At 42.0% G+C, this 136,018-nt stretch overlaps 1 protein-coding gene and 1 long non-coding RNA gene across 13 annotated transcripts; both read right to left on the reverse strand.

Moving 5' to 3' along the window:
* Positions 1 to 407: 407 nt before the first annotated feature.
* MEF2A (myocyte enhancer factor 2A) lies at positions 408 to 88,948 on the reverse strand. Of its 12 annotated transcripts, XM_053364236.1 has the most exons (12): positions 88,458 to 88,948; positions 74,865 to 74,922; positions 62,469 to 62,668; positions 53,506 to 53,709; positions 32,801 to 32,938; positions 30,278 to 30,497; positions 30,110 to 30,169; positions 10,922 to 11,112; positions 9,754 to 9,798; positions 6,165 to 6,291; positions 2,677 to 2,803; positions 408 to 842 (listed from the first exon to the last, which is right to left on the reverse strand). In XM_053364236.1, exons 3-12 carry the CDS (start codon positions 62,520 to 62,522, stop codon positions 488 to 490), a joined length of 1,521 nt encoding a protein of 506 aa, XP_053220211.1. In that variant the 5' UTR covers positions 62,523 to 62,668; positions 74,865 to 74,922; positions 88,458 to 88,948; the 3' UTR covers positions 408 to 487. The 12 variants fall into 12 exon arrangements, with proteins under 12 accessions (XP_053220211.1, XP_053220209.1, XP_053220208.1 ...); XM_053364234.1 differs by lacking the exon at positions 74,865 to 74,922 and having other exon boundaries at positions 88,712 to 88,948; XM_053364233.1 differs by lacking the exon at positions 74,865 to 74,922.
* Positions 88,949 to 112,780: 23,832 nt separating this feature from the next.
* Positions 112,781 to 125,936, reverse strand: LOC128401813 (uncharacterized). Its single transcript, XR_008327536.1, has 3 exons — positions 124,579 to 125,936; positions 118,330 to 118,431; positions 112,781 to 113,669 (listed from the first exon to the last, which is right to left on the reverse strand). It is a non-coding gene; the product is annotated as an uncharacterized LOC128401813 (long non-coding RNA).
* Between the last annotated feature and the right edge of the window lie 10,082 nt (positions 125,937 to 136,018).

Genomic DNA, 136,018 nt, shown 5'->3' on the forward strand with positions numbered 1-136,018 from the left:
AGGGGACAGTACGGCTGTTGGAAAACACACACACACAGGAACACGACTACAGGCGAGCCCTCACGCCTCGGCCATCTAGTTTGGTAGATTACATACGGGTACAACATTTATTTTGCAAAACAGGTTACATTATTCAAGGAGCAAAGTCCAGGTTAAGTGCCAGACTAGACCAATACCTAGGAAGGGTTCTTTTCTGTTATACTGTGTTTTAAAAACCACGGGGCATCTGCAGCTATAGGAGGAGTTGGTATTTAAGTGCCTGCTGATTTTGTGTGTGAGGGAGAGAAAGAGAGAGTATGTGTGCCTTGCTTCACACACTCACACATGTATATGTATACAAAGATATATATATTTATATATATGCATGTATGTATATACATATAAATATTTATTTCATGTCCTTATTTATAAATTTAGATATGTCAGGACTGTTCATTGGGATAACTCAAAAGTAGAAACGGAAGGGAGAAAAGGGAGAATGGGAAGCTTATGTCACCCAAGTATCCATTCTCATCCGCTTTACGGTCGGGCTCTCTCTGTCTTCTGAATTGGGGGGCCTTCCCAGTCCAACCGACGAGTGGAAGTCACTCCTCGGGTCCTCCCGGTCGCTGCCATCGTACGAACTGCTGGAGCTACTGAGACTGTCGACGGGAGAGCGGCCCATGTCCTGACGTGATTGTTGCTGAGGTTGCTGCTGTTGCTGCTGCTGTTGCTGCTGCTGCTGGGGGAACGCGGATGGGGTCACTCGGTCTCGAGGAGGCGAAATTGGCTCGGACTTGATGTTAATGTTTTGGTTGGTGTTAATAGATAAGTTGGAACCCTGAGATAACTGGCTTCCAGTCCTAGTAAAAAATTCAAACCGGAGGTGGGGTGGGAGGAGAAAAGCAATGTTATTTAGAGGGCTTCACAGAGATGAGCTATAAGCAAGGCACCGCCCCGCCACCCAAACTTTCAGAAAGGCAAACACAAAAGGAAACGGCAGGGGGAAAGGAAAAGCCCCAACGCTGGACAAGACTGAGAACAAATCTGGCTGCATGTACGCAAGTTTTAACATACCCTTCTGTTCCAAAAGACAATGGGCCAGTTTGCAGGCAACGCTAAACCCTGGCTTGGCATTACATGCCTGAGCCTCTGAATGCCCCCACCCTCAAGGCTCCTTCCCCTTCCCTTTCCACTGTGTGACCAGAAAGACAAGCACATAGAGATTCCGTTCTGCTTTCCCCAATTTCTGGCTTGCTGGTATGTTTGAACAGGAAGTGTGGTTTAAAAAATAAACTCTAGTATGTTAAAACAAGTCAAGGTTTGAAGTCAGCTTATTTTGCAACTGACCAACTGCATTCCTCCTGGTAGTGCAGGAAGAGGGCTGTAGCTCAGTGGTAGAGCATCTGTTTTGCATGCAAAAGGTCCCAGGTTTAAACCCCAGCATCTACATGTTTCTTTAATTTCTTTTATTCAACAAAATTTATATACCCCTAGCATGTAAGGAAAACCTCTGAAGTAGAGTTGGGAATGTCCCTTGCTTGAAAGCCTGGAGAGCCACTGCCAGTTGGTGAAGACAATACTGACCTAGATGGACCAGTGGCCTGTCTCAGTATAAGGCAGCTTCCTATATTCCTATGAGGGGAGGTGGGAGTCTTTGAGTCCAAGGCTTTGATGAGACTCACAGAGGCTATTGCACTTAACCCTAAGTCATAATTTAGCATTGCGTGCAAACCAGGCCAATTGCTATGCACAACAGGTGTTCATGCACCACCCAGATTTATGATGCTGAGACAGTCCAGGACAGTGCATTATTATCCAACCAATGGAGCAAGATTTATATACCACTTAATTAAAAAAATTATTAAGCGGTTTACATAAAATACTCATTAAATAGATAAAAACAGACTTTAAAAACTGCACACTATAAAATTTATCAAAATATAGATTCAATCAACAGTTTCAAAAACAGGTGTATGTAATAAAATAAAGTTGCCCTTCGGTGTTTTAGCCACTACAGAACAAGCTACACTGCTGCAATCCAAAACAACCCGTCTAGTCAACTGGAGCAGCTCCCAAAAGAGAGGGTGCAGAGGGTGCCTGAGATCACTCATTCCCCAGTCTGCTTAATGAAACTGTCATGAAGGACAATTATAAAAAACCAAGTTTGTACATGACTAATAGAGCACTTTTAAGTGCTGCTGTTCCTTCAATTCAGTAATAGAGGCCTGAGTGCTCAGACTGGCAATCTATTTAGAGCCATATGCACAAGCTCTAAGTGTGCGGCCCAGTTCCTGGCAACCCCTCCGCTTAGTTTATTCACAGTCAACTCAGTTTCATTTGTATTGGAGTATTTATTCAAATGAAGTGAAGGTTAAAATATGACTATTTGCAGGGTGGGGGAGGTGTGCTGGACAATGAATGCACAAGCAGGAGCAGAAGGATTCCCCTACAAAATAACTTTCCAAGCCCACTGAGTTGCTAAACACCTACAAGTCACAAATAAGTATGTACACCGAGGCAGCTACCCATGTATACCCAACCCACTCAAAGTGAAGTGTTAAAGAGCATTGTGCCTAACCAAATAGGGCCAAGTCTGAGCTTGTGGGCTAAATGGAAGAGGTGCCTAGTTGGATGTAACTTAGCAAAGGCTGCCAATCCTCCAGGGAATGGGGGCAGGAGTGTGTTCCCACTTACACAAGGGAGCTGAGGGCTGCTTGTCCTAGATGATGCTGTTGCCAGGCAGATACTTGTCCTAATGACAGCATTCCTGGGGAGTTAAAACCCTGCAGGGCCGACAGGTCTGCACTAGTCAAGGAATAATCTGAAAGGAAGAAAGGAGCAAGAAAGGGGGGGAAATTATTTGTACCATGTATTCATCAGAAAGTGTAAGTTACAGATTCATGGGCTGACACCAGCCAGCACTGTGTTGAGGACAGGCATTTGAATCCATGACAACTCCCTCAGGCACACTATGGCAGAACGGCTTTGAGCCTGGTTTGGAAGACTGTGATCTTAAAACTGCTAACTTCACCTCAAGACCCAAAGGGCAAATTTTCTCTATACCATTATTAAAAAGTGTAATTCACACATGCCCTCCATTCAAGTGACTCTCAAGGCTAGGCCCAAAGAGAACTAACTTTTCTAAAGCTATATTTCCCCCCCTCTATGTTCCTGTATAATCCACTCAAAAGAAAATGGACAAATGTAGCTCTTTTCTTTCTTCTCTCTCTTGACCTTCACCTAGTCTCCTATGTAGTGCCAAATGGCTCAGGTCAGGTTGAGTCCCAAATCTGAGCTTTTTTTATTGCTATATTGCATGGGTGGGTAGGTCTGGTTCTGGAGAGGGAGAAAGGTGTGCTTTCAATTTTACTTCCTCCAGAAACATTCCTATATAGCATAGCAAGAGGGACTGCGCTCACAACATCCTCGTAAACTTAACCTGCCTTTCCAGGATTCTTACTATAAGTCTGAAACAGCCAACTTCCTCCTTCTTCCTCCCCGCAGCCCCCACCCCTGCAAAAACTGGAATGTCTGAACTGCTCTTAAACATACACTTAACTGATAAGACTCACACAGTCTGCTGATTTCTGGTACCTTTGGACAATCCCTGCCCCTTTCTACCCACATTCTCTAAGTCCTGGGACCTGACAGATGTTTTGAGGGCAGTTTGGAGATTTTAAATGTTCTTTTTCTTTTCTTTTAACATCCATTGGCTACTAAGCTCACCAAGTGAGACAAAAAAAGCATACACAAATAAATTAGGCTATTAAAATTTCAATAAAACCACAAACACATTGTAATACTAACACTTCTAATGTACAAACTTTCTGCATGCCAAAGTTACTCCCCAAGAATGCAGAGGCAGCTGCCTAGTTTTGGGGTGCCCCTGGTTTCACTTCCAAACTGATAAGCACTCAACCACCTGAATTCACTGTCAGATTCACTGTTAAAGTGCATGATGAAATCTACAGCTTTAAAACCAGCACTTTGCAACCCCTGCAAGTTCACGGCAAGCGAAACTAGTAAGGAATGTTATTCAGACAATGCAATTTGGTAAGGCAGAAATCCATTCTACACCAGCAAAAGTTGCAAATGCTGATATGAAAGGAGAAACATCAGTCTCCAAGTAGCATGGATTTTACATCAAATGCATTCCTTGGAAGCTATGAGATTGGTTCAAAGGGGACTCTCCCAAGTTACTCGTGGCTTTGTCTCATGTCCTTTTGGTTTCCAAGGCATAATTGCTACCATCTTTCCAGACTACAGTACCATCAAAACAAAAGGCAAAATAAACCCCCCACCATTAATTCTGCTGTTATTTTTGCTCTTGGGGGATGAATGTTGAAACACTGGCAGGAGCTGTGAGCCTGTACATGACAGTCTCTTATCTGCTTTCTGCTTGCAAGTCAAAGTACAAGAATCCTTGATAGAATTTATATACCAAAAATGAATTCTAGGTACACATTCATAAGGAAGGGAAGAATGCTGGAATTAACAGCAAGCTCCCATGGACAGCATAACAAAGACTGAAGAACTGTATGTTACCTGTCATTTTTTTAAGACCCATTTTTCATTTTATGTGCTGCAAAGTGGCTGACTCAAAACAGTTGAAGGCAACAACATCTCTCTCAAAAGTTGCATGAATGCAGCATGCAAAACTAAACCTCTATGTTCTTGACCAATTAGATATTTGAGTTTTAAATCTAGGATATATAGTACTTAGAGTGTTATCACTACTGATTCACACATAAGAAGTTATTTCAGTTCATAATTATCACTTGTTTTTCCTTTGAATTTGGAAAGAGAGCTGTAAAAGCTTTTCTACACTTAATCACGTTCTAATACAGCTTTATATATGCTCTACCGTCTTGGGGGGAAAGGAGATAAAAGTGTGTTCCCGTGAGACAGATACAATTTTCATCTCCGGGTGGTTTTTTTAATCCATAAATTATCGTCTAGGATATCAGAGACTGAAGTCAAGAGAACTTCTTGGACTTCAAAATCAAGAACACTTGAGTATGCGAAATCAATCCAAAAATCATAATGCATGTTGTTTTTGTCTATTATTATTATTATTATTATTATTATTATTATTATTATTATTATTTCATTTTGTGTTTTTATGTTGTGAAGTGCCCTGCGATCTTCAGATAAAAAACGTGGTATACAAATTTAATAAATAAAATAAATGTAAGCCAGAGACATCTTTTAAATTAGGTCTGAATGTTCATGAAAGAGGTGTGAGTATCTAATAGGGCCTACAGCACTATTAAGAGAGATCAAAGTCCTTCAATTATATTTTAACAGGAGCTTCTAGGGATTGAATCGTCTTTGAGATACAGCAGTTTAAACCTCAGGTGCTTGATTACGCATCTCTCCAGGAGCTCATCCCTGCAAATTTGCTGTGCCAGCAAGTAGGTGATTAGGATAAGACACACCAACTGCTGTGCCAGCACAATGTCAAAGGAGTCCAATATGACATTGCCATAGATGCTTGAGTTCCTATAGCAAAAACAGGGTAGATGGGACCTCTCAGTGACCACACCAAATGCTTAACAAGGTACTAGGTTAAATATTTGTAAAGACAGGCTTTGTTTTATTTTCTGGGGTCTCCTCACTGCTTGCTTTTTACTTATTTTAAGACTTATTTTGTTTTTAACTTCAAGCTTTCACGAAGCAGCTATGACAGCTGGCTACAGAAATGTCTGCACATTAGATATTGATAAGTTCAGGGACTAAGTCAAACTATCATGATTTAAATTAAAATAACTATCTAGCATACTTCAGAAAAATGTTTAAAAGGGGAAAAAAGAACACTGGCAAGATATAGCTGCCTCAGAGATTCGAACAGCTGAGCAACATATTACGCAGAATGAAGTGGCAGAATTCTGGTGTGTACCACTTTGGACTGCAAGTGAGGCAGGTCACATTCTCAACTATAGAACACCCCCCACAGGGAACCTTCCATGGTGCCTACTACTTTGCTATAATTTGGGTCCCAGGCAAATAACTTTTAATTTCACTGGCATTTAAACTCTTAGCTTTTCAAATTTAAGACATTTAAAAGACCATGAAGTTTTGATTTATTGGAGTTTTAAATCTTGTGTTATTCTCAGAGGCTTCTCCCCACCCAAAAAACAAAACCCAGGGGAGAAGGGAGAGCAAACAAGTGAATAGCTTACCAGTGTTGTAAGCTGTAGGCATTGCAGAGTACACCAATCCTTGTGGGGGCAAGCTTGGAGTTGTCACAGACACAACTGGTGTTGCAAGAGGTTGCGTAGACTGAGAGCTGCTTAACCGCTGTGTGTTCTGTAAAAAAAATTTTTTTAACAAAAACATAGAACCCAGTTAAGTCAAATACACAATGAAATTTAATCACAGGTTGAGGCAACATCTTCCTTTTGTGTAATATTTCTTGAAAGCCAAGACAAACATCAGAGAGAGGAAAATGTAAACCTATTTCTGAGCCACTGTCATTCAGAGGGGAGAGTGCTGGGATGCAACAACTGACTTAGGACCAGTCACACTCAACTCCATATGAGCATTCTGTAAAATGGAGCATAAGAGGTAAGGTCATAAGTAGTACTATATGAAGTAATAGACCATGCATTGTGTGCAGTATTATCAACCCAACTGCACCAAAAGGAGATTGTGCACACACCACAAAATAAATGCAACTCTCCAAAGTCACCCTCCACGCTAATAATATGCCTTGTCAAAGAAGAGTTTCTACAGATGATTCAAAACTAGTTCAGGTCCACATGTCAGAAGCTGAGAGGGTTTGAATTTGTTTGGTTTCTTCGGTCAAGATGCAATGGAGTGGGTTTTTTTTGGGGGGGGACGGGAATTGCTGAGAAAAATGGAACTGTCTAAGCAAGTGAATTTCAAGACTGAAAAATCTAGCTTTGTGACAAGCTAAACCCAATAAGCAGGTCAGGAAGCTGCCTGAGGTACTAGATTTCAAGAGAGGCCAGGCTACTCTGCAAAACCTACAGTGAGCTGGTGTGTGAGGTAAAGAGGAAGAGAGAAATATGTGGCAGCCTCTGCCATTACAATCTGGGACAGTACTGTATTATCTCCCCCTATTATCTCCCCAATTGCAGCCCTTTCCACCTGCTCTACTCATTTATGCAGCACAGGGAGGGTGGAGAGGTCCGGTCAGGAAAACCCTTGCGAAGACCTTACAATCCCTATTCCCTGTCTAGAAAAAGGCATGGTATGGAGAAAGCACACTGAAATATTTGCCTAGAGCAGCAATATAGCCTGAGCTACCTTCAACTTGTATGACAAACGTATGACCTAGTTGCTTGGAGGAGGTTTTTTCTCCAACTAGCTGCATACTTCCCTGCAGGAAGCAACTCGCGCCACCAGAGGGCAACCCTCTCCTATAGCTTGCATACTTGAAACCAGTCTTTGCCCTTGTCTATTGAAATTGAGAGCTACTTCAGCGTTGCACTTTTGACAGGTTGCAAGATTTAGCACAGTCACACACACACCCAACGCAAACAGTGCAATTCTGATGGAAGGAGAATGTATGGACGTAACAAATAAACACAGAGCATAATAAAGGCAACACTGGATGCTTAAACGGAATTAAAATAAGCATGCATCTCCTTTGAGTGGTTTGGGGGTGCAGTGCAGATACACACCAAGTCTCATGTGTATGCGCTCAAATGTTATAAAATGTAAAAGCAGCCTTCAGCTAGATGACCAGGACTGCAGGCTGAGTTTGAACCTTGTAAGCAAAGCAGTAGATGCCTTGCCTGCATTTTATGCATTCATTATTTGAAATGGGAGGCTTTAGCGTGAAGCTCATCATCATACTAGAAATGCTTCAAATTAATTCAAGGAACATCTTCCGTATTTATGTAATGCTTCATCACAACAGTTCAGGGGAAAGCATCTAAGCTGTGGATCTCATACTTGAGAGGCAGGAGAAACAAGCAGCCTGTTGAAGTGGACTCTAATTCTCAAAAGCTTATGCCATCATAAAATTGTTGTGCCTTTACAGTGCACACACAAGACTTGCTGCAACAGACTAACACAGCTACACCCTCCACAAGTTGTTCATAGGAACGACTGGGCCATGAGTGTGAATCACTGGCTAACCTTATGTTGACCAACTCTGCACATCTTGAGCTCCCAGTTTATAAAACCATCTACTTCACAGAATGTGAATATGGAAGGTGCCAAAATAGTTATTTGCCTTGTGCCTTATAGATAAATATCTGCAGCAGGACATTGACTAGATGGCCTTCCAGGTCCCTTCCAACTATTATTTTATGTGGATGGCATTTGCCAGTTGGGTGCTTGCAATGTGAAATGGTAACTTCATTCGCACAGATTCCATGGGTCTATTTCAATGAACAGACAAATCTGGGACTTAGACTCAACCCCTCTGTCACTGACAGCCATCCAGTTCCAAAGTAATGGTGAAGCTTGAACTAACCACAAGATAGGATATCAGACTATTGATATTGCATAAATACCACCCTGTGAAGAGCGTGGTCTGAAAAGCTACAATTTTGCTGTATTTTGGAGAATGAGTGAATTATGGAAAGCCCTTAACGTAACACGCTAAACCAAAAGGTTGGGTTTTTTTCTTTTTTGTAACTGAACAGTTATCTGCCCTGCTTCTTATGAAGAAGCAGAACTACACAACAGATTAGGCACTGAGGTCCTAAAGAACTTTGCTGTGAAACTAGCAGAACTTTGCTGCAAGACCCACAAGACATGACTTAAAATAGCACACGATAGTGACTTCGTTAGCAGAATTCTGCTGAGTGCCCCTTGTTACTTTAGCATTTTCCTAGGGAAAAGACGTTTTTCCCTCTGGAAGTTGAGCACAGGTGCAACAAATTACAGGGCTTTTGATAATCACTAGCACTTAGCATATGGATGCAGAGAAGCAAAAGGTTGTTTGTTGATAAGCTCCATTACACCTTGTACAGAACTTTATATTTTGGTTTGAAAACACACACGTAGTACCCAACACGATGCATTTGCCAAGATAAACACAGCAATCCCATGCTTTCATGCAACAAGAGCCCCATATCAGCAACATGTCTGGGGTTAAAATAATTGATAAAAAGCACTACAATAATTCCACACAGGTTTGTAATAAATCAGTTCTTTCCAAAATGATTGCACTAGAACAGCAAAGACAGCCAGGTTCCAGTCAACAAAGAAAGAGCTTTATATGTGCCAGAGACCAAATCATAAAAAAATACTTTGTGAAAAACCTTCTTAAAAGGCTAAAACATTTCCCCTCCCCACTAGATTGGAAAATAGCTTGCAATTGTATGTTTCTTTTGGTAAACAGGGAACCCCCTTGTGGTTTGCTTCTCTTGTAGAGCATGAAATTAACTTGATCTCTAAAATGGTGACCTCACCAGGAATGATGTAATCTCCAAGAAGCAAAGCAGCAGCAGCAACACAGGAACTGTATTACAATTTGCAGAACTTCATGAGTGAAGTAAATCACTGCAGAGTTTGACATGGAATATAAGGTGCCTTAGAAAATTTCAAGGCTCCTCAATGTGCACAGTGGACAGTTGCTGCTAGAGGCTCTGTTCCAACGTTCCCCTTTGCAACACCACTGGTAAAAATATTAACGTTTTTGGCAAATATTTATTAGTTTTCCATATTCTGTTGGTAAAAGTAGAAACTTAAACCAATCACAACCGGCTTCTCTCTGCAGCAAAGGGAATGTTGGTCTAAGCTACAACAGACAGTTAACATGAAAGCTCTCCGAATCTTGATGTCTCATACCAAATAGGAACCCAGACTCACCAACTCCAATTCATCCTCCTCCGACTGTACTCAGCAAATAAGAGGAATAATAAGGTTACTGAGAATAGGTCTAGATTAAAATGGGGAAATCGTGAAATGGAATTGGGGTCGACTTTAGAAAAAGGTATTAAGAATAAGATTTGATGTATCAAGATTGAGATTTATGTTAAAATTGGTTAAACAAAAAGGACTTAAATATAATAAGGTAAAATTTGGGGATAGGAACTTGTTGAATTAAAAATTGAATTGGAATACAAGAAGGGGAGATGTGGGGAAGTCAAGGAAAAATGTTATTGAAAGGTATATGTTTGTTTTTGGTTTTGTTTTTTTTTTGTGTGTGTGTTTTGTTTTTCTTTAAATTTTTTGAAAACTTCAATAAATATTTTATAAAAAAAAAAAAGAGAATAGGACAGTATTCAAGAATGAAAGAGTTATGTTGGTGCTTGATGAGCTAGCTATTTTTAGCCTCACTAATATTCCAAAGTTACGATGTGATTCAGTAGGCAAAGAAGCATTACATGATACTATGCCAGCTTCCCAGAAGCATCTAGTTGTGGGGGAACTGGGTGCTAGGCTAGAGAGAAAGCTCTAACCCAGTAGGACTCTTCTTCTTATTATTATAGTAAACTTACAGCCTGTCTACCGACTCCTATTGTCAACACACAGTTGATGGGAAAAGAACATTTAAAATGGTCAAAAGCAAAGTGTCCACACCCAAATTCGACCAATTCACAGTTACTTTAGAGAAGCCTCAATGTACTTTGCTTGGGCAAGCCCCTGTGCCCTTGGAAACTGCTTCCAAAAAAGCCCACTGTTTGCTAAGTTCACATGTACATGCCCTCCAGTGCAGGAATATGAATCATGTTTACAGTACCATCTGTTTGCCCTTATAGATGGGCATGCTCTGTTGACAGTGTCTGTGTTCGAATGCAACATTAAGCCATTCACTGTGACCATTTCGCTCCTCCCTTAGTTGAGCAGGAAAACAAACCATGGAGCGCCTGGCTTTGTGTAACATCTGAACCAGTGCTTGCAAGTTTGTTTCTCACCAAACCACATTCTCAAGCCAATGTTTATTCTTAGCTTCCTGATCAAGGTCTCTTTTGTCTTTCTCCAAGCTACGAATAAGTCAAAAAGCTAAACTTACCAATGGAGGCATCATGCCTTTGCTAGAGGGAGGGATGACAACCCGGAGGTCTGGCTTGCGACTGTTCATTCCAAGGTTGCCCCCGCCAGGGGGAGGGGGAGATTTCGTAGGCATCCCTTTGCTTAGGCCATTCCCACCCCCGGTGCTGCTAAGCAGGCCAGGTGAAGCTCGTGAATTCACAAAACCATTTCCTGCAGTAAGAGAAGAGGCAAAAGAAGTCCACCTTAAGACAAAGATAAATGATCATACATTATGTGAGTGAACATATGGGCATCAAGGTAAAGGTAAAGGTACCCCTGACCATTAGGTCCAGTCGCGGACAACTCTGGGGTTGCTTTTGCATGAGCTTGTGCAAGCGCAGTAGTGTTAGAGGGCAATCTGGAGATCCTTGGGAAATGGTTGGGAGCACCTCAATAAATGATCAAAACTGGTGGAGAAACACCCCCAAAATACAGCTTCCTGATTTGCCCTCTAAAGTGACAGCTTTGGGAGAATGTTGATACACTCTAAAGAAGGGGATCCCAAACTTTCTTCTTCACAGACAACTTGAAAATTGCTGAGGCTCTTGGCAGACCACTCAATAATTTTTTTATCGTTGTAGCAAATGTAACATGCTGTGCTAGATGCTGTAGGACTTTTTAATTTTATTCAATTGTAATGTTAAGAAATAAAAAGCAATAAAAATGAAATTTAAAATCTGTATGACTATTTGACACATCACAGCCCCATGAACGAAGTTTGCGGACCACAGTTTAGGAACCTGTGCTCTAGGGCAAAGAGTAGCCTTCTGGATTTTGTTTGACTCCAACTTCCATCCATCTGGAGGGGAGCACACTGGCTACCGCTATTCTGGGTTAAGCTTTCAGGTGCAACAGAGAGGCCTAGCAAGCCTGGCCATGCAGGATGCATGGACACATCCCAGAATCACACACAACGTGCAGGAGTTCTGCAACAAACAAGTCACTGAGAAAAGGATCCCCTGAAGCAAGAAAGTTTGATGAGCACTGATCTGCAGGAGAGTTGGGTGGCATGGGTTGAGAAATGCTGCATTCTACAGGCTAGAAAATCAGGTGGGGAATGTACACCTTTCCCTGAGGGAAATGAAAGTAAATGTGTGGAGATGACACCACTTTAAGGTATGATATAGCAGCTTGACTGATGAGAAGGTGCAAGAGATGTAGTCACAGAGATGTTCTAATGCCATCTGTTCTTGAACATAGCGTTTGCAGTAGCTTTGGCACTCTCGTCTGACACAGGGTTCTTCGCACTCTCATGCCACCAAAGGAGGCATTAGATCCTGCTGACAGTAGGAACACCAGGTCTTGGCTTACATGACATCTGATGAACTTCTTTGGGGATGGGGAAAGCAGTTAAAAGACCTGAGAAGTGGGTTGACAGATTTTTTAAAAAATTCTTTGTTTTTAAATTAAAAAAACTCACTGTGGATCCAATCCAATATACAGAAGGCCTTGTGGCACCTTATAAACAATACAGTCATGCCTCATGTTACGGACGCTTCAGGTTACGTGTTTTTGGGTTGTGGACTGCGGGAAACCCGGAAGTACTGGAACGGGTTACTTCCGGGTTTTGCCGTTCGCGCATGCGCATAAGTGCTAAATTGCGCCGGCGCAGATGCAGCGCTTCAGGATGCAAACGCTGCAGGTTGCAGACGTGCCTCCGTCACGGATTACATGCACAACCCAAGGTTCCACTGTAATACATTTATTTTGGCATAAGCTTATGCTGCAATACATTTGTCAGGCTTTAAGTTGCATCAAGACTCTTTGCTGCAACCGACTAACACAACTACCCCTCTAGAAAACCAGCACACAGTTAATCCCATTTATCTTAATGATAAGTAATTATTTCACATAACTGGGAGCAGGACCACAGCCAGCATGTTCACAGAAAACACTCATGTTTTGGCTAGTTCAACCTCATTTGCACATAGGACCACAAAATCCGGAAGCACTATTTTTTGCACTATGGCTGACATACTGAAAAGAAACATTCCACACTGCAACATTTTGTTGAGGTTACAGTTGTCCATCTCCCAATAGCAACCTGTCAAGTTGCAATGGGATACGATGTGGGTCTCACACACACACACAAAACACCCCCCAAAAGGCCTCTCATTTTGTTTAGAATGGAAAAGAATTCTGAAAAACTTACTGAAATAAATGGAAATTGCACAGGAGAGCCTGGAATATAGTAGTTGCTGCGAAGAATTCTTGGCACTTATAGAACAATAGACATTAAAAAACTTATTATATTCCAACAACTACATTTATCCTAAGGTGCTATTTCTCAACATTCTCTCAAAAATATCACACCAGCAGCATTTCTTACCCCAACCAGAACCATGTGTGGAATTTTTTGTTAATAGACTATGAAATGTTGCAAGCAAGTAGGTTATAGTATTAATTGGATCAGAGTATACCCCTGTGACCTATTTTATTACAGCAAGTAATAAATTTCATATTCAATTTAGAGGCATGCAAAAACCAACATACAATGGGCTCTTCACTCCATGTCCTTAAGCCTCCTGAGCAAATGAGCTAAGAATACGTTAAGGAAGTATGGTAGTAAGAAAACCACCATTCTAACTTCCTTTCAAATCAAATTCATCTGCCAAGGAACACCCAGAGTCCAAAGCACATTCTAAGGTTCATACCAACCAGTATTGCTGGTCCTCAGTGTCACCATGCATGATCCAAGAGGGGGCCCTAGAATAAACTCAGCAGTGGGGGCCAAGCTGTCTTTCCGGGCAGCTTATTTGTTATTAAGTGGTCTTATTAAGAAATCCCCGTAAGCATCTGAGGAATCCTGGGAAAGTGTTTGAAAACCATAGGACAGAATAATGTTTCACACTTCTGTGTGAATGTGCACCTATCTAAAACATCACCTGTGGTAAGAGGACAGAATGCCACCTAAATATGTAGATATGCCTGCGGTGCTTGAAGCTGAATGTTGTCAGGCCATTCCATCCTGGTTTGTCTGTCCTCCATCTCTTTTCTCCAAGTTTTCCTCCCATTATTTTTCTGTTAAATCTTAGCAAGCCTGTCCTTTTTAATCCCCTTTTAGCCTGGAACGAAGTGTCATAAAATCCTTCTAATAATCTGGCTCATTCTGGTTGTCAGGTATTTGTGGGGGGAAGAGTGAAAAGTAATTGCCCCCTCCCGCAGGAAGATACGTCAGGCCAACAACCTCAAATGTTAAAGTTATGAAGTAGCTGAGGGATAGGGGTGTATTTGTTCTTTAATAAATACTGTAGCCTCTTCGTGCTATTCTGAAGCACTCTACAGCTTCCCTGCCATTCCAGAAAGTGAGATAGACAATGCTCATGGGAGCCAGGCAATTCTTTAAAAAATAAACAAAGAAAGAATCAGGTCAAACCTGCATTGTGGCTAAACGCCATTGCAATCTATATCTATAGCTATACAGTGGTACCTCGGGTTAAGAACTTAATTCGTTCTGGAGGTCCTTTCTTAACCTGAAACTGTTCTTAACCTGAAGCACCACTTTAGCTAATGGGGCCTCCTGCTGCTGCCGCGCCGCCAGAGCACGATTTCTGTTCTCATCCTGAAGCAAAGTTCTTTTTTTTTTTTTTTTTAAATAATATTTATTAAGATTTTCAGAGATACAGAAAGAAAAAGAATAGAATACATTCAAAGCCTTCTTTTCAAACACCCTCTTTCCGGGACTCCCTCCTTCCCCCACCCCTACCATATTCCCCTATCATATTGTTGGCTCCACAAGTTCTCAGTTCTAATTAAAACTTAATTTGTTTAAACCATTATTCAAATTTAAATTTAAAATTATTCAGTCCTCACCAGTACCCTTAATAAAAGACAAGAGTTCTCTCCCCAGGGCCCACCCCCTTTCCATTCCACAATTTCCCCTTTTTTTTTAGTGATAAAGACACCTCACACAATAAAGAAATAAGAAACAAGAAATAAAAAGTATAGTAAATGAAAAAAAGCCAATTCAAAAAATAGTTGACAAGCCTTTGGATTCTAGTTCTCCCCCCCCCCGTCCCCGGTTTAATTTCCCCCTGACCACTAATCCATATTGTCTGCCTGGAATTCTTAAAGTCCATAAATCACATTTTCCCCCCGATTCCTTGCTGGCTTTTTTCTTTTTATAATTATTTTTAAAGTTATTTTTAAACCATTTAATTTCCAATCTTTAATAAAGCTCCCCCCATTGTTCTTTCCAAGTTGTAGTCCAGTTTCCTCTTGTTCCGCTGCCAAAACGTTCTAATTCAGAAGTTTAGTAGGTCTGCAGGGATTATTGTTATTCAGGAACAAAAACATACGTTCAGTCCCTTCCTTTCTTCAATAGAAAATTCTATTGTTTAGCTAAACACCCTGTAGACACAATATTGTTTCCGTTTCGCAGCTTTCCCAGAAGATAACCAGTCCTGTAGAATTCCAATGGTATTTTTCCACTTACGACCTTCTTTGTAATGTCCCGAAACTCCTCTAGGGGGATTGTTGTAACTTTGTTTTCTCTAGTCCAAAAGTCCGATTGTTATCCATGTTTTCGCCATTTTATATCCAAGTTTTGACAAATTGTAACAAATTGTAGCAAAATTAACCAGCAAAGTCCTCATAATCAAGTCCTCTTTAAATTTCGGACTTTGACAGCTACTTTGACAGCTGTCAAAATCTCCTTCGCTTTTCGCCAGGCTCTCTCCTCAATCACCCCGGTTCCCAGGGGGGGGGTTACGTTTTCCTTCTCCCTCAATTCTTCCTCCAGCACAGTTCTTGTAGTTTCCCATCGTGGAATTCTTAGTTCTTATCAGCAATTCAATTCTTTTTGGACCTTGGTTTCCCAGTCCTTGTTTTGGAAGGTTTACAGTAGGGAGGGGGACTGACTTCCTTTTTGGATCCCCCCCCCGCTCGTATCAAATCCGAAAAAAAAAATTCTTTTTTTCTCCTTTTAAACCCGGTTTCCAAATTACTCACGGGTTGTTGTTACAAATCCGAATTTTCAATGGAAGAAGTCAGCGCTCTCCGCCGGATGGCATGCGGCTTCGCTCGGCAGGGATAGCAGAGGACTCAAAGCACCACGCTTCTCCCCGGCACCCGATCCGTAGCCTTTAAAAAGGCTCCTTCACGAGTCGGGAGGGCGCTAGCAGTGCCAGCCGAGTCTCCATGTCCACGGCCTCCGTGGCCGTGGTTTTTAAGGGTCCCCGCGTCGCCGATGCGGTAGGACCCAGCCCCTGCCGAGCAGGCTCCCTCCGGAGCTCGGAGGGAGTCCGCCATTCGGCGATGGCGCCAACCCGGAAGTCTGAAGCAAAGTTCTTAACCCGAGGTACTATATTTGGGTTAGCGGAGTCTGTAACCTGAAGCGTCTGTAACCTGAGGTATCACTGTATAGCTATATATCTATATCTATATTGACAGGCTCAAAGGTATACAACAAATCACATTTGCAAATTCTGAGGTTACTATGCATATAAAACACAGCCAGGCTGTCAGACATGCTGCAGGCAGCCTCTTGGGCAGTCTCACTCTCTGGAACACCGGAGAAGCTATGGAGTGCACTTTAAGTCAACGTGAGAACATCTCTCACCCTTTGGCCACCTTGTAACTTAAGGGAAGCGGCAAAGCCGTGCTCTCCAGAACAATTTTGAAGTAATAATTCTTTCCTACGCCGTGAAAGGGACAGTAAATCAACTGCCTCCTTCTCTCTCTTTTTTGTGGGGGTGGAGAGGGAAGATTTCCCAGAATTGAAGAGAAGGCTTCAGCATGGCATTAGTCTTAGGTACTAAGTTGTTGTTTTGTTATAATTCCAGTTTCAAATTTTGCAACTGTGTGCATTTGAAAATTGAGGCTGTGAGGCTCCCATTGTATCTTTTCTGAATGCAATGTACAAGTGTCCTTCAGAAGCACACATTTTTAATGTCTGAACAATTGCACTATGGCTGTAGCTTAGCAACAGTTTTGCACAAACCGTAAATATTCTCGCATGTGGAAGAACATGCAGTAATTGTAACCAGGCTGAAAAAGATGGGAATCTGGTCAAGCATTTGTCTCTGGCCACATACATACACACAGGAATAGCTTGTGGGACCCAAGCCCAAAATGAAGAGCCAGAGAAGGCTGGTTGACACAAACAAGTCAACCGATAGGTGGTATTTACAGAACATGTCCAATTGATTTCTAAGAAGTTGACACTAAGCATCTAACCACCTCCATCTGCATCTTACTAGTCTAGAAAAAAAATAATTGCTGGAGGAAACCTGGAAAAGCAAAGGGGGAAAACTAAAAAGAGAAGCCAACCTGATGCCCTTAGAATGATGCTGGGCTCCAATTCTCATCAGCCCCCTATTAGCAGAGAGCTGAAGATCATCTGGTGGGCACATTGGGTACCCTGCCTTAAAGAGTGACCAACTGCAATTCACTCAGCAGGTTGCACCCATTCACCAGAACAGTATCAGCCAATGAAGTTGGCTTTAGGCAAAAACAGGATGGACCACTCGCCCAGTTATCCTATCACCACTTGCTCAGACTGTGGCCGGAACTCGGAACCTTCTGCATGCAGGACGTCTGCTACCACCAGCAATGACTCTTCCCCAAAAGGAATGTTTCAAGGTGTGGCATGCATAAGCTTACTCCTGCTGTTCACAGTCACCATGGTATCACAGGGAAGGATGCAGGACCAAAATTGTTTCTGCAGGCCTATGTGTACTATGATGCATAGGCGTAGCTGGGGGGGGGACTGCCCCTCTAAATGAAGTAAATCCATTAAAAAACTGAGGTTCTGCCCCCCCATGAAGCCCGCCCCCTAACATAAATCCTGGCTACACCCATGCAGAGTTATGCCTAGATTTATCAGCACACTGCCATGAAAAAGTAAAAAGAATAGTTGCACTATGGAACAAAATGGTAGCTAAAGAAAACAAACTTATTCATACAGTGCTACCTCGGGTTAAGAACTTAATTCATTCTGGAGGTCTGTTCTTAACCTGAGGTACCACTTTAGCTAATGGGGCCTCCTGCTGCCGCCGCGCCGCCGCGGGAGCATGATTTCTGTTCTCATCCTGAAGCAAAGTTCTTAATCCGAGGTACTATTTCTGGGTTAGCGGAGTCTGTAACCTGAAGCGTCTGTAACCCGAGGTACCACTGTACTTGAATGGTAGTATGAAGGAGGAATCAGGGCCACAAAGCCTCCCCTCAGGGGATCCAGAGAAAGGATATCAGCTAAACACAGGGCCCAAGCAAAATGGGCTGCCTACCATACCCTTTGGGGATCCAAGTGCACACGTGTGTTGGACTTGACCACTTCTCCCTTATTTGGAAAGCAACATACGGAAGAAGTCTCTAACATCTGCTTAAGAAAGCCTGCCTGGCACTTTAAGAAGCAGAACGCATCACATGTTTACTCTCATCAGTCAACTCCTTCAAGATAAAGGCTAATGTATCATAGCACTCAAGATCACTAATATTACAGCCCGCATTTACCCACTAAGCTACCGATAATGTTAATTGTGCTTGAGCATTTTCTTATAACACCACAGTCTACTTGCTCCGCTGAGGTCTATTAGAAACTGAATTCACAGCCATACAAGACAGCTGCTTGAAGCTTGTATATTATTCAAAAGTCTTTTAACACAAGTCTAAAAGTCCATGCACAAAGAATATTTACCTCAGGTAATCCCCCTTAATTGCAGTGGGGTTTCTTCAAAGCAAATAAACTCATGAATACTTCCTTGAAAATTCTGTTTATCTTAAATGGGAATTACATCAGTGTGGGGTACTTTTTTAAAAAAACCAACTATTCCTATTACTCTCTTCAAGCAAGCAGGCAGTTCTGCTTTTCCTTCCACACCCAATACAGTCATTTCCTGCAGCCCTTCTTACAAGGGACTGTCAGTCTTTCAGAGAACATTTCATATCCTTTAATGGCACTGTCAGACATAAGCCTCTCTCAACAGTGCGGAGCCTCACTCAGGCAGGCAGACTGATGTGAAGCACTCTGCCTGCCAGAAAACAGAGCCATTTTCTAGATAAGCCATCAAAATAGAAAGGAGAAGATTGTGTGCAAGAGATAAGCAATACTCTCAACCTAAGAAGCGTTTTCTTTCTCCCTCTCTCTCTCTCAGAGGGGAAGAGAGAGAGAGAGAGATTATTGTGCATGACACTGTCTATGCTTAAGTCAGGAAGATTACTTCTCCCACAACATCCGGAAATATATTTGTTCTTCAAAATCTTAGAAACTGCCTTACTCAATGCAAACCTTGGTAACCCAAGAATATCAAATTATAAACCCAAGTGAAAGGGCAGTTAAAAGCGCAGGATTTTTTAGCATAAGGTCAGGAGCCAGAGGCAGATAATGATTACAAGATGATGTAATAGTCAGGCAACTTTCCCAAATGTAGCCAGGGTAACCCTTTGTGTGCCAGCTTCCTCTTCTCAGCACAATGCATGTGTGTGCACACATTAGAGACAGTAATTTGCACCTTTTAAAAACATGTGAAAGAGAGAAAAAGAGACTGTACTGGTTACCCCTGGGAAAGCATTTGAGAAGAGGAACTGTTGTTTTGAATAAAAAAAAATTCATCCACTGCAAGACACATTTTTTAAGAAGCAATTTCTGCAAGTTATTAAAAGTACTTTCATAGATAGAGCAGATCTAATGGATTGTGTGGCATGAATGAAAGCCTTGATGACTTTCCCCCTTTTTCTTTCTTAAAGCAAATGTTAATCAGGTTAAACCAAAGAATAATAATTACTACCGATATGATTATCTGAGGGGAAAATGCTGTTTTGTGCGGTAATGTAAAACCAAAAACCAGTAAGAATGCCAACTATTCTATCACCTTCACATTTTTAATATGGTATTCCTAGCTGTATGCCCTCTAAGTCCAACATTCTTTAATTCTATCATTGTGCTCTATGTTCCACAATACAAACTGCACCACAATACAAATTACACAATAAAGACAGATGCCTGGAAAGTACTGCCTGCCTTCAGTGTTCATCTGAAAGTGATGTTAACATCCACAATTCATTTTTTTTTTTACATATGACAATAGAAAACCTGGAAGCATGTATGTGGTTTAGAAAATCAAAGCTTGGACACATTGTGAGAGTACAGAAAAGAAAGAGCGTTTAAATTTGTGATGTTCCCCGTACTTCAGGCTTTTTATTATTTATTATACAATGGTACCTTGGGTTACAAACAGTTCAGGTTACAGACTCCGCTAACCCAGAAGTAGTACCTCAGGTTAAGAACTTTACCTCAGGATGACAACAGAAATTGCGTGGTAGCAGGAGGCCCCATAAACTAAAATGGTACCTCAGGTTAAGAACAGACCTCCAGAACGAATTAAGTTCATAACCAGAGTACCACTGTACTCTGCCCCTGAGGTTGTTTATACTTAAGACAATACAATCCAGGTTCACACTTCACACTGAGTTATATTATCATTGCATAATGTTTGGGGCTGTTCCATGCTGAGATAAGCCATTTCTTGACTCGGTGAGTCATCTGAACCCAGCCTTGTGGCTTAGTTCTCTCAGAACAAGCCACAAACAGCAAACCAGGAACAACCCTTGGTTACAGACCATGGTCAGTTTGAAGAGAGCTAAATGGCAAGCCCAGGTTCAGAAAATATGCTAAGCCAAATAATGGCTTAGGTCAGTGCAGCGCAGCAGTGAGATGACTGGGGAGGAGCAAAGCAGACACAATCTTCGGAACAGCAGCAACAAAATGACCCCATCTCCACTCTAAATCACAATGCTGAAATTAAAAAATCCCAGAGAAGATATTTGTGTGCAGGGACTGTGCACTCAAAACAACTTCTTAGTCTCAGAATTCTTTAATGCTGGGTGTATGTCTTTTGTACCAAGCTCTGGTTGATGTTTCTCAGGAACCTAGTAAAAAAAACCCAAGTAAATCGTGTAAGATCAAAGTCTGTCAACTTTAGAAGACAGACACAAGCATAGCCTCACACTCTTGGGTTTTAGGGATTAGATATAGAACCTGGTAAAAAGACATCAGCTACAATTGTTTTGAGTCTTATGTTAAAATTTTGCTTACTGGGTTTTTTGTTTTTATTCTTAAGGCTAATATTTTGGTTATTTGCTTTTTATGTTTTGTAATGCCATCTTTGGTTCTATACTTTTCAAGAACCAATTTCTAAAGCTTAATGCATCCCTTCACAAACTCATTATCTGATTAAAAGAGGTGTCAAGCAGGGTTGCATATTGGTACCTTTCGTATTTATCATCAATCTCATCCCTGAGATGGCATCCCCTTCCTTCTTCTCTCCCTCTCTTGGAAATCGCAAAGTGTCCATTTTGCTTTACACTGATTACCTAATCCTGCTCTCTTTGAACAAAATTGGACTCAGATGGATGCTGGTCAAATTTGGCCAACTGTGCAAAAAAGAACACCTAAAAGTTAGTTATGCCAAAACTAAGGTTGCTGTATTTGGTAAGAGGGTTACCAAGCCTAAGTGGACATTAGATGGTCACACCCTCGAGCAAGCACATCGATTTAAATACCTAGGATTACTTATTGATGAAAAGCTTCCATGGAAACCCAATCTGGATGCAATCAAGCTAGTATCTGCCTGCTCTACTAGACAGCTATACAAGTTCTTCCATTCAAGGGGGGGGGCAGTTAATCAATCCAGCCATTAAGGTCTACGTGTCATTATCATATAGCTTTGATATTTAATAAAGATAGTGAGGCCCACTAGCCAGTGTTCCTCCAGGAAGGTATTCTCAGAGCATTTTAACAGCTTGATTCCTTTTCTAGTCTAACCTTCCTGTGTGTTAACTTTATTTTACTGCAACACCGATATTATTTACATACCAACCATGTGAAACGCTGAGCTACTTCTCTATCAAATTAGGACACATTTGCCTTTCAAATGTGGCAGCTGTCTATCTACCTCCCACCCCACCTCACCCTCTCAATAAATTATAATTTTTCTATAACATCTGGTGATACTAAGCAATCAACCATGGGAAAAGGCTTTCACTGGCTGCCAATTCATCGGAGGCCACTTCAAAGTGCTTTTAACGCAATACAACCTAGGTCCCGATTATCTCAGCAAATGCCTCCTTCTACATAAGCCTACTCTCTCAGCAACTGAGATCTGCAAGGCTTTAATTCAAATTACAACTCTTTTGGAGATTGCTTTGCTTCTTGAGGAGACTTTTGGTTGTGGCCCAGTGCTCTGGAATGCCCTCCCCCAAGAAGTTCAGATGGCCTTCTCCCTGATGCATTTTTGCATTCATTTTTATTAAAACAACACCTAAATCAACAAACCTTATATTCAAAGGAGTAATAGATACACAACTGAATATGCAATATCTACTCATTTAGAGTAGACAAATATTATGGCACAAGTTTTGGAGAACTATCATGCAATTCATCCGCTGCATGAAGTGTTACCCTCAGCAGGTGTGAATGCAGCAGGGGTGGGTACAATTTTGCTGGACTACTTTTTGCATTTCCTTGCCATTTAACTCCAAATGGAATTAAAAATGGAAGATTAGTTTGGACATTTGAGAAGAATTGGCTTGGTTTCCCCCCCAGTGTTTATAACTATGGCGGGTTTAAACTTAGGATGGCTAGCACATGGTCCTCTAGATGTTACTGAACCACAGCTCCTATCAGCCCCAAACAGCTTAACCAAGTATGATGAGTTTTGTAGTTCAGTAACATCTACAGCAGCGGTTCCCAATTAGGGGTCCAGGGACCCCTGGAGGTCCGCAGAACACATGAGAGGGCCCTTGCCTCCCCCTCGCAGCTAATCGTATTGCTGGCAATACGCAGCAATATATCACTCCTTGCATGAGGAAGAGCAGGGCAGCCGATTTCAAGGCACCACCAATATTGCACAATGATCTCAGCCGATATTGCTGCTTATTTGAGCTGCCCTCCTTCACGCTGAGGGAAAACAGGGCAGCCAATTGTGAGGAGCTACCTCCCTCTCACATTGATGGAAAACAGGGCAGCTGATTGCCCTTCAAGGCACCGTGGCACTACTTTCCTCTGACACTGAGGCAGAGCAGCTTTTCTCAGTCAACGGGAAAGCAACAGCAGCCACAGTGGACATGCATCTTTGCTGGCTGCCCCACTGATGGCGGCTTCATGCCCCCCCCATACCCATCTCCCCTCCCACTCAAAGCATGCAGTAGAGGTGACTCTGCTTCCTCTCCTCCCCCCCCATCTGATCTTCGTGGCTACTTCTTCCCCTCATCCTCACATCTGATCTGCATGCACCCCAGCCACCCGATCTCCAAATTTTAGACACTGTGATATGTCAGAATATCACAATGTTTAACTGCTGATATATCATGATGTTGAAAACCATATATTCCTCAACCCTAGTCTGTTTTTTAGTATACCTAAAACCCTCTGCTTACTAGAGGCTACACCACATTTTGTTCAAAAAATTGCCTTGCAGATGTAACTACAATAGATTTATCATTTTTTCCAAAAGCAGGGGATCCACGGCTTGGCTTTTGGAAAATAGGCCATCCTCAGTAATTAGCTAATTGGGAACCAAAGACCAAGGTTAGATCTAAACTGATGTTGCCCTGGGGCCAAGAGTGCCTGTGCTTGGCAATGTGCCAGTGCCTCTGCCCCTGCCCCCACCCAAATACCACCCAAACATGCAACATTTGAGTTTTGTAAAGCAAAACTGCATCAGGTGCCCTGTCTCATATTAGATTATTATCTGTCACACAGAGCAGGTGCCCCTTAACAGTCTCCCAGGCAGACTAAAACCCTGGTTCTGTCTCAGTGCCTCAGAGGGAGTTCATTATCACATTAATTTCTAGCATAAATTATAGAAAGCCAATTGTTAGAACACATTGCCTTCCGACAATTTAACTTTGGATATAAGCACCAAACATCTGATAAGGGATATGGCTCAGTGTAAAAACTCAAAGCTCCTTAATTGTTGGGACAATATGAATTCATAAATTAAAACAAGAGCTAAATGAACACTTCTTTGAAACATGAAGATTTTAACTTCTGGCTTCAATACTGTCTCTCTTCTTGCTTTAAGCGTCCACAAAACAGTACCCTCTGGGTGGAGGAGAAGAGAGATACAATTTGATGCATGACTGGTTTTTTTCAGCCTTAATTACAGATATTAGTATTTGTTCAGCCTTGAGTCAACCTAAGAATGACTGTTTTCCACAGGAGATTAACATTTCAATACCTCTAAGGGAGGTGCCCATCACACTCAGATCTTTAACTGACTATACTACAGTATTCTTTAGATGTTACAGGAGTGATGTTAAACCATTTTTCTGCTGTTTAATTCACACAGTAATGTTTAAGAGAGTTTAGGAGAAAAAGGCAAAGTTCAGTAATTAATAGAGCACCTCATTTGCACACAAAAGGTCCCAGGATTAATCCCCAGCACCTCCAGGTAGACTTGGAACAGAACCCTTTCTAAAATCCTGGATAGCTGCTGCCAGTCAGCTAGAGGGACCAATAGTCTGACTCAGTATAAGGCAGCTTCCTATGTTCCAATATTGTTCCTATGTAAGAAGACCCTGTGTAATGGACAACTGCACTCAACTTCGCCACTCAACTATCAACCCATGAATTCTGCTTTGATGACAAATGTGTGATAAGGACCTATGTGATTGGAATCATCATTGGTCAATGTGTTTTCAAATATTACAGCAGAGTAGCAGGATGAATCCTTGGAAAAGCAAGGACGTTGCCACTAAAACATCTAAAGAGCATCAAGGAGAAGAGAGGAAATAGGGAATTGCAAAAGAAGAATTAAAATCTAGTTTGAAATATTACCACTTGCTAAAAGAAGTTATCTGGAGATTTAGGGTGCAATTTTCATCAGTATGAATATAAAACACAGCTCTAGCTCTTGTTTTGACATACTCATCCCAGGGAGGCTGTGAAACCCTTGAACTGGTGTCTGGATTCAGTTTTGGGATGAATGAAACCATTCAAGCTAAAATTTAATCAAGACAACACAGAAAGACTGTGGAAACCAACCAAAGTGTACGGATGTTTGGAACCAGACTAGGGTGGGGTTACATCCCTCCCCTGATGTAACTTCCTCAGTTTGGGGGATCTCCTGCACTTTGTGTTGTCTGTGGAAATCCAGTATGTGTTCAGGATGATGTGGCATATGTGATTTTACCTAGATAGGGTTTACCTAAACTATGCTACACATGCACTAATGACATCCAGACTTGAATACGTGTCTGCCTTTGAAGACTATGTAGAATGTTCAACTGGTGTAAGCTACTTTCGTGATATTGGATTTTCAATCCCATGTTGTCATTTTATGCTGTGGAGTTGCCCAGAAGACTACTTATTAGCAACCTTATAAGATTATAGCACGTCAGTAAATAAACTAAACAAACACGTGCCCATCTATATATTGATGGGGGAGTTGGGCAACCCTTTGCACTGGTTGCCCATGGATTTCTAGGCCAATTTAGTAATGATCTTTAAAGCTGCCACTGATTTGGGGTCACATTACCTTAGAAGGACCTGCCTTCACTTGTATGAACTTGCCCATGCTCTAAAATCAGCTTCAGAGAGTCTATAATAGGTCTGCCATTTATATCAATTCAGTTAGTGTGCACAAAAGACAGGCGCTTCTCATGGTGGGCCCACATTTGTGGAATTCTATTCCGACAAATGAGCATATGGTACCATCAATACATGCTTTTAAAGACCCATTTACTCCCTGACAATGCTGGATGAAAAAATGAAACATTTCAGCTGTTTTAAATGGTTTAATGCTGACTGTTATTGTTGAAATGTTTGCTACATTTTTGATTATATACATACTTGTGGTTTTGGGTAAGTTGCCATGCGACAGCTTTGTCCTAAAAAGTGACCTAAACATATTTAGATAAATAAAGTAATGTAACAAATGCCTGTGGTTTGTTATTAATTCGTATTCCAGTTTAAGTGGGTCCTCTTTCAGAATGCATCAGCTAGACTTCAGTTTGTATTTTCAGGATGGTGGAGGTTAATTCCCACCTGCCACAGTGTGTCACTGGAGTAACTGACAAGTCACAGCATCCTGACAAAATACTGGATGCTGACCGTTCAGTAATACAGTGAAACTTGAATGCCCTAGCTAAAAGCTACAGTGACATATTTAAATTTATTACCAAGTTGGCGGGGGGGGGCAGATCCAGGAAGTGGCAGAGTTTCACTTCTGATGGGCTTAAAATGCTGCTAGATTTACTGCCCTAGTTTGGATGTAACACACTCAGCTTGCTAAGCAATAGTTTAGGAAGCTCTGTGGAAGCATCTGTCCTGCACACTCCCCAGTCCTCTTCTCTCTTCGTTGACATGCTGATCCTCTACATGCCAAACAGGGAAGTGTGGTTTAATGTCAGTTTACTAACCAGGATTTTAAACCATGGTTTGAATGGAAAAAGAAAGCATCACTTCAGCTAACCAGGATCAGCATGTGTCAAACGGAGGAAGGGGAGTGGAGAGTTAAGCATTCCTTGCTTACAAAATTGCATCTAAAAGGAGCCACTTTCATCTGCATTACAGAGTTGCTGTAATGGTAGCTACCGTATTTTTCGCTCGATAACATGCACCTGACCATAACACGCACATAGTTTTTAGAGGAGGAAAACAAGAAAAAAAAATCTGAATGAAACAGTGGATGTATCATTTTTGTGCTTCATGCTGTGGCCACAGACATGTGATTTGACGGTGAGTTTTGACCCAATGCAAAAATCCTGAGAATCCATGTCGATCTGTGCTTTGTAACCATGTTTTTGTACCATTGCAGCCCCAGGCAACAATGGGTGCGTGATTTTTTTTGGTGCAGGCTGTAGCCATGGACATGCTATGTGATCTGATGGTGAATCTGGGGTGACCCAATGCAAAGATCCTGAGGATCCATGTGGATCCGTGCTTTGTAACTACGTTTTAAGTGGGGAGGGAAGAAAAAGCATAGAAGGGACAAGGAGCATGAGACGGGTGTGCGGAGAAGCAGCTGGCTAAGAATGCAAGAGAGGGGTTTAAAGGGGGGGGAGGAAGGCAAAAGTCCCCCCCACCCAAGCCAGCCCCCCCCTCTCTCTCTCTCTCTCTCTCTCTCTCTCTCTCTCTCTCTCCTGCATGTTTTCCACTGCCTGCAAGTCCCTAGATGCAGCAGCAGCAGCACCGGAGCACGGAGAGGAATTAGAGGGAAGGACGCTCTGCTTTCCCCTCTGCTTGCCTGGAGGGGAGGGGATTTGCCTGCTCTTTGTTCCGTTTGAGCAAACACAGTAATGAAACAGAAGAGGGTGGGCAGTAAGACCCTGAGGCAGAATGCAGGAAAGCAGCAGCCTCCTCTCCTCCGTGACGGCGCGATATGATTTTTGCCTGATTTTTGCCCTGTACTTGGGACAGTCAGCTCCAGGGACCACACATTCGCTCAATAACACGGACAGACATTTCCCCTTACTTTTTAGCAGAAAAAATCTGCGTGTTATAGAGGGAAAAATACGGTAATAGTTCATGCTTAATATTTCATTTTTCAAGGCTACTATGGAAGTTTGGAAGTCTTGGAGTGATTGCTTGGCACCAGCATTCTCTCCCCTGACTCCCCCCACTGAATTTAGGCACAAATATAAATATACTCAATTTAAAGAATGGAAATCTAAGCATTTGTATAGAATTAGAGATGTTGTGGTGAAGGGCCACCTCATCAAAGAACATTTTGAGGGAGAAGTTGCAAGGTGTTAAAGTCTTGTGGCTCCAATTTAAGCAGGTGTGGTCCTTTGGGAAGGAGGGAACTTATGAGAAAGGGTGGCATGCTATGGTCCTGGACACTGTTTGAAGGTTTATGCATCAGGTTGAGCCAGCAACTGAGACCGTCTGCCTCAGTAATCTATATACTGCTTATTAAGTAATCAGTGGGTGACAAAACAGGTCTCCAGGGAAGGAGATATAGATGTGCACTGAAGATGTGGATTGGGAAAGGATATGCGAAGGATATGCCAGAATCCAAGATACATCCATAAAGGTACTTTACATTGAACATAAAAGTTCAATGGCACTGTACACCATCCAAGTTTTCTGTACACCAACCAAAGAACTGGTTGTGCATCTTTGGAGAGTGGATATAAAAAAAAGTTGCTGAGTGTTGGAAGTCAGTTAATGGGCCCTCTAGAGAGCAGTAGATGAGTGTTGTTTGGTCCATAAAGGTAAAGGTAAAGGTACCCCTGACCGTGAGGTCCAGTCATGACCGACTCTAGGGTTGCGCACTCATCTCGCTCTATAGGCCAGGAGCCGGCGCTTGTCCGCAGACAGCTTCCAGGTCACGTGGCCAGCATGACGAAGCCGCTTCTGGCGAGCCAGCACCAGCACAGCACACGGAAACGCTGTTTACCTTCCCGCCGGAGAGTGGTCCCTATTTATCTACTTGCACTTTTGAGGTGCTTTCGAACTGCTAGGTGGGCAGGAGCTGGGACCGAACAACGGGAGCTCACCCCGTCGCGGGGATTCGCCGTCCTAGGCTCTGTGGTTTAACCCACAGCGCCACCCGCGTCCCTTGTTTGGTCCATAGCCCTCTCAAAACATTTGAGAGTGGTACAAGGCATCATGAAACATGATTGGTTTGATGAAGTTTGGCCCCCTTTTTAAAGTTACATTAATTAACTATTAATCTTCACCGGTCTGCACCACACTGTATGACAACATGGAGAACCCTCCATACCTGGATGTGAATTTACCTGTGAATTGGGTTGCTTAATGATAATTGTATTGTAACAGGAAAATCTCTTTTGCAATTGTATATTACCTTTTAAATCACATTGCATTGATTTTTTTTTGTTTAAAAACCTTTAATAAATACATTTTCTAAAATTTTGTCATTCATAAATACTGCATTAAAAGTAATTGACCTGCAGCCTAATTTATATCCATTTTCATGCCTAAGCTTTTACTAGAATTAACAGTTCTGCAGAATGCCAGAGCAAAAGCAGGAAGGGCTAAGGTTCTCACAGCTAGCATGCCATCTGCAACCTTAAATTCACATACATATAGTCTTTGTTATCAAAGGACTTCCAGACATTTTTGTTTTAACTTATAACAGTGATACTGGAAAACTGGGCTCTAATAGGAAAATCAATTGATTTCACAGGAATGATTCTATGCTCTCTGACCTGAGCTAACTGATCCTTCACCATCAAATGATGTTGTGAGTGGGCACGTAATATTGACAGCAGGTGTTCATGGCACCTTCCGGTAATTTGAGAACTGGAACACAGATGCCTCTACACTGATTGAAGCAAGCAGCACCACTCTCCAGTTTGTCAACAAGTGCAAGGAAAATATCTGGAGCTCCCCTTCGAAAGTCAAGCTGACATGCAGGCCTACAGATTGATGCCATCCCCACCCCTTTGGAGACTGCTCTTTTTCAGTACGATTTACAGAAAGTTACACAAACTGCAGACTGGCAAAAGCAAAAAGCTCAGAGTTATTCGAGAAGCAGAGAGAGATAAAAACATGCCCATAGGCTCTATTATCCTTGCAGCTGATTCCCTTCAACAGTGCACTTAGTTCAAAATAGAAGAAACTACTAGGAAGATTCAAGTCTCATTACGACTTTGGATGCCAAAATTTAGGGTAACCACATTTTCTAAGCACTTACACCAAAAAGGACATATCCAAGAACATATTACATATAACAAGCAAAAGCAAATGCTGGACATAAAAAAGTACCGTATTTTTTGCACCATAACACTCACTTTTTTCCTCCTAGGAAGTAAGGGGAAATGTCTGTGCGTGTTATGGAGCGAATGCCTACGGGTGGCAGGGGAGATCTGCTGCAGTCGTGAGCAGAGGATCCATGGTTCCCCTTCCTTCCCTCCTCCGTTACAAAGCATGGATCCACATGGATCCTCAGGATTTTTGCATTGGGCTACTCCAAACTCACCGTCAGATCACATGTCTGTGGCCACAGCATGAACCACAAAAATCATATATCCACTATTTCGTTTAGAATAATTTTTTTCTTGTTTTCCTCCTCTAAAAACTACGTGCGTGTTATGGTCTGGTGCGTGTTATAGAGCGAAAAATACGGTAGCAGATATCCTTTCCCACAGCTCAGAAGAGTCAGTCCTGAAAGAAACAGTCTTTGCTTTGATTTCTTCATCTGTTCCTAAGCCAATTAAGCCTCTTGCAGTATTCAAAATGCAAAACTTTGAAACTTACCCACTGGGCTTGAACCAGCTCCATTTGGCACTGACAGATCTGTTGTGGACAGCATACCACCTAATTGGGGGATACAGAGGAAGAATATTTATTTCACTCAGATAATGCAATGTACAAAAGTAAAGAGTGACAGCTTGCTGAAACTTGGGGTGAGGGAGGAATGCTTACTTGCACTGCCTGTACTTGGTGGTCTCTGAGGACCTCCTGGTGACACATTTCGATGCAATGAGGCTTGAGGAGGGGTCAGCATGGTAGAGTCTGTCAAGGTAGAACTTGCTGCCAGTGCTGGGGATACAAGGGAACTCCCAGGATTACTGTAGGTTAAAGTATTGGGGCTGGACACAGGAACAGTGACCGACATTGAGAAGTTCTGCGGAGGTAACCCAGGCTGAAAAGAGTGGGGGGAAATCATGTGAGATTTAAAGAGCTACACTTTCCTCAAGTTTTAATCAAAATGTTAGAAAACAGCTTCTTGGTTTCTAAAAGGAGTTTTGAAACATACATATAGTACACACACATCTTAATTATGTAATGCAAACTATTCAAATTTGTTACATACAAACCACACTTAGCATTCTCAAAATTGGTTAGAGATACCGATAATTACCAAGAGCTACAGATAATCACTCAAAGTTGATCACATGGAGATATGTTTTACAAAATATCATATGTAGAAAATGAAAGATGTTCTGGGCATCTGCCCGTAACTTTCTAGCAAACTTTTAAGAAGCATTTTGATTATTGCAGAAAATGAAAATTATCCCTTTGCAATCAGAAACAGTATTTGAGAGCACTTAAGCATGCAATGAGAGAGGGAGGAAAGGATGTTACTGGAAAATACAGCATACTGTCCAAGGCAAACCTGATTCTTCACATTATGTATTACTATAGAACTATGCTGAAAGTTCTAAAAAAGCTAGAGAGTTGTGCTATTATATTTGTATTCATTTGTAAAACTATTTCAAGTAAAAAAAAATTAATGCATAATTCTTTGCAATTTAGCTTAAGATTGGATTTGAAGGAATGCAATTTATGTTTTTTTTTTAAAAAAGCACTTTGATGAAGTACATGTAAGCATTACATCTTATGTTAAATCCTGTTTCTTTGAAATCCTTCCTCAAAAACCCATCTGAGAATTGTTTGGTCTCTAGTCCCCAGAATCTATTTAACTATACCTAAAAACATGTAACAGAAATGACTGCATATTCTTCCACAATTCACTACCACCCCCACTACCTTTTGCTATGGCCCTTATATCAATTTCTAGATTGTAAGGCTGTCATGACAGAGACCTCTCCTTTTCAAATGCCATATACTTGGATGATGCTATATAAAATAAGAACCAACAAAAACAGCTTCCTTATAGTTTGACTGGTAAATAATTTACCATAATATGACTATGTTATATTCTATTGTTATATGAGCAACACATCATCACTACAAGGTAGAATTTTGCCTTAAATAGCACACTGAAAAATTCCTTTAGCAATTCATTTAAGAGAGTAATAAATCACAGGACTTTATTTTTAAAAACCTTCTTTTGGTGTGTACAGAATGCTAGTCTTGGAATGAACAAAACAAAAGAATATTAGGACATATTTAGCAATAGAAACTAACAAGGTTTTGAAAAAAAATGCCATAGCTTCTGCCAACAAAATTGGGAAATTATAGTTGTGCAATCATGTTTATTTTCATTTATGTAGAATGCTTATATCCTCCTTTATGGTCTTAAACACTCTCAAAGTGACTTACAAAGGTTTCTCAAAAGAAAATCACACTCAGATATGGCTTCCCTTATAGACTAAGGACAATAATTATCTGACCAATTACTCAATGGCATATGCTGATAATCCTCTCTCTCTCAATGATTTTCTTAGTGAGGGACAAAAACAACTGATCACAATATACAGACTACCTTAACTTCTTAAGAGTTACAGGTTTTACTTCAAAGGCATCTGAGTTCTATACCAAGGAATACCCAGTTCTGAAAATATTTTAATATAAAAATACTGCAGCATATTTTTCACAGATCTAGGATGATACATGGCAAAATAACAGAAAACAACTACTGTGGTACCTTGGTTGTCGAATTTAATCCATTCCGGGAGCCCATTGGACTCCCAGAACCGTTCGAAAACCAAGGCACAGGATCTGATTGGCTGCAGGAACTTCCTGCACTCAATCAGAAGCCGCGGAAGCTGCATCAGACATTCGGCTTCCGAAAAACATTCGCAAACTGGAACACTCACTTCCGGGTTTTTCAGGAGCCAAGCTGTTGGAGAGCCAAGGTCCCACTGTAGTTTATTGAGAAAAGACTGAAGAAAGACAGGAGCCTGTACAGGAGCCTGTACAGAATGGATTTCTCTAGGCCTGAAAGGTTTGTACTAGGCCTTGTTTGATTTCAGCTAACAAAGTAGACACTGTAAGCATTTTTGTTTCTCTGTGACCAGAAATTTAATGAAAACAGTGCTTCTTAGGAAGTGGAGTGTGTAAGAGGCTTTTCCTGCCTTTCTCAGAGTTCATATAAAAATCCCAAGATTTCTGTCTCAGATTCATGCATCTTGCATGAATATTTCTGCTTTATAAGCTTGTACAACAATGTCATCTTTAATGTAGCTTTCAAAGTTAAGGAGATGTTGCAAAATGTTCTCATGCATATAATAAAGTCACAAGCCATACCACAGTACTCACTGCGATTTTATGATTCCGCATCATATTATCAAACTCTTCATTAATTTTTTTATATTTTTCTTCTGTATGTGGCGTGAGCACATATGAAGTGTCAGGGTCCGGGCTGTCGCACCCTCTGTTTTCCTTCTTGTTCAGAGCCTAAATAATGAAGTTAATAAAAAGAATCAACAAATAAAAAGTAGGAGCTAAGAAAAGTACTTACAGGGCCTCGCTTGAAAATAAAATCACTATCTTCATTTAGTTTGCTGAATCTGTCCTCCGATAGTGGACTGTGCTCAAAGTAATCGTCAGCATCAGGGCTCTCACAACCATTAAGGCCTTTCTTTCTTAAAGTCTGAAATACAATTGGAAAATTCACACAGACAATACTAAACTTGCCATAATTTTTTAATCGCAAATTTGCATTAAGAAGGTACACACTGTTTTACAACCAGAGCCACTGAAATAAGTGTATCCATATACACTGATACTTTAGTATTGTTAAACACATGCAGTTCTATCCCAACGTCAATGGGCCTACTCTATATAGGACTAGCACTGGATACAATACCTACAATTCTCTCTTCCCCTGCCCTTTATAATTGCTACAGTGATTTTCAAACTTTTCTAAGAGATGGGGGTTTCTGTCAGAAACTGTAATAGCTCATTGACCACTATCTATTTTCTCTGGCAATTAAAAATAGCCACAAAAGAATTTGTGAGAACAGTTTGTAGGCACCAGCCCTGTGTGAACTGAGAGCATATCCTAGAACAAGGATGTACAGAAGATAGGGAATGATCTACCTTGCAAGGCAGTCTAATGATCATTTAACAAGTAAAGTCATAACTAATCCAGGTTAAGAGCTCCTGTGGCTCACACTGCACAGTAAACAAGGTTCTGCATTATTTTTTCTCTTGGCTTTTTAAAAGCAAAACTGCCCTGAGATCTGGAATGAAGGAAGCATAAGCAAGCAGAGGCAGCTTAATCCTTTCCCCCCTCTGGCACTGTTTGAGCTCAGAAATCACTCTCCACAAGCTGTTAAGAGTGTTCTCTTTGTGAATTTTTGAGCCGGCATAGAAAGGGTTGAGCAGCTTTTTTCTGTCTTCCATCTTCCACTCCAACATTCTATAATGTGCAACTTATTTTGTAAATTTAAGCATGTTTTGTAAACCAGAGATTCTAGTTGAAAATAAAAATTTCCTGCAAGATGAAGGCATTCCTTGGAAGACAAACCAACATATGTAAGGTTCCCTGGGCTTTGGAACTTTGAAAACTACTATTCTAAGCAGTGTTTAAAATCCAACTAACAGTAAAACTGTATGGGGACGCGGGTGGCGCTGTGGGTAAAACCTCAGTGCCTAGGACTTGCCAATCGCATGGTCAGTGGTTCGAATCCCCGCGGCGGGGTGAGCTCCCGTCTTTCGGTCCCAGCTCCTGCCCACCTAGCAGTTCGAAAGCACCCTTAAGTGCAAGTAGATAAATAGGTACCGCTTTCTAGCGGGAAGGTAAACGGTGTTTCCGTGTGCTGCTCTGGTGCCAGTTCGCCAGAGCAGCTTCGTCACGCTGGCCACGCGACACAGAAGTGTCTGCGGACAGCGCTGGCTCCCGGCCTCTAGAGTGAGATGAGCGCACAACCCTAGAGTCTGTCAAGACTGGCCCGTACGGGCAGGGGTACCTTTACCTTTAACAGTAAAACTGTAGGTGTTGGGTTTTTTAAAAAAAAAATCACTAATGAACCCAAGTCACTCTCTCATAATATTCTATGAGCATGTCATGCTTAGTTTACAAATTAGAAATCCAATCAGTTGATAAATAATAAGCACCCATGGTATCCAGAAAGGAGGAGAATATATCCCATTTTATTACTTACAAGATTTTGCTGTGAGAAATACTGGGAGAGAAGCTTTAGTCAAAACTATTTGAACTTCATAAACACCACTGGAGAAGTTGAATTCTAATGGTCTTCAAGCAAACCTACACAGATCTGAAGCCGTTATTATCTTGTAATTTCTTAGCAACCACTGCTAGTAACAGCTTGTCTTAATGTAAGACAATGATAAGACCAAAGAAGGCCTATCTAGTCCAGCATATTCTATTCACAGCGGCCAACCAGTTGTCAGACATAAGTCCAAAAGTACTCCTGACCACCTGAGATTCCAAGAAACTGTTATACAGAATCATACTGCCTTCAACAGTGGATGTAGAACATTGGCATCATGGCTAGTGGTCATTAATAGCCTTATCCTCCATGAATACAGTATGTCTAATCACATTTTAAAACCATCCAAGTTAATACCGTCACTGCATCCTGTAGAAGTAAATACCATAAACCAAGCATGTCCGAAGTCCGTTTTGGGAGCCTAATCCTGCCTGCTGGTCGGTTTAATCCAGCCCTTGTGGCAGTTTATTTCTTGGGGTAAAATCCTAAAAAAACACACTAAAGAACTAAAAAGCTCAACAACTTCAATCCTTAAAAAAGCTCAACAACTTTACAACTTTGGGGTAAAATCCTAAAAAAAGGTCAACAACATATCAATCCTAAAATCCATATGCTGTATGGTATGGCTTGGCTAGTAGCTAATGAGGCCTTTTGGCATTTAACCCTCACATTCCTCCTTTCTGCAAAGCCAGGGTGGGTTTTCCATCCTGCTTCTACAACCCTTTCTCATCCTTTCCCGACACCTCTTTTCTCCCTGTCCTCTCCTATTTCACCCCATCCTACCCCATTCCACCCTCTTGACTGATATCAGAAGAGAGGGAAAGGGAGGGGGAGGAAGGGACAGCTTTGCCTTTCCCTCTTTCCTCCCTCCAGCTACTTTAGCCCTGCTTGGGCGGGTACAGGTTGATTCGGTCAGGAACTTCCCTTCCCCAATTTTGGTAGATTGGTTTCCCCACATTACATCCCGATTCCAGCACTGGAATGAATTTTAGGGTTCTCTGTGTGTGGTTGCCTCTAAGGATGTGGGGGATGTCACTGCCCTCCTTTATGGATCTCTCCCAGGAGCCACCACCCAACATCTTGGTTAGAAGGTCTGCTGCAGGCAGACAGGCTCCTCTCAGGCTGCCCTGGCTCCTTCATTCCCCTCTCACTGACTTGTACACATGCTGTTTCCTCATGCAGTAAAAGAGGGGTAAGAGCTGGCTGCAAATGTGTACAAGAGTGTTGCTGTGACAAGGGCCTTAAGCAAATACAGATATAGGAAGTTTTGGCTAAATTTCTTTCCTAGCAGCTCCAAAGTTCACTTAGCATTTCACATAACACAATCAAATTGTGTAAAGCTCTCAAGCCATCAGTTAGATATCATTCCTTCTCAGGTTACTTGGCATGGTGTTGCAAGTCCCACAGACAGTGCCTGGAACTCCCACTAAATCAGCATTCTCAGGAAAACAGGTGTAGCTTTCGGCAACACCTGTCACAACACTTAGCAGCACAGTCTAACCAATCAGGTGGATATGTATGTGGACTTAACCATACATGGCCCTGCTGTCCAGCACTTTGAAAGCTGCTAACCCTCCCAAACCTTCAACAAGGCTAAGCCTGCCAGTCTTCTACACTGATATCAGCAGGGAAAATGCTAACACTACAGTCTGGGTTACAGTTAACCTTTACAAATTATTGAATACTATAAATAGATTTAGAAAGTTTGTGGCATTCATACCAGAATACACACATTTTGCCCAACATGTCTCAACACTTTATACTTGAATAGCCAGAAAAAAAGAAATGTAGATTAAAAAACACTATCTTAAGTTAGAAAAAAAAAGTACAAGCCAGAGGCTGCTGACCATTTCCAAGAAACACAGCAATCTTATTTTGTGTGTGATGTGTGTACTATATTTTAATCTAGAAGCATTGTGGAGTATTCAGTATGTGTATTAAAGGAAAAATCTAGAATCAATTCATCCCACACTCTGAAGCATATCCTTTTAAACTCAGAACAAAAGAACATATGCACTGTTCGTAATTGTTATTTTTATCGTGTTAAGAATGGAATTAACCCTACTTTAACTCAGGAGGAAGGAAAAGGTTTCACAATCTCCCACTTCAGATTCTGGAAACCCTCACTCTAAACCAAGTTCTTGTCACTCTTGGGCCACTTAAAGTTACAGTCTCCCATTTCTGAAGAAACAAGTCAAAGCCAAGGCATTTGGTCTCCTAATTGCAAACACAGAAACATCCCTTTGCGGGCCCAACTCTGATAAGAGTACCACTTACTTTATCATTATCAAGTACCATAAGAGTAAACTGTTACTCTTTGTGTCAAGGGAGGCACAAGTGGAATGCTCTAATCTAACTGGGCAGAATCAGTGGGCTGTTTTCTAACAGGCAACCATGTCACGGATAACCCACCAAGGCTTAAAAAGTGAGAAAGACCCAAATGTTGGGAATGCACCTATGTGCGGTGCAAAAGAAAAGATTCCAAAATCCCATCATAATTACACTTTGCATCATATCCTCTATTTGGTACTTCATATATTTTGAGTTTTGTACTGTTTAAAAAGGCTTTTCTAAACCAAATGCAAGGTCAGCTGCTGTGACAGAGAGTCTTCTTTGTGGAGACTCTCTTCTTTCTCCACAATGAGGGACCAACAGATTTTGTCAGCCAGTAACATCTGTGGTTTTCAAAACTCAGCCTCTCTCACAATTCAGGGGCAGGGAAAAGATCTCATGGCTGATACAACACTGTGGTTCAGAAGCACTTGGAAGCAGAAGCAAGATCCTGTAGGTGTCAAGGTGCTTCTGAAGCTCAGTGTGATATTGGCAAGAACTCATGCATTCACCTTCTGAAAGCAGTGAGAAATCTTGTTTCCAAGTGTCCCCCAAAGACCAGTTCAAGGTCAGGTATGCACCATTCTCTCAAAAACAACATTTACAGGGTGGTAGCAGGATGACACTGTCAAGAAGCAGGTTACTATTATGATATTCATAGAAGCACTAGATCGAAACAGTACATACACTGATTTGGGGGCTGATAGGAACTGGAATCCAGTAACATCTGTGAGGGCCACAAGGTTCCCCATCCCTGGTGTAAATCCTGTTTGTACAAAAAGCTGCACCTGAGCACAGTCAAGGGCTTACAGGTAAACATTAGCCTTCAAGTTGCTCTCACTGTGGCCATACTAGTGAGGTCTCAACCATGGCAGCCGAAACGCAGCAACCTCTGCAAACTTTCAGAGCACAGAGTGCTTGCTCCTTTCCTACACTGCGTCAAGTAAATAAATCAAGGAGCCTCACCTGCTTAGTTCTTTCAAAATGTATGTTCATGCTCTCTGTGAAAGCCTTTATAGTAGAGAAGGGAGGTGGATTCTTTGAATATTCATAACAAGGAATATTCACAACAACTAACAGCAACTCTTGCTGTCTCCTTTATTGCCTCTGTGCAATTCAACAAATGTCACTTTTCCAAATATTGATAAAGTGAAGAAACTCTGCTATACCACACTTTCCATTCCTGCTTCTTTCAATAGCCTGTTGCTACTTATAATTCCTCCCCCTCCCACCAACATGGCCACCTGCAGTTTTTGACCCCCCAATAGAAATGCAACCTTAAAGAAGAAAGACTGTCCAAAGAACATACATATAAGGGCACAAGAAGTTTTATTATAAGCTGTGAAGAAAGAGCAACAGGCTCCCTCAAGAGATGGCTCCACAACAGGAGAAACTTGTCAAGTAACCCTGTGAGAAACTGCTTCGCAAAAACATGGGAGAATGCCTATTAAAACATCCAGCAGAACATGATGTGCAGATATGGCCCTAAAGTAGGTTTAAAGAAGAGTTCACCACTGGCAATCAAAAATGAAATAATCAAAAATGAAATCTGCAGATTTTACTAAGGGACAATATCAACACTTACTGGAAGAATTTCTTCCAGTAAAGCAGTGCATCTCTTGGAGAATGTTATGGCATCCCCATCTGACATGCTTTCATAAATAAGTATGGGAGATACTGAAAAGGGGTTACTTTCAATTCTGTGAAAGGAAGACAGGAAATCATGGAATACTACCACTCACCCATGCAACACCGCCTTCAGTGGGGAGATATTGCCATGCTACATCAACAAGGATGGCCCTTAATCTGCCATGGCTCAATTTAAGGCCCTTGTAAACATCCCCAGGGGCAGAGAGACTGGCTCCTCCTTGATTCCAGAACCTGACACTTTCTTATTTTTTCAGATGGCAAAGAAATCTACATCCATTATGTCCCTAAAGGGACTCTGCAGGAACCACTCTACAGATGCATCAATTCAAACACGTATTTTTTCTTTCAAACAAAGTGGGTTATTACTGGACTAAAATTATGATCATAACCTCAAAACAGATTAGGACCTGAGATTAAAGGTTCCCTAGCATATCTTCTGTGAAGTTCCATCCCCACCTCACTTATCTATATATCAGCAGTAGCAACTGTGTGGACATGAATCATGAAGGCAAAGACTGAATGCTTACAGTCCTAGCCTCATGCTCTCCAATCCAAGAGAACTGTGTTTCTGAGCCCCTGATCGCTTCACTCACTAACCCCCACCAACCCACCCCCTTATCAACTCTCCCCTTAGACCTCACCAAACCCACCCTCCTTCCCTTAGACCTCCTCCTGCTCATATTGCCTGCCTCAGATCAACAACACTGTTTCCATCTCAGCAGTAGAGGGTGAGGAGGAGGAAGGCAGTAGGTGGTGGCAGAGCAGGATGGTTGTTGGGGAGTTTCCCTGTCCTGTACTGACTGCTCCTCTGCAGCTTGCGGGGACCAGCCAGCCAGCTGCCTCCAAGTTATCTGTGTGAGGCAGTCATCGGCAGAGCAGGATGGTTGCTGAGTAGCTGCCCCACCCTTTCTTGACAGTTTTTCCATGGCTCACCTAAGCACCCACCCACATCCATCTCCCTCTTCTGCTTCCCTTCTCCCTCACCCACCAATGCTGCTGTGATGGCCCAACAGCTCTCAGAAGGCTGTTGTCATGTTGTAGCTTGCAGCAGCATTTGTTGGCAACCAAGCAAACTGCAGCATGATGACAGCATTACCTTATTATTATATGTATGTAAGCAAACTGCAATTCCACAAAGACCAGCTGCCTTTGGCCACCTCATCATCACAATCAGTGCCCTATTTCCATAACGGTGAATCCATGCTCAGAGCTCAGAAGGATGCAGATAGTAAGTCACACTTCAATGAAGATTAACCTTGTCATGGTTGGAGGCGGGGGGTGGGAACAGAATGGAGTAATGATAAGGAGTTAGGACTGGTCAACCTTCGCTGTACTGACAAGATCCAGGGGTCCAGAACTGGAGTAAATGAAAGTAAAGGTATGCCAAATGGACAAAAAGTAGCAGGTGTCATGAAGTCCGGGAGATTCTGAATTATATGACCCTCTTGTATAGGACTCTGACAACAATCCATTGCCAGTGCCTTCAAATTACTGCCCCACTCCTACAGCATATAGGTCTTGGCATGCATACTATTCAGCTAATGATAAAATCTAATGCATAATATACTATATAACAATAAAGGTGTATAATAATTAGGTGACAGCATATGAAAAAGATGGTAGCCAGTTAGGAACATAATTATAGTAAAAATTACTGATTAACAGAGAAGGCAGCAAAAAAGACCCCTAACGTGTCAGTTCAGTGTTGAAATGTCTATTTAAATAAAAAAGGTTTTTGTCCTCCTGAAAAAAATAGGGTGTGATAAACCTTCCTCAGTAAGGAGCTCCAAAGCCTGGGAGTAGACACATACTCTTAAGAGACCTCTGGTGTCATGAATAGTCCAAACTGGAGGACTCTAAACTGAAAATGTCCAATTCCATATGTAAGTCTAAGAAAAGACCAGCGTTTTTGGTCTGATGGCCCTGCAAAAATATGAGTTCTAGATGTCCAGGACTGCAAACTGACCATCTTTACAAAACAAATGGACAATGGTCTCTACTGACAGCTCTGAGTTTGCTAAATGGGTCATCTACAATCAAAGTAACTAAAATAAAAACCTTGTAAGCATTACAATGCAAAACCCACTCTATGGCTCCATTTTCCAAACAGTTGATTCCTCATCCAGCAATAGGAGTGATGGAGCTACCCTGGAGTCTGAAGGCTCAAGTCAAATTACATACCTGAGATGAAATCCAACCCATGCAGTTGAAAGAACTGGGGCAATATCTAACCATTCATCCCTGAAAACTGCAAGTTGGTTGGCAAAATATACATGATGGCTGAAGTGGCTCTGGATGGAAGCAAAAAATGATGTATTGTAGAGTTCATCCTGTCATTATGGAATCCTGGGCAGTCTGATGGAATGGCATATGAAGTATTACTACAAATCATAAAAATGCCAGCACAGTAAGACTAAACTGGGACCTTTGCTGATAGACGGATTAAAAGAAAGAGATGATGCCCCAAGAAATGCATATTTGCGAATGTTCTACCTGAGAAATCAGAATCTCTTCTATGTGGATAAACTAAATGGATCTACTCAGAACAACTGTTACTTGCTTTCCCCCTCTAGTACATAATCTTTTCCCTATCAAATCCAGTGAATATTCAGAATTTGCTAAAAGTAATTCATTACTTTTGCTAGTGCCGTGTGTCCATCCAGAGTAAATATTGCTAGAACAGGGTCTGGTAGAGCCTTCATAGTCAATATCCTGTAGTTAGCTTTTTCAAATCTATGCTCTTCAGTTAAATGTCATGTACCTTCGCCATCTGAGAGACAATCTGTCTGCTTTGTGGACTTAAAGCCACTGCTACTCTCAGAGGCCAAGATACCCAGCACCAAAAAATTAGCTAGGTTGCTAGTCACTGGCCTGGGAGCTTCATCAGGCCCTCTAGGGAATTTTCCCACCCACCCAGACATTGCTATTTTGGTTGCAAAATGGGAATAAAAATTAAAGTAGACTCAGCACTGGGGAGGTAGATAAGTATAAACCTTTCCATCCAGCCCAGTCCTTTAATTGATACACAAATTGCCCCCTCTTCTGTTACCAGATTTATCATTTAAGTGGGGAGAGGGCAATTATCCCCCTCACCAGCTGACCTGCACAGGTCAGGGCAATGTGCCTTTGTCTGTGGTGTATTCATGGCCACAGCCACCGCTAGCATGTGACCACCAGAGGGTTGGTCAAGGTTAACCATGCTGAGTTTAGTGGGAAGGGTGACTCAGTAGCTGCCAGTTCAGAATCCAAGGGATAGGTTTAAGCCTGGTCTCTGTACTTGTTCTGGCCTGTCTAGTAAAATTTGGACAGATTGCTCATGGGGTTTGCCTGAGCAGTTTAGGGAGAGAAGATAGTCAGTAGGAGCTGGCAAATTTGCTGCTACACTCATCACACTTTACAAAGGAGGTGTTTCATAGACAATCTGAGGGCCCCTGCTACAGGACTGAATTTAAAAGATTTTTAAAACTCCACAAAATTTCTCCAGCTCAGAATTAAAAAGCTAGGAGTTCCTCACTCTATGGTAGCAATATAGGAAATGAATTGAAGTTTTTTATTGTTGTTTAGTCATTTAGTCATGTCCGATTCTTCGTGACCCCATGGACCAGAGCATGCCAGGCACTCCTGTCTTCCACTGCCTCCCACAGTTTGGTCAAACACATGTTAGGAGCTTCAATAACACTGTCCAACCATCTCATCCTCTGTCGTCCCCTTCTCCTTATGCCCTCAATCTTTCCCAACATCAGGGTCTTTTCCAGGGAGTCTTCTCTTCTCATGAGGTAGGCAAAGTATTGGAGCCTCAGCTTCAGGATCTGTCCTTCCAGTGAGCACTCAGGGCTGATTTCCTTAAGAATGGATAGATTTGATCTTCTTGCAGTCCATGGGACTCTCAAGAGTCTCCTCCAGCACCGTAATTCAAAAGCATCAATTCTTCGGCGATTTGCCTTCTTTATGGTCCAGCTCTCACTTCCATACATCACTACTGGGAAAACCATAGCTTTAACTATATGGACCTTTGTTGGCAAGGTGATGTCTCTGCTTTTTAAGATGCTGTGTCGGTTTGTCATTGCATTTCTCCCAAGAAGCAGGAGTCTTTTAATTTTGTCACTGCTGTCGCAGTCTGTAGTGATCACGGAGCCCAAGAAAGTAAAATCTCTCACTGCCTCCATTTCTTCCCCTTCTATTTGCCAGGAGGTGATGGGACCAGTGGCCATGATCTTCGTTTTTTTGATGTTGAGCTACTGTGCCTTAATGCTACAACGTAGTGGTCAAGAGAAAAAGGGCTTCCTCACTCTTCAAAAAGCTGTAGACATTTATGTACATGCAAATATCTGAGGACACGAAGGATAATTCCAAATATTATATAACTAGTATGGCACTATACACTGAATATGGACATCCAAGACATGGGACAAAATGCCTGTTCAGCCATGCAGCTCACCTGGTGACAAGCTGATTACACACCTTTACATCATAGGAGTACAAGAAAAAATACTTTTATCTGTGCTGTGACTTACACTTCAATCCTCATTCCACTCATATGTAAAAGCAAACACAAGTGATGATTCTATTTTATGCTTAAATATTTTGGCACTCTTCCAAAGGATTTCTACATCCTCCTAACACCTGCATAAAATTCACCATGATGCCTAATACAAATACAAGCATATTTTTAAATACAGAAATAATAAAAAACCACACACACAATACCCAGCCTGTTATATTATTCTGTAATCCCTAATGTCAAGCAACAATTTGGCTGGATTTACAAAAACAGCCTGGTACAATGCCAGCTGGAATCAGTTTCAGTTGAATCTAACCTTGATTGAACAGAATATTCAGTTTGACTTTGTAGGTACTCAAGATTTATGCGACTGGAGGATTAATTTTTAAATGCAGGTATTAATTTCCAGGTGCAATGAAACTCTACCTAAAGTTTAATCAAATTAAAGAACATGTAAAGGCTTGCTTTCACAATTCTATTTACAATTTGCAGAAAAGAGCCATCTTCTGTTATTACAGTATAGCATATTCAGTATGCTACACAATTCCAATTAAAATTAGCATTCATAAACACGCATAGGAAAATATAACACCCATATAGCATGAAATATTATTGACATCTAATGTTAATAAATTTCTAATATTTGCAAATAAACATGCTCTCAGGCCTTTTTTTATATACAGTCATACCTCTTGTTGTGTTTGCTTCACGTTGCGGCTTTTCAGGTTGCGAATGCAGCAAACCCGGAAGTGTATACTTCTGGGTTTTGCCACGCACGCATGCGCAGAAGCATTCTGCACAATTTGCACATGCACAGAAGCACTCTATTGCGCTCCACGCTTGCGCAGAAGTGCCGCTCTGGTTGCGGACTTTTCGGGGTGCGAACAGCACCCTGGAACGGATCGTGTCCGCAACTAGAGGTACCACTGTATATAACAATGCTGTTGCATACAAAATAAAATACTTCTAAGACAAATCCTAAATACACTTATTAAACCACTGCTGAAGAAAACAAGACTCACTGCAATCGATGTGGCTAGGAATAGGTTTATTGCGACACCAGGCAGGACAGAATAATCAATTAAATTTATATTAAATTACTAATATTAATTTGTATTTATATGGTTAAAATAATCATTATGAAAATGTTTTGTATTCAAAATTTCTCCTTCAAGGTTCACTTTGGATGATATGAGTGGGAAAGGGTTAATCTACAAATACTTCTGCTTTAATTGCACACATAAGCAATAAACAGTTGAGTCAACGGGTTGCTTTCCAGAGAAGCACAGGTCGCAGAAGTGGTCACAAATGTCTACCACTTGTATTTATTGTATTTTTAATATTCTGTTGGGGACCGCCCAGAGTGGCTGGGGAAACCCAGCCTGGTGGGCGGGGTATAAATAATAATAATAGGCTTAGGGTAGGCTTGTGAGTCGTGGGTGGGCAGTGGGCCAAATGTCACCCCCCTCAGCAAAGACACCAGGGGTGGACTGCCCCCACCGCACCCCCCTTCCTCCGCCACTGAGTACATCACAACAGCCCCATGCTCAGCTTGCCCTTGACAAATATTATTCAACATTTCTAGCAGATTCATACAAGTGGCCTTCTCCTTTTTCCATCACTGAACAGCTTGTGTGTTTTTTGGAATGAAGAAATCTAGGGGAGTTTCCAAAGCAATTTGCAGTTCTGCCTAGATGGCCACAGTTCATATCCACAAAGCCTCTGGGCACACATAAAGATAGACTTTAGAGGCAGGCCATAGAAAATTCAACAGTTTGTTACAATGTCAAAGTTAGAATGCTTCTGATTCTGCAGAACTAGTTTCTTTTTAGGTCAAGGGGAAAGGCCCATAAGTTTCATTTTTCTGGAGGCAGGTACACCAGAATGTGTCCCAATATGCAACTATAGAACAAAATTCTGGATATTCATCATCCTGAATTATTACTATTTTAGCAACAGGGTTTTTTTGACAATTAAGTAATTGGCCAATAAGTTTTTCTAGATTATCAACCTTTTCAAAAATCACCAAAGGAGCATGGCATTAAAATACCGTATTTTTCACTCTATAAGACGCACCAGACCACAAGACGCACCTAGTTTTTGGAGGAGGAAAATATTCTGAATCTCAGAAGCCAGAACAGCAAGAGGGATCGCTCCACAGTGAAAGCAGCAATCCCTCTTGCTGTTCTGGTTTCTGGAATAGCTGTGCAGCCTGCATTCGCTCCATAAGACGCATACACATTTCCCCTTATTTTAGGAGGGAAAAAGTGAGTCTTCTAGACTCTTCTAGAGCAAAAAATATGTTAATTCATTTTGCTACAGGGGGGAAGAAACATTTTGTAACTGTCAGCTGGATAATTCCCCCTTCCAAAAAAGAAAGTAAGTAAAAGGCATGTGTCAAAGACAAACCACACCAATTTTAATACATGACAAACTAAGAACTTATCAGATATTACACTTACACTGTACAGGCCAACTCACTAGATTCCCAAAGATCCATCAAATTTTCTTAGCTGATGGGGTCCAACAGAAGCAAATTTGCCTTTGGGCTTTGAATGAAACCTGTCACAAGCTACTATAGTTCTTTGAGGACCTATCTATATCAATCATCAATCTTGCTAAAATCAAGAAATTTTAAAAATGTAATTCTAAGTGAGGATAAGCCCCCTCCCAATTTTCATCAGGACCACAACACTATGATCCAATGGGAGCTTTTTTTTTCTATTGCTAATTGAAATACTGTGTGTTCTCTGGGGATGGGTGCTGCCAATGAGATTGTGGCTGTGGAAGGAAGGGTTAAACTACCCCTCCCTGTGTGCCATGGTCCTGAGGGAACTAGCCCTAAGCCTAGGATTAGTTTAAAATATTTTAACACAGGCACAACAAGCAAATTCATCCGTGTATCTTTTCACCTGAAAATAAGAGCGTTCTCCAAGGAAGGACAGAACAACGTAGCAAAAAATGGCGCACAAACATTGACATAAGTTCACTCATTTAATTTCACCCTTCTATCAGCATCATGAAGTAAATGTCTATCTGAAAATCCAGGTGTCTGCTTTGCTTTAAGATCGGTTATTATAGAAATAGATGCAGGTGTTTGGCTGCTCATCAACTATTTCTGGGCCTGGAACAGGCCAGAAGACCCTGTAAGGTTCTTATTTTATGCAGCCTTCAAAGCAAACATACTGAACTATCAATCTTTAAATGAAAACCTCTTCCTGTTCTAGAACTAAATCAGACTATGAATGTACTACACATTTTGTGTATGAAGACATATTTATTCAAGCTTGCATCTGGCAGAACTGTGCTGGTTGGTGTGTGTGCGTTTCACAATAATACTGATATATGTTTTTGAGTCTTTATTAGGACAATATCCTTCAGCATCTTCATAGAAAGGCAAAGATTATTAATAGACTGCATAATAGCTCTGCCTCTAAAACAAGAGTGGGAAATCCTTTTTAGCTCAAGGGCCACATTTCCTTCTGGGCAACTTTTTAGGGGTCACATGACAATGGTGGGTAGAGACAATGGGCAGAGCAACAAATGCAAATTTTAAAGTACATCCCCCTCTCTCTTCCACTCAGACAAGTAAGAGGCATTATCAGAGTTCAAGGACATGCTCCAGTCAGGCAAAGCAGGGCCAGTGAGGGGTGTTGGTTGGGGAGAAATCAAAGGTCCCAATAGAGGTGCCTGGAGGGCAGTATTGGGTCCGTGGCTCTGAGGTTCAATACTCCTGCTCTATAGTTCAGTTCTCCCTGTCTGGGGCATGGTGGGGGCTGACACTTCCCATGAGGGCAAGGCTACCTTTGAAAGCATAGCTCTGAGTACATCCATGTTTTCAAAAGCACTCTGCTGGCCTGGGACACCTTTTCCATGTTCTTTACAGCTTCTGCCTCTGGCTTGGGATTGAAAGGGCAGAGTTCTCAGAGGTGCTGTGGGCTGCATGAGGTACATGCACTGACCATCTGTGCTATCCGAAGTGCACAGTAATTCAAGACTGACCATATTTTAAAAACAGCTACTCAGCCCAACTCAGCACAGGCCAAGTATGCTGAAGGGATGCAGCCCCTTGCTTCCAAAGCAGAAAATTTAACTCTCTAGCAGTGGTCACCTTCAGCCAATTGGAAACTCCAATTGCCACATGTGGCAAGTGAGAGATTCCATTTACCAGAGTCAGTAAGAGCCACTGAGTGATCAGGGCCTAAATGCTAAGCTGCTCTTCAAAAAAGCAGCAACTTTAACCAAAACTGTGAACTGTTTCAGTAACTGTTTTCTGTTGCCACTACTGCACACCTCACAGAGCTGTTTCACCCTCGTGTATAGGAGAGCATGGAAATTACGTTCAAACCTTGAAAAATACAAAAATATATTGCTGAATGAGTCTCATTTCATTTGCACCTGTTCCCGTCCAGTGATAAAGCACAGTGGGTTAAGCAAGAATAGCACAGTAAAAAGCTAAGGCAGCATGTGAATCAACATCCATGTTGAAATTCTCTGGAAACCTAACTCATGGCCTCCCACCCCTGCATTAAAGCCATGCTTCTGCATGCGATTTCAACATTTTAAAACGGTACTTCAACTTAAGAGAGATATTAAAATGTTCTTCTTCCCGTATGTGTGACTAGCAGAAATGCTGTTTAGTGTCACACAGGACGAAAAAGAAGGTAGGTCACATTTTAGACAACTGCCTGAACTATGTCACTTTAAATTAATGAAGGGGCTGTACTGAATAAGTGCTCTCTTAATAGAAGAGGACAGAACTAGCAGACAATGACATGCAATTTCAGAGCTTCAAAGCTATATCGCTATCCTCGAAGAATAAAATTAAACTGTAAAAATAGTTTTGGTAGCTTGCTTTTTGTAATGCATCACACAATCAACCCAGATAGTTAACTTCCAAAGATCTTTAGATGCTCTAAAATGCACTGCAACTAAAAGTGGCACTTGAGTTTAGATACCATTAATGGATTCTACACTTGAAAAAGCAGACCTGGTCAAGATCATTCATAGAAGGTTCAACTAGTGTAACACTTCTCCCTAAGGTCACCTTTGAAAGTAGTCCAAAATTTCAAGCGGTCCAAAATGAGGCAGCAAGACTTACAAATTTTCTCAGCATATGTCAGATTTTTATGCCAGATCCACTAGCAAAGATTTGTTTCCAGGTGTAATTCAAGGTGCTCGTGTTAACCTTTAAAGCTCTAAACCAGGGGTGGGCAACCTGTGGCCCTCCAGATGTAGTAGGACTACAGTTCTCATCTTGTCCTAAGCAGTTTGGTGCAGGGATATTTGAAGAATTGCTTCAGGATACATCTACCTCTTCCTACATTTTCATCAACATCTGAGGATTGATGTGTCTTTTCTGGAAAATAATTAACTGAAAATTTTTCCCATGCATGTAAATCACATTAGAAAACATTCTGATGCTTAGAGAGTCATCTAATTTAACATGATTATTTTGCTTGTATTTAGCAAACAAAACTGAACATTTTGAAACCATCTTGCCTAATATTTGTCATTGGACTTCATTTGTGGTTACTAACCAACTTCTGGAATGGAAAATTTCCACAGGAGCAATCAAGCACTGGAATTTTTTCAGTTTTGGAAAATTCTACTTCCTGTCATTGCTTCTGAGGTCTTGCTCCATGTCCCTGCACTCAGAAATGAGTGGGGTGCGCACAAGGGACAGGGCATTTTCAATTGTGGTGCCATGACTGTACAACATCCTCCCAAGGAAGTATACTTGTATTTTAGTGAGTAGTAGGCGGCGGGGGGAATCTAGTCATCCAAGGAAGGTTTCTGAATGCTGATTAAGTATGTGTGCCACTGAATATTTTTATTTCTGTTTGTGATGCTGCACTTGTGCTTTTCATGCGTTTTCAGTGTTATACTGCTTGTTTCATTTTTGGTGTTTTATTACATTTTTGTAAGCTTTGTTGGAGGTCTCCCAAGGTGAAAAATGAAGCATACCAAGGACGTAGTGGGATAAATAAAATTCTAGCAGTGCTAAACTTTAAAGTTACAGGACTTTATTACAAACTTCTGAAAGTTTGTATTTATTTTTATTTGGATATTTATACTAGCTATTGCTTAATACATCTCAAATACTGCAAGCAGCAGTGTAGTTCACACCCTTCTCTTACAATCTGATTTAAGTTAAGTCACAAAACAGTACTTGCTCTCTTGGTTGCTGAAGAACCACTGTGAGCCTGGTAAGCAAAGCAGAGCCATCCAGCTCTACCTGCATTCAGAGAAACCCCCTTACCTAGCACTTTATCCTATGATGCCATTTTCTTGCTCTCTTGAATCTTCAGACCTATAGGATGGAAAGTAGCAGGACTACCCAGAAACTGACTTCTTTGTTGCCTCATCCAGTGTTGCCACTGCTGCAAAAACCCTTGCATTACACATGTCACTGCATGAATTGCACCATGCCACAAGCGCTGAAGGCTATCCCAGTGCCAGACCCAAGTTAGCTCCTGATGCTGGCACAATGCCATGAACTGTGAAATATAACTATACAATTACATAAAATAAGGTCTGCTGAAGGTCAATGAAGTGTTGCAATTTAGTTCCATTTTCATCCACTCACTATAATTTGCTGGAACAGCCACACAAGGCATGCTGCAAGCATAAAGAGGTTCCATGCCCAAGCAAAGGGGGGGGGGAATCCATCAGCTGGCCTCATTTCCCCCCGCCCTTTTCCACTTCAATGCTACCATTGCACTAGGAAAGTAACCTTGATTTTTACAAAGAATCAACACAAAGGATAAACATATTTACTCACAGTAAATGCATTTACTCCAACCCTAAACCTTCTAGTCTAGATTTTACTGAGAAAAGAGGGGAAGGATAGTCAGACACACAGGGTACAAAAGGGAATATATCCAGAAGTCAAAGAAGCTACTGTGATACTTATAAATATAAGTTCATTGGGTAATATTCTAGATATTTCATATGGGAGGAGAGATTCTCACTGGACAGATTAATCCCCATCATCATTATTTAGATTTCTTAGCATTAGGTTGCAGGGCAGGTTACAACAATTTACAAATTTTAAAAACAGTTAAAACAGATTGCCGTCTGTAATCACCCATGTGTTACCTGAATGTAACAGCTAAATTTTCTGGCTGACACATAGGCAAGATACTTCCATGTACAGAAGGCTCTAGTGCACAGCAAGAACTGTTGTCCATCTCTGCATATCCACAAGTATCTATACAGTATTTACCAACTCAATTAAGGAAGAATACCTACAAATGAGCAATTCAGAATGTTGACTAAGATTATGCGTCCCACCCATCTTCACCTCAGAAACCATTTGCTACTTGCCTAAGAAGAGACACCACCCAGCTTTATACAATAATTTTCATGGTCTGGACAGTCAAGTAGATTCCTGTTGCACAAGTAGTACACTGAACTTGAGAACAAAGATTTATTTGTAAACGTGATTAGTAATTATGAAAGGTAACCAATTTTAGAGTCAACAAAAGAACTGGATTTACTTACTAAAGCATGGGTGGAGAATCTGTTGCCCTTCAGATGTTATTGGACTTCAACCCCCATAAGCCCAAGCCAGCATGACCAATGGTCCAGGATGATAGGAATTGTAGTCGAACACCACCTGGAGGGCTAGAGGTTTCCCATCCCAGTGTTATGGCATATAATTTAGTTTGCCCCATGATGACAACTTATCTGTGCGGATACTAAAAGCAGGAAACTAAAAAGTCTCTGGCTCTTAGAATTGCGACTGGGATTTTTTTAAACAACATTCAGGGTTGGACAATCTAACACACAACCCACACCACAGCAAGGGGAGAACGAGGCTCTGTCAACTGAGATGAGCCCAAAGCTTCAAAATTTATGTGAGGAGCAATTAACGCTTGTTGGCTTTCAAGAAGCTCTGTGAAAATGATTGGTAGAAATGTTGCTTAAAAGATATGATAAGATTAAGATTGTTAAAGTGCAATATAAATTTAAGAAATGTGAGTAATTGTGATAATATGGAAAATTGCCAGATAGGCTGAGGGAAGTCTAAAAGATGTGTATGTTAGAAATGGATGTTAAATATGGATGGAATGTATATTGGAAATTGAATAAAAATTAATTATATAAAAAAAGAGATGAGCCCAAAGCTTCATCCAAACCCTGGAACATCAGACAAAGAATGATTCATGCCCCCTCCCTAGCTCCGAAGTTCAACTGAAGTTTGGGGTTATTTTTTTGGCTCTGTGTTTGCCAGGTACAAGTGCAGAACAATAACAAGTCCCCATCCTTTATCTCTAGCTCAGAGCTGCTAATGGGAGACAGAATCTGCCAAACAGGGCACTCTGAGCACCAATCAGGTAAAGAATCAAAAGCAGGTCAACACACCTATCTCCAGCTTCAAGCTAGGAACAGAATTCCTCTCCTCAGCTCCAAGCTTAGAGCTGGGGGGAAAAGAGCAGAGATGCATTTCAGAGAGATGTAGCACAAGATTGGGCACAAGAACCTGCCCCTTGGGGGTGGGAGCTAACATAAGCAAGTTTCCAGTTGTCTGACAACACTCAACATAATCAACTGGACCTTAATATAAAGTCAGCCCAAAACAATGCTCTAAGTCAGGTCATGCGTGATCAGAGAACTATGAAAATCCCAAACTACTACATGCTTCCTTCAGTAAAAATGCACATACTAGTCAGAACAAAACACAAACTTCAAAAAATAAAAGTGTACAACTATGGGAGTAAACCTGGAATGAAATGTAGTTCAGCAGAAATGAGAGTATGGTTCCTCCACAAAAGACAACTAGTGGAATTGCCTGGTTGCAAGAGAGTCATATTAAAGGCTGCCCTTAGATTTGATTGGGTAAAGAAGAGTGGATGGAAAAACCATACTGTAAAAACCGATTTTAAAAAATCTAATTTAAACATATATATATATTATTCTGCAATGCAGACACTAAATTAGTCTAACATAGCTATTGCTAATCTCATATCATATTTGTACAAAGACCATACTCAAGATTTTGCAGAGTTCCTGTTTTCTGAAAGGAAGAATCAGATTCATTCTCTAGAGGTACACACTTAATATAAACTACTTTGTTTTCTTCATTATCTTTATCATTAAATATATAATAAAGAGTGCTAACACAACCTGCAAAAAACAGTAAAGAGCCCCAGATATTCAGCTTTAAAGTGGAAAGAATGCGGATACATTGACAAACAAAAAGGGGAAGTACCGTATATACTCGAGTATAAGCCGACCCAAATATAAGCTGAGGCACCTAATTTTAGCACAAAAAACTGGGAAAACTTATTGACTCGGTTCACCACACCACAAACCTGGTGTTGGCGGCAGCAGCGGAGGAAGAACAAGCAGCCCAAAAGGGATGCTTTCGGGCTGCTTGTTCCTCCTCTGCCGCCGCCTACAGCAGCAAAGGCGGAGAAGAAAGGAGCAGCCTGAAAGGGCTCCTTTTGGGCCACCAGTCCCTCCGCCACTGCATAGGAGCTGCGGTTGGGAGAGGCGCATCCCAGCACAGCTGCTTGTTCCTCCTCTGCCACCTGCGAGAGGCAGGCAGCGGAGGGACCAACAGCGAGAAAGGGCTCCTTTTGGGCTGCTTGTCCCTCTGCCACTCGCAAGAGCCGGCATAGGAGCCTCGGTTGGGAGAGGCACAGCGCAGCGCAGCACCCCTCTCAACCGAGGCTCCTGTGCCTGCCCTTGCGACAGGCGGGCGGTGGGACCAGTGGCAAGAAAGGGCTCCTTTCGGACCACTTGTCCCTCCGCCACCACCGCCTGCCTCACTGAAGTATAAGCCATGGGGGGCTTTTTCAGCATAAAAAATGTGCTGAACAAGTCGGCTTATACTCAAATATATCCGGTATATCTCAAAGATGCCAAGAAGATAGAATATGTTATTGTTCAATATGCTGAGTGTATTTCAGCAAGAATGCTTTTATCAAGGGCTTGCTTTCTTATTCCTTAGTGAACTCGTGCCATACAAGCTCTTCTGTAACAGAAGGGTTTGTGATCATTTGGCATCTTTGCAATATATTTCTCCTTTCTGTTTGTCATCCTTGGATGCTTCCTGGTTTTGTTGTGTTTCAATTAAATCCATGCAATGCCTTATGAGACAGATTCCTTCAGGAGCAGCCTCCAGTGATTTATTCATGTTTGTTACCCATCTTGGAGAGCTTTGGATAAAGTAATGTATCATTTAAAATACTGTTGATTGAAATTAATTACTTTAGTTACTGTCCAGAAGGGTATGGTTGGCTTTACTAAAACTAAATGAGGTATGAGGATATTCATGGTTACAGTTTTGTTACCTCGACAATATCAGAGTTGGTTCTGCTCTCATGGGGTTCGTTGTATTCTGTATACTTGAGTAGAACTTTGTCCATATCCGTGCTGGCATATTGAAAGAGTTTGTTAGAACTGTTAAAAATGATGAGTGCTATTTCACAGTCACAAAGCACACTCAGTTCATAGGCTTTCTTCATTAATCCAAACTTCCGTTTTGTGAAGGTCACCTAGACAGAAGAAGTGAGAAAGGAATTTGAGAAAACCCACTGGCAAGCAATGTGAGTATGCACTCATTACAAATGGACCATCAAATTGCCACATTTAAACATATGAGCAAAATAGGTTTGAATTCATCATCATATTTTATTTGTATGCCGCCTTTCCATAGTTAAAACAATGCAGCTTACAATATGTAAAGATTTACATAATTACAAACATAACAAAGTAGTCATTAAAAATAAATGAAACACATCAAAAGCTGTATAACCAAACTGAACATAAAAATAAAGGTACAAAAAAACAATATAAAAACAGCAGCAAAACTCCAGGTTTCCAAGCTGATTTGGGAAACCAGGACATAAAATTCAAGCAACAGCTAAATACAGGGTAATATACCGTACTTGTTACATGAAGGTTACATCTAGGTTTTATGCCAGCTAAGCCATGTAACCACCTGGTTGTGAATGATTACACAAGGGGATCCAATAATTTGTTGGCACTATTCAATACCCACTACATCAGAGGGAACTTATGTTGCCCTATGGGCTTACAGACAACATGCCCTGATGTAAATTGATTAGAGGTTTTCTTACAATAACATGGTATATAAATGTTGTTTAATAAAATAAGCAAGTGTACTCTCAAGACAGCTCAACTGGCCCCCTCCAACTGAACTTTGTCACTCTGCATCCCATGTTTATGCCTTCAGCCACAATTTGATGCTATAGGAAGGTCAGGCAGAGAGTTCCTGAGCTCCCAAGTCATTTAGCTCACTATGGATATCCTGGCCAAGCAAAACAGGCATAAATAACCAGACTGTCACTTCCTGAGCTGGACGTGCAACAAGGTCAGTGTGACTTGGGAGGGGGGAAGTATCTGCAACAGAGAACAAACCAATAAACCTGGTTAGAAAGCAGAGGCCCAGTAGATTTTCAACTAATCTAATTCATTGTGCAAATGTCTGGAGACTAAAACAAAACAGAATGTTTGAGGGGCAACACACACAACTTTCACGCACATTTCATGAACATTTTGGTTCTTCAAGCATGGGAGTAACGTAGCTTCAACGGTGCTCTTAATCAAAGCAGATATATTACTTGTCTGAAGTACAGGGGTTGGGAACATGCGACCCTTCAAGTAGTTCTACTCAAAACTCCTATCAGCCTCAGCCAGTTGATGGTCAGAGATAATGGGAGTTCTAGTCCAACAACATCTGGAGGGCCACAGATTCCCATCAGTGATCTAAGGAATGTAGAGAATCTAGGATAGTCTTCCTTATTGTTTTACTAAAAGCTATTCCATTATAGAAGCTAGTGTGTGAAACTGCTCCAAGACTCAGGCTTTTCCCACAGAAACACAACCAAGTTGGTCCCACAGGAACACAGAATTTCTACTGCAGAAGAATAAACCAAAGCATTATAAAGTTGTTCTTTATCTGAATCCGTCCATGTGCTCATTTCTGCTTCTTTCTGGGACATTGGCCAAACATGTGTAAGAAGTGGGACCAAGAGTCAAATAAAGTACATAGATATACAGAAATCTGGCACACATCCAGAAAGGAAGTTCACATAGCCCTGTTAGGAATGCATTCCTAGATGAAATTATTTCATGGCAAACTTCACGGGGTGGGGAGTTTGTCTACCAGATACTGTAACTAGAAAAAGAATATCCAGAGCTGCCAAAGACAGAGCTTAAGCATGTCTAATCTACAAAGTTCTATTCAGGAATTCATCTGCATAATTTAAGAAACCCACAGAAATGACTGAGGTGAATGTGATATGTGGTTAGCAGCTCTAAAAACAGAACAGACTCTGTCTACCTGCCTCTAGCAGCAGAACCAATTCTTCCTACATATTGTAAGCCAAATCTTTGCAGCATAGAAGCACATCTGGAAATCTAGTAAACTGTTGGAGGTACTGTGAAATACTCATTTCTTAGAAGAAAACTGGTGATGCTCAGATTCCCTTCTTCAAAATAGGAAAATACCTCCTGGGCAAAAACAAATAAACCCCTCTCAAAAAGCAGGCAACAACCCTCACCCCACAAAAAGGAGCAGGCAGTCCGCCCACCTAAACATCAGCAACAACAGAAAGCTTTAAAATCTCAGTTTTAAAAATGGGGGGGGTAGGGCACCCTCAGCAGATACAGGGGGGCATTTTGAGTGTGCCATGTTGTCCATGGTCACCACACAGGGGTGTTTGTTCTAAACCAATTACAATATTCTGCCAGTGGACAGAACATCTATTAATGCCTTACCCAAGATTTTCTTGGAAGTATTCGTTTTATTCTTATGAGTTTTAGAGAAACAGTGAGGTGTAGTGCTCAGAGAGCTGGACTAGGATCTGGGAGAGCAGTGTTCAAATCCCACTTGGCCAATGAATGACTTTGGGCTAATCACTGCCTCTTGACCTAACCTACCTCACAGGGTTGTTGTGGGGATTAAATGAGTAGAAGGGTGATATAAATTCAATAAATAATAATAACAGTCACAAATGCACTTAAGAAATAACTGGAAAAGTTTTACGTTTCGGCTCACAGCAGCAACCTTTAAAAAGTGATAACATATAACCCGTGACTAAAAGATTCTCAAAGTTAAATAAGCATCGATCAGAAGAGTTATGATTTAGTTATTGTTCTCAGCTCAATAATTTTATCTGACTCAGATAATGAGCTTTACAATTAGGTCAATGCACCAGCAGCACTGCTCTAAGTACAGATGGAATTGGGTTTTCCATTAGGCTGCCTGCATTACCTCCATAAGCTGAAATGATTTCTTCAAGTAAAAACTGTTGTCATACAATTGCTAACCATTTTCAAGAATAAGTTGCTAGAGTAGTTTATGTGCTTGTGCTGATAAAAAAATGTTTTTGGGGTACAAAATTCCTAAAGCTATACTATTGTGGACATAGGTAACTGTTCAAGAAGCTACAGAGCTTAAGTCATAAGCCCTTTGGAAAATAAAAACAGGCAGATTTGTAAACAGTAAATTTACAAGTGGTTTTAGATTTTGTGAAACCCAATGGCAATGGCAAAGGCAAAGGCTCTGGGTAGGTGAGGAGTAAAATATGGACCAGAAGTAGTAAGAACTCTCTTGCCTAACTTCAGACTACTTTGAAGCAGGTCACAGGACATGCTTACAAACCTTTGGTGATATAAAATGATTGGGGGGGGGGAAAGGAGATTCCTGCCCATGCAGTATCCTTCCCACAGTTTCAAAAGGACGGGGCTGGGGGAGTAGTGCACATGCAGGTCTTGTCTGTATACATTCAGAGCAACAAAACACTGTAATTTAAGAACAGAGATTGAATAGAAGCATGTAAATTCCAAAGGTCAGGTTCAGGATATCTGCTCATCCAGCAGAAAGAGAGAGCCGCTCTTGGTAGGTAATTCCAATGTTTGGAGGGATCAATTGTGCTTGTGATAGATGAGGTGGTAATCACTGCATCTGAACATGTTTGACACTTGGTGGTGCTCTTTTTTGTTCCTGAACAAGCATAGACAGTGACCAGGAGTGGCTTTTGTCCGCTCCAGCCCCTTTTGACAACACAGGATTGTGCTACTCTTGTACATAAAGTGGACACTTGGGTTGTGAACGTGATCTGTGCGGGAGGCACATTTGCAACCCGCAGCGCCGCGTCTGCACACGTGCAGGTCGCGATTTGGCACTTCCACGCATGCACAAAGCACGATTTAGTGCTTCTGTGCATGCGCCGAAACCCAGAAGTAACCCATTCTGGTACTTCCAGGTTCGGCGCAGTGCGCAACCTGAAAACACACAACCTGAAGCGTCTGTAACCCGAGGTATGACTGTACTTCTGTAACTTCTAGAAGGGACTGCAATAGACCTGCATCTTATGCACATTACACATGACTGTATGTGCTTGGCTTTCTCTCTCTCTGCTTGTCTCCTTCCTCCTCTCTTCTATTGCTCCACAATCCTGAACCTGCCTGGGCAAGTACCACTCTGTACACCCTGGAAACAGGGTTCTTTGGGCTGGCAGAATGGGGACTCTGTGAGTGGTGGGGATGCTCTCACAAGAACTCACAGAACAATTTGAGTTCCCATAAGAGCATCCTCACCACTCCCAGAACCACTGAACCACTAGCTAAACACAGGGTGTGCCAAGTAGGACTTGCCTGGAAGGCCACGAACTTACAAAGCTCTCTTTGCACTGGGTCTGCTTGGGTCTTCCAGTTTCCTCCCACCTCTGATCCTGCCCCTTACAGGCAGTCTTATAGAAGGTGGGCTGCCTAGCTGCAGGGCAGCTATTTCTTCCTCCCATAGAGGGGGACTAAGCACATGCCCCACCTATAATGTGAGCAGTGGCGTAGCGTTGGGGGGTGCAGGGGGGCCGGCCGCACCGGGCGCAACATCTGGGGGGGGCGCTCGCACTCGCAGCTCTCTGCCCCTACCTGGCTCACTCACTCTCTCTCACTGCAGTGCTGGCTGTGCGAATCCGATCCGAGCCGCCGGGTCGCCGCCCACTGTGGAGGGGGTGGGTGCCAGGCGTGCGGTGCGGAGAGAGAGCGAGGGACTATCTGGGGGAGGGACAGTGCAGCGCTGAGCGCGGGAGAGAACCACACCAGACCAGACCAGGCAGCAGCAAGAAGAAGCTGGCAGCGGCGGCAGGTTAGGGGTTAGGGGGTGCAAATTACTTGCCTTGCCCCGGGTTAGGGGGCGCAAATTACTTGCCTTGCCCTGGGTTAGGGGGCGCAAATTACTTGCCTTGCCCCGGGTGCTGACAACCCACGCTATGCCGCTGAATGTGAGTAATAATGGCTTTGCAAGCAATTTTACCTACCGTATATGCAATTTTTGCTTTATATGCATAACCCTTGGAACTGAATCCGCATGTACGATGGGAGTTGCCTTTATTGTAATGCATTTTATAGGGATTGTCAATGGAAACTATTCCGAAGCTCATGCAGGTGAAGAATGCTGTAGCTCACCACCTAATGAACACTTGGGAAGCAAAAATAAATTGAACTGTACTGTACTGTACTAGTTATCTGGTGTTTCTGGGCCCAAGTGCAAGCTGCTGGTTCTTATTTTGAACTCCTTCAATCATGGAGAATAACCTGGAAGATCATTTCTCCCTTGAGCTGCCTGGACAGTTTGTCAGTTTTGAAGTAAAGACATCTGCTATAAGGTCAAATACACCTCTTTGCTTAGGACCTTTTGCAGAGATTACAAGACTTATTTCAGAAGGCTTCTGGAGGCAATTAATAGGCAGTTCCAAGTTCATTTGATGTTTACAAAGTTTCACAAGCTTTTTGATTTTGGCATCTTATGTTTAATTGCCGTATTTAAATGTTCTGTGATATTTGTATGTAAAACTGCTTGCAGCATAGAAAAGGTATATAGATGTAAATAAGAAGTTTATTAACACAGACTATGCTTATGTAAAAGGTCAGCTCAAGGAGAGTTGAAATTAGACCATTTCAAACGCTGAAACAAAATGAAATGCAACAAATTTACTTTTGCTGTTACTTAGGGTAGGTATTACGCAATGAAATGGACAACTACTACTATACTTAAGGGTCAGACTGTAAAGATACAGAGGAGACATGTGGAAAGTATTCCCCCTGCAATCACACTAACCCAGTTAACTGGCACTCACAATAATTGCAACAAACTTCTTCCAAACCCCAGTTTCTCTTTTGCTTCACATAGCAGACAAGGAAATTTACCAAAATGTATTATCTAGTTCTATATCCATATAATGCTCAGTGCCAAAAAGACATTACATTTTTAATCCATCGAAGAGCACATGGCTCTCCTCCCACCTTCTCACTTTACCCTTACAGGATGCCAGTTGCTTCAAATTGCCTTTAGAAAACTGCATAGTTTGGGCAGCAACTGTGAGCCAATCACCCAACTTATGTCTCACAGGGAAAAACACACTCCATTGTGGCAAAATAACAACATAATCACATAGTGACAAGTTCTTCAGACACACCCCTGCTCTGTGACTATTTTCAATAAATTGAGGCTTATCCCGTGACTTCTAACTACAAGGTAACAAGCTATACACAACTTGGTTTCTGTGTGTTATAAAGTTACCATTTGAACAACATGATAATCCATGCATATCTCTTAATAAAAGTTCATAAATGGTTTGCAACAGTAAGAATGCCAACAACATTCAATAAAATCACCTAAAAAATTAAATAAAAACAAGAAAATAGACAATTGTGTATCACAAATAAACCTGAGCAGTATACTAAATAAAAATTTTAAATGTAAGCATCAAGAGTCCAGAGAAGTTTGCGTAAAGTTAAATTTTCAAAAGGCTTTTAAAAATCATTCCTGTTACCACTTGACAAATTACCTGAGAGAGACCATGGGGGGTGCTGTCACTGATAAAGTCATTTTCAAGTGACAATCCACTAGTCATCAAACAGCTAGCAGGATCCCCTCTTAAGATCTTAAAGATTAATTTAATATGATCCAGGGAGGCACTCATCAAAGTATCCTGGTCTCACGTTGTTTAGGGCTTTAAACATCAACAGCAAAACCATCAACTTGGCTCAAAGTATAAGGCAGGCAGTACCTGAATATAAGGCTCCCCCCCCCCCCAAATTCTGACCGTGAAAAGTTAAAGTGTGGCTTAAATTCACAACCTTACAAAAACTGGCTTTTACAATATCACTGCTGAAACAAACATACGGTAAAACAGAACGGGTGTGAGTGTCAGCTGAATTTTAAGGGAGCTGCTTATATTTGGGTAGTCTTTTTTTCTTTTCCCCCCTTGAATTTTAAAGGTGCGGCTTATATTCAGGTGAGGCTTATATATAAACCTGGGTGTCTCATTAAACACCCTAACAAATGCTCCAGTGGTGGGGTTAGATTAGTAGGGGAGATGATAAGCAACTGGTAGGGTGGAGAGAAGGAACAGTCTAGATAAGTAAAGCAGTGGATGTCACCCACCCACTGAGTAACTTCTAAGGGTGGCCTCAAGTGCAGCTTTCTTCTTCAGGACAAGCAGTTACTTCTTCAGGACAAGTAGTTAATCTCAGCCCACCCACATGTATTGCATACCCAACCATTTCACTGACACTGTATGGAGATTTGCCCGCACTAAAGCAATCCATCTTAGACTGAATCGTAAGTGGAACCGCTATACCCAAGCTTCAAGTGAACAGCCAATTTTTCCTCTTTTGCAATAAAAACATCTAAAACCAGAATAATGCATATGAGAAAGCATAAAATGATTTCAACTTTGCACAACAGTGAAGGGCAAGCCTTCTCAGTGTTTTATTAAGTCCATCAGGGGCTTTAATATGTTTACAGAATCTAATGTTCTGCCTTTGCAAAAACATAACAAAAAATTCTTATAAGGTCACAGGCCTGATAAGCATTTGCAAAATGCTTTTATACACTTAATTCATGGGGAAAAGTTCTCTTATGGGGAAAAGTTCTCTCTTAATTGTTAACAAAGAAGACTATTTGATGATGCTGACACTGAGTCCCTTTGATGGCCCAGTTACAACCATTTATTCCATCTAGCTCAATTATATAAATGGCCTACAGCTCATTCAGGCAGATAAGAGTTTGTAATTACCACTACAATGACAGTCTCATGTTAATTATAATCCCCCAGAGTATTAGTTACTTTGTATACAGGATAGAGCTGAGGTATAATCCTATCTGAAGAGGAATGTTTTAAGACTTCCCTCACTATGTACTTAGTAATAATAGTTTAAGACAGATAGCACTGCTACTATCTTGTGTCTGTAAAGGAACACACATAATAAAAGTACAGCTAAATAATAGCAATAGTATATTTCTAAACAAGAACTGGCTGAAAACATGAAAAGTTTCCTTACTACTGTATTCATCTTACTGAACAAATACAGTTAAAATGCTGATTTAATGTCAGATGCTGGGGGTTTTCCCCCATAAAAGATACAAGTTTGTGTATGATTTTGCCAATAGGTTAAACTGATATCTTCCACCACCACCTCCTTAAGTCAGTAAGTGTCGATAGTTTCAACAGGAAGCTGGCATAAACCTCTTTTTGGTAGTAAACTTTGAGAGAAAAGAGTACTAGGGCCCGCTTTGGAGCCTATCTTATAGATTGGTGTATCCGTGTCAATGGAAATTTGTATCCGTGTCAATGGAATTTTGCCAGATTAATATGTTGGGGTTGGGGAGCAGACAACAAAAGTGGCCAACCAATTAAAAAACAATATTAGGCAGATGCAATTTACGAAGCTGGTAGAAAATATCTAAATCAGTGATGGCCAAACTTGGCCCTCCAGCGGTTTTGGGACTACAACTCCCATCATCCCTAGCTAACAGGACCAGTGGTCAGGGATGATTGGGATTGTAGTCCCAAAACAACTGGAGGACCAAGTTTGGCCATAAATGTTGTCATGGCTTAGAACTGCTAGGATTGTCTGATCTTAGTTATTATGCTGTATTTTATACTTTTTCTTATTGGTCGTTTGGTCACATGACACACACATGACTCAAACAGTATCTGCTCTGTCAACAAAGTGTGTGGAGCCAGATGCCGTTAAATCAAGTTATTGGCAAATTAATGACACAATTACTTACTTAAAGCATTTTATCCCCATTCGTCAGCCAAAAAAACCTTCCATAGCACCTTATACTGCATAAGATCAATAAAAGTAAGACAAATCACCAAACAGGCTTACCATCTAATAGCCATGGCACAAGAGGAAAAGGAGATGAGGAGGACTCTGCTATTGGGGAAGCCATATGAAATGACCACCTTTGCTTAACATTATTATTTCTCACCTGTCTGTTCCGTTCGTCCATTATTCTTGTGATCTGTATTTTCTTCCTCCCCATTTTCACTTTCCTTCTTTATAATCCAGAAGCACACAAGTAAAAGTATCCACAAACTTTGTATCCTAGCACATGATAGATAGTTGTCTTCCAGGACTAAAGCCTAAATTCTTTTCCACGACCATGCACTGTGCAGTTGTAACGAAAGCCTAGAATGGAAAAACATTAAAATTGGTTTCTGATGTCAAAAGTACATATTTCACATCACAAATGTTTACATATTAAAAGTCAAATGCAAGACAACCCAGCCTCTTCTCTGATCGGAACAAAATACAGTGAATTATATCATATGATGTGTTCAACTGTACTCTGATCAAGACATAGACTTCAGTCACAGAACCCAATTCAAAAGTTCGCATTTGTTAGTTACTCAATGGTTTAGAGGTACAAAAGTCAGGAACTCTTTTTAAAAAATAAATCCTGAGCCAGTCCTTCGGCTGCAACTATTTTATTCTATCAATGCAATTTTAAAAGTATCACAATTATTTAATACCTTATTCTGGACAGAAATGTACCAATAACACATGCTGCATTGGCGCAATTTATTTCTGTTTTATATATTACATTATAGAAGTCAAAGTATTTAGCAGTTGTGTTTTAGTACGGACATGCAGAAAACTAGCAGAAAAGCAAGAGTCTTTCCAACATTTTGCAATATGAAGTTGAACTAAATTGAAGCCCAAACTGCCTGGGTTTTGCTCCACCAGTTACTCTCCTGGTTCCTCTTTCTGGAGAATAGTGCATGCTCAAATAGAAGATGCTATTCAAGAACAAGACATCTTTTGAATGCCATTTAAAAATAAATCCATTCTGAGACTTCTCCATGTAGCACTCCATTTTCCCAAAAGACTATTTCACAGGAACATACAGGCTGACAAATAGCTGAGAAATCCAAGGTTATATTCATTACTGTAAAACTTGCAAGTTTTCACACATCACTAACAAGCCAATTACCAATCCAACACTTCTTTGCTGCTTGCAAACTTTTCCAATAAGCCTGTGTCACCATCCACATAAATGAAAAGGCTTGCAAGCTGAAACGTGTGCATATGTACTGGGGCTCACAAGTTACATTTTCCTTAAAAATGTAGAAACTTCCTCAGAAATGAGTAGATTATATATATCAGAGACTGCAGATACTAAGCAGATACTACAAATCTGCTTGTGGGGAGTAAAGGGAACACAAAGTATAAGTCTGTGAGTGCTCTCAAAGCAACAGGTTTCTAAACTGACCGCATGACAACACAGGTACAGGAAAAGGCAGGAGTTGGTTAAGTCAACATAAAGGCAAGTGAATGCATTAAGCTACTATACTTGCAAGCAACAATATATAGACACACAAGGCATTTTGAGCAAATGAACCTTCCTGTCTTTATTATAAGGAAATCAGCCCTGAGTGCTCACTGAAAGGACAGATCCTGTAGCTGAGGCTCCAATACTGTGGCCACCTCATGAGAAGAGAAGACTCCCTGGAAAAGACCCTGATGTCGGGAAAGATGGAGGGCACAAGGAGAAGGGGACAACAGAGGACGAGATGGCTAGGTAGTGTTCTCGAAGCTACCAGCATGAGTTTGACCAAACTGCAGGAGGCAGTGGAAGACAGAAGTGCCTGGCGTGCTCTGGTCCATGGGGTCACGAAGAGTCGGACACGACTAAACGACTAAACAACAACAATTCTCCATGGGAAAGGTGTGTGTGTGTGCACACATATTCAACGTTCAAAGGGAAAAAAATCCCCACTTGGTATCCTCAAGCCTTGGGGCCTATGGCCCTATGTAAAGATGCTCATCTTGAACACAGATCTGCAAATACACTTCATCACTGGCAAATGAACCTTTTGTTTAGCTAGTGCACAGAATCAAGCAGTTCCCAACCCTTTCCCTGAGCCTATAGAAGCGTCATGTCTTCACTTTATACTCCAGAGATACTAAATAAACAGCAGGACTGCTTGTTGCCAGTGTGAAATCAGGAACGTCCCCACATGTGTTCAGGCACCTAAAGAATTGGGTGCTGAATCTTGGAAACAACACTGCAAGACTTCTTGCTGCTTTTTAGACATCTGACACTGGATTGAAGAAGTGGGAAGAATGGGAAAGAACTACCATGGACTGGCTATCAAGACCAGCCATGGTCTACAGACCGTTGGCCCCAATCCCAGTCTGCCAAAGTAATTAAAAAAAATAGGATTGATTACAGAGTTTGCAGTCTTCTAAATCTTTCCCATAAAGGGGGAAATGGCTTCCTGAAATCAACACAAATTGTCTGAGTCACCTGTTAGCCATGTATAAGAAAATGGGCAAATGCACTAAACACAATTCTCAGAGTTAACAAGTAGTGGCAGCACAAGGAGATTAGTCAGATAGCATTTCACATTCACCCTCAACTGAGGATATAGCCATGATATTCTGATGCAGCATTAAAAATGGATAAGAGGAATATAATTTGAGAAAATCCATTTGAATATTCCTCTGACATCTAAGTCTTGTTTTAGAGCTTAGAATATCATTAAAATGTCCAGGAGACAAAGTTAGAAGAAACTGAAAATGGACACATGTGTTACCATTGGCTCAGTGTGTAAAATACAGCTTTGTGTAGACAAAGAGTGCCAATGTGTCCTTGATATAAATACTACCTTTTTACATCATGGAGCAGGCTACATTTAGGAAGGTAGCACTACTGAATACAGATGCCACCTGCACATGGCATCCTTAATTGAAATAAGATCCTTAGCAAGGGAAGAAGGTAACAAAAGGATGAAAGCACAGGAAATACCTCTGCCCAATACTCTGAAGAGCCACTACCAGTCACGCAGCTGGGCTAGACGGACAAGCAGTTTGACTTGTTATAAGATAGCTTCCTGCCTCTGTTGAGGAATACAGTGGTACCTCGGGTTAAGTACTTAATTCGTTCCGGAGGTCTGTTCTTAACCTGAAACTATTCTTAACCTGAAGCACCACTTTAGCTAATGGGGCCTCCCGCTGCCGACGCGCTGCCAGAGCACGATTTTTGTTCTCATCCTGAAGCGAAGTTCTTAACCCGAGGTACTATTTCTGGGTTAGCAGAGTCTGTAATCTGAAGCGTATGTAACCTGAAGCGTATGTAACCTGAGGTACCACTGTAACTACTAGACCAGGGGTCAGCAACCTTTTTCAGCAGTGGGCCGTTCCGCCGTCCCTCAGACCATGTGGTGGGCTGGACTATATTTGGGGGGGGGATGAACGAATTCCTATGCCCCACAAATAACCCAGAGATGCATTTTAAATAAAAGCACACATTCTGCTCATGTAAAAACATGCTGATTCCTAGAATGTCCACGGGCCGGATTGAGAAGGCGATTGGGCCGCATCCAGGCCCTCAGGCCTTAGGTTGCCTACCCCTGTACTAGACCAACATATTTGCTGACTGAACAGAGAAGACTGCTTCTGTCCTGATGACATTATGTATCTTAAAGGGCAATATAGAAAGGACAAAGGTAACAAAGATACAGGACTGAACAAGGCACCAGCCACTCAGTTTTAAACTTCACAAAATATCCTTTTAGGACACAAGCTGTGTCTTACATTTTATTTATTAAATTTGTCTGAGGATCTCAGGGTGGTTCACAGCATAAAAATACAAAATAAAAACACATAATACGTAATAAAAACAAACAAAAACAGAACAAACCAGTAACCCCTCCCCCCAAACAGACATGGGGGTTACAGGGACAGCTTTATATCAGAAGTCTCCGTCTGACCCTTGACACAGAAACAAGAGTCCTGACACCCGAGTGCTGCAGTTTTTCAGCTAAAGACGTTTTTTATTTAGATAGACTTTGATCACCTTCCTCCTGGTATATTCTCTTTTCTCCTTTGTCATTTTACCCCTCTGTAAAATGAGGAACGCCAAGACAGTTACAGTTCACTTCAAAATAAAACTTTTCAAAAATGAGGTGATTGGTAAAAAGGAAGCTGAAAGGGAAAGGGAAAAGGATTCAATATCAGGGTATTCAAAACCACAAGCTCAGCTAGAATTTACAGCACAGATCAAGAAATTACCATCAAGCTGGTTTTTAACCAGAATGGTTAAAAAGCATCGTCAAGGAAACTAACTGATCGCTTTTTCCATAAAATGGAAGCCTGGCCCAAATGGAGAACAGAAAGGAAGGGAAATAATTTTGAAAAAGGAATGCAGTTGGACATTAAGAGATGCAAAGGGGGGGGGGGAGTAGTGGAGTATATTGATTAAAGCACTGACACCAATTTAAAAAATATATTTAAATAAATCAGAAGCAGGGGGCTTTTGACAAAGTCCCTCACCAAATGCTCCTGGGTATACTTAACCTGTCATGGAACAGGAGAATACATTTGTAATTTTGTCATGACACACACTGAACTCCAAAGTAGAACCCTTGTGCAACAGTGCTTAAGGCATACATTTTTATATGTTCAAAGTTATGAAATAACTTCTTATTTATTGTTGATATATAGTTTTGTTTAAGGCAAGTACTAACCAGTTTTTCTTGGAAGAACTCCCCACACCACCTGCTTTTACAAAGGAAAAAAATCTGATTTTGTGAATGGGATAGTGGTGACATTTAATTATACACACTGCACACTTAAAAAAAAAAGATGGAGTACTGATCCATATGCAACGTCTTCTACCACCTAGTTTTAAACTTGCTAACTTTTAAGTCCAACTAACTTCAGTGAAATGTACTCCCATGTGCGTCTGCCTCAGCATCTTGATACAGTTCGTAAAAGTCTCTCTGGCTGAGCAGCATAGATCAGGAAGTTAGATGCAATGTTTCTTCCCTAAGCAGAAGCAGGTCAAAAACTTGAAATGCTGACACTGATCTGTTTTTTTCTAGCTGCATGAATTAAGTTATAAAACAGTCAATCCAGAAAAGCACATAATAAGCAGGTGGGAGAGCAAGGAAGAATGATGTGAGGAAGATGCGCTACGTGGCATCTTGAAACAATAGGAAAGTGTTCGAAACACCCATTGTTCTAGGAGCATTTTGCGACCAGAAACTTCATTAGTGAGAGTAGTTTCTGAGCTCTGGGTGCAGTACTGAGCCTAAGATTTTGGATTAAAACTGCAGAGTGGAAAGAAAGGAGGAACTTTTTCTGCCTCCCCACTACCAGCTACTTTCTGAAGACTGGAGAAGAGACCCTCTTAGGAATATTAGGTGGGCGGGGAGGGGAAGGACTAGACCATGTGGAAAACAAACATAATATTTTAGCTGCAGTTCATTCATTTTCAGCTTTGTATTCTTGTGATTTAAAAAGTGTGGCTAGACATTCCATTGTTGTGCTCATAACCTAGGTTTAAGGTGCCATTCATCTCCTAGTTTTCATATGTCAGTTTCTAACACTGGAAAGAATGCAGTTCCATCTATTCCAGGTGAAGAGAATGGCGCAGTGGGGAACAGCTGTTCAAAGGGGGTTGTTGCCTGAAGGTCATGAAAAGGATTGGTCTTATCTACTCCTACTACATTCTCAAAACAGCCCACCAGGACTAGCTATGTATAGCTCTCATGAAAACAGCATTCAGGTTTACATTTTTTAAAGGATGAATCATGTGCTTATATTTCCTATAAGATGAACTCAGTTCATTTTGCTTCCCCTTTAAAGGTTGCCCCTTGGAATCATAGCTGTACCGGAGAGCTCCATTTATAATAGACTTTAAGATGATTTAGGCTTCAATTTTATAAGCATCTACCTTTAACCCGACTGAACATCTATTTTTTTCTGAGTAAGCATGCACAAGATTAGGCTACCTAAATGGTTTTAAGCAGTAAAATTACTCAAATCTGAAGACTTGCGACTGAAGGTTTTTATTGAGTTAAGAGTCTCAAAATGTCATTTGCTGCCTAAATGTGCAAAATACTTTATAAATCACCACAAACAGGGCTTTAACCTTTCATAAGGCAAGCAGAGACAATAATCTCAGGTGGTGGGTGTGGAGGAACAGTGAAGTGGCACGCATACATACACTGGGACCCACTGCTCATTTGTCTCATTGTCTGCTCAACAATGCCTGCCAGCCAGCCAAATTCTTTGCTGCACCCTCCCCATCTTCCCAAAGCATGCATTGCAAGCTGTTGTAACAATCAGTTTGATTTCTATATTAGAATATGCAGCACAGATTATCCATTCACTAACACGATTATCACACATTTGAGCTTTAAAAATACTGTCAAAGTGGATTCATTTAATCTATTGACACTTAATCAACTAGCACAGTTTTTACACTGCAGTGGCTGACTTACAGTCCAATCCTATACACATCTATAAAGTAGCCCCACTAAGTTCAATGTAGCTTATACCTTGGGCAAAGGGTACAGACCAGGGACATCCAACTCCCAAGAGACTGTGATCTACTCACAGAATAAAAAACTGGAAGTGATGTACAAATTGTGGGGGGCAGGTCAAAATTGTCAAAGTTGATGGTCTGCTTTTAGGGAGGCAAGTCTAAATTATTGATCTTTTTTAGGGGTGCAGGTCAGATCGCCAGAGGAAACTCCGTCTTCCGTTCTTGAAATTGTGCGCGGATAAAGGAAAAAGGGAGCAGGCAGGGCCAAATGCTCCTCAACACACACACACCCGGACAAAAACAAGCCCGCAATCGTCCACAATTGACTTTTAACAATTGGGGGTTGACCTGTCAATCGCGGTCAACCTGTTGGACATTCCTGGTACAGACCATTTACTATAGTTTCCTTCGTCCAACTTATACACTCACCTCAGTCTCATCTCAGAATAGGCTGAAAACTAATCAAGATCAGGAATCATATCCACATGGTTTTAAAGTAACATGGGTGTCTGCTACACACACTCATGAAGAATCCTAACAGGGCACTCCTTCCCCCCACTCCATCTCCCAGTCTATGCCAAGAAACAATGGGATCTTAGGGGATAGAAGGTCTGTTCAAACCTTCCAGATCCCCACTCTGCACAACACAAAAATACTTTTACACCTTTCATAAGAAGCACTAATTAGGTGCTTAAAATGAAGTTTTATAATGGATGTTCCCAGAAATTGAGTTTTATAGTTTCACATTTACATGCCATTATTGGTACCATACAGCTTAACACACATGAATTAAACTGTAAAAGGTGATAATGCATGCATTTTCCAACATCATGATTTATGAGTAAACTCTACAAACAGATCATAGCAGAGATATACTATAGGCCAGAGGTCTCTGCGAATCTGACTCAGAAATCACTGCCAAGGGATCCAAGGCTGGCAGTACATCCCCTACTCTTTCGCTATCTGCTTGCTTGAAGAGCTATAGCAGCTGAAGCAATGACCATTAATGATTGGCTGGGAACAGCTGATATTACAGTCACAGCAGTCTACTATTTCAACTTGCATCAGCAATAAACAGGGGTTAGGGGACAGCGTTATTCACTGTTTTTAAAAATGATTTTCTGTCTAACTCTGTGCATTCGTGGAAATTGCATTGCTGTAAGTCATCTACTTTGAAATAGTTGTCAGTTAAATTGTTGTTGTGCTTTTTGCTAAATAGAGGTGGCTAAATTTTTTTATTATTATTATTATTATTATTATTATTATTATTATTATTATTATTAACTTTTATTTGTATCCCACCCTCCCCGGCCAAGATTTTAGCAAATCTTTCCTGTCTATCAGTTAATTACTTATGTAGTTCTGCAGCTCTGAATTTTTCCGTTTCTAAAAAGGCACTATTTCACAAAAGTACTAATCAAATGAATGAATACAGCACCAATAAGTGACTTTTTCTGATGTGCTTAGCCTTCTTCTCACATTTTATATTCAATCAAGTACCAAAAGAGCAGGATCATGGCTAGTGACCAAACACAAACAAAAAAGGAGCCCCTTAGGTGGCTTAGCCTTCCGAGGCCCAGAGCAAGTGTACCTGGCTGCCCCTGACCCTGCCTGGTTTTGAGAATGGTTTCAACTGTGGAAAGACTGCATATGTAAGTTTTTTCCCCTTAAAATGTAAACTATGTTAACAGAAACATGTGCTGTTGAATTGTCATGTCTTAAAATACTGTATTTACAAGTGTTCTAATAAAAATAATTTCTAAATAAAGTTCAAATAAGTCAGGAACATGCATGCACACATATTATTATGTTTATTATTTATTAAATTTGTATACTGCCTGAGTCCTGTAGATCTCAGCGCAGTTCACAATATATAATCAAAATATAAAAAACACAAAATACATAATCAAAACAGGAACAAAGACAACCAAATAATCTCCACTTCCACAATGTACTTTAAAAGGGCATCAGATGTCAATTAGCCAAAGGCCTGGTTAAAGAGGAATCTTTTTGCCTGGTGCCTAAAGACGTATAAAAGTGGCCAGCCAAACCTCCCCGGGGAGAGCATTCCACAAATAGGGAGCCTCTGCAGAAAAGGCCCTTTCTCATGTTGCCATAAACAGTGCACATTAGATTATCATGGCCTTCCCAGAGGGCCCAGGTACTACCAAGTCAAAGCAATAGGATCCAGGAGCTATTGCCCTGTATATCACTACAGTTGCCCTTGAAGCTCAAACACATGATTATGTTCTCCTGCTTTAAGTTCTCCCAATTAACACTGTTCAATTTAATGAATATTTATTGTTCCACCAACTAAATATCAGGGATATTTACTTTCTCCCTCACTGAAACAGTAATTTTCTCAGTAGCTGCCAGCCCTTGCTTGTAGCATATTTTGGATCAGTCTTCAAGCAAGTGGTCTTGCTTAGTAGCCTGGTCCAGAGAACCAAAACAGAGATGCCTCTCTTGTCTAAGCAAACGTAAATATGCTATGCTTATTAACTAAATGGATCACATGGTTTGGGATTACACTTCTAGTTTGCGTAAAGCCTCCATTCAGTTACAACCGTTATGTTCTCATTGTAATAGCAACCAGTAATGTTTGCTCCAGTAATCTAAGCTTCAAAATAGAAATCCAATTTAAAACAAGTCCATTTTCTGGATAATGATTTAACTCAAGGCAATTTAAATATCACATTTCAAATACAGCCAATTGTGACATGATGCAATGCATTCTTTTTCCTATGTTGCTTCTGGGATTCCTTGTTCATCATAAGAACTATTACCACAATTCCTCTTCCCCAAAGCAGAAGAAAATTAAGGTTAGCTGTTAGGCATGTTTCCATCAGAAAAGAATGTCCTGGAGTCTTATAAATGTTGTTGATTCTTTAAAAAAAGAGAGAGAGAGAGAGAGAGAGAGATTGCACTTTCTCCAGCACCCTGGTTAAAGAAAGAGTTTTGATTAAAGCAACATCAGCCCTATCTCCCAAACACCCCCAATTCTACAATACTGTTCTTTTGACTCCTTTGTCACCATACTGGACAAAGCTATATTTTTTTATTTTAGATTTTAGATTTTAGATTTTAGATTTTAGATTTTAGATTTTAGATTTTAGATTTTAGATTTTAGATTTTAGATTTTAGATTTTAGATTTTAGATTTTATTTTAGGAGCTACAGCCTTCTCAACCTGCAAATTCCAAGGTAAAAAGAGGCTGAATCGCTCCCTAGAGTCCACTGTGCTTCAGCAATTACCAGGTCATACCTAAAAGGAAGCTTTGCTTGACAATAAAGCATGGCTCATGACATCACCTTACTGCTGTTGCATAGCCCAAAATTTAGAAAACGTATCTCATTCCTCTTGGCTATTAAGAAAATGTTACAAAGAGTGGCGGAGTTTAGAGCCATCAAGGTACAGTATCAACAGGAGTCTTGCTCTGACAACCACAGTTAATTTTCCCTAGAAAATGATAGTGCCGTCCTTTAGAGTACAGTGGTGCCTCGCAAGATGAAATTAATTCGTTCCGCGAGTCTTTTCGTCTTGCGATGTTTTTCGTCTTGCGAAGCACGGTCCGTTGCAACTGCGCCTCTTCAAGCGGCTTTAAGAAAAAAGCGAACAAACTCGCAAGACGTTTTCGTCTTGTGAAGCAAGCCCATAGGGAAAATCGTCTAGCGAAGCAACGCAAAAACCGAAAAACCCTTTCGTCTTGCGCGTTTTTCGTTTTGCGAGGCATTCGTGTTGCGGGGCACCACTGTACTCCTTGCTGTATCATAGTTCCCAGAAGTCTCTACGGGGGGGGGGGGCAGGAAGCAGAGAGCTAGCTGTGTTAAGAAAGATACAAATTAGAACTGTTACAGAAAGAAAGACAGTAACAGTTCACTGCCGAAATTAGACAAAACTTAAACATGCAACAAAGAATTTCCAAAATTATTACACGCCCACAAAAGATGGATTACGGAAGAAGCAAAGCAAAACAAAGCAGTGTATTTTTTTTTATACCGCACAAATTATGAAGTTAGATTTTTGTACTTAATGCCTTTTTAAGATTAAGAACTGCTATTAAAATTATTATTTATTTACTAAAAAAAGTTGTAAGTAATTACTAGTAAACTAAGTCCTTTTGAAGTACATGTTTAGAAAGCCTGCAGGGTCAATTTCATGTCAACTTTCACTGGAATACCTCAATAAATTCATCTATTCTCCTGAAAGAGCAAAAAATTCAAACAGGAATTGACAGCTTGAAGCCAGCTGACAAAATGTGGCAAGTAATACTCTAAGATGCAGGTGCAGTTCCAATTGCAAGTGTTTATAAAGCTCTAAGCAAAAACAGAACACATCAGCTCCCTCTCACAAATACTGGGTAGTACAGCAGTTAGCGTCAATGTGCCTTATTTAAAAGTTACTCAAGTATCCTATTAAGCACATTCTATAATTCACATATTCAGAACTGATATGGACAATATTGCTATGTTCAATTCTGGCAGCATAACATGCTATCAAGTCAAGGACCAGTATTAAGGATCTGCTGTGCTAGGTTGACCCCTAGGTCAGTCTGACATAACAGGCAGTGTGTTAGCAGTGCAGGCATGCAAGACAAAATAAATGTTAAGAACAATATTTTGGGCAGTCACAAGTCAAATTTATTAACTCTTAAGTTATTCATTCCAGACTTGTAACCATAACCAACTTGAAAGGCTCTTAACAATTTTGAATCTTTGCCTGAAACCAAGAGCTCTGATAACCTTGGAAAACACACTTTGGTCTACTGTAGGGCTGGGCCATCGATTGACTAACTAAGGCCCAGGGGCCCAATGTGTGGACGGTCCGGGAATCGGCGTGTTTTTACATGAGTAGAATGTGTGCTTTTATTTAAAATGCATCTCTGGGTTTTTGTGGAACATAGGAATTCGTTATTTCTTTCTTTCTTTTTCAAAATATAGTCCGGCCCCCCACAAGGTCTGAGGGACAGTGGACCCGCCCCCTTCTGAAAAAGTTTGCTGATTCCTGGGCTGGGCGATATATCAATATATTATACAAAACTGGTTTGCAGTCCATATTGTGGTAACAGTTTGATAATATTTGACATGGTGATCTATCGTGAATCACAGTGTGTGCATGTACTATGTAACAAACAGTGATGTGGGGAAAGCTGGCCATCGCTTCGCTCATTATTCCTGCCACCCCTATTGCTTTGTACTATAAAATAGCAGTTGTAAAAGGGTAAAGGTATGTATCAGTTTTAGAACCCTAAGTAGTAGCATTTGCCAGGACATTACCTCGTTTCCCTTTACATAGTTCTATCCTTACATCAGACATTGTGATATATTGGTATATCATTAGTCTACTGTTCAACGGATTAATCTTGTGAGAGCCCTCTCATGATATCTATTGATTTTATTTTTGGGATTGGTCCATGTTATTCCCATTGCATCTTGTGCCCTGTCTCAACTAGGAAAGATGGAAATGTGTGAATATCATCCCATGTGCACCTTAAACATTCAAGAGGCTGCCTCTCAGCTTCCTTTTCCTGTCCCACGTTCCTTTATTTTCCCACAGTTCAGGTGTCTGATAGTAGTACTGAACCCATTACAACTTAGTGTCAGGTGCATTTTTGCAAATTCATTGTGAAAAATTTAAGATTATGTATGTTTCAGTTATCATATATGCTTCAGCAATCATCTGTTTTAAAGATATGGTAAGAAACATTTTTTTGTTTTCACTATAGCTACAAAATAGATCCATTCTGAAAACCTTAACACACTATTATAAAAACGGCAGTGCATTGAACTGAACATTGAAGCTGAAGTTCCAAATGCAACATTAATACACACCCTTCACAACCAGTTGCCAAGAAAAAATACAATGGGAATCTAAAGCTTTGAAAAGATGTGAAGCATTCTATCCTTAATACAAATTTGAAAAAAAGCCACATCTTCCAAGACAGAACTTTTAATCCATGCAGCCATGAAAGTGGGCCAGAAGTACTTAATCCCATTTAATCTTAGAAACACCCTCACACATGGCTAGAAATATTACTTTAATACATACATATTCACATTCTGAAAAGCTGCTGCTTCCTCCCATTTTCATTTTCTGCCTCCTGTACCTATAAGAGCAATTTTTATTTTTATTTTTCATGCAGCTATCTTTGTGCAAGAGCACTTCTACACAAAAGAGCTGTGTAAAAAATAATACCACCATAAATATGCCTTAAGCAACAGCAGGTGAAAAAGGGCGGGCTGCATCCTTCCTTTGGACTGATAGAAACAACATGGGAGTCGGGGTGAGGTAATAGATCGCATCCAGCAAAACGTCACCACCCTTCTAAAGCCTACCCACAGAATGTGCTTCAGTGCACTCAGTCATGTAATGTGTGATTTTATATTGGATTTTCTTCCCCTATTGGATTATTCAGAGACTGGGAATATCCAGATTGGGGGGGGGGGGGGTTACGGACTGCTACTTGGATGAAGAGGACATCATGTGGATTCTACACACACACACACACACACACACACACACACACACACACACACACAGTTGAAATCCACATTATCTCCAGCATGGATGAGTCCTAAGTAAAGTAAACAGAGAACTGTTACCCCTTCAACTCTACAGTAGAACAATGCCATATGAACTTTGACATGCACAGTTGACCTGTGAAGATCTCTGCCACTAAGAGTAGCACTGATTGTACAATTTGGGATTTTTTTAAGTGAGACCAACAGATGGACAGTTCTCAAAAATGCAGACAACTCAGTTTATCTACTTTAATGCTTTGGATTATCACCAATATTTTAGTACAGGTGTAAATGGCAGAGAGAAGCGCAATACAGTACTAAACTAGTGGGATTTCTTCATAGAATTTATACCTTCTTTTCACTATATGTCTCAAAGTGGCTTACAGAAAATAACAAAACATACAAAAAAATTTAAAAACATAGACAGAAACATTAGAGCAACTCCAAGTTAATTGTGTATAGCACAGTAGCCTAAAGTCACAATCCTGTGCATGCTTACCTGATAATGAAATTCACTGAACTCAGTGGGTGTTGCTACCAAGAAGACATGTACATAATTGAGCTAAAGGGGCAAGGTCCCAGTGATCAACAGTTTTGGCTTGGGTGCCAAGAGCACCCAAAATATCAAGATCTCTGATATGCTCTATTGGTGTGCAAAATCCATGTCATGTTAGGATCAGGCCAACAGCAAACTGAGTATCTAACCTCACAAATAATTCCATTTGGACTGAGAACAGGGCCACAGACCAGTTTATATGTTACAACTGCCAGATCTGCACCAGCAACTGATGCCCTTGCAAATGTCAGCTTTTCCTAGATGCTGTACAAAAACCTATACATCCACTTTGCAAATATACCCTATGAGAGCTGCTAACAATGTTGTACTACGATACGACTGCACATACCTGTAAGGCACATCAGTGGCCGAAAAAAAGGATGGAGTGGGAACTATCACTCTCTTCAAAACAAAGACTTCCTAACCTGACCGGAGAGGCAATTCTTACCCCTCATAAGCAACCGCTACATTAACAAGGACCTAAGCCTACATTTTAGTCCTGTTATAGCAATTCTCATCATTTTATAGTATGAAAAATAATTATTAAGAAGTGTGACCACTATGAGCTAGTGTCAGTCAGTCACCAGTACTCCATATATTGATAATTACAGCTGTTTTAACCTCTAAAGAAGAGGTTCCTAAACTGTGGTCCATGAGTATCTGTGAAGAACGGTGGGAGCAGCAGCTGCTCCATCATTCTAGGAAACTGGTGGTCCATTTGGAAGGTTAGTGGGACACACTAGACATGATGGAGCAGGAGAAACTTGAACAGAGTGGAAAGGATTGGAAATCAGAAAGACAGAGCATGAGGCAAATCCATATCAATGTTTTTCTGTGTATTTATTGATTTAACCACCATTGTATTTTTATGCTCTCATTATAATTGCTAACAATTCGATTGCTAGAATAAACAAAGGCAATAACAGGAAACTGTCTAGAACCTGGCAGAATAATCCCATTAGGACATACTTTTGCTTCTGGATTTCATTAAGTAGTTTATACCCATGTACAAAATGAGACTACAAAGTTGAAATATTTTAGTATTTCAGATAAAAAGGGTCACTCAATATGGTCATTGGCCTTTTCTGCGTATTGGAACAGCATCACCATTTCCTCTTCCTTACTGCATGCAAAATCTAAAAAAAATATATTATTTCTCATTTTCCTCTTCCAAATGAAGCATACTTGATTGCTGTTTCTGTATATGTATTTGTGTATAATACCATTTGCTATTCTTGATAATGTATCAGTAAAAATCTTATACTAGAGGTTTAAGTGATAAATTGGCATGAGGTAACTAATAAGTATTTTCCCTCATTAGGAATTGTCACAATAGTAGTATCCAGTCATGTTTCAGGTATAATGTACTGTTCCTCAATAGTTCACTAACTGATTTCAGTGGCTGGTTTGACTAATATAGAGGAAAAGATTTTGTAATAACTTGCTGTGAAGCCATCTGGATCAAGCATTTGATTTCTTTTGGCATTAAGCAGGGCGTGTGCATGTATGTGTGCAAATCTGTTCATGGAAAAACTTCAAACAGCTTATTAGCAAACAACTTATTTGGTGGTAATACATTGATGGCATCTTTATGGTTTAGACCAATGGTAAAAAGGGTCTTAGGACAATTTTTTTAAAACTACATCAATTCTATACACCTAAATATCAACTTAACCTTCAGTAGCAACACTGAAAATCCACACATCCCTTCCCTTGGATGTCCTTCTCACCATTAAGAACAACAAAATAGTCACTAAACTCTGAAACAAACCCAGTAATGTCAAAAAATACCTATACCAGGAACAATGCTAAGCAAAGCATTTTTTTTTAATTGTCTACAGCTTGACTCTCAGAATCAAGCACACTTGCAACAACAAACAACAATATCTAAGAAGGATCAGAGAACACCTTCTGCCTAGAGGATATTCTCTTCTTGTAATTGATTTCTTTCTTGTAATTGTACTTGCAGCATCCACTAGGCCTCCATCCTGTCTAGAAAAAACCTCCTCCATCAAAGTAGGTGTCAATAAACAATGAACAACATGTCCTATTTGTGGTAGCTGGGAGACACTAGATGGAAATCTATCACCTGGCAATCAGAGAACGCTACCCATTGTTGGCAAACTCTGAATGTCTTGCTGAAGATGTCAACAAGCCTCCTATTAAAGCAATTCACCAGCCTCCAAGTCTTCACAAACTCTACTTCTGCCACCTATCAGTAATTCTAAATTTTGTCCTTGTAATTCCAATTCCTGTAAAACCTGTGGAGCTGGACAAGATAACACAGAAGGGAATTTTACATACTCCTCCTTAAACGGTGGGAGTGAGATAGGTTATTTATTATGTAATCACAAATGTGCCCCTTAACTAAGAATTTTGCAGTGGGAGACCAACTGGAGAGTGATCATCAGTCTTTGTGACAGGTTTTTAGGATATGATGAGAGGCAGCTAAGGAAGTACAGTCTGAAGTGGGATCTCAACATCCAGTTAAAAGTAGAGGAAGCTCTACTCAGTGAACAGATTATTAGAAATAGACTACTGTAGGGGTTGGCAACCTAAGGCCCATGGGCCACAAGCGGCCCATGGGGGTCATTTAACTGGCCCACGAGCCACCCCGAAACAAGCTGCCCGCTTGGCAAGTCCCCATGCGCTGCGCTAAACTGGCACAGCACAGTGACTCACTTCCACGTCACCGCAAATCGCGTCTGCACATGCGCATATGCCGGAAATCGTGTCTGCGCAGATGCAGACGCCGGAAATCGTGGGCGTGGGCGCAATCCGGCCCACAGAGGGATCTCTGCTGGAGTGAACCAGCCCAGGTGAGGTAAACCTTGCCGACCCCTGGACTACTGGGAACAGAGAACTATGATCCACAGCCCATCTATTTTAATATTGTGCAATATGCAGGTATTATTTATTCTAACAACTTGCCTTACAAGCCAAGCCATCATCCTATTGTGATGGTTTGATGCAAACTGTACGCAGGCAAGACGTGATCTTTGCATACTAAGCAGGCAAGTTTGCTAAACCAGAGCTACTCCTTGGTTTCTGCTGCTAAGGTTACTCTTCAGTTGACATATGGGGTGGAAATCTGGGGCATTTTGGGACCCATTCATTTCTATGGTAATACCCAATAGATTTATTTGTACATAACTGGTCTCCTACCAGGAACGCCCACAGATCCCCTGCGGGAAGAAGTTGGAGTAATGCCAATTTTATATTTCATTTTCAGGGCAATTTTCTCTTATTTTTTAAAAATGAGATAAACAATAAATGAACTGCTTAAAACTGTGTATAATAGAGCAGTCTCAGTCATCCTCCACAAGCACCTGAACAACTAACAGTAAAAGAATGAGGACACATGGCCCAGCGCCTTTTTTGCGGCTGAAATCCAACTTAGCCATTACAATATTAAAGTGTGGCTCCAATACCTGTTTACAGAACAGAACATGAATGCCATTACTTTATCCAGATTTTCTGATACTTTCCCCACCTAAAACTCACGCCGCGGAGAAGAGAAATACTTGCCTGAAGTAAATCCACATTTTCTCTGCAAAGTACTTTCAGGCCCACATTTTCAGACTATGAAGCCAATTGCCTGGAAGGGAGATTTAAGAAAATCCCCAGAGATCAGTGTTTTTGCATATGCAGTAGCCCCTGGATAGAGGATGCCACACACTATATGTATACTGTAAGCTGTATAAAATAACTAAGCAAAGATAGAGAAAACTTTAGTGGTGGCTGATGTCCTCAGTGGTATGGATAAGATTTAATATGGGTTTTCCAGTACAGATAGGTCTGTAATGTTTAATACAGCTAAATTCACAGTGAAGGCTACCCAACTTAGACAAGGTCATGTGGCCTCTCTTGGGAACAAATATTTTTCTTTTTAAGTATGTCTTATTTATTGTATAGGTCAAGATTTTACTGTTATACATAATTATTATGAATATTTTATGCTCATGTTTCTTTTTGGGTAACATCTGTATTTGGTTGCCTCTTCAATCAATTTGGTTCTGCATCACCTGTGTGTATTTCATGGAGGCAGTTACCTTCAATAGCACCAGGACAGGTAGGACACAGTACATCACCTGCCAGCCCTGCAATCTATATTAAGGGACCCCTGACCATTAGGTCCAGTCGTGACCGACTCTGGGGTTGCGGTGCTCATCTCACTTTATTGGCCAAGGGAGTCAGCGTATAGCTTCCGGGTCATGTGGCCAGCATGACTAAGCCGCTTCTGGCAAACCAGAGCAGCGCATGGAAACACCGTTTACCTTCCCGCCGGAGCAGTACCTATTTATCTACTTGCACTTTGACATGCTTTCGAACTGCTAGGTTGGCAGGAGCTGGGACCGAGCAACAGGAGCTCACCCCATCGTGGGGATTCGAACTGCCGACCTTCTGATCGGCAAGTCCTAGGCTCTGTGGTTTAACCCACAGCGCCACCCGCGTTACCAAGTACAAAAACCAGGATGTCATATTCAGTATGTAGGTATAACTACAACTTACCTTTGCAAACACTTTACAAACCATAAATATGCAATTTTATTCAATTAAGTGGAACAACCAACTGATAAAACATTTTAGTTCTGAGAACCATATTCTGTCTGAAATATCAATAACTACAACAGAGTTATCAACTGAACGTACAATGTTAGCAAAGAAGAAAAACTTCTGGTTGTGCACAATGGGCACAGTATTACCCCACTGTTTCAACCTGGATGATAGTACCAACATCACTTAGCTTCAGCAAATGAAGTCCCTCTGAACATTCCATCTTCAAAGCTCTGTCATTGCCACCTTGGCAACAGTACCCTCCCATTTTTATCAGAGCAGTTGACAAAGGTTGAAGCTGAAATGTTTTGCCACATCAATGAAATCTATCTAGTTATTCATAAATATATATGCCTTCTAACATTTCTTTTTCTGAAAGTATTTCATGCCAACCTTGAATTGTTGAATTGTGCTGTCTTAATTATTTTTAATAATTGTGGCTTCTTAGTTTATTTTTAATAATTAGACTACTTTCTCTTTGTTTTGTTTAACACAATGCTCCAACACCTTGCTATCCTAATTCCTCTAATGCTTCTCCCAATGATTTTCTGTGCTGTGATACCATACAACAAAGAACAAGCAATCACATGCTAATAATCACTGCCCTGCTATCCCAGCAGGGTGACAAAAGGGTAGAAAGATTCATGGAATTGGAGCACCAATATTGGAGGAGCCATTCACGGACACTTGCGAGCAGTACAAGAATCACAGCATAGGGAAGCAGCTTCCAACTCCCATGGGTACATGTGAATGAGGTCAAGGTCACCTTTGCTACTTGTTTCAAAGGTTACAATAAAGACAACAGCTCTGGCAGCTTAGAGGAACAGAACACTCATAAATCTGAATCTATTTCATCCAAATGCATGAAGTAAACTGGAAAGGGGGTGGGCGTACAAATGAAGATTGGGGGGGGGCTGAGGGGGGATTGACTATCGAATATCCTTTTATTTTCAGTCAAAACTTCAGTTTTTGCACAAGTTTAGACTTCAACAGTGATGGTGCGACCACAGTTCAACCTACATCAGAAAATCAGAAGAATTCTAAGAGAAATTCCCTCATCTGTATCCTAAGAAGCCCCAGTGCTCTGAACATTTGTGACATGCCTTCCATTAATCTTCAAGCAATGTAACATGACCAAAAATGAAACAAATGAAAGCAGGAGAACTAGGCTTTCAGCTGTCACATTCACCAGAATTGACAGCCACTATAGGCTGAACGTGACAAGTCATTGCCGGTTCAATTGCTGATATGCAACCAAGAAAATCCATACTTTCAATGTATCCTGTAAATATCCCTTGTGGCATCTATACCCACAAATATTTATTCAGAACATTCCTGTATAAAAATGTTCTTTATAAGTATCCAACAAAAATCATTACAAGGCTTTTGAACTCCAAATACAAATAGACAAAATCTAAGTGGCGGATTTACTGATCTTTAAGTGTAGCATGTTAAAAAAAGGAGCATTCGGTTTTTTAAAAAAACACAGAAGCGAGGGAAACAAAGCACATACTAACTTATTCAAGAATACTGTGGAAGAACTAATAATAATTTCAGTTCACTACATAGTGGGCGTAGGAATAAGACTTCCTTGGTGAGGCATTTGTTTTCAACTGTTGCTATATTTTACTCATTCATTGGATAGTATGCCAGATACAGTTCTAAATTAGACAGTCATCCACATGCAGTACATTTCAGGAAGGCTTATTTAAGGAAAACTCAGGAAGCTGTAATATCTTGTAACAAGCCGGTTACAGTATGAGAACTGAAGATGAGATGAGAAAGAAAAAGTGGGTCAAGAATAGAGTTGCTATGGCCAAGTTTTCAGATAAATCACAAGTGAATTATGGCACAGCCTACAGATATGAGACAATATACTATTAACCAAACAACTGTTTGTTAGGCTTCAATTCAAGCTGTTTTTTCCTGCAATGTACTAGTAAACCTATTTAAATAGTTATATTGTTTGATGCATTTCTCCTGAGCTAGTAGTTTGATGCACTTTCCCTGAACCAATAAGGTGTAATTTTAATGTACAGTACTTACTTTACATCACACAGTTCACTTCAAGAGCACAATAAGCACATGTGCACACCTTTTTTTTTTAAAGAAGGTTGAGCACACGAATGCAGTGATGTACATGACTAATTAGCTCCAGGCAATTTGCTCTTCAGCACGAGGTTGATCCCCAGAGCACAGAGTTCTACCTCCTCTTTGATCCCACTAATCCCTGTACACTGGAAACTCCCACACTCATTTTCAAAGCCAAAAGGTCAGGCAGCAACACATATGATGTCACAGCACTTTGACAGTTGCAGAGGAACAAACTTCTTCCACATAGCAATGAATTCCAACAATTTGTTCAAGAGCACATTGTATCCATATGAACATTCATAAGTGACAACTGCTGCGGGGCTGGATCGAGCTGTTCTTTACCAGTATTTCCAGCAGATAAGGTCAGCAGATAAGTAAGCATAGGACTCGTTTGCACTTAACGCTAAACCACGGAACATGCTGAAAGAAGCCCGAGCACTCCCCTCTTTTTTCCTCCATGATAAGGAGAACACCTACTACTGTAGTATTTCATTTCAGTTTCCAGAAATACTAGCCTGCTGTGTTCAAACCAGAAAATGGGTTAAAATTGGGGTAGGCAACATGGTGCCCTCCAGGTGTTGCTGGACTTTAATTCTGCCATTGGCCCATGCTGGCTGGGGCTGTTGGCAGTTGTAGCCTAATTGTATCTGGAGTTCACCAACCACACTGACTACCCTTGGTTTAAAACAAACACTAATCGATTTCTAAACAAGTCAAGTTCAAAGCATGACAGTTGCAAACCAACTAGTTTGGCTTTGATTCATACATTATGAAACCTGAGGATCTGCAGAAAGTGAGACTATAGAATTCCTCCCACTGTAACCTTGGGCTCATTCCAGCTTGTGCACATAACACTGAAGTTTAGCACTATAGGCACGAGCTGGAACAAACCCAAGCATTAAGTGCAAACCAACTCATTCAACATGCATTAGTATTAAATCATATTCTGCTTAATAAATTTACATTCAAACATACAGAAAGTTTAGCGTATCAGCATCTAGTCCCCTCATACATGCATTGTATAACATGTACACATACTAGCCACCAAGTTATGATCTAGTGAATCAAAAGTGCATGTTCCAGAAACAATATATATTTTTTTTTAAAGAAAACCTTTTGGCAAAGTAAATTCAAGACATTTGAATTGTTGGTATCAGTCAGCACATGAAAACATTTTTATTAATTATTATTATTATTATTTGTTGTTGAATTAGATGTGATTAACATATTGCTCCTAACGATTTGTTGAACAAAACAGAATCTCTTAAATGGAACAAGATTATTGCAGTGGCTTTTTTTAAAGTATGTGAGCTGCAAATATTGAAGGATTGTGCAAGAAAAATTAATTTGAGCTTTTAAATCTCTAAGTTTAAATCCATGTTATGGCAAGTATCACAACTTTGGGCCACTTTGCTCCAGATGTGAGGCACACTACCTTTTAAATGGTTATCTGCACAATCATATGTGATCAATAAAGCTAGGTAATCACAACATGCAGGGACTGGGTGAAAACTAAGATTGAAGATAAGCATCTGATCAAAGTCTAAAGAAATCTTCCCATGTATTTTCTGTCTGAACTCCCATATCTTCAAGACTTAAAGAAAGTCTCTGAAGAATAATTTAATCCTTCACAATGTGGAGGTTTTCAGTCTTATTCTGTAAATGCCCATACAGTACTAACAGAAATGAAAAGTATTCATTTCTGGGTATTTTACAGGGCCCTTCATATTTGAGATGCACAGATAGAATATCCAAAATTACGGTATCATAAAACTATTTCTGAAATTAAAAGATAGAGCCTGGAAATTTCATTCTTTACAGGTAAATAAGGGAAGTGTAGATTAAAACTTGGTCATTTTCTTGAAACACTTAATTGGGCTTAAGATTTACAAGTGCTAATAACCACTTTGGGGGCCCTTTTGAGGTCCAGGAGGCAGAATATATTTGTATTGGTTGGCATTTCTTGACAACCTCAATATTTAGCAAGTTTCAAATACCCTTGGATTTGTATCACGCTTTCCTTCTACACTGATAGCATTGCATACCTCACTAAAATAAAATAAAAAAGTTGAAAATACATGTTTGGTAACAAATTAATTGTAGTCTATCAATGCGTAGCTTAGCATCTACCACAACAAGAAGAAAATATAAGCAATTGTTATGTACTACTAAATATGCATGCCCTTCAGCTCAAGATGGCATTCTCTTGTTTCCTCAACTGCTGAGTAAGATGACAGTCTAACCAGACTGTGTATAATTTTGGCCAAGTAGGATACGGAAATGTGAATCAAATATGTTCAAATAATATGCACACTAGCCCTCAAACACAGAAATCTGGTGATGAACAGTACACATTCTACTACCAATTCATTCACAGATTCAAATGAAGGTGGCAATGTGGCAATCATTTAATAAGACACATTGTTTCCTTTTGCAGTAAAGCATCAGTCTCTTTTCTCACAGCATTATTCTATACAGTCATACCTCATGTTACAGATGCTTCAGGTTACGTGTTTTCGGGTTGAGGATCGTAGGAAACCCGGAAGTACCGGGATGGGTTATTTCCAGGTATTGCCGCTCACGGTCACACATGCGCAAAAGCGCTTAATCGTGCCAGCGCCTGTGCATAGGTGGCACTTCAGGATCCGAACGCTGTGGGTTGCGGATGTGTCTCCGTCTCGGATTATGTCCGCAACCCGAGGTTCCACTGTATTTTGAAAGCTTACATAGGAGCAACAACCAATGTGACTCCTGAACAAACCCCATTCACTGAAAGATCTTAAGCTAAACTTTCATATTAAGTCTCTTACAGGTTATTTAACAACAAATATGGCTGCTTCGAAAGAATGGTTCTATTGAAAGCAGTGTTAAATTTCATACCAGAATCTCATAGAATCATAGAATGGTAGAGTTGGAAGGGCCCCAAGGACCATCCAACCCCCTGAAAAGCAGGAAATTTTACAAAATGATATAAGCCATCTAAATTTGCTAAGACCTTATATACATACACCCCATAACATCTCACTACCTTGCATTTCCAGATGCTACTTCTCCCTTCTCTCCCCAAATAACTTCACTCAACACAGGAGATTCATTACGCCAGCAGTGATTAGGTACTTGTGCATTGCTAACCCTTTCAGTGATTCCAGTGGACAATAACCCAAACTTTAGAGAAATGGTAAACTTTGCAAAATTGTTTGCAAAAATTGTTTCCTCCACTTCAACTGACATTACATTCAAGACACTTTATAATATTATGATTGATTGCATAATAATCCTATAGATTGTCATACCCTACAATCTATTAGCGCTGTGATCCAGAGAAGATGCAATGCAATGGATGTATCTGAAATAAATGAATAAACCCTTTTTTATTCTTTCCCCAAAGCTTTGGGAGGACAGGTGTTACTTGAAAAGAAAAAAGAATATTGTTGCAACTATGGAAAACTAAATTCTCCTTTTTAGTCCTAGAGTTTCAAGAGGGGAAAAATGTGCGAGGATAAACATCAGTGACAAGGCCTTGCAACTCACTCACACAGTTCTTTATAGTAAGCAACAAAGACAATCAGTCACACACTCAAAGGGAAGAATGTCTACCAACATGTCATTAGAACATTAACAAGGACAAAATACTAGCTTAACACTTTGATTCCCTTATCAACAGCAGGGTTCCTATATAAACAGGAAAAGAGTGTTGGAAAAGTCTAACTTTATAAGCTGAGCTAACCTCAAATGGGCTTTCTCAAATGGAAGTGCTGTTTTAGATGAGACAGAAAAAACTCAGTTCCGTTGTAATCTTTATTTCTTCACTGGCAGTCAAAATAAAGCTTAAAAATAGTATGCATTTTTGGAGCGCAATTTTTTTCCCTTGAAGTCTGCTAACAACACACAACACAACACCTTTCCAATATCAAATTATCTGGCAAACAACAGAAACTGTTTCAATGGACCTCTTCCTTGCTGCCCCTTCCAAAACAGGTACATGTATTGATCTTACAGAATAGGGAGAAGCATTTCCAGCCCAAACCTGCCATTTATCAAGGAGGGTTCTCACAACTCTAAGCAAAAACAAAAACAGAAGAAAACAAATGTATCCACTTCTCTACTCACCACAGACAAGACTGTCGTCCCTTCCATTATGTTAGTTAGCTCTTAAAGGCCTGTCTGGACCCTAAACAAACACCAATCGCTTTCTCTAACCTGCTTCCCATATTCTCCACCCACCCATTAAGAATCCTGTGTCAGATTCATAAAATGAGGGTACAGTTTTACCCCAAAAATGAAACATCCCTAAATTCAATTCCCCTCATCTCCACATACCAATCCACCATTTCTTAAAAAGAGGGAGATGGAGAAAGCATAACTTCCAAAATCTCTTGCTCTCACACTCATCCACGTCAATGCATAAATTACTCTTATCAACCTCTCAGACCACAGCTAAGGGGAACAGTGGAAGAAAATGGGACAAAAAAAGATATCTCTAGAAGACAATGTGAGCGAATTAATAGTCTATGAGAGGGAACATGAATCTGTCAACCAGAAGCCTGCCTACATCCTTCCTTCCTTCCTCCCCCCCCCCAATGTTTCGTTTGTACAAGTCTCAGTAGAAGGAGGGGGTAGATTCTCTTTCGCACAAACTCATTCCCCTAAAGTCTCTCTTATTCCACAACTCCTCCCTCTTAAACGAATAATAACCAAGCATGCCTTTTTTGATGTCTTAATACACTGCGAGTCTGCATACGGACAGAAAAAGCAGAAAATAGATATGAAAAACATTTATTCCAATCCCTCGAAAATCAATGGGGAAAGGACCCTGAGATTGGGGGGGGGGGGGAGAAGAGAGAAAGAAGAGGGGAGAAAGCAACACAATCCTTTAATGCAGGCACCACAAACCACTTCAGCTATTATTTTATCTTATTATGACCCAAACTTAGCTTGCCAAAAAGTGCCTCTTCCCAATCTTGAAACAGATGCATAACCACCACAAAGTATTATGTCTTACTGTGTGTACGTGTCTGGTGTATATATATATATATATATATATATATAGTCATGTAATTTTTATTTGACTGTGGCATTAACTTAAGCATGTGTGTCTGTAAAAAAACCCATATATACACGCATGTATATCTGTATATGTACACAGACAATACGTTCAGATATTTGTGTTTTATACACACACACACACAAACACAAACATTTTGCTTACAGCCATGATCAAATCAGAATATACATAAACATATCACACACAAGTGCATATACATACTAGGGTATACACACACACACACACATACACACACACACACACAAATATAGCCAAACATGTGCATTTCTGCTTCCCAGACTATATGTGCGTGCATCTTTGCTACCTATTATTTTCGTGCAAATACTACAAAAACTTTAATTTCCCCCTTTCACTACCTAGCCTCATCCTCTCACCCCAAGTTGCAACTACTTGAGCTAGACGGGTATACGGAGACACACACACAAACACATGTGTGCATTTTTTTTTACTGTCCAGAGACTGTATGTGCATTTTAGCTGCCAATGATCATCATCATCATCACACAGATACTACAGAAACTTTTGATTTTCCTCACCTGCTAGGATCACCCTCTCACCCCAAATTGCAACTGTTTGAGGTAGAAGGGGGGGGTGGTGGCAAAGGAGTTGGACGGGGGAGAGAAGCAGAAAGAGGGAGGGACCTTCTCCCTCATTTTCTCTCATACTATGCCCCCCTGAACACCCCAACCCCTTAACTCCATCACCTTCCTAACTTGGGGTAAGGACTTGAGGGGTAAAATATATCGCATCCCCCCCACAACTCCTTGGCCACCTTCTCCTCCAACAGCCCCCCCTTTTGCCGCTCCCCCACCCCATAAATGAGCACCCGCGCCCACCCTCTTCGCTCACCCGTTTGCCTCTTTCCTTCTTCTCTCGCCGCCGCCGCCGCCGCCTCCTTCTTCTTCCTCCGCTGCTCCTGCCGCCGCCTCCCTAACTGACGCTCCTCCGGAGACACTGACACCGGCGCACGGATATCCACGGGGCGCTATTTTTAGGCAACACGGCCAAGGTGCTGCCGGAACTACTTCCACTCTCCCCCACCCCCACCCCCGCCCACTCCCCTTCAAGCCTCTCTAGGCGGGCAATATACGGGCCACACACACCCTTCGCTCTCGTCTTCCTCCGCCGCTTGACACAGCCGCCGCCCCGCTTCCCGGGCCGGTTTAAGTCAGCGACAGGACCCGCGGGTGCTCGAACAGCCCGGCGCGCGTCCCTAGGCTCTCTTTGGCTCACTTCTTTTCCTCTCAGAGAGCCGCCGGCCGCGAGGACTATGTTTCGCTTAGCAGTAGGGGAGCGGTTCGGCCTCTTACGTTCTTCACACCGTCAGGACCCCGATGCCACGAGGTGATTGGGCGGAGGGCGGGAGAGAAGGCTGTCAAGGTCCAACCAATGGACGGGGGAAGCTGCCGGCCAATCAGCGAAATGTTAGTAGGCGGATACCTCTGCCTCTGTTTGACACAGCGGCGGCTCCAATCAGGGCGCGATACACAGGATAACAAATGACCAATCGGAACTGGGAAGCGCCGTGGCGCTGTTCCGAGCGGTCCTTGACAGGGTGTAGAGAGTGTAAAGAGATGCGCGCATGCGCTCGGAGCGTCCTCGCTGGCTTCTTTTTTCCTCTAGGGAGCAAGTGACGCATAGACAAGGGAGGGGAGTGGGGCGCATGCGCAGATGGAATGATTCCCTCCAGTTTACCTCGGCGAGGATTGGTCGGATTTGGAATAGGCTGAGCTTTCAGCCTCCGTCGCCAGACAAGATCGGTAAACAAGACTCTACCCTCCGCGACCCAAAAAAGCAGACGCGCCACGCGCCGCGTAATATTTTCACACGCGCGCGAGACACAAGCCTGGAGACACGCGAAATACGCGTTGTGACAGGAGAAGTGTGATTGGTTGAAAATTGTGTGAGAGAAACTCTCCGCCTGACGCCAGCCAATCACGTCGCTCCTTGCAAAGGGGAAAAACACTTTTCCTCACGCAATTTCTAATGTAATGTAGAAATGTCACTTGTTCTGTTCTCAGTAAAACCAGCTTCTTTTTTCTACATCACTTTTAAATATCGTGGATAATTTTACCACTAGTTATAGTTTGTTTGGCTCTATAAATTATTTGGTGTGGTTTTTTTTAATGCATTTGTGTTTGTTTTTTGAAACCACGTTTCACCCAAACAGGACACTTAAGAGAACAATAAAACTGTTAAGCAACAAATCGTTTTAGGTAGACCGTTTGGATGTGTCGTCCCTCCCCCCCTTATTAAGCAGTATATAGTTCTAGTTAAATAAATAAAGTAGTGCAGGACTTAATTTTGTGAGGGAGATGCATACTCGCTGCTGCAATCTTTTATTGACCCGTTTATGCTCAGAGGTCTGACCCTTAGAGCAATGGTGAGGAACCTCTGGGCCCCCAGATATTCTTCGACTACAGTTCCCATCATCCCTTTCCATTAACCTTGGTAACCATGGCTGATGGGAGTTGCAATCTAATCACAGAGTCCGTAATTTGTTGAAGCTTCCTTAGTGTTATGGCCTGAGTTGTATCGCCTGGGCAATTCCTTAGGCTTTGAGTTTTGAGTTCTAGCAGACTGTTTTAGGGGCTCCTCTGAATAAAGCTTCTTGTATTAAAAAAAAAACAACAAAACAATTTCTCATTCTTGGTGCCTGTTGTTGAATGCAGAAACATTACCATGTCCACCAACATCTGAAGGGCCACAGATGTGCCTTCCCAGCTTTAGACCAGATTTGCCCAACTTGGGACTGCTCAGCCAGCCCATGAGTGCCCTCAGGAAACCTCTATTTTTGTTGCCATCTGGAGAGCGAACCTAGACAACAACGTGGCCATCATTTTCGTGCTCAATCATTGAAATAAAAAGTGGTGTGTGTGTTATTTTTAACAGTAAAATGAGCATGAGATAAAAAGCACTGAACTCTCTGAGCTCCAGCACCTTCACTCCCCAACCATTTTTCTGTTGTCCCAACTCTAATACCAGAAAAAGATAAGCAGTGGCTGAAGCAACAGGGTAGGCAATGCAAGGTAGTGGAGAAGTTCCACCTTGAGATAGAAGAAATGGTTTACATTAAAAGGTGACTCTTTCAAGCAATGACATCATATGGGATTGTGGGACAGGATTGGGGAGGCTGTGCCCCTCCATAGGTTGTTGGACTACAAAGGTAATGATTGTGAGGTTTAACTGAGGATTTGTCTACATTTTAGTTGGATAGCAGCTGTTTGAGAGGGCTCTCACGAGGACAGTGCTACTTAAATGGGAAGCTTCAAATGCACATTAAACTCAGCCTTGTATTCATAACTTTCATAGTCTTCCTATTCCCCCACAACAACAAAAATCCCAAGAGTATATATTCATAAAAAATGAATTTCTGTTAACTATTTTTTAAAAATGCAGTGTTGAACTTTAGTGTTTGCCGAATGGTAAAGCAAATGGGAAATATTGGGCATGTTTCATTTACCAAACGCCTTCAGGGTGTCCACTGGGGCCTTCTTCCTCTCCTCCCACTGTATAGGGGGGGTCAGGAGAACCCCTAGAATAGCACACAGGGGGATGGAAGGGGCAGATCTGTAGACAGACTATTTGTAATAGTGTGACATTGACTTTCACCCACTGTCTCTAAAATATAATGTGCAAACAGTTTCCAGTTCTGGTATGTTTAAAATCCTTGATATCGGTAAAAAGCACTACATATTAACCTTTAACATTATAACTTTTAATACAAACTATGCCCAAGTTGTAGGCCAGGATACTCTCCATGTTTTTCAAATACCGGTATAAACCCCTATCTCTTTTGATGCTTTGCTCATTCCTTTTAAAAATGGGTGTTAATGTTTCATTTTAAAAGTGAGTAAAACATTTCCAAAACATCTCCTGATTTTTATTAGCTATTTGTGGTTTTGCCCATTAAATATTAGCAATACAAAAGCTTTTGGCTGAAGACTCAGCTGGTGAGGAAAGTCTTGTCACGCTTCCCAACACATGTCATTTCAATTGCTTCAAATACTTTTCTGACACAGAACAGAGTCAAAAGTACATGGCTTATGTGTCGTATTGAAGTTGCCTCAAGCATATGCATGCAAATATTATGCAAATTGGCCATGGCATTGTTTCAAGATGGTGCTCTATCATGGTGAACAAATATAAATCCCAGATTGCAGCCTCGTAGAAAGCTCAGGGTATACAGTCTTGACATGCAGAATATATTCCAAACCTCTTGGTGACCAGAACTATGAATAATGCATTTCCAAACACTGCATAATGTTCAGGTAGTCAGAAATAATCCTAAACTTATACAGTAATGGTGGCTCCATTTCTACCTGCATAGTCTATCTGCTGGCGGCATAGATCTCCTGTTGTTTGGGCCTCTTACTGATGTAGAGTATCTTAGCCGTCTCTGACAACAGGCGCTCCTGGCAATGTTTAAATCAGGGTATTTCCCATTCCTCTCAAATTGGAAGGAGCTCTAGGATTGTCTGAGTCATCCTCAGTGTATTAAAAGCTCAGCTTCAGCTAATGCTTAATGTGGGGTGTGCCCTGACATTGTAAAGCATGTAACAAGTAAGACTTAGGCTGCAACATTGCAGCTTGCCTGATCACTGCTCCACGTACCCTGGAAGAGACGTTTTGTAGCTCTGTTCAGTTTTTCAAGGTGGGGGAGTTTCAGGAGTGTTAAAGGGAAAAAATGACCTTTTCTCTTCACCACTTTGCCAGCCTTCCCTTGTCAGAGTCTCCAGTAAAAGACTAAAGGTAATGCGGGTGGCACTGTGGTCTAAACCACTGAGCGGCTTGGGTTTGCCAATTGGAAGGTCAGTGGTTCAAATCCCCACAACGGAGTGAGCTCCCGTTGCTATGTCCCAGCTCCTGCCAACCTAGCTGTTCGAAAGCATGCCAGTGCAACTAGATAAATAGGTACCGCTGTGGCAGGAAAGTTAATGGCATTTCCGTACATTCTGGTTTCTGTCCAAGTGTTCCTTTGCACCAGAAGCTGTTTAGTCATGCTGGCCACATGAGGCGGAAAGCTGTCTGTGGACAAACATTGGCTCTCTCAGCCTGAAAGTGAGATGAGCGCCACAACCCCATAGTCGCCTTTGACTGGACTTAACCATCCAGGGGTCCTTTACCTTTACTTAGTATAAAACTATACTCCTTGAGTGGCAAAATTAGTGATTTCCTGGACATCCCAACATTTTCCAGAATACTGCAGCCGCAAGCAGACCTAGCCCATGTCGGCAGTGTCATTGTTGCCAATTTTCCTCAGAAACAGCTCAAAAACATCTAATTTCTCTGCGATTTTGTTCAACAATTTTATGTCTGAATTTTCACTTTGTGAAATGTGGCAACCCTAGGCAAAATGTATAAAGTTTTTGCATGTTAATAAAAAACATATATGATCTTCCAGTGCTATCCCTGTGCACGTACTCATGCTGTTAATGAATTATTGAAAATGGGAGAGAACCATGTTTAGTGAAATATTTATTGTAGGCATTGCATTCAGATTACAGGTTCAGGAAGTACAGAAAAAAACAAAAACACTCCCTGACCATTATAGTGTCACTTGCTCAAGGAGCCCAGATGCCTTTCTAAACAAGCATTTTCACGCTTATCCAGAAGCACAGAAAGAAATCCTTTTGTTAACAAAAAGCAGATAGATCTGACTCAAGGGATACCCACCCAATGTCATTCCTTGAGTTGTGCTCACAATGCTTATGATCACACCCATTGCCAGAGCATATGGACAGGGGAACAGGAAGGGCTGAGTAGAAGCATTGTGAATCTCTGCATTCCAACACAGAGTGATGCAAGATTGTTTGGGGATCTTCTCTGTGGACACATCCTAGTTATGGAATTCTCTTTGCCTAACCCACAAATTGAGGTTTTGTTTAGGCTGAATGTTCTTAACCTGCAGTCCACGGACCCCTGGGGAAGTCTGTGGATGGGCTTCAGGGGGACCGTGAACTGGGCACAAAACAAATATAATACAATAAAGTACACTATGTTCAAAATGTTGTGCTTGTGTGCCTTTTTCTGAAGGCTGTCCACAGTTTTCATCAGATTCTTAAGGTGTCCTTGAATCCCCCAAAAAGTTAAGAACCACTGGTTTATGCAGGTTTTCTATTAAACTATAAAGGTTTTTATGCTGTGATATTTACATTATCTTTTTATTTTATGTTGCTCCTTTTCCATTTCTGATTTTCATTTATTTGCTTATTAGCCACTTTGGGGACCATTAAATAAAAATGCTAAAAGCACAGGTTTGCTTTAGGGATAAAGGCGAAATTATCTCTATATATTTCTCATTTTAATGAAAAACTACCTAATTTGCACTTCTTGAACCAATATCTGAACTGTATCATAATTATCCTTCAACATTCATACTGCACCAAATTTTGCAATGCAGTTCCCAACCAAACAATGTGTAGAAAAATGAGCCACTTGGGGGAAAGTATGCATAAAAGTCCATATGTCAGTGAAAAGAGCATACAAAAATGTATTGTATTACAGGAAATTTCTTGCAAAAATGTGTCTATTAGTCTAACTACATACATGTGCACTTTAGCAAAAAGTTGCATTAAAATGTTAATTTTTATGAAATGGTTTTTTAAAATTTTAAAAATCACAAATCACTGCAGAAATATCGAAAACTGAATGTAAGATTGGAAAAATTAGAAACTGAAAGAAACTAAAATTGACAGATTCATGCACACCTGCATTACATACAAACACTTCCCTAAACTGAATGTTAGGTGAGTCTTTGGCCTTGTGACTGCTATCATAACAACGCACTACAATAAAAAAAATAATGCTTGCTTCCTCCCCCACCCCTATCCCTTGCAATGTTGACAAAATGTAAGTTAAACTTTACAAACTCCACTTTATGAACTGCCTCATATTTCCATGCTGTTATATAGGGCATTCAATATTTCAATTGCCTTGGGAATATTTGCTTTTCCAAGATTTGTGGCCAAAGTACATAAGATTAGATCAGACACAGCTTGTATAAGAATGTTGTAATGGGGGCGGAGGATACATTTGCCAGACTGAAGTTACAGGTAAAAAGAAAGAAAGAAATTAAAAGAAAATCTCTTTCAAACACTTCCACGTGCCAATTGCAGATTTGTTCTTCAGAGTCAGCTGCCACAGATGAGACTTAAAAAAAAAAGTTCCCCCCTTTATTTCAGTGCTTAAATGTCAGGAGAAATATTTTGCACACTGTACCAGAGCAATCCTGTACCCAGGTTACACCAGCTGATTGTTACAGGATTTGGCGGAGACCCCAGCATGTTGGCAGGGTGCCAAATTCATTTCTGTGGCTGCCATGACAGATAATCTGGTCTGGAAGCTGTAGCTTGGGACTGGGGAGCCTCAGGACCAGGGGCCAGATATGATCCTCTAGGTCTCTCTCTGTCTCTCTCTCTCTCTCTGGCCTCTGGGGCTGTCTTCAGGCCACACCCCTTTCTCCCCAAGCCACACCCCTCACCAGCTTTCCTTTGTAATTTGCTTGAGCATTTTTGCCTGGTTGGAATGTGTCCTTGAGCTCGGATCATAGAGAAGGAATGTGTGAAGATTAGCAGCAAGAAGTAGGAGGAAGCTGGAACGAAGAGACACAAATGATGGCTTTTTGCTGTCTTTTGAATCCCATGCTGTCCTTAAGGAGGGAAACCACATCCTCACAGGATGTGAATGCTCTGCAATACCTCCATCAAGGTGCAGGTTATATATATGCATAAATTAAACTATATATCCGAAAGGCACCACAGTCTCCGCTGTGCCTCATTGTCTCCCAAAGGGAACACAGACCCTGGCAAGAATGGCAACCTCTGGAACCTCGCACCACTCATGGGGTTTGGGGTGGCATGAACACTATCTTTTGTCATATTTTGTATTGTTTTAAAAATGGTTCTCCCCCCCCCCCCCCGTTTGTATGGTATGCCTGAGATGTACAGGAACTCATAAATCGATAAAATGCATTGCAATAAAGAAACAGAAAACCTTCTCCATGAAAACGTAAGACAAGCTTCCTGGATCAGGCCATTCACCATCTAGTCCGGCATCCTTTGCAAACGGTGGCCAACCCAATGCCTGTGGGGAGCTGGCAGGCTGGAAATGAGGGCAATAGCATTATGCCCACCTGCGATTCCCAGGAACTGTTTTTCAGAGGCAGATAGTCTTGTCTGGCACCCACTTTTAATGTCCCAGGTTTTTAAATTACAGTGGCACCTTGGGTTACATATGCTTCAGGTTACATACGCTTCAGGTTACACACTCCGCTAACCCAGAAATAGTGCTTCAGGTTAAGAACTTTGCTTCAGGAAAAGAACAGCAGGAGGCCCCATTAGCTAAAGTGGTGCTTCAGGTTAAGAATAGTTTCAGGTTAAGAACAGACCTCCGGAACGAATTACCGGTAAGTACTTAACCCGAGGTACCACTGTATGAGTTTTTTACTCCACTGAACGTTTAATTTACGGCCTCCTTTTTATTTGCTTTCTGCTCCAGCTTTTTCTATGCCATTTTAGTTTCTGATATTTTTTTCATTATGAATTTCTTGCGCGGATTTTATTATTCTGTGATTATTATTGTATGCTAATATCTTGTAAGTCATGCAGAGAGCAATGTTATTGGGCATCACATAAATGCTCTATATGAATAAATAAATAAATAAAAATGAAAGAGGGAGAGGGAGAAAAGTGGAGATCTCACTGAGATTCACACATATCTGCTGGAGTTTTCGCACCATGCTGCTTATTAACATAAACCAACCGCTGGGTCTGTGGGTGTGGGTGTATGATTTTTTTAATGAAACATCAAGAAATAAAATTTTAATTGCCTCCCCTTAAATGGCCCTAAGTATAAATAAACAATCTTTACATATAAACCATGAGCGCCACCTTAGTAGATGAAGACCAGAGATGGAAAAGTGCTGCCACCTCAACGCTTTTAACTTTATTTTGCTATAGTTTTAAGAGGATGGAACCCTTTACAAGCCACCCTTTATTCCAGGTAAATTAACCTAGATTAAGCAATTGTGCCTACCACTCTTTCTTTTTTTTCAAACTATTTTGATTTTTTATTATATTGCAACATCTATAATGTTATTTTTTATTATTGCAAACAAAAAAAACAAAACAAAAAACCAGCAATTAACATCCAGGAGGGTCAGAATCCTTTATATGCTTTTACTGTGATTTTGTTCTGAGGAGATAAAAGCAGTGGCAGCTATTTTGGGCTGGTAGGGCAGAAGGCGGGGAGACCAACAGCAGGTGGCGATAGAGGTAATGACTGATGTTCTGTCCCCATCTTCAACCCTGCTGAATTGTTCAAGGGCCAAAACTGAAGCTAAGGAGGAGGAAGCTGACAGGCATTTCCAGCATCTGGGGAGGTTGTAAATAAGAAGGCAGACCAGTGGGGTTTGGTTGAAGACAGGCAGTGCCCCATTTGCCCCAATATACCAGTCTCCGTGGGCTAAAATATAGTTTGTTTGGAAGTACTAATCAGCTAAAACTAAATTTAAATAGACTAGTGCAGATTTGAATTGGTGACATTAACAATAAACTGGTTTGGTGTTGTTTTTTAATTAAAATGTCGTGTCCATCTTAACAGTGCAATTTATTCAATTGTAGGGTGAGGTCTAAACCATGTCGTACCCCCCACCCCCCAAAGGAACAGGATACTATTAGTTTGTTGAAACTGAACAGATCTGGGTCTGAGCAGCACCTGGCTTGGAACTCCCCAAATAAAAGTCAGGATACAAAAGCAATAAATAAATAGAAAAATGATTCCACGACTCCATTATCACCAACAGCCACTTGTACAGTGCTACCTCGGGTTACATATGCTTCAGGTTACAGCCTCCGCTAGCCCAGAAATAGTACCTCGGGTTAAGAACTTTGCTTCAGGATGAGAACAGAAATCGTGCTCCGGCGGTGCGGTAGCAGCAGGAGGCCCCATTAGCTAAAGTGGTGCTTCAGGTTAAGAACAGTTTCAGGTTAAGTACGGACCTCCGGAATGAATTAAGTACTTAACCCGAGGTACCACTGTATTGGGGTTTTGTTTTGTTTTAAATATATTTATTAAAATTTTACAAAAACATAAATTTGCAAAATACCAAAAAGGAAAAGAAAAAGAAAAAAGAAACATACAAAATTACATAAAAGAGAAAAAAGAAAGATACACATACAGAGTACAAAAAAAAACAAATAGATACAAAAGAATTAAAAACAAACCCATTTTTTATAACTTTAAACTCATTAGCTTGTTTCCTTGACTTCCTCACACCTCCCCTTTTTGTATTCCCATTTCAATAATCAGATCAGCAAATCCTTACCCTCTTTCGTTTATCTTAACTCTATATCTTAACATATTATAGCTCTATATTTTCATCCCTTATCAACTCATTTTTGCATATTCTCACTAACTTTGTTGCTAGTGCCTCTTATTTTCAATCCAACATCATTTTTAACATTCATTAATTTTACAATGTTTCTGAAGATAGTCTTTAAATTTCTTCCAATCTTCTTCCACCAACTCTTCTCCCAGGTCTCGGATTCTGCCAGTCATTTCCGCTGATTCCTTATAGTCTATCACCTTCATCTGCCACTCTTCCAGGGTGGGTAAATCTTGTGTCTTCCAATACTTTGCAATGAGTATTCTTGCTGCTGTTGTTGCATACATGAAGAAAGTTCTATCCTTCTTTGGCACCAATTGGCCGACTATGCCCAGGAGAAAGGCCTCTGGTTTCTTCAGAAAGGTATATTTAAATACCTTTTTCATTTCATTATAGATCATCTCCCAGAAAGCCTTAATCTTTGGGTACGTCCACCAAAGGTGAAAGAATGTACCTTCATTTTCTTTACATTTCCAACATTTGTTATCGGGCAAATGATATATTTTTGCAAGCTTGACTGGTGTCATGTACCACCTGTATATCATTTTCATAATATTCTCTCTTAAGGCATTACATGCCGTAAATTTCATACCAGTGGTCCACAACTGTTCCCAGTCCGCAAACATAATGTTATGACCAATATCTTGTGCCCATTTAATCATAGCAGATTTAACCGTTTCATCCTGCGTATTCCATTTCAACAGCAAGTTATACATTCTTGAAAGTATCTTAGTTTTGGGATCTAACAATTCTGTTTCCAATTTTGATTTTTCCACCTGGAAGCCAATTTTTTTGTCCAAATTATAGGCCTCTCTTATTTGATAATAATGAAGCCAGTCTCGCACTTTATCTTTTAATTTCTCAAAACTCTGCAATTTCAATTTATCTCCTTCTTGTTCCAATATTTCCCAATATTTCGCACTGTATTGGGGTTTTGGTAATGTGCAGAAGCATTAAATTAGGTTGATTGATCAACGGTTTCTCAAGGCAAATGATTAATCATCTAGAAAGAATGAAAGCAAAGGCTTTGCCAAAGCACACCTCATAAATAGCTATCAGTTAATAAAAAGTGAGCTCTTAACAAAAGCATTAACAGCGTGATAATATGAGTGTCAACTCAGAGGTAAGGCCCATTTCATTTCATTTCAATTGTATAAAAATTCTATAGTGCCCTTCATCCGAAGATCACAGGAAGGTTCACAACATAAAAATACAGAATGAAAACACGAGGTACATAATAACACAGCAGAAGCAAAACAAGCCAATAAACCCTCTCCCACAGACACATTTAAAAGGCCATAGGATGTTCATCAGTCCAACGCCTGGTTGAAGAGATCAATTTGACTTAATCCCAGGCCATCTGCCAGAGATTCTTTAGCTGTGATTTCTGCATTGCAGAGAGTTGGACTAGATGAGCATTAGGACCCAGGGCTTTCTTTACCTGGGGGTGCAAGGGGTGCGGGGCACCCGGGCACCCAATTCTGGGGGGCACCAAGTGTATGCTGGAGGGCACTAAATGTATACCTACTGTATACCGGTCCCTCTCGATCGGTAGCAGTAAAAAGCAATGGAGATAAAGTCCCCGCCCCCCTCCTCCGTTGCTCTGTTACTCCATAGCGTCAAATATTCCCAATATTTCCCACGAGTCAGGAAACAAAAGCAGTTATTTCTGCTTTGTCATTGTCACAGGTGAGCGATTCTCCTCCCCCCGAAAAGATAAACAACTTTGGCTTCCCCCCTCTCAAAAAAAGCTCGCCCCCCCTTTAAAAAATTTGGGCGGCTAAACTAAATTTGGGGGCACTGGGCAGATCTTTGCACCCCAGCGGCACATATACTAAAGACGGCACTGTTGGGACCGCTTCCAACCCTACAATTCTACGATTCTAAGTGCATATAGAATTGCAGCCCGTCACTTCTGTAGCAATCAATGACATCAATTCCATATTTGTCAACCTGGGGGTGTTCTTGCAGCTATAGACAGAATTAAATTTCTCACACCATTCCATACCATCTTTAAAGCATTTTTTAGCATGGCACTCATCGATCGATGCCTTTGACCTTCTTATTTTTTGTGAGTCTGATTGGCCTTGCAGCTGTTCTTGTCTTCTGATTGTTTGCTGGTTTATATTTTAGAGTTGATTATCTAATTTGCTTTATTTTACAATTCAGCGTTATGCATGTTTATTTAGTAGGGAATCCTGTAGTTTTCAATGGAGTGTTGAGGGCAGGAGTGTTAAGCTGCTTTCTGAACCCGTTACTGGAGAATACACACACTCTAATAATCAATCTTGAATATATGGTTTTTGTTATTGGGAGAGTTTAAAAATAAATTATTAGTTGGGCCTGCATCAGGTTAGTCAATCAATGGAGTTTAAATTAGTCATGACTAACATTTTACATTGATTTCAGCGGAAGCTAAGCGTGACTAGCTTGGTTTTGTTTTTTTGTTTTTTTATAAATGTTTATTGGAATTTTCAAAAAATAAAGAAAAAACAGAAAAGAAAACATTTAAAAACACATAAAATTTACATTTCTTACTGTCAATGACCAATTTCCTTGACTTCCCCACACCTCCCCTTCTTGTATTCCAGTTCTAATTTTTAGCTCAGCAAGATCTTGTCCCCAAACTTTACCTTATTTTCTCTGATTCATTTTAGTTAACCAATTTTAACTTATAAACCTCAATCTTTATACATCATTACTTATTCTTAAAAATCTTTTTCTAAGGTCGGCCCCAATTCCCTTCCCCAAATTCCCCATTTTTATGTTAGTGGCAAAACAAAATTAAATGAAACAGAATATAATTGTACACCCTTTGGATTCCCAAAGCCCCGCCACCCCCTTTCCCGGTTTTGAACCCCAACCAAAGTCCATCAGTCCATCTGCAGTCAGCCTGGCGACCTCACGTCCGAGGCTCTTAATTCTCTCTCCATTCCTCTCTGCCGGTTTTTTTGATAGTCCTTTATATTGAACTCCAAATCTCGAAGAAGCTCTGTCCCAGTAAGGTCCATGTTTCTTCCAGCCAGGCCTCCATATTTAAAAGTGGAGCCAAAATCTTGTTTCTTACTTCTCTTAAGTCCAAATGTCCCAAAAGCTCCAGTTTCCACTTTAGCCAGGTTTGTATTCCATAGGTCTTCAGATCTCCACATAGGGAGATCTCTCCATTCTCCATTCTTCAATTCAAACCAGATTTTCATCATCCTGATCTTATTTTCCTTTATATCCATCTTGGCCGGCCTCTGGCTCTCCTCAATCATCTGTGGCATTATAGCTCCTCCTTCTTTTTCCTTCAAATCATCATGTTCCTCTTTCATCACATTCTCAGATTTGTCAAATTTCTTTTCTTGTTCAGCTGCAAAAATTTTTAATTCAACTGCAAAGCTTTCCTGTTCAGTTGCAAAGACTTGAGTCAAGTCCCTCCCAGGCTCAGTAACTTTATTTACTGTTCCATTCAGTATTGTAACATTTGTAGCCAAAACATCACTCTGTTCCTGCAACTTTCCCAAGAGAAAAAAAGTCCTCTCCAGTTCAGCCAGTGTTTTTCCACTTACAGCCATTTTGTAATGTCCTAAACCCCCTCTAGAGGGATTTTAGTTTCTTAGTATCTTCCAGTTCCAACCCAAAAGTCAAGTTAGCCTTTTCTTCTTTATTTTTAACAATTTGTTACCAAATTGTAACGAATATAACCAGCAAAGACAACAGAAACAAAGTTCTCCTTTCCCCCCAACTTTGACAGCTAGTTTGACAGCTGTCAAAGTCTTTATGTCTCTTCCGCAGGCTCTCTCACCGATCGCTCCCGGGTCTTGGGGGAGGGGTGAATTCCGCTCTCAATGTTAGCTCTTATCCTCCAGCACAATCACTTATATTGCCAAAACGTGGAGTTAATTGCTTTTATCCACAAAAAAGAAAGGTATTCTCTCAACCTTAGTTGTAAAATCCTTGCTTTAAGATGTTTACAAGGCGGGTAGGCGGACTTCCTCTTTACACCTTACCCGGTCGTGCCTAATTCCCAAAAAATTTCCCTTTTAAGTCCAATTTCCGTATTACTCACGGGTTGTTACTTTTAGTCCAAATGTTCAGAGAAAGAAGTCAGCGCTCTCCGTCCATGGCATGCGGCTTCACTCAGTAGGGGAAGCAGTCGACTCACAGCAGCGCACCGCTATCCGTCCCCCGTTGCGGGTCGGGGGGGCGCAAATGGTGCCCGCCGAGTCACCAGGTCCACAGGCTTCAACGCCTGTGGTTTCTGAGGGTCCCCGCGTCGCCGCCGTGGCAGGACCCGACCCCTACTAAGCCGATTCCCTCCGGAGCTCGGAGGGAATCCGCCATTAGGCGATGGCGCTAACCCGGAAGTCCGTGACTAGCTTGGTTTTGATTCAGCCTATAATATTGTGAACATATTCATCAATAAATATCAATAAATTCTCAGTTCAAAGAAAATTATTGGAAAGTGGAGACAGAGACAGAGAGAGAGAAGGAAAGAGTACAATTCATTTGACCAGTGCAAAGCAATCTTATGCAACTTGACTCAGAAGCAAGCCCCAGTTCTTTCAGTGGGGTTTACTCCCTGATAAGTATGTTTAGGGCTGCAATGCCCAATGTCATTTTTTGTGATTGTTCTAGCACTCTTATTAATTTTCATCCTTCTTGAATTTAATCCATTCACTTTTAATTTATACGTATAATCTAAAGAGAAGACTCCAGTTAAAAAAGATGCTACCCATGGGAAATGGAAAATGGAAAACCTCTCCGTTTCCAGTTTCCCATCGGAAACTGGAAATCTATCCCATCTGGACAACATGTCTGATTGGACATGGCATATACATAATCATAAAATGTGCATGCACATAAAAATGTGCACATTACATCTTACTTCGAGCCAGACTTTTCAAGGCCCCAAGAAGAATGTGAGAAGTAAAAAGAGCTCAATAAGTCTGGGCATGTACAGATTGGACATGTGTGCCACTGAGTAACCACACCTCTAGAACAGGACCTAGAGCAGGGAAGGGCATTGCTGAACTAAAACTCTCATCATCCCTGATCATTGTCTCAGCTGGTTGGGGCTCATGGGAGTTGGAGCACACCAACATCAGGAGGGCCACAGGGTTCCCCTTCCCTAGCTAAGTGTGATGATTAGGCAGACTTCAACCTTGCATCCTCTGATTTTAGAAATTAAATACTTGCATTAAGTGGTAACTGGTTCAGGGCCAGAGAATGCGATCTTCTGAATGCCTCCTTGTAACACTATATACTGGCGTGCACAGAGATATTAGCGGACGTTTCAGTTTCCAAAACGGCAATTGGAGTTTTGTTTTCACAGGCTCCCTGCGCTTCCTGCTTTTGCCATATCTTTCCATTCATTAAACTGCAGCTCGCAATTAAACATTCTGACATAACATAGCTGGGATTCTTGAGCCGCAGCCTTAACCAGAGCTTCTCACAAGTTTCCTTCAGACGATTTTTAATTTTCATATCCTTCTGGGTCTGTGCCTCCTTTTTTTAACAACCCTGAGGAGCGGGAGAAAAACCACCCAGGCCTCTCTTAGGAACTGTATTGTCCCCTGTGTTTTCTTAGCGCACATATACCCCTTTTAGAAGTGTGTGATGACTGTGTATTTATAGAGCTAAGTGTGTACATACGCATATTATACAGTGTGGCACTTTACACAAGGGAGGTGGGGGGAAGGCAGCTGCCTAGGCATAGCTCCAAAGAAGCTAAATTAAAGTTTAATATTCCTTTTTGTGAAAAGTATTACTTGGCCCCATAGTGTTACAATGCAGACTGGCATTGATCATCCCCCTTGGGCAGAAGACTGTACTTGATTCAGGGTCACCAAGCTGGCACAAAGTCAGGAGGGCCCATAAGGATTCCAAAATCCATAATCAGACCATGCCTTTATAAGACCAACCAAAATGTCGCAAAACTTGCTTTTGAGCTCATTAGAATTCCAAAATGGGGGGAGGAAGGTGGTGTGGTGTTAAAGCCATAAAATATTCTTCCAAACGGGGTTTAATTTGCAAATGAGTCATTGGCAAGAGAGGTTTCTTTCTTTCTTTCATTCATTCATCATTGGATTTTCCCATTTGGCTGGCATTTTGATGCCAACCATTGTGTGAATGTTGCAAAACAAAGGTGCTTCCCCCTAAGACTCGACATTTTGCACTAAAAGAATTGATGGGGAAAGGCACAAGAAAATGGGGATGGGCGAATCTGTCCATTTTGGTTTTATCTCCATATCTCATTTCACCCCCAATCTTTAAGTCTACTTCTCCACATCTCTAGTGCTTAGCATTAAAAAAAAAAAATACTCCTCATGAAAATTCATCAGCATTTTTGTGTCAGTTTATCCTAATATACACATTTTTGCATGCAATTTTGTGGAATATAAACTTTTTTAATATACAAAGCAACATAATGCATTTGTAGAGGTTGTGTTCACTAATATAGGCCTTTTGATGCACACTTTAACCAAGTGTAAACATTCTTGTATAGTGGAACCTTGGGTTGCAAACGCGATCCGTGCGGAGCACAATCGCAACCCACAGCATTCTCAACCCGCAGCGCTGCATCTGCACACGGGCAGGTCACGAATCGGCACTTCAGCGCATGCACAAAGCACGATTTAGTGCTTCTGCACATGCGCAAGTGCCAAAACCCGGAAGTAACCCGTTCCAGTACTTCCAGGTGTGGCGCAGTGCGCAACCCGAAAACGCTTAACCTGAAGCGTCTGTAACCCATTGTACACATTACTTGTATGGAGAACTTCCCTGCAAAATTTGGAATCTTGTGAATTTTGATGGATTGCTGTGTTTCATTTCCCATTCTGGGTTAGAAAGTATGAATGCAGACTGAATCAAATCCCCCCTCCACCGCCCCATTCCTGCTGGAAAATGTGGGATATCAGAATGAATGCTCCATAAGTAGCTGGTGTTGTCTAACCTCCCCAGAAACGTTGTGCAAACAAATCAGGATGAGTGTTGTATGAACAAGTCTTTTGCTCCCTGCTTGCCTGAGCACAGCCCACCCTTTCTCCTCTGAAATGAAATTGACAAAGTGACCAGGTGGGGTGACCTTTGAAGAAACCATGTCAAAGAAAATCACACACACAGCTCCAGCCAACTAATGGGCAAGGGTCAGAAACAAGGTGTGTATGTGTCTGTATATGAGGTGTGTGTCTGTCTGTGTGTACATAGCAGTGCGGCAGGTTAGAAGTTCTATTGAGACAACATAGAACTGGATGAAGATAGAGATTCGGGGGGGAGGACCTTGTAGGGTAGTAGGTTGCTTGCTCTGTCGGGGTGCATTGTCGCCTCTGCTTGTACTCTGTTTGTACATAAAGTACTTAGTGACTTATATAGCAGGCATCCATTCTCCAAAAGTAAACAGCATGCCCTTGGAGCCTGCTGCTGGCTGCCGAACTCAGACTTCTGTCTCTTTCACTGGCGACATTCCAACTCCCACTGTTCCTGTCCAGGGACTTTTGTGCTCTAGCTACCAGCAGCCACACACACAGTGTCAAACATACAAACAAACAAACAAACAAGCAGCATCAGAAAAACAGCAGGAGAGCAGCAGAACTTAAACACAACCGTTAATCCAAGACCAAAGGGGGCTGCTGAATTGTGCTGAGTAAAGATGAAGCCTGGCTAGGATAGCCATGTGCTCTCCTTTACAGAAGACAGTCCACAGTTTGAAGGGGTTTCAGGGGACAGTCCTCTGTTTTGAGGTGCTCCCTGTCTGAAGGGTTGTCTGGTTCAAGTCTGGTTCTGGCCTCACCTCAAAGGAGTTGGGAAATGTTCAAAAAGGGCAAACAGAAAGATCATGCGGTTGGAACAACTCCCCCATGAAGAAAGGCTGAAGCATTTGGGACTTTTTGGGGTCACGAAGAGTCAGACACGACTAAATGACTAAACAACAAGTTTAGAGAAAAGGCGAATAAGAGGTGACCTAATAGAAATTCATAAAATTATGCATGGCGTGGAAAAAGTGGATAGAGAAAAGTTTTTCTCATAATACGAAAACTTGAGGGCATCCAATGAATCAGAATGTTGGAAGATTCAGGTCAAATAAAAGAAAGTACCGTATTTTTCGCTCCATAGGACGCATTTTGGGTATACATCAGAAGATCTGTCTGTGGGTAAGGAATTTCCTGACTGATAGGCCGCAGACAGTGAGAATGGGACCTCACTATTCTTCTACTCTAGTGTTAAGCACAGGAGCCCCTCAGGGATGTGTGCTAAGTCCCTTTCTCTATTCCCTGTACACATTTGATTGCACTCCACTGTATAAGTCCAACACAATCATCAAATTTGCGGATGATACAACGGTGGTGGGGCTCATTAGTGAGAACAATGAGACTGCTTATAGGAAAGAAGTACAGGGGTTAATTCAATGGTGTAAAGAAAACAATCTTATGCTTAACACCAAAAAAACCAAAGAACTCATAATTGACTTTAGGAGAAAGAAAAGTGTATTTTTACCATTGCACATAAATGGCGAGGAGGTGGAGAGGGTTGGTAGTTTTAAATACCTGGGCATTTATATCTCTGAGGACCTCTCATGGACTGCAAATATTAATATGGTTGTGAGGAAGGTGCAGGGGAGGTTGTATTTCCTGAGAATGCTCAGGGGACTGAATCTATCTCAGCACCTACTTCTGTCCTATTATCACAGTACCATTGAGAGTGTCTTAACCTATAGTGTATTATCGTGGTATGGGAGCAGCTCTGAAACGGATAAAAAAGCTTTACAGAGAATAATTAAAATTGCCCAGAATGTTATTGGGCTCCAACTACCAACCCTGGATGAGATCTTCACGTCTCGCACTTTGAAGAAGTCACACAATATCCTGAGAGATCCCACCCATCCTGCTCACAACTTCTTTGAACTGTTGCCTTCGGGCAGAAGATATAGGACAATGAAAACACGAACCACACGCCTTCTGAATAGTTTCTATCCAAGAGCTCTGATTGCACTAAATAATGATCTTAGGGCCAGTTGCAAGAAATAGCAAGCAGGAAGTAGGAAGGAATGAGATAGGTTTTAGGTTATGTTATGCCTTTAAATAGGTTATGTTATATTCTGGATTATGTTATGTTTTATAGATTATGTCTGAATAGGATGAGAATGTTGGAGATACGTGCAAATGTGTATGTGAACCCGGTCTTTGGGTGGGTGTTTGATTTTCGTTGTTGTGTATACTGTGTATATATGGACAATGACAATAAATTTATCTTATCTTATCTTATCTTTATCTTATTTTCCCTCTTAAAAACTAAGGGGGAAAGTCTGTGTGTCCTATGGAGCGAATGCAGGGGGGAGGCAGGCAGGAAAAGCCCCCAAGAGCCACACACAAGCTTGGCGCGGCTCTTGCGGGCTTTTCCCCAGGAGGGAGAAGGGATTGACGCGGCCAGTCAGTCCCTTCTCCCTCCTCGTAGAAAAGCCTGCAGGAGCCGCACACTCCTTAAAGGGTGCGCGGCTCCTGTGGATTTTGCGGGAGGTGGGGGAATTGCCATAGCCGCACACAGCCTCTCCAGCTGGGAGAGGCTGCGCAAGGCTAAAGAAGCTAAGGCAGAGAGCACGATCCATCCCTTCATTCATGCGGTGCCTAGTTCAACTATGGACCTTGGTCCTGCAGGAGACAGCAATGGCCACCAAGTTAGAAGGCATTAAAAAAGGATTAGACAAATTAATGGAGGAGAAGGCTTTTGATGGCTACTAGCCATGATAGCTATGCTCTGCCTTCACAGCTTAAGGCTACTGTGAGAACAGGATGGTGCACTAGATGGGCCTGATCCAGTAGGCTCTTATGTTTTTATAGTTTTAAGATAAAGATGGAAGAGCAGGAGGGGACTTAAAGTTAGCAGTCACCAACAGTTAGAAGCTGGACAGCAGACATAGGTCACCTGTTCACCGTCTAACTGAGGAGGGTGAGATGCATTTCCTCTGGAAAGAGTTCCATGATTCTGGTGCTACTGTTGGTGAGGTCAGAACTTGTGCAGGACTGTGTCTGGCTAATCTTAATGAATGGCTAGAATTATGTCTATGGATATATATATGATTTCCATCCTGGCCTGTGTTCATCACAATCAGCACTGTGTGAGTTCTGCTACAATTCAACTTCCACTAAAACATACGCTATCCACCTTGCTATCTGCTATAGCCAAAGGTTGCATATAACTAATTGCACAATTGATCTCAATTGTTAAAAACAATGCAATAAACAATGTAATTGTTTTCATAATGTTTGTGTGCTAAAAAAACAACAGTAATGAATACTGTTGATACTCACTTGTGTGGTTTCCATTTCTGACCTCTGATGATAATGCAAAATTTGTAGGAATTTCTGCTCCCATTTCTGTTTCTGATAGAATTCCCAAACATCTCTAATTATCTCCTGATGTGACTTTACTAAGGACCCCGTCAGACTACTGTGTGTGTATTCTGCTGATGTCTTCTGCGACATGTCATTGATGCAATAATAGTGTGTTAGTAGTGGATTTAAGCTGTACTGGGGTTATAATGGATCATCTACATACCATTCTGTTTTATTAGTTTTCCTGCAATGCTTCCCCAGTGTTACTGCATTATTGCCATCCAGGCGCTATAGAACAACTAGAATGGGGCAACAACAAAAAACAGGAAAACGTGTGAAAGGTTACAGGATTTCAGCAAGAAGCTATGCAACATGCACTGATCGGAAACAAAGCAAGTACAAACAGTACTGAAAGTGGGATTGCATCTAACCACCGTGATACCATCATGAGCACAAAAAATCATGAAGTTCTAGAACAGGCATGGCCAAACTTGGCCCTCCAGATGTTTTGGGACTACAATTCGTATCATCCCTGACCACTGGTCCTGTTAGCTAGGGATGATGGGAGTTGTAGTCCCAAAACATCTGGAGGGCCAAGTTTGGCTATGCCTGTTCTATAACATAAAAGCACCCCATAGCATGTGCACTACCAACTAACCAGAGAACCAGCGTCAAGGCATTCATGTTTTCCTGCATCTCTTTCTTTTCAAAAATTTAAGCACGGGTAACTCATAAACAGTCCCTACAGATGCACAGATCATTTGTTTGCCATTTGTTCATTTGAATTAAGCCTCCATCTGGCAAGTTCTTGGATGTGAAATCTGGCCCTGCCTTCTGGTATGAAATGTTTAAACAGGTTTCTCATCAACACATTGTGCTGGAAAGCAACACAGCTATGTAATTTTAAGAGGCAACGTTTCAAAAACAAAATAGCGAGGGCTGGGAAATTGTACCGAAAGGCAACTTTGAACATGGTAAAATGCAGTTTAACATTCAAGATCCCCCCCCCCACTATTTTTGTGGTAAATGTTATTTTCTAAAGTGTCAAAACATATATACAGATTATTTAAAAAATGAAATACTGTGGCTAAAATCCAGCACAGTGTTAGGACGGCTTGCTTGGAAGTGAATCACATTGATCTATGTGGGAATTACTTCTGAGTAAATGTACTCTGGGATAGGGATAAAGTATGTTCAGTTTTAAAATTGTGGGTCAAATATTTTGAAAACAATTGCGTACAGTTGACAACACTGGCAGTATTAAAGTAAAATTCAACAGTATAACATATATTGAAGTGATGTAAGATAGGATAATAGAATTAGATAGATATATCAAAATATGCAGGAATGGTGGATAAGTTAAATGAACCTTGGAAGGGGAAGGAAGGAAGTTAATGAATATATGGTATAATAGATGACATTTAATTTGAAATGTAAAATTTGAAAAGTTAATAAAAATGGAAAATAAAATAAAATTGTGGGTTTCCCCGTGCCTCTCTTCTCCCTTTGTGTCTATTTTTCTGTGAGCTCTTAAAACTTAGACCTATATAGGCAATTAAATTGCATTTAGCTTCCCTGAGTCCTTAGGTCCATAGAGGTGGATACAAACAGCAAGAAACTAACAGCCCTGTTTTGCAGAACCTCCAGTTTGTGGGCCTAATTGCAGCCGGCACAGCTCCCCATTTGGCCTACAAGGCCATTCCTCAGAAACCATGCCCCCTTGTCCCACACCTGTCACAGACTACAAAGGAACAACCAGGAGCTTAAAGGGAGCTCCCCATTGTTCTTTTGCAAGCAGGGCTCACTGTCCTCCCCAAGCAGCTGATCGACACGGACACAATGCCCGCCACATTAAGGAATCCACCATTTCCCCTTCTGCAGATGCCTGTGTTATGAACATCAAGGGCTATAACCTTTCTCTCTGTCTTTTACATAATTAATAGTTAAATAGGTCTGTTTGGATGGGCATTGATCACAGGAAGATACAGTGATACCTTGGTTCTCAAACTCAATCTGTTTTGGAAATCCATTTTACTTCCAAAACGTTCGCAAACCAAGGCGCCACTTCTGATTGGCTGATTGGCCCCAGAAACAATGCCAACAGCCAAAACGGATGTTCAGCTTCCAAAAAACTTTTGCAAACCCGGAACACTTACTTCTGGGTTTGCGGCATTCGGGAGCCGATATGTTTGGGGACCAAGCTGTTCGGGAACCAAGGTACCACTGTACTTGATTCAATGAGAATCAGACAGCTTACAATGAAGAGATTGATTGAGTTCAGTGGGACTCTATTGGATGCCTAGAGTTGCACTGTTTGAAATGCCAGCGTGAGTTTCTTGAAAGATAGTTGGGAACCACTGCAGACAACTGACAAAGTACACCAGCAGTGATGCTTCTAGACAAGAATTTCCAAAACCACTGATTCATTGGAAAGCTACAGAACCAAGCTCTGGAAAAAATTTCAAGCATTCCAAGGTAGGATGTTGTCAAACTGGTGACTCCCACTCTCACCACCTCCAAACTAACAGGACATAACAATAAATATAACTTGGGGGGCGGCGGGAGAATGTTCAATAATGCTGGAGAGAATATTTCTCCCTCCCTCCCTCCCTCCCTCCCTCCAACACATTCTGGCTTGCAATGACACTTTTACACTTGGTGCCATCTGAAAAGGCGTGTCCCAGGCGCACTGGCAGGTTCTGCGAAGCTATTTATCATGCAGTGACGGCAGAAAACAGGTGAGCTGCCTGCCTGCCAAGTTTGCCTTCTCAATCGTTTGAAAGATGAAGGATCAGTACTTAAAAAAACCAAACCAGTAACAAAAAACCCACAACCCCGCTAACAAACAAGATCCACTCATGTCACGCTGAGTGCTCAACATTATACAAGAACAACAAAACTCACTTGCAGCAAAGAAAAGAAGAAAGAATGTAATTTTATATCCCAAAGAAAACGCACAAGGCCTTCACCATGCTGGTTTGACGATGATGGAGTGAAAAGCATAAGGAATCATTTATGTTCACAGTTGCTGACAGAATCTCATGCGTTCTAGGCAAAAACACCCACTGAATATCCACATCCATATGTGTTGTATATTGCTTTTAGAAATCGACTGAAATCGACAGTAGAAACCAGGTATAAAGTTGGCGTAAAGGTCCTAATGGTTAAAGGTAGAAAGAGCTATGGAACATCCAGTTCTCTCAAGTACAGGCCTGGTGCAACCCTAGCTCCTATTTGGGAAATTTTCCACGTCCTAAATTTAAGTTCTTCTCTCCATTCCTTCAACATTTCAGTCCCCTGTCCTACTTCTGGCTACGGATGGCCAAATAAGTCAATGTTGGTTCCTCTCCATTTCTATTTTTTGCAGTTTTACGTTTGGTTCTTAACAGTGGTTCAGGAATTGTTTATTTTCAAGTCCTTGTGAAAATTCATCGGCATCTTAGTGCAAATTTATCCCAATATATCCATTTTTGTATGCAATTTTGCCTAATGCATAGAATTTCATTAATCAAGTTTCCCTAACATGATGCATTTTTGCATGTTATTCCCCCCAATAATGCATTTTTTTGTATGCTATTGCCACTACTATATGCATTTTGTGTGCACTTTGCCCCTAGTATACACGTTTTTGTAAACATTGCTTGGCTTGCAAACTGAATGCAAAATTCAAGGAACTGCAAATTTCGAAGGGTGCCTATGTTTCAGTTTGTATATGGCTACAGAAAGTGAGAAGTAGGTAGGTTTGCATTTAAATGCAAACTGAACCCAATTTCTCCCCAGTTTCTATTTCTGGGAGAGTTTCATTTTTTATTTTTTTATTTTGCTGAGAGCCATGCCTGAGGAAAAAAATCCTTTGCATTGCTGAGTTGAATTCAAGCTGGCAATTGAAAGGAATTATTGGGAATGCGCTCTAGGCCCACTTCTGATTCTTCTTCATTTTCAAGCTGCGGCTTGAGGTTTCTCACGCCTGATATCATATACGATGTCAGGAGCAAGGAAAGTGGGTGTGGTTTGCCTAAAATAGCCAAGCGAGCCAAACTCCAAGGCCTGGCAGGCCTCAGGAAGCCTGTGCACCAGAGGTTCCCCACTCCTGCCTTAGACCTCTCATTAGAGTGTTCTTTACCGCAAAGTCAAGAAACAGCACAACCTGTTGGCAACTAAAAAAATAACTATACAATGGTTTTATCAACAGTTCTCAGTAACAACAACAAAGCCAGAACAGCAGCCCTGCAGACCAGTTGAAAACCGGCAGACCACTTAAACCTTTTGCCTTCTACGAAAGATAATGTGTGATAATGTTCACTCTATAAAAGGCAAGTAGAAAGAAATAAGAAAGCAGGCAAGGGTCAGGGCTGGCCAAGGGCAGGCTGGAGTTGATGGACCAGCCTTTACTGGTTATTAAAATCATGGGCCCCAGGCCAGGAATTTGCTAGTCCATTGGAAAAATCCAGACCTGATTCAAATGGTCTCAACTATTTTGCAGTCTTTCAATAGAAGGTGTGGCTCACACTCATGGGCCACCAGTGGTTGGCAGGCCTTCATGTGAGAACCTCTGATCTGAATACAACCTCAAACAAATGCCAGTGCTTAGGGTATAATAAACACAGGTCATGGGCTGACCTTATCCCAGTGGTTCCCATGGTCTGAGTACCCGGCCCATTTTCATTTTTGGCATCTTCTGAAGAACTAGAAGCCGCCCAGCTCCTCTCTTGCTGTTTCAGCTTGTTAATTACTTCGCGCTACTAACATGAACTGCACATTTCAAGACACATATTCCTCCTGGGCTTTGTTTACTTGTTATTATACTTTTAAGTGTCATCTGAAATTCCAGATGATCGCTCACTGTGCCCTAGATTGTGGTGCTACCAGAGATGATTTATCATATCTGAAGGGAAGTACGGTCATATCTGTAGGAAAATGAAGATGCAACACAGGGGGATAAAAGGGAGTTAACACAGTTCCGGCTGTAAAAGGGGCTGAGGAAGATGACATTTAGGTCCTGTGCAATGTAATTTCCATCTGACTAGACTGGGCACATATCCAGCTTTTACTTCAGCCCCAACTTCACACTAAGCATAGCTGACGTCTCTTTTAAAAGCTTCAGAGAACAAACTGACTTGAAGTGACTGTTTAGTTTTTAGCAGAAGGAGGGAAAATATGTGTTTGGTAGCACTGGTGAAGTCTGAGCTAGTGTACTGCTTAAGGAGCGACGTTGTTGTAAGGAGGGGGGAAATATCTGGTGTGGTTCACAACTGAACGTGAATCTTCCAAATCCACACTTCTGAAATGGTACACGGACCAAAATCCACCTGTCCTCCAAAATTCATGCTTCTCCAAATTTTGTGATACGCTTCTCCAATCCTGAATGTTTAGTACAAAAAATGCACACATTGGGGGGAAACAAAATGCCAAAATGCATGATGTCCGGGGATCTTGCTTTCTAAAATGTGTATCTTAGGTAAAATTGCATAGAAAAAATGTGCATACAAAGCAGACAAAATTTTGTGAGGGCTTAACAAAATCGCACATTGATGTAGCAAACTGAATTTAAGGTTAGGAAAGAGAAATTGTGAGAAAATGAAATCCATAGATTTGTCCATCCCTAGTTATTAGTACAGATAGGAAAATTGCTCTTGTGGTTGCTGGAGAAGAATGAAAAGCTACACCTGTTGAAATTCCTTCTTCTATTCATCTTTTTAAAATGCAGCAGCCCTTGTAAAGACTTAGACCCCATCTGTACAGTACACTGAAAGCACTATGATATCACTTTAAACAGTCATGGTTTCTCCAAATGAATTATGGGAATTGCAGTTTGTTAAGGATGCTGCAGGTTAGGAGACCCCTATTCCCCCCACAGAGCCACTATTTCTGGAGTGGTTTAGCAGTCAATCCCTGTCCACAGGGAACTCAGAAATGTAGGTCTGCTTAAAGTGGTATGATCCTGCTTTAGATGTATAGTGCAGATGGGTCACTGTCATATCACACAGATGCACACATACACCCTCATTTGCTGTTGTTGTTGGCATCCGTCTGTCTCGAGAGATAATGGAGGGTGCCTCTGGGGGTCAAACCGCTGTATTAGCATCACCAAACTGATCTCCCCAGGGCACAAGCCTGGGCAGTGTGTATAGAGGTCTTGGGCTGCCAGACAACAACCTCCCCCTCTTGGCCTCACGGAAGAGATCCAAAGGAAAGCAGAGCAATACGTTTGGCACCAGCTAGGCTGAGGGAGTTGCCAGAAGGAGGGTGTACAAGATGCCATCCAAATATCTTATGGATTCCACTCTGGATTTGTCTAGGGTTTAGTCCTTGTGCATTCTCTTGTGCAATACCATTTTGCTGGTGCAAAACATTTCCCCAGTGGAACCAGTATACGGCTAAGTGACTTCAACTTTGTGGTACATTGGAAATAACACTTACTAAAAACCAACAATTTTCTAACTGCTGTACATATATTAAAATACGGTAGTCTCTTTCTCATAAACTAATAATTGAATAGACACGATACAAAAGGGAAAAGGAATGGGGACAGGAGATGAAAGCAAATGGATAATGTATAATAATATGTAAAATTATGATAAAGATAGTCACCAGATTAAAGGCATTTTAGTTTATTAGTTTTAGTTGACTGACTCATTAATTGATTAAATGTGTGTAAAGTTGGCATATTAATAAAACAATGGTCGTAAAGGGGGGGGAGTCTTTATTTTAAGGTGTTCCAACTGAGGTTACAGCAGGAATTTTCATAGAAAAGGCATTCCTTGTTCTCTGCCACATGGGACAGCCTTGGGATAAAACAATTTATCATTTCTACATATAGCAGCAGCATGCAGACATCTTTGGTGAATTGTTGAAAGATCAATATATTTTGACAAATACTGTTTGAATGAAAGGTATACAGTTATTCTTATTTTTATTTTTGCTCAGGTTCAAGGCTGAATACAAAAAAACTACAGAGTGCACAGATCTGAAGTACGCAAAATTATTGCATATTCTTCAAGGCGTTTGCCCAAGACGGAGTTTGATTACCTTGTTGGTACCTCTGGAACAAATGAACATGTCTTCAGGGCTCCTTGTTCCTCTGGGGGGGAAAACCATCCCATCCAAATGTTGCCTTTGCATCTCCCCCTTTTGAAATAACTACCAGATGCAAAGGATTTTGCTTGGACATGCTGCAAAGGAACAATGAGCACTAAGTTCTGTTGCATTCTGTTCCCATCAAGCAACTGAAATCTAAAGCAGCACTCAAGTTTTGCCAGAGTTTTATAATGCCAATTGCTTCCAATTTTTTAAAAATACAGATTATATGCCCATGTATTCATAGAGATGTGAGGCTGCAAGCGACACACCCAGCTGTTCACCAGCATTGTACCCAATTCTATCCCAATTGTGAGAGGACGAGTGCCCTTTACCATCAACCTAATCATGTCCGCCCTCTCAAAGAATACCAGTAGAAAAGAAAGATGACCAAATGTTGTACAGCCAGCTATTCAAGCATCAAACTCCTACCTCCTGATGAAACAGAAAGATCAGTTCAGCTGTACTTTGGAAGTCACAGCATGTGACATCAAAGATCACCTGTAGTGTTATCACCCGGGAGATGATCAGAACAGGAGAGCACATTGCTGCTCTCATTAGGACCCTTTGAATTTCTCCATCAGCCGACCTCTGCCTCTCAAATCACCATGAACCAAGATAGAAAATATTAAATGAGGTCACGGGGGCTCTCTCCCTCTCATCTCCTTTAAACGGCATGGGAGACATGGTGTGACAGATCTGTCTGTACAATTTCTTCTTGCTGCAGATATGTTTTTGTTTTCCAGTTTTCAAAGTCATAAATGATGGGGGGGGGTGTTTCTATAGAAGTTTTCAGATTGTGCTTTGGAAAGCACTGCAATTAGAAGAAGATCCATCATGGCGGATGAGCTTCTTTTGTTTTGCTGAGAGACAAGCTTCTCAGTCATTATCAATGTCCCCTTCCTCACCATGCCCGGCTGCAAAGGAACACTGCCCACCTCTGCCTTGTATTCAGTTTCTTAGAAAAGTTTTCTCTCCCCCCCTTTTAGACTGACTAATTTGTCTTCTGTGAAATGGGTGCTTTGCAACAGACCATGTCAACACCAGCCATTTTGTGAATTTCAAATCTAATACAGATTTTTTTAAAAAGCTTAAAAGGCATGTTGCAGAAGGAAAGTGTTCAATAGGTGCCCAAAAGACAGAATCTGATATCTAGGGAGCTCCAAAAGGTCAGTGCCACCACACTAGAGGCCTGATTCCTAAACTTTACAGAATAGACCTCCTGATGAGATGGTGTCTGCAAGAGGCCCTCTCCTGCTAATTGCAGTGATTTGTTGGGTATGCAACAGATGATTATTTGGGGTGTGCAATGTGCCCCGTACTGACAGGGAACATGCGCAAGAATGCTTTGCAACACACATGGGTTTTGAAGGAGAAACAGCTCCCCACTGTGAGTTGGAAAGTTACTATTGGACAGCAATTATCTCTAGCATCCTGTTCCCACCGTGGTCAGTGAGATGCCTGAGGGAAGCCTATGAGGAGGACAGGAGTGTAATAGCACTTGCCCCACCTGTGGTTTCCAGCAACTGAAATTCAGATGCAATCCCTACAGACTTAGCATAGGGCAGCTTCCTATATCCTAAACCAGCCTTACCCATGGAAGCTCTTGTGGTTCATAAGAAGAGCCCTGGTGGATTGGATAAAAGGCCCATCTAGTTCAGCATCCTGTTCCCACAGTGGCCAGCCAGACGCCCATGGGAAGCCCACAAGCAGGACGTGACTGCAACAGCCCGCTCCCAAATTGTGATTCTCAGCAACTGCTATTCAGGTGGGAGAAGAAAAAGCTAAGGAGTAAACCCCAGACAAATCCCTAAGACGGTTGGATGGCCTCTTGTACGCCTCCTTCTAGCAACTCCTGCAGCCAAGCTGGTGCCAAACATATTGTTTCCTTCGGACCACATGAGTGAGGCCCAGAGGCGTCTTGTCATCTGGGCAGCCCAGAGCCTCCATACAGACTGCCCAGGCTAGCGCCCCAGAGAGATCACTTTGGTGCTGCTATTGCAACAAAAACAACACAGGAGGCAGCAGTTGTGAGGTACTGGTTTCTGTAGCCCCAGCAAGTGCTGTGATTCTCCAGTGGTTTGACTTCACCCCTGGAGGCACGCTCCATTGTCTCTTGAAACAGATAGATGCCAACAACCTCCTCTGAGAGTGAAGGTAGTGCATAGCCATCATGGCTAGTAGCCACTGTAAGCCTTATCCTCCATGAGTTTGTCTAACCCTCTTTTAAAGCCCTCTAATGGTTGGCTTGGGACACGGGTGGCGCTGTGGGTTAAACCACAGAGCCTAGGACTTGCCGATCAGAAGGTCAGCGGTTCGAATCCCCGCGACGGGGTGAGCTCCTGTTGCTCGGTCCCTGCTCCTACCAACCTAGCAGTTTGAAAGCACATCAAAGTGCAAGTAGATAAATAGGTACCGCTCTGGCGGGAAGGTAAACGGCGTTTCCGTGCGCTGCTCTGGTTCGCCAGAAGCGGCTTAGTCATGCTGGCCACATGACCCGGAAGCTGTACGCCGGCTCCCTCGGCCAATAAAGCAAGATGAACGCCACAACCCCAGAATCGGCCACGACTGGACCTAATGGTCAGGGGTCCCTTTACCTTTTTTAATGGTTGGGTTAAGTACTTCTTGTGGGAGTGGATTCCATAGTTTAACAATAATAATATTCTCATTTATACCCCACCCATCTGTCTGGGTTTCCCCAGCCACTCTGGGCGGCTTATGGCATATATAAAAACATAGTAAAATATGCAGTGCTTTTTTTCTGGGGGTGTGTGTGCAGGGGTACACATACCCCTAAACATTTTGTGACTCTAAGTTTGGCCTCATTGAAGGGCAGTATTTCGATATGAGTAGAAAAATGAGAGTATCCCTAAACATTTTTTCGGGGGGGGGGGGGGAGCACTGAAAATATGTGCTCTGTGAAGAAGTCCTTGTCAGCTCCTACCTGCAAAGAGGACCTGAGGCAGCTCCTTTTCATTATTTGCTTAAAGAGCTCCTGCTATTCCTCATGGGGTATCTTTGCGTAACAGCCACCTTCACGAAGGAACTGTAAAAGCAAGATGGAGGGAAGGCAATAGCTGTTAATGAAACCTGAGGTGGAATCAATGAGCCAGTGTCAAAATGGCAGCCGCAGGCGGGGTGGGGTGAGAGGGGAGGGGAGGGGAGGGGAAGGGCCAAGGAGGAAGACACAGGATTCACCTTCCCTGTCTGCCGTAAAGAAATTGTTTCAGCTCCGGACCTATCCAGAGTTGGGTTGGGGGGGGGCGGGGTTGGGTTTTTTGCTGAGGCAGAAAATACATTCTGTATTAAGTAACACCAAATTCTGCTCAGGATAAGTGTTGCCAATTAAATAAATCTGTAACACAGGAAGCTGCCTTATACCGGTAATTGACTTTTTTCTTTTTCTCTCCAATTTTAAGGGAGCGGCTTATATTCGGGTATTGTCTTTTTTTCTTTTTCCCCCCTTGAATTTTAAAGGTGCAGCTAATTTGCAGGTGCCGCTTATATTTGGGTCAATACAGTACAGTTGTACCTTGGGTTACATACGCTTCAGGTTACAGACACTTCAGGTTACAGACTCTGCTAACCCAGAAATAGTATCTCGGGTTAAGAACTTTGCTTCAGGATGAGAACAGAAATCGTGCTCCGGCGGCGCGGCAGCAGCAGGAGGCGGCCCCAATAGCTAAAGTGGTGCTTCAGGTTAAGAACAGTTTCAGGTTAAGAACGGACCTCCGGAACGAATTAAGTACTTAACCCGAGGTACCACTGTACTACGTCAGGCCACTGGTTCGTTTCTAACACTATTGTCTCTGTTGATGGGCAGCAGCTCTCAAGTATTACAGACACGAAGTCTCTCCCAGCCCTTAGCAGAGTTGCCGGGGATTGAACCTGGGACCTTCCGCATGCAAGGCAGATGCTCTGCTGTTGAGCTACAACCCAAAGTGGCTGGCTGGGGTGGAGCCACTATGTTAGCTTCTTGGCAGGTGGGTTACTGCTGCAAACACACCAATTCGGCACTCCTGCTGGTGCAGCGAGTGGCTGTGAGAGGAGCTAAAAGTTCTGCTGCTTAATATCCCAGGTCCAGTAGCAGTGGGTGGGTATCCTATCCTGGATCAAGGCAAGGTTGTTTTATATGCTCAATTAATAGACAAGAGAGAGAGAGAGACAACTTGCAACACAGTGTTCAGAAGAAGCTCTGTGTTCTGCTTTATGGATGTCTCTGTGCATTTACGTGTTTGGAAGGAATCAGATGATAATTTTGAAACTTAAAATGGGGGGGGGAGGGAGGGAAGAGTTTGCCACTTGAGGAGACCAAGGTTTGGTCTTTCTTCCAGTGCTCATCCCACAGTCAAACTTCCTCTGCCTGCTTAGCAAAGGGCAAGAGGCTCTCCACACCACCACACAGCCAAGAAGAACAGTGTTTAGCCCAAGGGGATAAGATGCGACTTGGACTGGTTTTGTGCTGTCTGGAAGCATCCTGTAAATACTGATCTTTTTCCAGAAGGGAAGCTGGCTGGGGCTGATGGCACATAACAGGAGCCATTTTCTCCTTGAAATAACTTTGCCCTTGTTAACACCGAGGCCTTGTTTTCTGCTCATAAATAATGCATCCCATTTCTGGGTCTCTCTCTCTCTCTCTCTCTCTCCTGCTTACATGCTAGTGTCAGATTCCACACTCTGCTTTCTGGAGACTGGCTCTCTGGCTCTCTGAAGAAAAGGAAAAGAAGAGGAGGGGGGAGGGCAGATTCAAGAAAGACGTAACAGACCCACAAGGCTTATTAGGCTTAACATCACTGCTCCCGACTGTGGTTTCATTTAAAGGCATCTGAGTCTTGCATTCCCCCTCCTTCCCCCTGATGCTGTCATGTGCTTTAGGTACCCTTTTCCTGGCATGCACAAATAATAAATAACACCCCCCCCCACAGCAGTGGGCCACATGCATGTTGCCTGGGCTTGTTCTTTCCAGATTCCTAAATCGCAGGACAATGGTCTTGAGATGGCACACAGCGCTGTGGCTTCGCAACAAAAGACCTCCAAGCTTTTAATTTTTCATATCAGACCCTTTCTTGCCATCCTGATGGTTTCCTTTTGATTGATCTTCTTTGACATCCCGCAACTGCTCCTTGTGTTTCCGGAACAGCCGCCACCGCTGCAGACCATCTCCTCTTAGGACTGGAAGAAATGTTTCCTGCAATCGTGCTTCGTTTTTCTTTTTTGCCTCCTTTTAATAACGTTAAATCTGTGCACGGCTTATGGCAGTGCACCTTTATGCGTGCCTGTTGTTGTTTTTTAATAGAGAGGGAGGGAATTGTGGGTGAGGGAGGATTTCTCAGATATCTTGTAAGATTGCAAAGTAGCTGTGAGGTGTGCCATGACAGGAAACGAAAAGGTGAGTTTAAAACTGTTCTGCTCCTGGATCTGTTCTTGGGTGGAGGAGTGTCCTTCCAGGGATGATGTGAGTTGTCTGGCTACATTCAAAACATATTGAAAGCACATTTCTTCCCCCAAAGAACCTGGGAACTATAGTTTACCCTGGAAAGCTATACAGTGGTACCTTGGGTTAAGTACTTAATTCGTTCCGGAGGTCCGTTCTTAACCTGAAACTGTTCTTAACCTGAAGCACCACTTTAGCTAATGGGGCCTCCCGCTTCTGCTGCACCGCCGGAGCACGATTTCTGTTCTCATCCTGAAGCAAAGTTCTTAACCTGAAGCACTATTTCTGGGTTAGCGGAGTCTGTAACCTGAAGCGTCTGTAACCTGAAGCGTATGTAACCCGAGGTACCACTGTAATTCCCAGCACCCTTAACAAATCACAGTTTCCAGGATTCTTTTGGAGGAAGTAATGTGTTTTAAATGTGCAGTGTAAACAGAGCCTCAGAACCACTACTGGCAGAAGGAGGGTAATTCCCTCAAGACCCCTCCTGTGAGGCTTCTGACTGCCATCAAGTCAGCTCTCTGAAGGAATATCTGCCCCGCTGGCCTAGATTTTATCTGTAGCGCTTCTTCTGGATCTGATGGGGAGGAGAGCGCTGCTGGGAAACGAATGCTGTTCATCAAGGCCAACTTCTATAACTGCATTACAAGAACTGTAACGTAGAAGAATTGCAGCTGAATGTTGGAAGACTCAAGACAGGCAAAAGAATGTACATCTTCCACAGCACACAGTTAAAACTAATGGAATTTGTTTGCACAAGATGTAGCAACAGCCACGAACTTGGATGGTTTTAAAGTGGGATCACACAGATTCATGGAGCGTGGGGTTATCAGTGGCTGCTAGGCATGATGATGGTGTTCTACCTCCACTGCTGGAGGAAGTAGGCCTCTGAATGCCAGTTGCTAGGAATCAGAAGTGGGGAACGTTGCTGGTCCACCTAGCTTAGTTTTGTCCACACTGACTGATGCTCTACCACTGAGTGATAGAGTGGGTGGCGCTGTGGTCTAAACCACTGAGCCTCTTCGGCTTGCTGGTCAGAAGGTGAGCTCCCATTCTTCTGTCCCAGCTTCTGCCAACCTAGCAGTTCGAAAGCACACCAGTGCAAGTAGATAAGTATGTACCGCTGCGGCGGGAAGGTAAACAATGTTTCTGTGTGCTCTAGCACTTGTCACGGTGTTCCGTTGCACCAGAAGCAGTTTAGTCATGCTGACCACATGACCCAGAAAGCTGTTTGTGGACAAACACCAGCTCCCTCAGCCTGAAAGCGAGATGAGCGCCGCAGCCCACAGTCGCCTTTGACTGAACTTAACTGGCCAGGGGTCCTTTATTTTCACCTATCAATGACCTACAATCAGGGCCTTTTTAGAAGCCAGAATTTGCTGGACCTCAGTTCCAGGACCTCTTAGGTGGACACCATTGCCATTCTAAGAGAACAAGGGAAGTGTTTGTGGTGCTTTCTGGCACCTTTATTTCTAGAAAAATAGCACTGCCTACAACCTTCCTCAAACATGATGCAAAAGGAGAAGAAAAACAGGTACGGAGGAGGGAAATAATCAAATGTTAGTTCTGGAGTTACTGCACAGGCCCCTTCTGGGAAAGGAGGAGCAAAAATTACAGCTGCTCCCAGCCAAGCTGATGGGGCAGAGGGCTTGTGGCCTCACCTCTCCTTCTGATGCAGCCAGGCTTTATGAGGGACTAAATTTGATTTCACTGTTACATTTATATCTCACCTTTCCTGCAAGGAGCTCAAGGTAGCCTGAGGGCCAGATCAGGAACCCTGGAGGGCTACACAGGCTTCCTAAGATGGAGATTCCTCGCCCCTAGTGAAATCAGCTCAGTGTGGGTTACTCACGGAAACAGATGAAGCCTTATAATGAGCCAGACCAATGGCTCAGTACTAACTGGCTGCAGTTCTCCAGGGTTTCAGATGTCTCCTACCTGGAGATGCCACTGCAGATTGAACCTGAGACCTTCTGTGTGCAAAGCGAATGCTCTGCCATTGAGCTGTGCCCTGGAAGAGCCACTCAAGCACAACCCCTAGCTTGGTACCTTTTTCTTGCAATGCTTCCCTCCCTCTTCTGGGTTCTCTCCAGCATTAGATCAGCCACAGAGGAAGCTGTCTGGCCGCAGACGAAGAGAAATCTGCAAGTGGAGCACTAACTCAGGCAGCGGAGGATGCAGGGCAAGATGTGGGCTGCACAACATACTTCAGACATACCCAAAACAAAACCACGGATGGAGAGGAAACAGCATCCAGGCCATCGGGAAGCGCATGCTTTGATCCGCGCCGATTGCTCTGGGCAGATGGCACATGGCTGCAGGAAGCAGGATGTTTTTAATGCTGCGAGCTGGAAAGCTGAGATGTACATTACACGAAGGTATTGTGCTCCATCGAAGTGACTCATGCACCTCTCCGAAAAGGCAAAGCAGGTGGCCGAAGAGCTAATATCCTTTTGCTAACAGTTATCACAACTCCCTGCATGTCTCTTCCCCACCCCCCCAGCGTTTGCTTTGTTTTAGGAGGGATCCAGGATCTGTCTCGACTGCCAGAAGTTATTCCTTTACCACTACAGTGGTACCTCGGGTTAAGTACTTAATTCGTTCCGGAGTCCGTTCTTAAGCTGAAACTGTTCTTAACCTGAAGCACCACTTTAGCTAATGGGGCCTCCTGCTGCCGCCACGCCATCGGAGCACGATTTCTGTTTTCATCCTGAAGCAAAGTTCTTAACCTGGAGCACTATTTCTGGGTTAGCGGAGTCTGTAACCTGAAGCATATATAACCTGAAGCGTACGTAACCCGAGGTACCACTGTATTTGGATTGGCATTAGCTGTGTGTGCTTGTACCCTAGGAGGAGGATGGAGTTTGCAGGAATCGGCCTTACGTTTCGCAGCTGTGCTCCTTGCTTTCGCGACATGCCCACACAGATGCATAACAGAGCTAAATACCATGTATATGTAGGACATAAGAGAATCTTACACAGACAGACACTTGAACAGGGATTGGGAACCTTTTTTGGTCCGAGGGCCAAAGTTGTCCGTGGGCAACTTTCCAGGGGCCTCAAGACAGAGGTGGGCAGGGCCACAGGCAAAAGCAGACAGACTCTTTACTAGGTGCAGTAGTCGACATTCCAGTCAGACAGAAGTCAGATGTTTCTACACAGACGCACCCCTCCATCTGCAGCTCTGTGGTAGAGCATCAGCTCTGTATTTTTAAGGTCCCAGGTTCAATCTCTGGCAACGTCGGGTAGGGTTGGAAAAGACTCCTGTCTGAAACCCTGGAGAGTCACAGTGTATACAGTACAAAGCTAGGCGGACCAATGTCCATACATAAAGTTTCAGGTTCAACCCTGGCATCTCCAAGTAGGATTGGGGAAGACTCCTGCCTGAAGTGCCTGGATAGCTCAGTTGGTGCTGATAACACCAAGGTTGCAGGTTTGATCCCCGTTATGGGACAGCTGCGTATTCCAGGTTGGACTAGATGATCCTCAGGGTCCCATCCAACTCTACAATTCTATGATTCTAGAGCTGCTGCCGTTCAGTGTGGACAGTACTGAGCTACATGGACCAGTGGATTGTCTGACTAGTGATAAGGCGGCTTTCTGATGTTCCAAATGTGTGTAAATTTACTCCAACCTTTAGTAAAGCTTTGCTGGATCCACATGACCTGCGCAAAACAATCCGTCACAAAACAATAGATACTAATAGAAAGCCTCTAAGAACCAACAGGAATGCCAAAAGGAAAATGCCCAACATCTTACCCCAAGGAAGATCACTTTGTCAAAGATGGCCAAGCCTCCTTAAGGAGTCGATTCCAAAGTCGGGCAACATCCTGGGTAAAAAACAATATCATAGATTTTGCAGCAAACAACAACAACAACACAGAGCCCCAGGGCAGAATCAGCTATGGTCCCTGGATTTAACAGACTCAGAGCACACTGGACTGGCAGCAGTTCTCCTAGGTTTCAGACAGGATTTCAGTCTCACATGGTTGGGACTGAACCTGAGACTTTCTGAATACAAACCAGAAGCTCTAACCACTGAGCCCCTTTCCTCTCACCCAGCAACTGTGGGAGCCCTTGATTTCTGTGGATCTCTGTTCATTGCATCATCCTCTCCTGCAAAGCTCCACCGATGTTCTTCTGCGCACATCATTTTGTGTTATCGTTTTGCAAAATCATTTACAATGTGTGGTTTATTGCAATTTTGCACGCCTGGGATCTATGTGAACCTGCTTTCCTTCCCTCCCTCCCAGGAATTTCACAAGTTAGTCATTGCGGCCTCTGTGCCGCCTTCCTTGCTTATTCTGCTTTATTTTGGTAATAAATTTTCCCATACAAATCCCAACCCTGAAAATCTCGTCTGTGTTTCAGGTTCCTAAAAGCAACTGCTTGTTTAAAAAAACAAAGCCCTGTTGAAATTTCCGAACTTCTTTGAGCTAACTCAAGAGGAAAACAAGAATTAATCATATACACTTTTTCTTTAAGCAAAGAAAAACCATCTAATTAAAGCCACAGCAGAGAATCCGAGCCCCCAAGCCACCTCCTCAAGTTGTGGAACTCAAGCTCCCAGAATTCCCTGGGAGGAGGGATTGACTGTTAAGCCAAACAGGCCAAGCTGGCTGGGCGGATGGGAGCTTTAGTTCTGTAAGGGGAATAGGGAACTTGCATGTGGAGAGCAGTGGCTCTTGGATGGAAAAAGCTTCCACAACCCTGGTCTAGTGGGATCTCCAGGACCCTCTTTCTATGAGGGCCCACTCCGCCGAGCATTGCAACTGAGATTTGAAGGTTTGTGGCCAAACATGAATAAAAATGTTCAAAACCAGATTCTGCTCTCTTTTTTTTAAAAAAGTAGAAAACTGCCGGGCCTCACCTTAGTCTCTCCCCAACAGTAACATGAGAATCGGAGCAATAATATTAACAGTCGTAAAACTGTTCCCCACACCCAGCTGGGGCGCTTCATAAAATATAATAAAATACAATTAGCATTCCAGGCACTTACATAAGTAGAAGCACAGGAACATAAGAGGGTGCCTCATACTGAGCCAGCCCAATTGGTCCATCTAGCTCCATATGCCAAACTCGTAGTCCCAAACTATGGTCCAGAGCATGGGTAAGCAAACTAAGGCACAGGGGCCGGGTGCAGCCCAATCGCCTTCTCAATCCGGCCCACAGACGGTCCGGGAATCAGCGTGTATTTACATGAGTAGAATGTGTCCTTTTATTTCAAATGCATCTCTGGGTTATTTGTGGGGCATAAGAATTTGTTCTTTTCAAAATATAGTCTAGCCCCTCACAAGGTCTGAGGGACAGTGGACCAGCCCCCTGCTGAAAAAGTTTGCTGACCCCGGGAGGTGCCAACTTGCACTGAAAATTGAGGGGGCCCTGCGTCACATGCGCAACATGCGCATCATCAGAGGAGAACAAATGTAGAGCACAGTGTGACTTCAATGGTCATTGGCTCTTCCTTTCTTGCACTAAGCCTCCTTCTACATTGGGGAACCCTCCTCCCTCCAAAAGGATATGGGGGGCAGAACAGCTCAGACCCTATGAGCTGGCACCCCTGCTATGGTCCATGGACCACCACTGGTCCACGAGCTTCATTCAGGGTGTATGTCCTCAGTGTGCCTGTCCAAATACAATTAAAAGTCATACAGCATCTAGCACAGCGCGTTACAGTTGCTACAACAGGCAGAAAAAACATGAAGGGGTCTGCCAACACACACACAATTTTCAAATAGTTCATAAAAGGGAAAGTTTGGGAACCACTGATCTAGAGTGACCAGCAGTGACTCTCTGGGCTTTCAGGGCCAGCCCTACCTGAAGCTGCCGGGAACTGAATCTGCGGCTTGTCCATATGCAACACAAATGCTCTGACACTGAGCTATGGTGCTTCTCAATGCAATGTACTGCGGGAAGCGATCCAAAACAACCCATGCCCTAAACCATTTGGGATCAGGCTACCTTGAAGGACCACCTACACCAGGCATAGGCAAACTCCAGCCCTCCAGATGTTTGGGACTACAATTCCCAACACCCCTGACCACTGGTCCTGTTAGCTAGGGATGATGGGAATCGTAATCCCAAACATCTGGAGGGCCGGAGTTTGCCTATGCCTGACCTACACACATATTTAACAACTTTTTAAAAACGGTGCTGCTCCTCTGTTTTTCTGCACACCGGGCACATGGAAAGTAAGCAAAGGGGGAATGGCATTGTGTTCCCGCAGAAGTCCCACAAACAAAACCACAGGAAAGATACAGAAACAGCTGTGCTTGCCACATACTGTGGCCTTGTTTCACACCAGCCACCACTTCCACAGTGATTTTTCCGTCTTCTGGGGACAGACAGCAGTGGTCTGTATATCTGGCTTGCCTGTAATGCCTGCAATGACTCCACCACAAACAAACGGAAGACAAACAAGCAGCGCGTCTTGTAGCACATGACAGACTGAACAAATGTATTGTGACATAAGCATTCGTAGGGTGCAGACGACTTCATGCAACTGATGTATCAGACTGCGTGCCATGAAAGCTTGGGCTGTAATAAACACCTTCGTCTTTCAGCTGCCATAAGATTCTTTCTTGTTTTCGCTAACACAGCTCCTGGAAAACGCTTCACCACGGGGACCAATTTCTTTTCCCATCCACCTGTGGCTTCCCTTGTAACGCAAAATGGGGAGTGGGCAATTGTTCTTCTGTTGATGCTACCAATTCATTGCAAAAATGAAGCTATAACAATCACCAACTGACATCATTAGCTGAGGGTAGAAAGTGGTGAATCTGTCAATTTTGGTTCCTTTCCATTTCTCATTTCCTCTTCATTCTTAAATTCAGTTCTCCTCATTTCCACATCAGTTTGCAATGGTGAATGAAAATTCACCAGCATTTTAGCATCAATTTCTCCTAATGTATTTGTACAAAGCTATTTCCCTTAATAGAACACATTTGTACACATTGTATTCACTAATTTACAGTTTTTTAAATGTACACTTTAGCCATGTCTATCCATTTTAATATGCATTACTTGGCTCTGCACTGCAAAAATCAGAAAAGTGTGAATTTCAAAAAAAAAAAAAAGAAATAAATAAAAAGGCTGTATTTCATTTCACATATTCTTTTGAAAAGTGTGGATTTGGTGGGTTCATCTTCAAATGCAACCTACATTTGATTTTTACCCATTCCTGGCAGAGCAGAGTAAGTTCTTTGGTGTGAGCCCCATGGAAACAAATTGGAGAAACTTGCATACAACAGAGAACATGTATGCTTCTAAGCTTTCCCCCACTTATTTCTGCAGGCCTCATGCCAGAAAACCTCCCTGCAGATCATGCCCTCCAAGAATATTCACATTAGACCCTCTCTCGCTTCCTGCAAAAATAAATAAATAAACGCAGTTCCACTCCAGTGACAGTTAATGACTTGCAAAATTCACAGGATTATAACAAGTCAGCTTCAGTGACAGGAGTGGGGGGGAATCTCCCTGTTCTTCTTGCGCCTTGGGCAGGCTCCCTGATTAATCTGGTCTGGTTTTTGTCTGTTGCACAGCAGGAAGCCAAATCCAGCTCAGGACTGGACTGGAAATATTTCTCACGCTTCTGTTATCGTAGACAAATTGTAACAGCGTGAGTATTGTACAACTGACACCAATGCCCACTGCTTGACAGGAAGCAGAAAGGGCACAGCTATGCTGCAACCTTATAATTAATTGCATTTCTTCTTCTTCTTTTTCTTCTTCTTCTTTTTCTCCTCCTTCTCCTCCTCCTCCTATTATTATTATTATTTCTAGCCTGTCTTTAATATATGCATGCATTTTTATCGCACTGGGATCCCCATGTAGGTTTGCCACTATGACATGCAAACTTCCTCTCTGCCCCTTGCTACTACCCTTCCACTTCTTCTCTGGTTACTGAAGGCATCTTCCACACCAAATAATGCCCAACGCCCAAACTTCTCTTGCTTTAGAACCGGCGGCTACTACCATCCTAGCAGCATGCCAGACACAATTAGGCCTCATCTATGGCTTTGGATTTAATGCCATGCTTGTAAGTTGCCTTGCTGGCTGTTGCAGTGGGAAAACAGGATGTAGTAACTTGAAAACAAAGAGATGCCTCCAAGATCACAGCGATGCTCACACAACAGTGTTCTGAGTTCCTGAGTTGATGTCGCTGCAGTTGCTGCTTTTAATTTTCTAACGATCGTTGGCACAGCTGTGGAGCATCATGCATTACAGAGATTGTGGTTAGGTTCATAGTTAGCTTAGTGGTGCATTGTATTTATGGGCTTCCCATAGACATCTGGTTGGCGACTGTGACAGCAGAGTGCTGGACTAGATGGGCCTTCTTCATCTGATGCAGCAAGTTCTTCTGCAATAACTCCCATGGGAAAGGCTGATTTAGGGCACAGGAGGCTGTCCTATGATGAGTCAAGCTGTTGGTCCCTCAAGCTCAGGATTTCCTCTGAATGCCAGCAGCTGGGACTCACAAGTAAGGAGAGTGCAGGTCCTGCTTTCGGGCTTCTCATGAGTGTCTGGTTGGCCACTGTGGAAACTGGATAGTTCACTTGGTTAGAGCATGGTGCTGATGATCCCCAGGTTGCAGGTTCAATCCTCGTATGGGACAGCTGCATTGCAGGAATACGGACAAAATCAAGTTTCCCCAAACTTGTGTCTCCAGCTGTTTTCAGACTACAATTCCCATCATCCCTGACCAATGGTCCTGCTAGCTAGGGGTGATGGGAGTTGTTGTCCAAAAACAGCTGGAGACACAAGTTTGAGGAACGCTGGACTAGATGATCCTCAGGGTCCCTTTCCAACTCTACAATTCTATGATTCTATGTCTAGGTGAGCCTTTGGCGTGAACCAGCAGAGCTCTTCCTATGTTCTTTTATGCATGCCAGGAGGGAGAAATGTGATGTGCAGAGAGGGGAGAAGGCTGACCTGTGCCTTCCAGGTCTTGAAAGAACATGAATCATCCATTTTCAGGTCATTTCGGTGGTAGCAAGATCAGGGAGGGAAAGCAAGAGAGCGCACAAGGCTATGAAAACCGAAATGTAGGTCATGGATGATCACAGCAATAAAGTCAGTGTGTTCTTCTTGGGAACAGGAAAGAGAAGGCGCTCCTGATTTCTGTACAGTCTTTCAGTGGACTTTTATATTCACCCTCTTTTTCCGGAGCATGAAAGTAACCCCTTACCATCACTAACTAGGGGAGAGGAATGGCCTGCCTTTATCATTTTTAAATGCATTTATATATGCCGGGAAAGGATTCTGTTGCTGCAACATCTATGAGATCCTTTCAAGAGCTGCTAGGCCCTGGAACTAGGGTTTTAAAACCACCCCATCATTGTCACACAGCTTCATCCCTTTGCATATTTTAACATATTTCCAAGCAAATTTCATTTCACGAAGCTTGAAAGATTTAAAGCTGCCCCTCCTCAAAAAAGAGAGAGGAAGCCCCCCCACCAACAACCATATGTGTTTTTATCCAGTGAAAATGTCTTGAGCTTGACAGCACTTTTAAGCCACCATTCTTTTCATTAAAATGGTTGCAGAATACCCCTGGGAGCAGGGAGCGGGCCGGGGAAGTGGGGCATTGTATCATGAGCCTATTCCTTCTCTCATGTTTAAGCAGATTCTGTGTCACATCCTGCAAGCCATTTCCCTCACATTGGAATGAAAAAAAGTTGAAAAATAAGGGGTGGGGGAAAGGAAGAGGGAAAAGGCAAGGCCAATGACAAAGGACGGATGCTTGTGAAATCAAAAGGTGTCAATCACTTAAGTCAACCACAGCATATATATTTTTTCCTTCACTGGGCTCAAGCAAATCCTTGGCTAATGATGGTTTACAGCATGGAACGAGCTAGTTCAGTTTCACAAAGTCCACTAAATCGGTTCAAAAAATCTCTAAATGGATTGGGCTGTGCCATAGAATTGTAGGGTTGGAAGGAATCCTGAAGATCATCCAGTCCAACCCCCTGCAATGCAGGAATGAATCTCGGACAGATGGCCAACCAAACTTCTGTTTTAAAGTCTCCAATGAAGGAAAGTCCATCACCTTCTTAGGTAGCCCCTTCCACTGTCAAATAGCTCTTACCTTCATGAAGTCCTTCCCAATGTTTTGTTGGAACTAGACACAGTACTCAAGGTGGAGTCCAAGGCAGAATAGGGTGGAACTCTTACTTCTCTTTATCTGGACACTATACTTTTGTTGGTACAGCCTAGAATAGCATTGTGCTGGGCCTGGGGGTAACCCGAGTAACGCGGTTCAGGTCCAGTCCCGAATCCAAGGGTTCCGTGAGGAGTCAGACCGACAGGGCCAAGGCAAGACACGAGGCAGGAAACCAGGCAAGGTCAGGCACAGGATCACAGGCAGGTTCTGGCAAATAGCAACGTTGCTCCCGCAACCTGTGGCGGGGTCCAGCAGCCTTTTATCTCTGTTGGGGTAACAGCTGGTCCTATTCCCCTGGTGACTCACCTCCCTGTTTCACCTGAAGGCGAGCACTCCTGCGAGTACTCAGGTCTCTCCTTCTCTCAGACCTCAGCCTCTGCAGCTCGGGAGATGTCAGTGGGTTACTAGACCCAGAGGCCTCTTCAGCCTCTTCTGACCCAACTGGTAATGAAGCAGCTGTAAGTGATTGCCCAGCTGGAGGCAACGAGGTAATCCCCGCATCTGGAGCCAGGGCAGGCTCAGGCCCCTGATTCGCCTGGTGCTTATTGCAGGGAAACCTGTGCAGACTGGGGCTTTTCAGAATCAGGCCCCAGACTAGGTTCAGCTGGCACCTGAGGCAAAGGAACTGGTATGGATTGAGACTCCTCCGGTCCCAAGCCATCACAAACATTAGCTTTTTTTCTTATGCTCCTGCATCACACTGTTGACCCATGTTAAAATTGTGGCCTTCCTCTTGTTGTTGGCATCCATCTGTCTCGGTAGACAATGGAGGAGTGCGCCTTTGGAAGTGAAGATTAACTGTTGGAAGGTTTCAGCGCCTGCTGTGGCTGTAGAGACCAATACAGGAGAGAGATGTTTTGTTGCAGCTGGGTCAAATGACAGCATCTGGTTGTGCTGCTGCAGATGCACCATGGCGTTCCTTTTCTCTGCGCTCCTCCCCTTTCTTCCTCTGGTCACTGCTATAAGTACATGACCTAACTGCCTTCTAAGACCCCTAGTTCCTTTTCACATGGGAATCCACCTTAGAGTTTCATTTCACGTATTGTTTCTGGAAATGTGAACCTGGAAGGTTTTGAGAATTGAACCCCATCTTTACCCCCTAACCGTGACCAGATTCTGCTCAGTCTTTGTCTCTTGCCCAGCAAAGTCTATTACACCAGCTTAGCTCTGAACCCACCAAGCTCCCTTCTTCCTCTCATGGTGCCAATGTAGATATATTTAAGTTGCCAACCCACTTCCAATCCATTTTTTTTTTAAATCGGCTCCAGGCCAGAGTCTGGGGCAGGGAAAGTAAATATTGACTTCTCACTAATTCTGGCGCAAAAAGTGAGTCCTTTTCACACAGCCTGGAAGTGCATAAAGTGGGTGCGTGGAGGAAGGTAAACTTGTTTGTGCACTGAGCATGCATGCATAGCCAAAAGGACATGCATCATGCCAAAAAGTAGGTGAAAGAGAACATAGATTTGTATAGCGTATATATGGTAATAGATATGGATGCATAGTGGGGAAGGCTGACCCAAGTGGCTTGCCTAGTTTGCTGCCCAGGTGCCAACTTTTTGATGGGCAACTTTAAGGCTTTCCCACTGTTAGCAGAGTCACTTGAATAACACATATGGAATCCAGTGAGAAAAGAAACTGATAATACGTTATTGAGGGAAAACAGAACAAAAACAGTGTATAACCTGAGGAGGAAGGAGCAGAGAGGGTTAGTTTTTCTTAGTTCAGGCCTTGTTTGTAGCAGGGTGGCATTCAATAACAAAATATACAGGTTAATAACTTCCTCAGAACTACACAGAATTCATGTTAGCTAAGCAAAGATCATGCCACACTGCCTGGTTGCTAGGTGACATTATCCCACCCCCAGATAGCTGGCACTGAGAACATAATTAACCCTTAGGTTACTAACTGAATGATCCCTGCTGCTGTATTTGCAACACCTCCACCCTCTCCTTTCTTATGGTTCCTCTTCTTTAAACTGGACATGGATTAGACAGTCCAGAGGGTATGAAGAACAAAACTTTAGGTTGTATTCATTGCTAGTCCTGGTCAGAGTAGACCCATTGAAGTTCATTACTATCTTAGATTCGTTAAGTCCAGTGGGTCTGTTCTCAGCAGGATTAGCATCGGATACAACCCATTGAGTTACTTCCAACGTTATCATGCTCAGAGTATGCCCATGGAAATTAATAGATAAGACTGAGGTCCATTAGTTTAAATGGACTTACTCTGAGTATAACTTAGTTCCTACAAAACCCTTTTTTTGTATCTGGCAATGCCACTTCTTTTTAATCAAGGAGCTGCAATTCCTTGGTATTGGCCTTAAATTTGGAGTTGCATAATGCTTTCCATCTAATTAAGGGTTCTCTCTCCCATTTAATCTTCTGCCTCATCAATCAAGCAGAGCTGTTATGAATATATAAATATAGAAGGAAATGTTTGACTTTGAGGATCACGGTGATATTACAGAGGACCAACATGCAGGCCCCTTTCACCCTCTTGGCTTTATTGTGTAGATTCTGCGGTTCCAGGCTAGCTCTAGTGTCACTGTGCTGAGAGGCAGAGAATGCTTGAGGAATTAACTCTTTATTATCAAAAAGCACACTTACAAGCTAGGAAAAGGCATGCCCACCAGTCCTACATCTCTCAGCTACTCCTATGTGTGCACTCAATGAGGCAGTTGCCACAACAGAGAGGCCCTGTTCCCGACCTCAGTTTATGTATCTCTCTCCACCCCTCCAAGCTGCACGTAAGCAGGTGGAGACTCTGCCTGTATGTAACCTGCTTCTGCTCCTCCCTCTTCATTCCTCTTCTGGTCCTGGGAGATAATAGAGCAGGAGAGGTGGGGACAGGAGGAGGAGGAGGAGGTGTGGAAGCCCTTGACTTTACACCTGCCTGACCTATCTCTTCCTCCTCCTGCACCTTCACTCTTCAATCCTGCAGCCAGTGGCTGATCTACATTTTTTGGGCCCTGAAGCTTGAACTGTCATGGGGGCTCCTTCACAACCAGCAACGAGGTCTAGGTAACTACTGTTATCTTCTTCAGTGGGGTCGTTCCATGACAGATCACCGCACCTTTACAATGTCTGTGCTAGTGACTCTCAAACTTTGGGACTGTTGAAATATATACAACAAAAAATTAATCAATTTGACTCAAATCAGTGCGACTCAAATTGAGTCCACTAGACCCCCATTTTTTAAGCAATGTGGACTAAAGTCGCTTCTGGGGCCCCTCTAGAATTAGGTACACTGAAGCTTAGATCTGCCCCTACCTGCAGCTTCTCCTGCCTCTGACTCTCATCACCTGGCTACTACAGGTTCCCCCAGTTCACAGATCCCTTCTTCCAAGTCAGTCTCCAAACCACCTTCTCCCAGTGCTCACTAATCAGGATCCAGCCACCACTCCTCGGTGTCCAGCCAGTTCCTGACATCTAGGTTGGAGGGACTCTCCAAAGAACATAAGAAGTGCCTGCTGTTGCTTGTTGTTGTTGTTGTTTAGTTGTTTAGTCATGTCTGACTCTTCGTGACCCCATGGACCAGAGCACGCCAGGCACTCCTGTCTTCCACTGCCTCCCGCAGTTTGGTCAAACTCATGCTGGTAGCTTCGAGAACACTATCCAACCATCTCTTCCTCTGTCGTCCCCTTCTCCTTGTGCCCTCAATCTTTCCCAACATCAGGGTCTTTTCCAGGGAGTATTCTCTTCTCATGAGGTGGCCAAAGTATTGGAGCCTCAGCTTCAGGATCTGTCCTTCAAGTGAGCACTCAGAGCTGATTTCCTTAAGAATGGATAGGTTTGATCTTGCAGTCCATGGGACTCTCAAGAGTCTCCTCCAGCACCATAATTCAAAAGCATCAATTCTTCGACCATCAGCCTTCTTTATGGTCCAGCTCTCACTTCCTTACATCACTACTGGGAAAACCATAGCTTTAACTATACGGACCTTTGTTGGCAAGGTGAGCCTGCTAGATTAGACAAATGGCCCATCTAACCCAGCATCCTATTGCCCCAGTAGCCAACCAGGTGCCTTTGGGAAGCCCGCAAGCAGGACCTGAACACAAGAGCTGTCTCCCCTACCAGTTTCAGCAACTGGTATTTGGAAGCATTGATGCCTTTGACCAAAGAGGCCTTGACAAAGTTCCTTAGCAGTGAGTCCCTTCCAAAGGAAGAGGCAACAGTGATGGTGAATAGCAGGAGCAGGTGGAGAAGCAGAGCAGAGGCCCTCCCTTGCTAGTGAGTCACTGCTGTTTAGTAGGAGGGAAAGATAAAGCAGGCAGGGAAGGTGGTGTGGTGCAGACACAGCAGCAGAGCCACTCCATTTTCAAAGAAGTAAGAATTTAGAAGGATGGTCCAGGTTCAGAAAATGCAAATATTGTTTCAGGAAATGCAAGGTAGGTAGATTCACCTTTAAACAAAAACCAAATTGAATTTCTTCTCTGCCATCCTTTGTTGAGCTAGAGAGTTTTAACTCCAAGTCAGCTATTTTCCCCTGGTATAGTTTATGTTCTTGGCTCTTCTCAAATAACACACTTGAGCTCTTTGCCAAAAAGTGACATTTAATACAGGTTCTGAGCAGCGTGGGAGACGAGAAGAGACAACATCTGGCAAATATTTTTCCATTACAAACGACAAAGTCCGAACATATTTGTGAGTGTGCGTGTGCGTTTTGGAGCACGTTGTGCTTTTGCACAGCTTAGGATAAGGGCCAGTTAGTCCACACTCCTGTTATTTCGTCATAAAAAAGTAAAGGATCCCTGACCGTTAAGTCCAGTCACAGACAACTCTGGGGTTGCAGCGCTCATCTCACTTTACAGGCCAAGGGAGCCAGCGTTTGTCTGCAGACAGTTTTTCCAGGTCATGTGGCCAGCATGACTAAGCCACTTTTGGCACAACGGAACACCGAAACCAGAGCAGCACATGGAAACGCCATTTACCTTCCCACCAGAGCGGTACCTGTTTATCTACTTGCACTTTTGGCGTGCTTTTGAACTGTTAGGTTGGCAGGAGCTGGGACTGAGCAACAGGAGCTCACCCTGTTGCG

Source organism: Podarcis raffonei, chromosome 14, assembly GCF_027172205.1.
Source record: "Podarcis raffonei isolate rPodRaf1 chromosome 14, rPodRaf1.pri, whole genome shotgun sequence".
Lineage (NCBI taxonomy): Eukaryota > Metazoa > Chordata > Lepidosauria > Squamata > Lacertidae > Podarcis > Podarcis raffonei.

Excerpts from the sequence above, each read along its gene's own strand:
- MEF2A (XM_053364245.1), bottom strand. The coding sequence starts at position 62,522 with ATGGGGAGGAAGAAAATACAGATCACAAGAATAATGGACGAACGGAAC. Across the intron at positions 32,939-33,002 it reads TTATTTTCAAGCGAGGCCCT|GCTCTGAACAAGAAGGAAAA; the intron begins GTAAGTACTTTT and ends TTCATTATTTAG. Across the intron at positions 2,804-6,164 it reads GCCTACAGCTTACAACACTG|ATTATTCCTTGACTAGTGCA; the intron begins GTAAGCTATTCA and ends TCTTCCTTTCAG.